The sequence below is a fragment of the Dermacentor variabilis genome, chromosome 3 (assembly GCF_050947875.1).
Source record: "Dermacentor variabilis isolate Ectoservices chromosome 3, ASM5094787v1, whole genome shotgun sequence".
In the NCBI taxonomy this organism is placed as follows: Eukaryota; Metazoa; Arthropoda; class Arachnida; order Ixodida; family Ixodidae; genus Dermacentor; species Dermacentor variabilis.
Window position 1 is genome coordinate 62,229,878 of NC_134570.1, and position 144,179 is coordinate 62,374,056.

A 144,179-nucleotide genomic window follows, 5' to 3' on the forward strand; every position below is an offset into this window, starting at 1 on the left:
TGAAATCCAGGACGTCGCAGTGATGCACCGGTGCTGGGATTACAGTGCAAATTTCCAAAAAATTAAAGTTTGGTCCTCATTTTCTTTTTCAGTACAATCAACCCCTTTCCGTGAAATTAACAAACATAAAGTTTTAGAAGTATATTTTATTAGTTTTGCTTTGGGTGTCTCTCTTTAGTGTCTCTAAGTGGAGTGACTACATTCTACCCACCTTCAAAGGCGCTAGCAGCAACAGCAATTAGCGTGTAGTGGATTTTTCTGTTTCTATGTTTCTGCAAGAGCAATGACTCAATGTCAAAATACTTCTAACGAGTAGTGGTTTCATAAAGTCTCTCAAGATGGTGCTACTAGTGCTGCTACCACTGCTGCAATCCATGTGTCCAGTGTTCCGGTATTCGATAAACTGTACTATGTTTACATCTACTTCTACTTACATACATCTACTTAGGGCAGGTAGTGATGGCGGATCCGGATCATGAGACGGAAATAATCAGAAGAATAAGAATGGGCTGGGGTGCGTTTGGCAGGCATTCTCAGATCATGAACAGCAGGTTGCCATTATCCCTCAAGAGAAAAGTGTATAATAGCTGTGTCTTACCAGTACTCACCTACGGGACAGAAACCTGGAGGCTTACAAGAAGGGTTCTACTTAAATTGAGGACGACGCAACGAGCTGTGGAAAGAAGAATGATGGGTGTAACATTAAGGGATAAGAAAAGAGCAGATTGGGTGAGGGAACGAACCCGAGTTAATGACATCTTAGTTGAAATCAAGAAAAAGAAATGGGCATGGGCAGGACATGTAATGAGGAGGGAAGATAACCGATGGTCATTAAGGGTTACGGACTGGATCCCAAGGGAAGGGAAGCGTAGCAGGGGGCGGCAGAAAGTTAGGTGGGCGGATGAGATTAATAAGTTTCCAGAGACGACATGGCCACAATTAATACATGACCGGGGTTGTTGGAGAAGTTTGGGAGAGGCCTTTGCCCTGCAGTGGGCGTAACCAGGCTGATGATGATGATGTTTGCAACAAGCTGCAACTTCCTAGTGGTACCGAAATTACGGGAAAACAAAACGACACAACCAGCAAAGGGCCATGAGAGTGCAAGGTGATGTCCCTGGTTGATGGCACTGTTTAATTTTTCATGCAAATGTGTACTGAATTACTAATATGCCCAGCCTGCTGCCGTACCCAGGGAGTCTGAGAGCAACAAAAAAGGCAAGCAGACAAATGGGCATAGCTCGGCAAAATTAATTGGTACAACATCCTGATTTGCTTGCCAAAACTTTTTCCAGCTGTGTGTTTAGTCACACTAATGTCCACTCACACCTGAGGAATCAGTAAACTTGCAAAAGCGCACTACAAACGTCACATAGGCAAATAAACAGGCACAACAAACACGGCAGTGCACTTTGTCTCAGAAGCTCCGTTCAGCACTGTGGAAGCTACAAGCGCCTTAACTAAAGAGGAAGGCAAAAACATCAGAACGCATACATCTGTGCTTTGTTGTTGACTGCCGACACTGTGTTACCAATGCCTGTAGAGTCCACAGGGTCTGCAACGTCTGTTGTTGCATAACACTGTGCAAATATGATGCAAGAGCAGACATTTGAACTATATATTCCTTGCACGAGCATCTGCGTTCACGTGCCTCGCAGCCTTCTGAGCGCAGCTTATCAGACAGAGTATATTTCCAACTACCATTTATGAAAAGGTTAACGATATATACCAAAGAAGTTGCTATACAGCCACAACAGATAATTTTGTCATTGATGCGGTTAAAGTGTGTGGGGATGCGTGACTCTCACGCCTCCCCTTAGATCTAGTTTTCCCGCATGGCTCGTCTCCTGCAGGGCGGCTTCGCCCGCCGCGTGGCCTGGCGCCCGCGGCGGTCGGGTGGTACAAGCGCGGTGCGAGAGATGGCGCGAGCGTCGCGCCGCTGCGGGGTTACTCGGGCGTCGGGAGACAAGGCGCTCGGGCTGTTGGGTTCGAGACACCAAGCGGGACGGTCGTGCCGCACGTGCAGCGACCCTCTTGCCCGGCGGGTCGGCGCGCGGCGGGGACGTCTCCCGCGTGCGCGCCGACCCATGCTTCTGCGAGACCGCCTCGCGTGGCCACACTCGAACGCGCCACGATTCGCGTGACCATACACGCGAACGACCAGGCCTTGGGATCCAGCATGGGGCGAACATATTCGCTCGCTTCCGGTCGCGGTGAGTCAGACTTCTAGATTTGTCGCGCGCCCACCGGCATGTTTTGTGGATAGCAACTCGGCTAGCAGGCACTGATCTATGAAAGGTGCAATAAATGCCCTTGTGATTGTTTGCACTACTGTGTTGTCGTTCCTTTGTCCCAAGAGTACGGGAGGAGAGACCCCACAAGTGCAAGTGCCAGGGTACCAGAGTTCTTTGTTCAGTAAGGACAAGGACAAAGTGCCGACACAATCTTCTCCTTCAGAATGAATTTCCACTGCTTGTATAATCCCTCGTGTGCAACTGTTCTCATTATGGCAAATAACAATGCAGTTATCAAAAGCGTTGTTTCTTCAAACTTTGTTGTACCTGTTTCTGTGCATATTTTCCGTTTGCGACATGCTTTTGCAAATTTACTATCAATTACCTATTGGTCCAAGTTAATACCTTGCTCAGAAATCAGCTTGTGCACTCGCAAGCGAATGTGCCGACCTATGCAGACGAGACTGTTTAATATTGACGCATGCTGAACTATTTCTTCAGCATGTTAGAGGAAATGAGAGCCTGGGTTAGTTTCTAAATTTGTTCCGTCTTCTAGCCACATCTAAGCAGTGCGGTGATCACACCACATTGAAAGAAGCAGTTTGGTGAAATTTTTTTCAATTATAAAAGTTTATTCGCATAGGCGAGCTGGCATCATTTGATACATTTCGTGATCGTGAAAGCCTTGCACGTGATAATAGCACTTTTCACTGCTTCAAGTGGCCGAAGCTGGCCAGACTTGCCATGGTCTAAGCATAACTCTTGCTTACCTCAATGCATTCAATCACAGGGTATCATAACATACCACCATTCGGTGGTATGGTATAGCTTAAGTCCTTTTGGTCCAACTTTTAGAAACGTAGCAAAAATTTTATATTGCCTTTTTATATTTTATTTGTTTATATTTTTATTATCTGAACGACCAAAGTCGGGGGCAAATTTTAAAAAATAAATGTTCTAGCTGGAAATGAAGTTTTTTTTTTTTCATGAACAGCCAGAAGCTCAATATGGTTAAGTGGCAAGTGGTTCTTCAAACCTCTAATTCGCAATCGTAATGGTGTGAAATGTGGCCACAGATTATTTTATTCATTTACTTTCGGGGCTGTTCAGGCCCTTAGGCAACTTACATGCATTAGGCACAGCAGGTTCCAAAACAAGAGCGCACAGGCCTAGCCTCGGTGTGATGCGATGCTTGGACATTTGTGAAATTTCAGGGAGAGCCGTATTTATCTGTGGCACAAAGTCTACAAATTACGTTATTAGCATCGCCGACAATTTTTCGATAATAATTTTGTTGTTTGTTTTTCTTCATGTAGGATATTTCCTGCAAAACATTAAGGTTCCTACAGAAACTACTAGAACCAGAAAGTGTTACTTTCGGCGGTGGCCGCAGAGGCAAATTAACCTCCTGGTCACCATGATGTGATGATCACTTGCCGTTTTTGTGTTAACCAAATGCAGTTGTTTGCAGTAAGTACAGCACACTGCCGATAAGCAGAACAAAAAAAGCCATATGTGGCTATGCTCGGCAAGCAACCGGATAGAATTCAGCATTTGCATGTTGCTCTAGAGCCAGCTTCCACATAATAAATGTAAGTAAATGCAAAATGTTCTGCAAATACATGTATTGCAAAAGACAAAAATACAAGTATACACGAAGAAATTCTGAAACAATGTGAAGACTGCAAGCATGAAGGTTTTGTAAGAAATTAAACAGGTGGCTGACCACCGTTAGAATACTTAGGGGTTGGTATGGATCCCTTACTCAAGCATAAAAGTGTGGCTTTGCCAGTGTATTGGAATTATCGGACAAGTCCAGGTCAACGAGCAGCTTTCCCAAAAAACAAACTGAAGTAAGCGGCACAACATTTTCAAAATTGGCACAGCACAGATGGAATACGTCACCAGAACAACCTCTGGCTCATTTGTATGAAAACATATGCTACTTTGCACATAATAACTTGGGTGATGGTCAACTGTACGTCGAGAAACGATCAGAAGTCAGTTACCATCAATGATCACAATGCTACCCCTGCACTGAGCAGCAACTGCAATATCTTTTGGTTTGCTCTTCTAGTTTCGGGCGACAGTTGCATATCTGCATGAATGTAACATACTAATGCTACAAGTTTGACCATGCTCGAGGACTTGGCGAAGGGTGAGCATATGCAAAAACAAGAGACATTCCTCGCAATATACAAAGAAGCTTAATGCCAACAAGTCCAAAGAACCATCGGAAGCAGTTGAAGAATTTGACAACAAACTCGGATAAAAAAAGCTGATTGAATCCCTTTCTAACAAGCAGAAATGATCACTGTGCAACATAACTGAATATCCATTGAACATGCAATCACTTACAGTAGACAACACAGATTTGTTTAAGAATGGTCGATTATAAATGCACTGTTACAGATATAGCCATGTGACACTTGACGTTGCGGCAATCATTTGCAGGCTGTCTGCAGTCTATAAAATTCCATATAGTACTAAATAAAGCAATGTTTTATTGTCTCCTGCCGATGCATTACCAAGAAAAAAAAGAAAGGAAAAACCAACAAAATATGTCAGTGCATATGAAATGTAATGGCGAGTTAAGTGTACTTGGTTATAGCAGATGTCATTTTGCATTTGTTCAAGCACTGTCAAGTGGATTTTAAATGCACAGAATTGTCCAGTAATGTGACCAATATTAATTATTGTGAAGGGGTCTACGTTAAAGGGTTTTATATGGGTGTGTGCGAATATTCGAAAATTTCGGATATTATCGACTATAATATTTTTAATAGCCGTATCAATTTGAAAACTAGGTATACAAAAATTTTCGAATATTCGATTGGATACGAATATTCGAAACAAATCGAATATACTGCTGGCCGTGAGGGATCAAACGTGGTTCTTGGCGTTTATTTCTATCTAATATAAGAAAATGTCTGATCTTGTGCTGAATTTTGCGATAGTTTCATGCTGCTGGCGAAATTTCCCCTGTAAAACAAGCTTAGCCACTGGACGCACAAGCTGTGCAGGAAAGCCAGCCTCTCAGTGGCAAGAGGCACGGGTTTGCGAACAGCGAAGGAGCACTCTTGTGCAGGTTCCACACTCGAGTCCTGAACTTATTGATTGACAGCAAATGCGATGAGTGACGGCTGGTATAGGGTCAAATGGTTCCGAGTTTACGGAAAATTGATGCGGCATAATAAGGCACAGGTTGGCGAGAACAGACAACTAGTGGAGATTACTCAATTTTCCAAACCTAACACGAGCCAAATATACATTCTAGTATAACGACTTACTATGTTAATTGTTTTAGCAATGACAATGTAATTGCAATGTTCCAACATGTTAAAATAAACCAACTTGCTAATAAATGCATTTGCATATCATTATTCGAAATTTGATCCAATATTTGATGCTAAGTATTCATATTCGATTCGTATTCGAAAATTTTGATATTCGCACACCCCTTGTTATATACTATAATTATATTGCTCATAATTAATATCAATCTCGCAGTCTGAAATCTTGTGCTTGGCTTGGCTTTAGCAGTCTGTGTCAGGTGCACAGTCATCAACAAACGAAATGTGATAATGCATTTGCACCATACTGCATGGAAACCATGCTCTGCACAATAGGCGTTGCATTAAGATGTTCACTTGTAGCCAAGAGATATGAACAATAGCGTCTGCTACTCACACCTTCATTACTACCTCCACAAATGTGCACCCTTCGCGCCGGCCCATACCTCTTGCATTACTTCATTTGTCACTGACTACGTGAACATTATGAAAAGGCTCACTGAATTAGTTTTCAAGCAACTGTGACTACTCATAAGTTCAAACTTCACATGCGAACACACCCAACTGGCTTTTGTACTGAATACTTAGCCTTGCGTTACACTTACATGTGTGTTGAGTCACTGTGGCTTCCCGAATGCAAATTTAGGTAATCTCTTCCTAAAAAGCATATTTCTTATGTTGCCTGTGATCACCAGGCTGTTTAACGGACTTCCTGCAGTACGCCGTAAATTACAACACCCTGAGGAATGAAAAGAACTCTCTTACTAACCACCCAGTGGCCTAAATTATCAGGAGTGCCATGGGAACCGCACCACGCAGAAGAAATGCATGTATGAAGTAGGCTGTAAACTTTTGACAAAGGCTGTATGTTTCCTGTCTTATTGCGCACCGCTGTACCTAAACAAGCAAATTTAGTCTGCCTGAGACCCTGTCATGGGGGAGAGCCACTTCGTATAACGGGATCCGAACGACGCAACGTAGCAAAATTATGCCACGGTTACAATTGTTACACGAAAGGGTCGGTTGAATCTCAGAAGCTTCGGTATGAGGACAGTGTCAATCGAATGGACTACACCGTTCCGCACGGCTGCATCGGCCAAGGTGACAGTAGCATCGTTGATGTGGACACCACCTGTAAAAAGATACAGACAAGGTGAGTCATAGTCACTGCAAAGAAGTTTCAAGGAGAAATGCTCAGACTCTTGCTTACAGCTACAATTGTAAAACTTAAACCCCTGCCTGGAGATGTGTCTTAGTGACTCTGACGGCATTTCGGAAATTTTCTCTCGTGCACTCAATACAACTAGTACTACTTTCTTGAGTTTTTCCAGTATGAGTGCCATTAAGAAAACCTTGCTAATTTCTAACAATGTTCTAAATACTCTGAACACTTCTAAAGCTAAGCTGATTCATGCAGGGTGTCCCAGATACCATGCACACAGGGGGAAAAAAAAAGTGTCTTGTGCAGATCAAAGCCCCTGCATAATAACAGAAACATGAAACATTCAGTATTTCTTGCGTTTTTCTTTATTGGCTCACAATGATTAATTGAATCAATTATTATAGTTGTGGCAGATATGTTAACAATAGGTTCTAGAACACACTGAAGAACATCAACTTCAACTGTTTGTGGCACGCAATCGTTTGCGTGGCTCTGTTTTCAGTGTCTGAAAGAAAGCCCACAAAATATTAAGAAAAGCTAACCAGACTTCCTGCTTGTGCAGCTCTTGCAGGGGAGGGCTGACAACCCAAAAGCATCGTAGTGTGAGACATTAACTTGGACATACATAGCAAGGCAATATGCCTGCAACCGAGCTCCTACATTCCAGTGCACAGTCAGTGCCGCACCTGCATGTCCGAGTAGTGCTGCAGCGCCCTGTACTGCTGTCATACTGCTGTTCAAGTTAGTATATCTGAATCTTCACATAAGGGGGGGGGGGGGAATGGGCATATTTGGAGCATGGTGCTTTCTCAGGTTCATAATTCTGGAGAAAAAAAAAGCCACTGCCATAATATTTGTGCAAATGTGGTAACTTTGACTCCTTTCGGGCTTGTCCCTTTGCCCTGGCACTCACCGTCGTCAATGGAAATAGTCAGGTTCTGTCCCTGCAGAGTCTTCAGCTTCCCATTCACCAGCCCAGGGCTGTACCACACGTCAGGTACCACGTGGTAAAGCAGAACCTCTGAAAAATTAATGGCAAACAGAAAGTGTATTTGGAATGTGCTTGGTGAAAAGAATTAATTACATTCAGGGTTTTTTTTTGCCTGCCAAAAACAGAAGGGTATAAGCTTGGGCCGGTTGGTAATACATAGTTACACTGGAAACGTAGTGCGGAAAGGACGATCGACAAAGACTAGACAGGACAAGGCTAAGACTGTCTAGTCTTTGTTGATCGTCCTTCCGTGCTATGCTTCCAGTGTGCCAAAAACAGTATACAATTATTGGGAATGCCGTAGTGGCGCACTCTGGATTAATTTTAACACCTGGGGTTCTTTAAGGTGTACCCAACGTATGGTACATGGGCGTTTTTGCATTTCACCCCCCACGGAAATGTGGCCACAGTGATCGGGATTTTACGCCGTGCCCTTGGGCTTAGCAGTGCAACACCAAAGCCACTACACCACTATGGCAGGTTGCACGATGCAAAATGATCTGTAAATCGTTGTGCATAACTGTACAGCTGCATATAACTTAAGTGAGATCTACGTGATACCGCTTAGAGATAATCCCTCGTGTTGATACGAACACAGAGACAACCAAAACTGATGAACACCCAGCTCTGTGCAGCACCACTGTGCCAGCTTACCTTTGCCATAAATGTTACTTGAAGGGATACTAAAGCAACACATATTAAATCAGCTTAGGTCGGTGTAAGTTAGTGTTTCAAAACCCTATGTGCACTTTTCTAGCGAAAAAAAAAAAAAAATGCACTTGATTGTTAGTGGAAGAAATCAATACTTTCCCTCCAAAAATTTGTGCTGCCTGAACTGACACAATGATGATGTCAGCATGACATCACAGATTTCACATTACTTCCACGTTTTGCTCATTTTGGGAAAGAAAAAGTCCTCGAAAGGACTTTTCAGTGCTTTTGCATATGTTTGAAAAAAATGTAATAGGCAATCAACTAGCACAGAGCATAGCATAGAGCAGACGCTGTGCCATGATCTTTGACTTCACACAGGGCTGTTGCAGAAATTCTTAGGTGGTTCTGCTGACAATGTTTTGTTCTCACTTTCTTTCTCAAATGCCAATTATCTGTTCATGGTAAGACCAACCTTTCTTGCAAATCTAGATATGTAACCTTGTCGCTGTGGTTTTACTTACTATTTCTCTCTATACAGTAAAGTAAGCCTTTGTTAACCTGAACTATGATATCCCGAGCCGTGCTGCCCATTTATCTTTCCCTCTTCTTTCTGCCTATCACCATTTTTGCGCACTTGCTCAGCTGCTCGCTGCCTCTTTGTTGTGGCTTAACGCAGCAGCTGTAAGCCGAGAGCTGAGGTCTTTTCTTTTTCCTCTCATTTAGGACTCTAAGGGATGCATCAATGAGGGCATTTACATGAACCCGACAGAAGCGGGTTGAGCCAGCTTGTCGGGCTGAAATTGGCCTGTCGAGTTCATGTAAACGCTAGCCGATCGGGCTGAACGAGTGTTTTGTCAAGCTGAGTCAGCCTGACTGCGTGAAGTAGATCGAACCAGCCCAATCCATCTGCAGCGTGCATGTAAAATGCCGACGGGTCGGACTAACTTATGCTGAAATGTGGAACCACTGTGACGTCGCAATTTATTTGCCGGGCCGCAAGAATGGTATTAGGACATGGCAAATATATACAAGCACTATGCAACACAACCTAATCGTAACGATAAGGCCCATGAAGTAGAGCTGTTACAGACGGCTGCGGGAACCTGAAGCATAGTTTGAATGCCTTGACATCTCCCAGATAGCCACAAACATCCAATAGATGTACCAGTTTGATCCAAACATCCATAAAAAAATGGGATGTCCTATGGACGTCCTTTACATGCACATAAATCTAAAGGACGTACAATGGCATAAATGTTTTGGATGTCCACTGAACATCCATTTAGTTCATTCGCCAGATGTACGGTGGACAAAATTTTGTATGAGCGTAGGACATCTCTAAAAACAGTACTTCAGACATACATTGCACAAAGTTTTAGATGTCCATGGGACCTCCATAAAGTTTGTACTTTAGACGTGCACTGCAGACCGCCCAAACATTTTGCATTGTATACGCCCTTCTATGATTTTGACGTGGACGATGCTACGCAGTTGGTGCCTGTAACTGGTTCAACTATATTGCGCTGTGAGTTGACATGTAATGAATGTCCATAAGACATCCCATTCTTTTGCTGGACATTGATCAATCTTTGATACCTCATAAAATGAATGTTTGCACATGAAATGTGCATTTTTTCTGTACAACTAAATGTACAAGCAGTGGACGAAGCAAAAGAAAAACGTATGTATGCCAAAAACTTTGGTGTTACAGATTCTAAGTTATGCAGACTTCTTCGGTTCCAACTTTGGGAAAGTAACCGAAAAACAAGGTACAGTATATTCAGCAGTTAACTGATATACAGCAGAAAAAAGAAGAGCATGGAAATTATATGAAGGGGCTTTACTTTTGTCAAGCACCACGAAATGTTCTAAAACGGCAACAAACCTCACGTGTGCAATTTATTTCGTGGCCTCTGATGCTTGACATGCAGTCTCAGAGGCCATGTGTGTCGAACGCAAGGAGCCAGAAGCACGCCACAAATGTCGCACTAAATGAAAAATTATGTTTAAAGATATTAGAAAAGTTAAATGATTTAAACGAATTTTACGTAGCATTAGTGTCCAATTATCAATTAGCCTCACAGTCGCGTGCCTGTCATACGTCGCCATAAGTGCAGCCATTGCAATGGTGTAGCAAGCAAGTGTATGCGGGCATGTACGAGCTTATGTTTCGGTGCTGGCGCTGAGCCATGCTACTCTATGCCATGCTCCCTCAAGGGCTGCAGAAGATAGCAAGATAGCGCCATCCTTTCCTTTCTCACAACAAGCCACTTTGATGTTGTGGTGCTGATGCCGTGACACTTCATTTCTTATGCTCGCCATGTCTGCAGTGGTGTCCGGTCATCAGCAGGCGCATGCTTTTCAAGGTATGTCGGCAGTTTGTTTTGTACTGTCGTCTCTTGTATGTTGGTAACGAGTGCTTAGCATGGGCCAGAAGGGCTGATGCACAACGCAAACACACAACGGTTTCGGCTGTACCCCTCAAGGCACGTCGGCCGTGTTCCTTGTTGGAATAGTATGAAACTGAGCCAATTGTTGCATGGCTAAGACGAGTTTGTACAGCTGAACTGCAACCCGAAGCAAATGGCGATAGGCAAGCGATGTTCTTGTTTGTCTCCCTTTGTCCCGTGTTTCAGTTCAGCTTCTCATACTCAGTCCTTCTTGCACTGTGCTTCTCGCGGTCCACAGATTTTGTGCACAACGGCACAATGGTTTAAGTGGTCCTGGCACACATGTTGTGAGGTAGTCACCATTCATGCATTGCTTTTGTTCTGTCTGCCGGTGGAGGCAATATGGTCTATCTGTAGAGCTAAGTGATCTTGTGCACACTTTGTCACTCCTCTGTACGTTTATATAGCTCCTGCATATAGCATGCAGTATTACGTGCTGGTATTATTCGTAGGCACAAGCCATGTACTTGCCTGCGTTCTTGAACAGTCAACCTTTTTGCACATAATATAAAGCTTCGCTGTGACTACTGCTTGCAAGAACAAATTTCATTGTCAGTGGTACTATTTAAGCAGCTGCCTTATTTCTGCTTCCGTGATAAAGGAGATGCTATAGCTGTGGATTTCAACTCTGGGATTTTAACCTAATCACTGAATTTAGAGAAGTCGAAAACCGGTTACTTTAGGCATCTTAAGCTACTGTCTATGTCTTACCCCTGCATTCAAAATGTGCCTTGAAGCCCATGCTTGATTTGGTCAAGATAAAGTCCGACGCAAATGCGCACAAGGAAAGGCAATGAGTGTCTTAGGCACGTTCACGCCTGTCATTATAAGTGACAAAATCAAGCGTGGGCTTCAAGTAAGGATGCAAATCTGAATGCAGGGCAAGTAATAAGTGATGGATTTGCATAGTTGTAAAGATTCTGTCCTTTTTTTCATGTTTAGGATACTCAAGCCAGCCAGCAAGAGAGTGATCTTCCAAGTACGATTCGCCCTCCAGTCCCACATAGCATTGTACCATGTGCCCTTAGGAATGCTAACAAATTTTCTTCCTCTTTTGAAACAGGTAGCAGTCTAACTTGAAATCACGGTAATGACTACAATATGCTATTGCAATTTTTCTGTTAGATAAAAAAATTAGGTAAGCTGGGCATTGTCGAGTCAACGTTTCACAATAATACAGATGTCCGTTCCATTAAACACAAGTGCGCAATCTTTTTTCAAATACAAATAGAGAGAGTTAAATTACCGTTTCTTAATGAAAAAAAGGAAAGATTTGGTAATGGGGCTGGTGCAGCATAAAAAAGGCAATACCTTTCAGGGCTGTAACGTTGCTCTTGAGGTGGTCAATGACATCTGGACTCAGTTTTGCAAATGCCTTATCCACTGGAGCAAACAGTGTGAATGGTCCGTCACCTGTGTAGCCAGACAGGTTTCACAAAACACTGTGTGAAGTTTTGAAATGGGATAAACTCATGACTGTTGTAGTGACTTCTGAAAGTGGCCCCATGAACAACATGTGTATGCAGTATGGTCCAGTGTAGAAGATAACACCAAATTAGTGTTTTGTGACAGATTACGATTCAGTTTTGACATGAATGCCTCCGAAATAATTTTTTGCCGATGTAGGTCTACCTGATGAGCCATACAACCACTTTTCGCCTAGGAAGTGAACGACACATTCAAGTTTATGTTGCAGAAGCATGCGACACTGGGCTTGTTGATTCTATGTGACTTTCGACGGTAGAACAGTGCAGGAAATGAAGACAGACAGAAGGAATGAACGCACACCACAAAGAGCTGATTGACAAGTGGAAAGTTTATTGCCACGAGAGCAATAAATGGGAACAAGATCCAAACACATTAAAGCACGAGTGAACTGTTTAGAGAGCATGCCGCACGATAAAAGTAAGCAGGAGGAACGCTTTATGCACGCAAGAAAATAACCGCAAGAAACTACAACAGGCATTCCTCCTGCTTAGCTTTATGATGCGGTGTGCTCTCAAAACAATCTGCTCTGGATTTCATGAGTTTAGACTTTATTCCTGCTTATCGCTCTCAGGGCAGTAAAAAACTTCCAGTTGTTGTCAGGACATTGTGGTGTGTTTTCATTCTCTCTGCTTTTGTTTTCTGCATAGTCAGAAACCAAGTTATGTTGGTTTGATTATTAATTATGTGCACCTTTTAACAGTGGACCACATTGTATATGCATAGGTGGGAAGTAAATGGTAATGTAATAGACATCCAATGTATGGTGAGAAACGCAGAACAGCATGAAAGCACTGCTTAGCAACTCGCATTAATAAGTATTCAACATTCAACACAATTAGGAGCAGATGGTAATAAGCGCCAGATGATGATATACATTCAATACATGGCAATAGGTAAGTTCATTATAAAACATACTGAGCAATTGACAAACAATGCAAAAGCCATTCAAAGCATTATGGCAAGAATAAAACAAAATAAATATGAGGGATACAGTTAAAGAAGACATAACACAAGTGTTACAAGTACTCTCACATATACACCTATTTTGTTCTTTCACTCCAAAGAAAAAAAGAAAACCGCCTGAAATCGGTGATGCAATGCTGCCTACTCGGGCAGTTTCATTGAAGATGTGGATATTACTTGTACAATCACTCACATCGTGCATGAAATAACAAGCCTAGACTCAGTGTCAACTTTAATTTTATTACTGAATAAAACTAAAACATGTCAGATGCAAGGATGCTCTTATCGAGCAACTGCTAAGGAGGTATAAAATTTCTTGCACTTAGAATAAAAATATGAAGTGCTGGGATTAGATTTGTTACTTACAACATAAAATGTTTTAAAAATAAGTGCCAAAAATTGCTTTTAAAAGAAATTTACAAGAAGCCTTAAGGTTACAATCCCACAACTATGTGCCGAAATCTGATATGACATTTTCGTAAACTACACCTATTAGAGTGCCTAAAGCAGACTAATATAGCATAATAGTTTTGAGTTCACACACCAATATGATTATAATGTTTACTTGAGTTTTTCAAAAGACCTGCCCCTGAGTTATTGGTAGAATACAGAATGATGTATATAGGATATCAATTTTGCTGCTTTCAGACATTGTCAGGTGCAGCCTGTAGTGTTGTTTTATGTCTTTATTGTGGAGTGACATATTTGTAGACTTCGAAGCATTGCTTCATAATATTGAAAATTATCAATTTCTGGCAATACTGGCAAAAAGAAAAGGCAGAAGGAAAAAGAAAAATACCTTTGCAGATGTATGCAACATTTACATCAGGGACAATGATGCTGTATACGAAGTCAGTTCTCGCAAGCTTTGGAAGCTCAGAAGTCTGGTTTGCCAATGCTCAAGGTCTGTCCAAGATTTTTCAAATGCTATCACTATGTTCACTGCCAACTCCTTCACTATACCAAATTCTTTTCAAACAGTTCAATATATTTGAGCTTGGTACTTTCTATAATACCCACTACATCTGATGCATGTTACAAATGCTGCATCGGACCCACTCTGTACAGTGCACCTCTACCCGATTGATATTGGTCATGCTGCTACAAGTTGCTGCTGCACAAAAACTGTCGTGGGACTCCCTCATACAACTTTGCTGTAAAACTGCCACTTGGTGAAAACATTCGGACACAACAGCTGCCAGAACTTAGCCCTCTAGCTATCAAGCCCTAGCTGTCCTTGAACTCCTAATTTGTACTGATATTGCCAAAGACCTGTCCCCTAACCTGTCCACACCACTTTTTTTTCTCTCTTTAGCTCATGGAGAACAAGTCAAGTGTCTCTGCTAATTTCACCGTGTATTGTAGAGCTTGGAAACGTGCACAGTTTATGTTCATTTTGCTGCCATGTGTTTAGACATTATTGTACGAAATATCTAATATATACTGAGAAAATGCTCGCTTCAAACAGGCTCTCTCATTAAATGTTTTCATTCCGTATAAGTAATAAACATTTCTAATGAAGCCATTTTTTGCCAAGCCTGGCAAAGTAAAAATAAAAGGTGTGGGAGGGGAGAAAATTTCACGCAGTGTTCGTGGAAATAATTAATGCATCAGAGGGGTAATGGCGTCTTTTAAATGCTTTAAATTTCATTAAGATTGGTTCTGTAGTTGCTAGATGACAGCATCTCTGCATTTCACATGTATATTTGAATACAGCAGATGTAAGGTACAGCGTCCCTCGAAATTTCTGGTGCTTTAACTAAGAGTCAACTTACAACCATAAGTGTGCACAGGGTGCCCACTAAGGGGGAGGAGGGAAACCAGGCTTATTGCCACTGCTCTCGCCTCGACACCTTCACTGAATTATGTTAGCTCTAAAATGGCTAACTGCAAACTTGTGAAATGTCTGAAATAGAGCCATTACCCTAGCCGGCTATTCTGCGCTGAAGTAATACAGTGTCTACATGCACATTGAGCTCACCATCCAATGCATTGTAGAGGTCAGCTGTCTTAATCAATTCGTTGAGGATCGAGTACGCCTTGCAGCGGCTCAATTCAAAAGCTGCACTTCCTTTGTACAGTGAGCAGATCACATCTGAAAGCACGTGCACAACTCCGTTGGAGGCAACGTTGTCGGTGCTGGTGATGTTTCTTCCAGCAGCCGTGATAGACTGTGAAAAAAGTAGTTGGTCACTCGGTCAGCTCAACGGGACCAAATTACACAAGCAGAGTTCCAAATCTTTATTTCTCCATGTTCTAGGCAAATGACTTCATTCTCACTTTTATGGGGATAAAAGCATGGTTAAGTTTGGCAACACTAAATTTAGGGCATTGTAGTAAAAGTAGCCCCCCATTGGTTCTTGTTCATTGATCACACTTGCAAGCATTCTTTTTTTTCCATGCTTTGCATTATGTGAGCTGCTTTGTTGTAAACGTTACCAGTAAAATTGTGCATGCAATATGGTGCAGACAAAAATGGCCCAGGTGACATTGTCTCAACAAGCAAGTATCGTTCTCAAATCCACCGCTAGTTCTTCAATCACCACAGTGCGAGATCGTAGAATAAAAATTGACTCATTGACCCCAGGCTAAGCAGTATTTTCTGCCTCTCTCATCTTGTAGTGCAATGAGGCTCACCACTGAAAAATGAAAGGACGCGCCAGACAATAACAATGTAGCACAGTGATTGCACTACGTTATTCTCGCCTGGTGCGTCCTTTCGTTTTTTGGCAATTGGTCAGTAGTACTCAACGCATTACAACATGAACAAGCACCAACTAGCCCAATTTCCCTCTATCCTTTTCTGCCCCAGCTTATGTTAGTTACTCTCTCTGTTGTAATACTGAGCACTTATTCCACAATACTATAATTGGAGATATTGTATTCCCACTCTTGCGTAGATAGGGTCTCATGACCAAGATGGCAGTGTGCTATAAATAGGTCAGTAAACATACTTCTTCTCCACATACATGCATTTGCTTCCGAGTAAGGCAGTTACACAAAAGTAGTGGATAAAAGTTTGGTAGCTCACATTGGTCTGCGGGTACACGTTAATTCGTAGTTGGCGTTGCTGTAGGAAACTGGTGAGCAGTAGGTTGTTCTTGAATTCGTTTTTCTTGTGTGAACCAAGTGCAATATGGTACTTGATGACCTCTTTCAGTGGAACATTTTTGCAGTAGCCAGGTACTTTTTCAAATGCTTCGTTGGTGGGGCCAAACAAAGTGAATGGACCTAAGGCAGCCACCCGCAAGAAATGTCAGTAACGTGTAAGGAACTACACACTCACAAATTTGTGACAACAAGAAATGTATGAAAGGATTACTCAATCAGTGCAATACAATGAAAAAAAATTTCTTGCTTTAACATACACTTCATGGAGATCTGCTTACCTTCGTGATTCAGCAGCCCTCCAAGCCCTACTTTAATTACTGCTTCAACTAATTTGGTCAAGTTGAGTTTCTTGGCTATCTCGAGCAGGTTAGAACGCCTGGAGGTCACGTTCTGCCATTCGAGAGGCAGCTTCCCTGTCAGTGACTCGATAGTATACTCGGTTCCATAGGTACCCAACACTCCAGGCACGGAATTGAAGAAACGCAACAAGTGCGTTCTATTGCCGATGTTCTCCAAGTTAGGGTAGCAGTAAGAGACATGCTGTAAACAGACCAGGAAAACGACAACTGCCACTAAAACCTTCATATTGTGCTTCCCGCCTTGCAGAGGACGTACACAACTATGTGTGTGACCGCACTAGCAGACAACCGACTAGCTCGACGCGAGTGCAACGATTTGAAAGCCGAGGGACGGTTGTAGGCGTGCGCAGAGGGCCAGCCGTTTCCAGCTACAAATACGCTAATCTCAGTAGCGCTATCAGAACCACACGAGGTTCAAAGACGGTGGCGCTACCCTGGGAACGACCTTGACTCGTCTGCAGGGTTCAAGCAGCACCGGTCTTTGACGCTGGCAGCCGAAAACCGAGCGAAGATCGCTACACGCGCTGGTGCAAGCGGCATACATTGCACGCGTGCAAAGGTGCGCGAGCAGTGTCGTATCAAACATAACACTTTATTTTTGCGCGCTCCTAAAACCACACATTGCTTGTTTTCACAAGGCGACTTCGGGTCATTTGATACGGTGCTATCACTCGACCACCCATGGGGCCACTCGATCCGTGTCAAGATAGGCAGTGAGTTGTGTGGGGCCAGCGTCTCGCTGGCGCGGCCACAGCGCTAGCTCTTCGGCGGTGGAGACGCCTTTTCTTTGTCAGAGCCGAGGACGTCCTGTTCTAGCTCCCACAGTTCGATGTTCTGCGTGCGGATAGCGTTCTTCACGCATTCTTGGTAGACTTTCAGCAGGGAAGCGCAATGATCTTCTTTGCGCCCTTTGAGAAAGTGGTCCGAGAACCAACTGTGAAAGCACGCGTCGTACTTTTTCTTCAGTTCGTTGCACTCTTCTCCGACACTGTTCATCTCGAATCATAGCACTGATACGTCCTCAACACAGAAAACTAAGTTCCGAGATTACAAGGGTTGACTCATACCGCTACTTGATTTTCAAACAACGTTGTTTGCAACGGTATGGAGCCCATACCACGCCGCTGCCACGGCTATCATCTGGCTACCACAGCAACGCATCAAAGCCGTAGCCTCAGCCACCGGCAGCCCACATAGAAGTCAAAAGGCAGATCACGCCGAAGCCACGAAAACCCCGCTAGCCATCATCATCAAGCAAGCTACTCAATAAAGCGCGTGTTCCTGCGCCGACGCGCAAATAACCAAGCAGACGTAAAAAATCAACGGCAGCATAATTTGCCTGTTTTACGCCCAGAAGAATGTTACAGAGGCGAAACCGACATCTTAGTAATTGCTTACGGCCACAGTTATACAATTAAGACTGCGTTTCCTTTGTAAAAATGAGCGAGTGAAGCGCAGCAGCATGACGTGCACTATTTTTTACAGAGCGCAATGACGGCGTGCGCGAAAGTCGTGGTTTCGTCTGATCCCATATGCGCTGTTCTGCACATACTGTTTCTAATGTTATCGGCTTATCATGGGTTCCCGACTTTGTCTTTACATCACCACAAGAAATGTGAATGTTTACACAAACTGATTATGTTACCAGAATGCCATCACGAGTAGTGTGCAAGGACGGAACCGCGACTTGACTTGTGACAACCGTCATGGCTGACGAAGTTGGTTTAGAGGCTGAAGAGGATGCCCAGTCTCCTCCTCAAGGTCTGGATCTTGTCCATGTAAAACTGTGAAAGAACTAGACAGCGGTCGTAGGACGAAAAAGCCTCTCCGTTACACATTTTGCAGTTGGCTGCTGTGTGTTAGAAATGGCTGATTGTTTTTGCGAGTGCGATTGCATTTGGAATCAGCTGATGCAGCGGGAATCAATGGTTTAGGAGCGAAAGCGCGGTTCGCGCGTCTTGCACCGAGAGTTTGCGTCGTGCGCAAAAGTGCAGTGATTACGACGCGACAAGCTGAACTGTACGCTATTAGAGGTGATGTAAGCGCGAGATCGTAGCATCTGGCTGTCGCAATATATGTCGCACCTGATGCACTTCTAGCTGTCGTAATGCGCTACTTATACTGTCTGCCTAAACATTTGAATTCGACATCCTTATTCATAAAGCTGTTAACACGCCCTCTCTACGTGTGTCTCATATTTATACATTCATTCTCTTTCAAGGAGTTCCGACACCACATCGCCTCGGGAGGCCGTTGCAGAAAATTTTGGGAGATGCCGGCTTGTATTCCTATTGTGCCATCTGCGCCCTTTCGCTTCACGACCTTTTCCCGGATGAATGGGACCGGTAAATAGCGACATAATTTCGCAGGACTTGTCTTTCTAGTGCCCCACTAGAGGCTCAATGCAAGGTGAAATGTAGGAGAATCTTCCTTGTACCCACGTACCATATATACCATGCATATAAAAGACACATAACATATGCATTTCAGGTGAAGCATAATTAGGCCCCCCTAACCCGTCAAAAAACTCTACTAAATGAAAGGGTATTGAAAATGAAAACCTCGTTACGTAGCTAGGACACAAAAATATAAGCTGCACTGACTATTCTTTTGTAATTGTATGACAGCCCTTAATGTTTTTCCACTTTTTGTAACTTGCCACCCTAGCTATGTTAGTTGTACAACTTAAATTTCATTTTTTTTTACCTCAGCCTTCACAGGCATCAAACGCTTACCCCAATCTGTGACATTGCATTCTTCGTGTACTAAAAACTTTGGAAGGTGATCATGACAATTATCCTTACAACTTTTAATTTATTCAGCATGCACATTCAGAGGTGAAGTTTATTAATTTATTCAACATGCACATTCAGAGGTGAAGATTATTAGGCACGTCATTATGAGAGGAGTGCCCATAGTTGAAGTGGCAGCTGCAATAAGGCCGAAAAGAACATACATGCTTGAAACACAATGACAAATGATAATTGAGTGTTGATGAGGCAGCGTAAAGTTACAAAAATGCATTCACACGATAGGTCGGCATACTCATTCATGAGTGTACTGACTCATCCTCTCTCCAGACTCACTTCATGAAGGTGAGATGGAGCGTTAATGAGTGATGAAAGTTGTTACTGGACACGAGTATGGAACAAAAGTCAGTGATGGTTAGCTTGAGTGGGCGCGAGTATGAAACAGATGTCAGTAACGGTTAGGTTGTGTGCGCACGAGTATGAACATAAGTGACTGTCGGTGAGTGTGAGTGGATGTCAGAATGTATATGAGCTAGTGCTGGTGGGTGGGAGCTGACACGGATATGAGCTTGAGTGGGCGCCAGTAAGTGTAAATGGAAGCAAACATGAGCACAAGTGAGTGTTGGTAAACATGAGTAGGAACGTGAGTGAGTGCCGACCAGTGTGAATTTGCATGTGTGGGAGCCAGTACATAGCCTGGACCCTACAAAAATATTGGTGGGTGAGCGTGAGCGAGCGTCCGCTTATTCTGCCAACTTATGGTTCACACACCAACAGCCAGTGATAGGAGGTGCAACTAAAAACTAACAAAAAGTTCAATATTTTCACATGACTTTTTGAATGAGTGCTGGCTCATATTATCGAAGCTGTAGTTCTGCCGCATGTTCCTCACATATGAAAAGGATGATACTTGGCAAGTATGAAGGTTGGGAAACACTAGTACTGTATTCTAACTAAGGTGACTGTTCGGGCATGTTGGTAGGACATGAACGCAGCTTTTTGTGCACAAGACGAGGATTAAAAAGAGGCTGAGACACACTAGCGCAGACACATTGCACTTGTGTGTCTCAGCCTCTTCTTCCTCCTCGTCTTGTGTGCAAAAAGCTGCATTCATGTATTCTAACCTGATGCCAAAGTTGGTCTCTAACCTGTGCCACCTGTTGTTACCTGCATGTGTAATTAAAATTGCTCAAATCTATTTTGCTTTTTATGCAGTATAGTTCACTTCAGAGGCACAGAAGAGATCGTTAGTACCTGCCAATGGTTGCACGATTCTTTCCACAATTTGTCTTTCAGAGAATTTTGCGAAAAATGCCTTCTGCAGTTGATACAGCACCTTGGCCTGCCCTCACAGGTATGATTCTTGTGCCCGGCTTTTTGACAATGCCACACTTTCCTGTTCTGTGATCAGTGGTTTTCGAAAATTGTTTTGCTGGGATGTCTGACTTGTTCCTTTAAAAAACATGCGAGAAAAGTTTTTCACTTGTGGCCATGGTGTGGCAGACGTGGAAAGTCCTGAATGAGAATGTCCCGCTTGAAAGGCTGTTCCACGTCTGCCACCAGGGCCGTGGGTGGCGCTGGCTAACACTCCCTCGGGAAAACTTGGGCACGTGCACAAATACCCGAGAAAGCTGATGGGAGGACAGTTCCTGCTGTAGCTCAATGGTAGAGCATTGCACGGACAATGCTGAAGACTTAAATACCCACTCACTCTTGATTTCTTTTTCGTGATGAGACTGTGCTTGTAATAAATGTAGAATATAATCGAGGTATTCGCATATCAGATGTAACCTTGTCGTAACGAAGTTGACTGTGTTTTATAAATAAACCAGTTCGTTTCTTGGCGATTGCAGCCATCGGAAATGGAATCAGCATATAGTAGCCTGGTGCCGCGTGATCCTTTGTGAATGGCAAATGCTTCATGCAGGTGCAGTCTGTGATGCAGGCCTTGATGATGGGTGAAGGTGGTGAGGTTGAGCCCTTCATACACGTTCTCAAGGACGAACCGGGTCTGAATGGAAACTGTTTGCGGGTTGTTGAAGACCTCATCCTGTTTGCAGTTCAGGGAGGTGAGAAAAATGCCGCCGCTGAAGGAGCATTAAAGAGAAAAAACTATTTGCACTGTATTTTTAAAATTAACTCACTGAAAAAATGAAAGACAGGTGGCAACACCTGTTTTAAGTGCCCGCACCAGCTTGTCGTGACATCACACATTTTGATGGCGTCTGCTCAGGTCTAGTTAATTTGTCATTGAGCCAACTTGTCCAAAACTTGTCCTAACTTGTCTAAAGGAGCCAAAGACTGAACATTTTAAGTTTCAGAAACCTTAACTGAGCCACAATGGCCCGACTGCGAAAAAAATTCTTTGAAATCTGTGACGTAACATTGACGTACCTATGCCGGGGCTTCAGTATGAAAGTTTAAAAAAATGGAACTTTGTTCTTTATTGTCTCCTCTAATAATCAACCTCTTACAGTGAAATTTACAAAAATAGAGTTTCGCAAACATACTTCATGGCGAAATGGATTTAGGGTTTCGATTTTCTGTTAATTCGATTGGGAAATTTCTCCACTTCTAGCTTTTGGTTTGACGATAGGTTCTAAGCTTGATAACATGCTTTCTGACATAGTTATTATAGTTATTAAGACCATTGGCAGTATGGAAGCCCATGTGACTCCTGTGATCATTCAAGTATTTGTAACTTTATTCTGACCATGTGAAATCTCTGTGGGGGTCAGAGCAACCCTGCACTAGCAGTCGGAGTACTACGAAAAAAGTATACTCTCGAAATTGTTACCAAGTTGAGTCTGTGATGTGTGACTCACACATCCCCTGATATGTTGTTTTCTCGCATAGCTCTAGTCTCCTGTAATCCGACTTCGCCGCATGGCTTGGTGCCAGCGGCAGTCGGTCTGGTTGAAGAGCAGTACGAGAGATGGCCGAGTGTTGCTCTGCTAACGCCACCTAACGGCGGGCTTACTTGGACGCAAAAGGGAGGATGCTTTTCCTCTTTGGCTCGGGGTTGGCAATCGGCGCGGACGTTCTACGCGTGCGCTGATCCATGCTTCTGCGAGACCATCTCGTAAGGCCTACCCCGGAATGGACGAACACGATTGTTCAAACGCGCCACCATTCGTGTGACCGTACGTGCGAACGACCAGGCGTTGGTGTCCAGCATGGGGCGAACATATTCACTCGTTATCCGGTCGCGGTGAGTCGGACTTCCGCGATTTGTCGCACGCCCATCAGCATGTTTTGTGGATAGCAACTCGGCTAGCAGGCATTAGTCTATGAAAAGTGCAATAAATGCCCTTGTGATTGTTTGCACTACTGTGTTGTCATTCCTTGTCCAAAGAGCGCGGGTGAGGAAACCCACAAGTCCTGAATGTGGTATTGTGTGGCCCGTTACCACAACATTTTATTTGCCTACGCTGTGCTTCCTAAACAGAACAGCCAGTGCATACGAATTTACCTTGTTGAATTTTGTGTATTAGAACATTGTGCATCTGGGACTGTGGCAACTTTTTTCTCACCCAGCATTCTGAAAGTAGAATTTACAGACAAATTAATAATACAGATGGATAAATATCCTCTATTCTCTAGTTATTCTAATCAGTACTGTTTCCAACTAATGGAAAGAAGTGTGAGGTGGAAATGTGAAGGCATATGTCATTTCTCACTGTTTACTGAGGAGTGCTTCTAATCTACCAGAAATCTTTGTACTTTAATGCGACTCTAAGCAGAAACTACTGAATCACTTTAAACTGATAAGGAACCCTGCGAAACTCTGTCTTTATTAATTTCACAGTAAGAGGTACAAAAAGAAACAGGAAATGGCAGCTGTGCTGTAATTTTCAAAATTCCATGCCGAAATCCAAATGCTAGTGTTGCATTGTCGTTAAGTTACAGATTTGGAAGCATCTTCTCATATTTGTGCCATTGTGGTATCATAAAGGTTCTCGAAATCTGCTCATTTCACCCTCTGGCTCCTTGTTAATATGATGTAGTCCTTATTTACTGATGAAAAACTAACTAGGCTTAAGCAGACTCCGTCAAAATTCATGACATCACGGTAAGCTGGTGCACAAACGTCAAAGCGTCGTTGCCACTCGCGTTATGTTATTTTAACTTTACTCACTTATCGAGCTTTATCTCGCAGTAAGAGCGGCTATTTTTTCATATTGTAGTAGCTTAATTTACTAATACTACAGCTCAACATATTTTTCTCTTTAGTGTCCATTTGAACGGTAATTGCCTTACGTGCCAGCTGACAGTGCAAGTTACTGATCAGAAAAGCTCAAGTGAATAAGGTACAATACGAGGAGCACCTTGCTAATACCCTCAATTTCAGCAAACTGACGTGGTTTTGAAGCGTTGATACGCTTGACTTTGTCGCTACTTGTTTGCTGCACTGATGTACAATCAGACCCGCAATTTCATTTCATTGTTAATTGTGTGCACTGCAGGAATGCATAGATTTTTTTTTAAAGAGCAGTGCTCACCATAATACCCGTACGTAAGACAGCGATTGCTTTTCCCAGAGAAAGGTGACTCTGTCAAGTTACATGACTAAATGTTTCCTTGTGGCATGCAGGTGTGAAACCTTTAGCTTCTTTAGTACTTGCTGAGTTGGTTCATCAGGTCATGTCGTAGCTAACTCTCTGCTGTCTCTCAATTTCAAGAAAAATTTTTAGCTGTCTTTGACATGTCTTTTTCTTCTTCTTTCCCCTTCTGCTTACCTGCCACAAAAACAGGACTGGCTACAGGTGTGACAGGTTGCAGTAGCATGTATTTTTTATCAATATTACTATACTTGTGACATTGCATGTTTGTGCATGGGCTGTAGTGTGGCCTGTTTGTAACAAAAGATATGTTTCTTTTTAAGAAGTTAAAGGTGGGGCAGCTGGGAGTTGAGTGAACATCGCCTTGAAACACCCTTTCTTCAAACTGGGCGACATGCTGAAATTGGTGCGACGCTTTTCAAAGAACATATATATATGTATAAACAGGGTGTCCCAGCTAACGTTAGCCAGGCTCTTAAACATAAATATAGAATATGTGAGAACGCAACGAATGGTATCCTGTCAGCATTAACACACTACACCAGAAGGAGTTCTTTTGTAATTGAACTATCGACAATTAGATGAGATTAGTTGACGAACGTTTAATTTAAACTGAACATTTAGACTGAATAGGGGGTACAAATTTTGATAGAAAAGTAATAATTTTGTTCTAAAACATCTGATTCAATTGTTTTCACTGCGCTATGTCTTGCGTAATAATTTTTTCTGCATTATGAGAAAAATGTGCAAATTATGAAAACAGCTGCATGATTATGCACCCACACGCTGCAACACCAGCAGTTCCAGGCGTTACTCGGAAGGATTAGTTCTGCTCAGTGGGTATCTCGGCGGCCTTGTGAAAATGACGAGGCATCGCTATTGGTGTTGGCCACCGCGAACTGAGAGTTGCTTTTTTCGCGTGTAGTGTGACATCAGTGCCGTGGCATTGAGGAAAAGGACAAAGGCATTGAGCAGAGTTAATTCTACTGAGTAACGCTCGACTCCACTGGTGTCACGGCGCATGGATGTGCAATGATGCATCTATTTTCATATTTCGTGCGTTTTTTTATAACTCAGAAAAAATAATTACGGGAGACAGGGCACACTGAAAACAACTAAATCTGGTGCTTCAATACATGTTCATTACTTTTCTGTCAGAATTCACGCTCTCAATTCAGTAATTAAGACATTCATTAAGTAATGTAATCTAATTATCAATAGTTAACTTATGGTAACTCTTGGTGCGGTATGTCACTGCTGGCAAAATACCATCGGCTGCATCCTCGCCTATTCTACATTTTATATTTAAGAGGTTGGTGATGACATTAGCTGGGACACCCTGTGTACACAAATAAATTTGAACCAAGATGTAATGAGTGAAATGTTTACTTTCCCCATTCTCCCCTCAACAAGTCTAGCTTCAGCTGAGGAGGCACTAACAGCAATGCCCTGCCTATCGCCTTTCTCTTTCTTTCTTTCTTTCTTTCTTTCTTTCTTTCTTTCGTTTTTTTCTTTCTTTCTTTCTTTCTTTCTTTCTTTTGTTCCACAGTAACCCGTCGAGGCTGGTAACCTTTCGAGCCTGGTTCCACGGTAACACTTCTGACCGATAAGGAGCTACGACAGGACGGGCAGGATGCTTTAGCAATTGCTGCTTCCCCCTCTTCCTTGAAAATCTGGAAGGATGTGCATCCCTATGCCCAATAACTAATCTCTCTAAGCTGTAGCCATTCATTTAGTGATTGCCGATGTTGGCCTAAAGTGGAAAGAAAGTGTGGGTTTAGAAAGCAGCAGGACAGAGCAGGAAATCTGCTATGCAAGATAGTAGGTTTCCGTCTGCACGCCGCAGAATATTTGGCTCGCATTTTCATGTAGCACGGTCTACTGATCAGGGATGTTCTTTTTTGCCATGTTCGAAATGTGCTTCAGTTACCCTTCAAAGAACACGAGCGACCCCACATACAGTCAAAGTTGGCCAGGAAAACATAACGAACTCTGGAAGCTATAGAGAGACATGAGAACTTAAAGGCACAAATAGGTGTTGCTCCTTTGTATCCAGACTGTGCAGGCACATGCACAGTCACGCCTGGAAAACGGGAAAGAAAACTTAATTAAGTTAACTTTAGGCACTTCGAAAAACTATGACACTGTCGGAAATTCATTGAGTGAAATAGGCAATTTACAAAGTTCCGTATGTCGGCTTTTCCTTAAAGCATTGTTTCAGCCAAATGACCGTCTCCTGAAATACTGCATTTCTGCCACGAACATAGCACAGCCAGTGAGAAATGTCAAGTGTAGGAGGACACTGGCTAGCGTTTTAAAGCTTTGTTTCATTTCTTGTCCACCTCAAGTTCTAGTTCAGAGGATTTGGTGCTGTCATCGGTCAGCAAAAAGTGCCCCTTAGCTTCCCCAACTATTTTGGCCATGTGAATTTTGCTGAAGTACTGTTTGGGGGACCCTAGCAAATTCATGAAACTTTACAAAAGAATATGATGCAGAGAAAAGTGGAAGCAGAGGAAGAGCCAATTTGCCCTATGGCAGACATTGAACCCACAGCCTCAGCATGATGTGTGGAGTGTGATGTGTGTGGTTTGCTTGCTGTAATGTATGCAAGAGCATTGAAGTCTTATGTAGTTACTGAGTGCCATTGAAGTAGTTTTTCTTTTTTTTTTGCACTGCATCATCCGTTTTGCCTGAAGTACTTCCGAGCATGCGTGTCATTTCTTTTGCATTGATATTTCTGTGACTTATATTAATGACTCTTTTTGTAGGTATCTATGATGCTCGAACACGCGTGTTCATCTTTTACGTGGCCTGGAGGCTCAGGGTCTCCCGGTCACTCGTCGAGATGTACGAAGAGTCTGTTGTCGAAATGCTGTCCCAGGAAGTCCACGAACAGTCAGAGTGAGGCCTGGTCTTGTTACACTCCGGGGTGCCCCCTTTTGTTACAGCCCTTCAATGTTTTGATTCACACATTATCGCATGGTACTGCTGAACATATTAATACAGTGTAACCTCAATGTTACCAACGTGCATATAACAAATTGTCAGATATAACAAAATAAATCTCAAGTATTTCTTGCCAATATCCCAGCGTGTAACGAGTATATGCTTATAATGGATGTCAGATATAACAACTATATTTTTGTGTTGGGTGTGAATTCATTATAAGGAGGTTTCGCTGTAATGTCAATTGTCAAAAACTGAATTTTGTTTCTCGTATTGTGTATCCGTTATGAAAATAGGCATTAAATGTGTTAACTATGGGTTTACACAAGATGCCAGACAGTGCAAAAAATGTTTTGTCATTAAACTTCATGGAATTTCATGGAAACTTCATGGAAGCATGGAAATTAAAGCCTGGTATAATCACGTCCTTTCCTTATGCGCCAAATTTCATCAGAAATGTGAAGCGTTAATGCGGCATTTAATAGTTGCAAGTGTGATCATAAGTTTGCCATTAACTTCTTCCCATAGGTGGTGTCCCATTGGTGCAAGAAAAAAAATTTAACTTTGAGATGTGCAAGATTAGAAATTTGCTTTGCTGCATGTGATAAAATGTTTAGTCTAGCAATTTTGGTTTGGTTATTTAAGTGGAAGCTCTATACAAAGCATGACATACAATGCTTTGGTTTACTTACTAACATTGATTTACTTTAGGTTTATTGTTATATTTACGCCTGGTAACTCACCATGCAAATTTTCATTATAAGGAAGTTCAGTTTAGTGGCGATTAACCTCAGTGTACCACTAAATTTTTATTGCCATTGTGAAGGTTTGTGCCATGTTGGCATTTTACTGCAAACAGCGATGTTTTGTACACCAGCCTTGCTTTCTTTACCACATGTAAAGAAGTTATTTTCCCTGTGCTCATCATATTGTATCACACACACACAAAAAAAGTTGGAATCATGACTACAAGTAATTTGTATAAATACTTCCTTCCTGTAAAGTTGTATACCAAGCGAAAGCATTACACTTGCTTCTTAAGAACACTTCCATTTTATTTCTCAATGAACACAATAGTTATGAAACACGTATGACACGCTGTGCTCAGAGTACCTAAATAGACATGTTCAAATGAATTATGGCGTACAGTTAAAAAATACAATACCAAAAATACTGAAAATTTACTGTAACAACTTAGTCAATGTTGCGTTCTTCAAGGAGAACCAGGTCAAGAAAACCTATGCGTATAACTTGGCCCCTTACTGTGTATAATTACACTGACACATGCACTACTTAACACAACTGGGTAACTCTATCTTTCTTGCTTTGTTGATCATGCACTTGTTCACATGTTATTTGTTCTTGCTTTTTTTTGTGTGTTTTTGTGATGTAATTTTATGTGAAACCACGTGTGCCGTCTGTACTGCCGATCTTGTAATTGGGGATGGAAACCACATCAAGCCCTCAAAATGATGTTTTTTTTTTTTCATTTTGTCATGTTTCTCAAGAACGTAAGCAAATTTATATTGTATTGCATTGTATTACGTTGCCCCTCACCGTACCATACCACTATGAACGAGGCACTTTTGAAGGAACACTGGAGGAAAACATTAATTTGAGCTACATTTAAAAATTAGGTTTCTGTAATAACAAATTTACCATTTGTAGCAAGAGCAGAGCTTTTCTAAATGAGGAAGTGATGAAAATAGAAAAATTGGAGTGGTGCCATTCATTTTCAGTTATGGTAAATGTCATGGGGCATCAGCAACGGCTGATTCACAGAGAGCGGCAGAGAGGGAGGTCACAGGGAGATTACGTCATCTCAGTGGTTTTACTGTGGACGATTCAAATTTAGGAGGCAGCAGTGGGACCTTTGGCGGCAATATTCCGCGCGACAAAGTCATCTGTTGGCATGCAGAAAATAGTGATAGACTTCTAGACGAATAGACTATTGATGTAACTCAGCTTAACGTTTTCCACTATTGTCCTTGTAAATGAGCAACACGGTGGAAGAGGTCAACCCAAACAGTCAGCTGTTTGCTCACTGTAACGTATAGTAGCTGAATGCTACATGGGTCTCTCCAAATATATATATATATTTTTTTTTGCTGGTTCCTTTGTATATCAGAGAGGAGCGGAAGGAAATTGCCAAACGTCAGCGCAACAAGAAGCTCAAGCGTTTCCTTATGATTGGTCTTGCCACTGTTGGAGGAGGTGCTGTCATTGGTCAGTATTGGTTACCTGCTGGTCTTCCTCTTGCAGCTTGTTCTTTCTTGGTATAGTACATGAGCGCATTTCTGCATGCTTAGCCACAGTTTTTCCTCATTCAGTTTACTTCATGATGTGAAGTTGTTGTACCATCAAAATTCAACAAGCAGGTTTTCTTCTTTCTGTATCGTGTGAAATTGACCCTGTGTTTGTGACTGTGTGTTTGAACATTGACGCTGTGCTTCTTTTATGGAGCAGTGTAACTGCATCCTCTGATAATTACACATTCCTTTTTGATATCTATATTGTTTTCATGTGTAACATAGGCGCACAACTTTGCACGTCCTGTTTGTAAGCAAGCAGCCCGTTGGAGTCTTGTGACGCGGCCTTTCTTTTAATGTTGAATTTGTTCAATAGGTGCATTTGGCTATCAGTGACGCATTTTGGCCTAATTTCGTTGCCGTGAGTCTGTCTTTCTTTTTTTAAATTTTTATTTAAAGTGGTGATTTTACCTTTTATGTCAACTCATTGCTGAAACTTTGTGAAAGACCTGGAGAGGACCACACTGGTGACTCCAGTCATTGTTGCTTATTGGCACAATCACACATACACATTGCATGAATGCAAGTTATGAGCAAATGGACTAGCATACTAAGAAAATAAATTAATGTAATGGGCGAGTGAAGAGCCATGTATCATGCTGCGGTATGTGGCAGTATGGTATGGGAACAGCATAGAAACTGGGCCAATGTAGTGTACTGTAATCTTACAGTGGTAACTTGTGTGGGCTTTTTTTTATTTTGGTTTCCGTCGGTGTCACCACTGGAATCCTAAATTCATTTGTGAGAAAATTACAAAGAAATGGCTGGGTCCAATGTGGGTGACTATTTGCGAGGCACACGAACTCTAGTGGCCGCACGAGGTGATCTGTGATGGCCGGCATGGAGATTATCAGGATAGCCAACCGCACGTCCACGTCTTAGCACGCCAAGTTTATTCTCATCTGCTGCAGGAAAAGGCAGCGATTGCGCTACCTTTTACAAAGCGGCTGTCATTAGCCGACTTGATGGATCACCTCCAAACCTCTGAAAAAAACAAAGGCTCCCATGCCTTACAGAAGGCAAAGAAGTTCTGAACACCGCCTATCTAATTTGTTACGGTATCAGTTGAGGCTTGCAACACTCAAGATGTTACTGTATTCAAGGACTGTCTGTACAGTGCTCACGGAATGAAACACGTCAATTTAGGGCTAACTAATGCGCCTACTTTGTTTCTCAGCGGCTGCAGTTCGTGTCATGTCGACATAATTTTGGTGCGTACACTTAGATCGGAGTCTGAGTAACCTTTGGTGACCAGATTCCTAGCGACATGGCATGGTAGCCTCGAGTTCTCTGCACATATACAGGTTTCTACCAAATGCTCGCTGTCGCATTTCATTCCGTGAGCACTGTACATACATCACAAGGGATAACTCATATGAATTTGGGTTTGTTTTTGACAAAGGCAGTCATGTCAATATGCCTGAGCTTTTTGTTGTATTCTTCAGCCATGCTGTCTGCATGCCTTGCACTCCTTGTAAATACAGAAATGACAGTCTTAAATATGATAATTCATGCCCTGCGTAAATATAAGTGACTACCATGCATACCCAGCAGGGCATGCGTGCTTGTTGCATGGCACAAGGGCATTTCGCCCCCATCGAAATGTGGTATGCATAGTTCTTCAAGCACAGTAGACTAGAACATTGAAAACCCGTCAATAAGCTACCGTGCCTTTCAAAATGCATGACTGAAAAAATACTTCAATACACAGCCCCACAGTCTTACACAACATTGCATATGGCCATTACATTAATAAAATTGATTGTTAGGCAATCGTGTTTGGTTTTTGAGTACCAGTGGAAAATTCACAGTGCATTTGTTTTGAGGAACGGTCAACTATATTAACATGCAGGCCATATGCGATGTGGCATACATTGTGTACCGAAACATTAGCATTAACCTTTTACAACGTTGTAACTGTATAGTTAATGTGAACCAGATTTTCGTCATCAATGTTGATGATTAGCCTTTTGCTTACTGATGCCACTCCAGAAGAAGTCTTCGGTGATGAAGTTCACCCTACAAACCATCATTGCTGGTGTCACAGGTTTGCAAATCCAAAGCTTCGTCACCCACTTCTTTTTAGATATGCGTCCGTCGTAAAGGAAAGAATGATAATTTCATCCTTTATTGCTCAATTGTTGCACTGATGCATGCAACATATCCTATTGCTTTAAATTTAATTTTTATGGCTTAGATGCAAGCTGTTGACACATCAGGAATACACCTGCGCACACGGAGCTGTACAAAGACACTATGTGGATAATCCTTGAAGCATATCTATCAGTGGCCACTTCATAGACTGTCTGTGTGCATTGCAAATAACTGTCACAGTAAATGAGTCCAGAGCCAGACAAATCGCTAAATTCTGCTGATTCTCTTTGCTTTTTCCTTTTTCTGTACAGTTGAACATCAATATGGTGAGCACAGACATAGGATTATTGGACGTAATGATATATGTAAAATGTTTCTCGCCGATATCAATGTGTAACGAATATAGTGTGCTTATATGGACATATGGGGGCAGAAACTTGGAGGCTGACAAAGAAGCTCGAAAACAAGTTAAGGACCGCGCGAAGAGTGATGGTACAAATAATGTTAGGCATAATGTTTAGAGACAGGAAGAAAGCGGTGTAAATCAGAGAGCAAACAGGGATAGCTGATATTCTGATTGACATTAAGGGAAAGAAATGGAGCTGGGCAGGGCATATAATGTATAGGTTAGATAACCGATAGACCAATAGGGTTACACAATGGGTGCCAAGAGAGGGGAAGCGCAGTTGAGGACAGCAGAAGACAAAGTGGGGCGATAAAATTAAGGAATTCGCAGGCGCTAGCTGGAATCGGTTTGCACAGGACAGGGGTAATTGGAGATTGCAGGGAGAGGCCTTTGTCCTGCAGTGGACGTAAGATAGGCTGCTGCTGCTGCTGATGATGATATGGATATTGGATATGAAGGTATTTTCATGTTGGATGGCAACTCTAATAGTAGTTTTAACAACACTCAACTGTATTAAATTTCATAGGTTGTACAGTCAACCCAAAATTTTATGAAACATGAAATCTGAGAGAAAGCTGAATATCTCCGTGATCACAACACAGCCTAGTATTCGCATTTAGCCTGTAGTACCAGTATATGCAAACAACATTGTGATGTTCAGTTTTACTGACTACTGTTACAGGCTGCCCAGAAATTGAACATTTTGTGAGATCCCATAGTTTGTAAACTTTTGTGGTTGACTGTACGTGCATTATTAGTGCTATTGTGTGATAATGTATATTTTTTTGTTATATTACTATTATTATTTGTTTTGGTGCAAGGGGGGGGCCCAAGAGAGCAGTGGCAAAGTTGCCACCAATTCATTGAACTTTCACGCATGCAGGCCTGACGGGAGGTCTAGCAGCACCACTGGTGGCTGCTGGTGCCGGGGCTATCATAGGGGGCGCTGGAGCAGCAGCCTTGGGTTCTGCCACTGGCATTGCAGTCATAGGTTCGCTCATCGGTATTGCTGGGGCCGGACTCACAGGTAAGGGAAAGCGAGATTCAGCCCCGCCGATCTCACATTGCAATGTTGTGCAATGCATAGGCTTGGGCTTGTACTGCTTGGTTTCAGCACTGATTGTACTGATCACCAACGATGCACAGTTATTGGATTGAGCAGCAGAAGTAGTACAGCTGGTTCCATCAATGACAGTAATGATCCTAAAAAAGGACAGCACTGTCGTATGTCTTGTGGCTTTTGAGATCATGTCATGCTCCATCATTAGGTGTGAGTAGTGTACAAGTGGGGAGTCCACTGTGGCGATGTGAAACTGCAGTAGTAGTGTAGATGATGTAGCTGTAAAATGAAGCTGTCAAACTGCCTGTGAATGCCTGCTTTTATGTGTGAGCAGTAGCAATTTGGAAGACTTGCTTGCTTAATGCATTTCGTCTAGTTGTAGCATGCTTTCTGTGTTAGATGCAGTAAGGAGGGGGTTTGAGCAAGCTCATCCCACTGCAACTATCTACTGCCAGTTGGTGAGAGAGAGAGAGCGCAGTTGGCGTGTCTGTGGCTTTGCTGATGCAGTCTTTGCTTTCACTGGAGCCACTTGATATGGTCATGTGTTGGGCACACCTCATAGAGATCTAAGTCAAAATGTCGACCTAGGCCCTGACAGTGCCGTGCAGAGAAATGGTTCTCCTTAACATGCATATCTCGTTGCCCATGTGCCCAGTGCAGTTTGTGTGAATTGCCCTGTATATCTGATGCATGAGGCTGGCAACTTCATATGTGCAGCAGCACAGTTCACTTATAACAATACCTTTATACCAAATTGACCATTCTTATCTTGCATACTTTTGTTCATCAACCACATTGTATATGTTTTACTACATCATAGGATGTGTGAGTATAGTAATGCAGTTATCTATGGAATCGATTTCCTAAGCCTTGGCAGACAAACAAGCTCAGAATGGAGTTCATCATGTGCCTTATCACACTGTACTATGAAGATAAACCATGTAAAATGATGCGAATATACATTTCAGGGTTTCCCAAGGCTTCTATTCCTCAGTGTTCTTGAAGGGCAGAAACTGCTTTACTGTGCAGGTTATCCTATTATAGCATCACAGTTAATGTGGTTTATTCCATTATCTATGGTAAAAGATGCACAAATAATACCCAAATTTAATTTAACTGCCCTCTGGTGTTCGCCAAGGGGCAATTTATGGGACCTGAGATCTTCAACATTTTCAAAGATCATTGAAGCATTTCCAGAACCGCGACACAGCAGCTTTGATTCAAATTAACAGCCTGCACTGTGTAGGCAAGCAACGTAGTGTTCTATACTTTCTTTTTTTTTCTTTATCTTTTTACTGGTTGAAAGTGCAAAGGGCGAGGGAATTCACTTTGTTCACCCAACTTTTCACACTGCTACCTTTTGACACTGATGGTACACTTTTGACAGTGTTTTGACCCTTACACTGTACAAACTTTAACACTGTTTCTTCTGGGACTGCTGACTTTATAGGCATTATTGGGTCTTGTGGTTGAGATATGCAATACCTTTATTGCCAGGATACAAGATGAAGAAGAGAGTCGGCGAAATCGAGGAGTTCGCCTTTGACTCACTGACTGAGGGCAAGGGACTACACATCACATTGGCCATATCGGGCTGGCTGTCTGACGAAGATCCAGGTAAGATTTGAACCTTGTTTTTCTTTTTCTTGTTTTCATTTCCAAATGAAATGAAAGGTCAAGAAGCTTTTTTCCATGCCTTTAAGTTTATGACTGCTAATACATTGATGCCTTGTGGCATGTGCACAACGCAATAACGACATGCAAATGAGCTGGTGAATGCAAGAATAAATACGAAGCACATGAAACAAAAACTCTCAACACAAAACTTGCAGCGTGAACTTATTAAACTATCGTGCTCAGTGTTGCCGTAGCTGCTGAGTCACTGTGCTAGGTAAATGGATGTTCACATGGGGCAGTGCTGGAAATTAGGGAGGGAATCATTTGGGTCGTTGTTTCCAGCTAATGTCCTCTCAATCCTGTCCATTAGATAATGTTGAGCAATTGGACTTGCAAAGGCTGAGCAGTTCAGCCTTTCTTGGCCATAGGGAACTTTTTTTTGTATGGCTTTTGAACAGTCTCTCTTCTCAAGGAGTTTCATGGGGCTGCCTTGACCACAAAAGCATGGTGTCATCGTCACGGGGCATGCTTCCTTTGCTGTGTCCCACAGGGAGGTGGCCCTCCCTCTTTTGTAACCATGGGATTTCTCCCTTGTAACAGCAGTGTCAGCAACACTGTCCGGAGTTATTTTCAACAATGGGTCCAAGGCAGTCACAACTGGCAACGCTAGTGCAGAGTTGTGCACGTGCTGGCCAGGCCACTGACCCTAGCGCAAGAAGAGAATAAAGATTGTGCAGAAGTCGTCGTCGATAAATGTCAACGTAAACGAATAGCCCAAACGAGCGAGTGACAGCCTCCTCCTCCTCCTCCTTGCCCTCTTCATAACTCAGCTGCCTGAGAGCATGTGCCCTTTCCTCTGGTGCCTTTCCACGACCTAGCAAGTGAGAGCCAGCCTCCCCTTTGCGCAAGAGCACGCTCCCTTTCCTGGCCTTCACGTTGCGAGCGAGCGATAGCTTCCTCTCCTTCCGCCATAACTTGGTTGCCCTTTCCTTTGGTGCCTTTCCTCGCCTTCCCGCAATAAACAAGCAAGCGACAGCCTCCCCTTCTCCTTCTCGCTCCTCGTCACAACTTGGTTGCCTGATAGCATGAGCCCTTTTCCTTGGTACCTTCTACTGCCTTCCCGTGACGAACGAGTGAGCAATAGCCTCCCCTCCTACTTGCTCCCGCCCCTACTCACAACTCGGTAGTCTGAGAGCATGCGACCTTTGCCCCGGCGCGTTTCCTCACCTTTCCTTGCCCAAGTCTGACCACTTATCAATAAGCACCAACCACCATTGACCAATCGAGAAAACTGTTCAAAGAGCCAAAGAAAGCTATTCGTTTGACAAGGCCAGTCACCTCTGGTTTCCCGCTGTTAACACACTGTTAACATACACATTGATGCTGTGTTGATGCTTACATCTACGTCTGGACATGGGGCAAACGGCCTCTTTTGCTAATGGCCTCCATGCTAGCCACGTTTCTATGTGGCCCAAATTCAGTGCATTGTGTTTTTGTGCACTTGATAAATGAACTCCAGGCAGTCCAATTTAATCGGAAGCCCCCTACTACAGTGTCTCTCATAGCTCGAGTACTGCTTCGGGATATCAAGCCTCGTAGTGATGCGGAGGCAGTAGTCCCAATAAAATGATGGCACATTTGATACTTTGCAGGTGCTCTGAAGAGGCCATGGCGCACACTGATGAACTCGCGAGAGCAGTATGTTCTGCGATACGAGTCCTCCTACTTGCTGGAGCTTGGTCATGCCATTGACTACCTGTTCAGTTTTGCCGTCTCCATGGCAGCGCAGGAAGCCCTCAAGTACACCATCCTCTCAGGTTGGTGCCTGCCTCGCTTGTGGCCAACTCCTCGTCGAAGTGTTTTACAGGGCATGTAAAAAGGGCCTGTAAGAAGAATGGTCCTTCAGGTCGCCCAAGACAAAAGTGCTCTACATTGCTTTCTGTATTTAGTTGCCACTAATGCTTGTTTGGGAGTCGCTTAAAAGTTAGCACGGTCATTAGGGTGCTGCTGTAGTGGAAACTGGAACCTACCTGTTGTGTGTTACAGCTTGCATGTGGCTCTTTACTAAAGGTTCTCAATCAGGTTTGTGTAATCATTTGCGACTGCATATCCCCATAAGCATCTTGTTTTCACTTTGTACCTTCCATCAATAACCTTCGCAGTGCTATCAGAATTAGTATGCTGCTGTAACTAAAACTAAAAATTACCTGTTGTGTGTTACAGCCTGCATGTGGCTTTTTACTAAAAGCTCTGAATCAGGTTTATGTAATCATTCATGACTGCATATCGCCACAAGCATTTTGTTTTTTGTACCTTCCATCATTAGCCTTCGCAATGCTATCAGAATTGTCAAGTCTCTTGTGGTATCAGATTCAGCTCACCTCACGAATGTTGTAGGCACATCCAGAAAGATGAGAGCTGTCTTACTGCAGTGTGTGTAAAAAGTCCTAATTGTTGTGATCACTGCTATTTCACCTGAAATGTTCAACATGACCTGTAACTAGGGGCTGTTAGCAAGCTCTTTTGTTCATTCTCAGGTGGTCATTATGCCTGTCATTCTTGCAGAATCTGAATTGCTTGCTTCACTTAGCAGGGCACAAGTTTTTCCAAATAAGTAGTCTTGGTCTCCAGGGGTCATTGTTGTCCTGTATATTCCTATCTGCATGCTGCCAACTCTGTGCGAAAGTATGCATGGCCTTACTGGCCAATGCATTCTAAAGCTCATTTCACATGCTTAACTAACTGCTGCAAGATTGAACTCCTACTGCTGATGTTTCACCTCGAAAGGTTAATCTCAAAGTGGTGCAGCAGATAATGTGTCTCTGTAAAGGATTCCTCAAATTTTGCACAGAACTTCACAAAAATGTGGATCTCCTTGAACACTTTGACTTGGCGTAGAATCAGTGTCTTTGCATGTTTAAATACAACAATTGATGGAGGGAGATTGAAGCAATTTCGTTCAGGTAGTACACAAGACTTGCTGCTGCTAGAAGTAATTTACAAGCTGCACCTTCATTCAGTTTTCAGTTGTTGTGCATTTGAAGAAGTTTGTGAATTTCCAAGTCATATATTGTACATAGAGGCTTCAACCTTGTGCTACATGTAGTTCTGATATTTCAGAATGTTGAAGCACAAAAGAACTCAGACGACACCATAGTGCGCCTTGTGTCTTCTCTGTTTTTTTCTCTGTGCAACAGTGAGCATAGATTTGAGATGTTTGATGCAGTGACTTTGAATTGTACGTAACAGGTCTGATCACAGCCATCACGTGGCCCGCCACCTTGGTCATGGTGGCTGGCGTCATTGACAACCCCTGGGGCGTTTGCAACAGGAGGTCTGCCGAAGTGGGCAGGCACCTGGCCGAGATCCTCTTGGCACGACAGCAGGTCGGTGCATCATCCTCTGTCTTGGGGTGTTCTTGTATCACTACTTGTTGCAAATGCCAGATTATCCACGAGTGAATAATTTAGAAATGTGTTGGGACCTAACATGGTGAGAAAAACCAATACAAGGCTGTTAGATGCAAGAAAATAATCTGACAAATGCAATGCCGTCCCCGCAAGTCTGTGTACACAGTTTGTTGTGTTTTCCTGTCTACTTTACACGCCTCATTGTACATTGCATCATTTCTTCAAGGATTGTGAGGTGCTAGCAGCCTGTTTCACTGGAGCCAACGTTGGTGATGCACGGACTTTTCTGCACATCATTCATAATTTTTTGCCTGTCACACATTAAATATTGCACATCAGGTAGTTCAGTCTAGCATTTGAGGAACCGGTGGGGTACACAAAGCAGAACTGGTTGGTGGAGGATAGCTACATGAACATACGTAGCTTAAGAAAATTGAAAAAAAAAAAAATTTTTCTGCTTCTATAAACGAAAAAACCCATTTATCTGTTTTAGCACTATTGGAGGAAATTTCGACAGGGTAGCAATGATCATGACATCGATTTACCTCTTCAGTAAGTGCCATGATTGTTACATGTATAATTCACCTGGTTCTGCCCTTTTTTTCTCTCTTCATAGGGCAAGCGTCCTGTTACTCTAATCGGCTTCAGCCTTGGTGCTCGTGTCATCTTCTACTGCCTCAAGGAAATGGCCAAGCGGAAAGGTGAAGAACATGGTTGAAATGTTGGTCGAAGTGTGTCGCTAACATATAATTAAGTTGTGGCTTGAGTCTCATGCGCAGTAACGTTTTGCTACACGGATCTCCACTCAAGCCAACCCAACCGCCTGTGCAACAGTCCTGTGCTGAGCTCTTCTAAATTAGCGCACTCTTTGCAAAAGGCAGCTACTACACCCATCACTGTGAAATTCTTGCTGACATTCGGGGTGATTGTTGGAAGTCTCTTCATAAAAAGTAAACTTGGAGTGCCATATGACAGAAAATCGTACTTCTTTTCTAGCAAGAGGTTGGCTTTGTCACAAAACTCAGTTGTGTGGTAGCTGAGTCATTTTGAAGGGCTAAATTGGGTTTAAAAAAAAAAAAAATAAAGAAGAGGCACAGAATTTTCATATCAGGTTTGGATTAGAATTCGTAATATAACATAGGTGATCAACTTGTAGTGGCTTATGACAAAATAAGGTTTGCTCTGACTTGTAAAGTCCACACTCTTCACTCTTGTGAGCAAAAGTTGACTTTACCTCAAGACTTAATTACACGGTTGCTGAGTTTGTCTACTCTGAAGCCAAATTTGGATATGAAAAAAAAGAATGTGTTAAATTTAGGTCATGGTTTTGAGTATAACTTGAGGTGCTTCCTGGTGCTGTCAGTTTCTTCAAAAATGATGTATTTAAAGCTTCTACACAAAGCAGTACAGGATGTTGACACCATAGCCATTGGCCATGGCGTGCTAAATATGCAAGGTCTTATTATATTGCCAAAGCTAAGCAGCATCATTCATTGTCGGTGCTTGAGAACGAGACTGGGAGTGAAGGAAGCACGAATGTACTGGAGGAGATTGCAACCTTTATTAACTCTTTCAGTAAAAAAAAATTATATGTATAAACTGTGCATAGTACCTATAGGAACCTTTAACCATTCATTTGTGGTTGTTATCTTTCCTGTGATGATTGCTCACTTGCCACAGTAAAGGGCCTTAGCTTGTTTGTGAGAAGAAGCTCACAATTCCCAAGATCCTGGAATACAAAAGAAAAACAAAAGGAAAGATCTCATCAGCAACGGTACACAATCAAAGCAACTAGTAATTGAACTTCTGTATCACTGTTACGCTGGGAAGCTTAAGTGGAGTCCCCTAAGCTGTTCAGCGCTGGTGTAATATATAAGGATTGCTTTTGCTTGATTTTATTCCTTCTGGCTCCCGGTGATAGCTTGGGTGATGTTCCACTCAGACCGCTGACAAAGTGTGAAAAGAAAAATAATTGGAATAGAATCATTACATTATTCCAGCCCAGCTTACTGGTGATTTTCGCCTAGATCATTGCCAGTGAGGTCCATTGCAGTCGTTAAATGCCACCGTCTTCCCTTTGAGTTCGGTAAAATGGCGTGCATGATTCTGCTTGTGTGTAAATTGATCTGAAGTTTGCTGTTCTGTTCTTTTGTGGTTTAGCTCGGTTCTCTTGAGGTTCTTCTGCACTTGTTTCCCAGGGTGCGAGGGAATCATTGAGGATGCAATTCTCCTCGGAGCCCCCGTTCCGGCGCATAAAGAAGAATGGAAACCAATGGCCCGAGTAGTTGGGGGAAGGATAGTTAACGGCTACTGCAGGTGAGCATGCATTTTAACATTGTTTCACATGCACTGCATGATTCGGGTAGCCTATATACCGCAATGAATTTTGCCGTACTACACATACTGAAATTGAACTGCCAGATGCTTGAACTTCCATGTGAACCACAACATGGGAAAGTGTGCATGGGATGTTAACACCTTAGCCATTGTTTGTGTCCTGCTAAGTATGCCAGCTCTCGGTAGATTGACGAAGCTAAGCAGCATCTGTCTTGGTCGGTCTCTGAGAGGGGGACCACTTTGAAACAGTGAGCACAGTGAAACAGTGAGCTGTCTCTGGTAGGTTCAGGTGTCTGCTTTGAGCAAGCGAGACAGTGTGTTTCAGTACCTTCAATGCCCGAAAGTGTTACAGGAGAGCATAACAGTTAAAGTGTCCTTCGCCAGTCCTCAAGCTGTGCCATGTCCACAGCAAGGTGAGGCTGAAGAACACCCCCAACCCTTATTGAGCATTTTCATTTTCTTTACGTATTTATTTCATGTTTATTGTATCTTCTTTTTTGCTAAAGCTCCTTTTACTTTTGCCAGAGATATTGCTATCTATTGCAGATCTGTTACCTTCTGAAAAAATAACCTATGAATCTAAATTTCCTCTGTGTTGTCATGTTTCCACTAGAGTTAGTAAATGTTCATTCTATTCTCGTGTTCATAGTTCCGTCGTCACGGACTTAAGCTCTCACGGGGACAGACGCGCGTAAAAATGAAAACGTGTACATGCTATGAATATTATAAAGTGCCTCCTTTTCCTCTTAGGGGAGACTGGCTGCTCAAGTTTCTTCACCGAACGTCGTCAGCAACCCTGAAGATAGCTGGTCTACAAGCAATCCGGTGGAATGATAGACGAATGTTCAACATTGACTTGAGTGACGTGGTCAGTATTTCTAGAGGAAGCCACCTATGTCACCATTAGCTCTTTAAAGGGGTCTCAAGACGCTTCTTTAAGTAATAATAGAATGGCCTCAATCATCCCATCCCAGGAATCTCACGCCGCAAAAATTTTTTGAATCCCTTTAGCGATGAGTGTAGTTACTGCTCCGATACCCTGCTTCCTCTCTCTTTTCATCTCTGCTGGAGCGCTGGAAGTTTCACAGTGGAGACGAAAAGCAATGCCCCTGGGCAAAGATTGAATGCCACAGCACCAAAAGAGCTTGTCGCAACACCCCGTGGCTGCCGCGGTAGACTACGCCAGGCACCAAGGCTACACCAGCTCTGAGGCTACACATAGTGGACGTAGCTGCTGGCAGTGCAAACATTAAATTATTTATTCTGTCTTTTCGAGATTGCAGACATATATATATTTTTCATTGATATAATTCAAAATTGGCAATTATGTATTACTGAGAATGTTCTCGTGATCACTAAATGAGCCAATAGCATTGGTCAACCAACTGCTTTTGATCAGCTTTCAATTACGATATTGCGCATGCGAGAACTAGAGTCTGTTTCACAGCTTTTGACACGAGATCGTAAGTTTCCTGCTGCACGCAGTGCAATGATATTTGGCTCACATGTTCCCAGGAGCCTCGTTAGCAAATCAGCAATATTTTCTTACTATGTTCAAAGAGTGTTTCAGGGTCCCTTTATGGATAGTAAAGGAATGAAAAAAGAAAAACTTGCAGAAAAAGACTGAACCTTTTTTTTTTCCATATGCAAATGGTTCTGTTGAGCATAGAGGAAGACTAAGCAAAAAGCTTGTGTCAAAAAAGCAAAGCTTCTCAGATTTATTTATTTATTTTTGCTTTATCAAGTATACACATGGGTATCACAGCAAGCTTTGGTTTTTCTTATTTACACGTTTTGACAAAAGCACGCTGTATCGCCAAGTTGTTCTCACTCAAAGAACTCGAGCTCTCCGAATCACCACGCTTTGTTTTCAACATGTCTCGAAGCATTTCTCATCTTACAAAGGACATCATTTTGAAATAAGCAGCTGGCAACACAACAACAAAATAAGGTCTATAATCACAACTTCACTCCTCATCAGGCTCCTTGCACCAACTGGTGTTGTTTAGAGCAAACACAGAGCTACGGATGAGCTCAAGTTGTCTTGAGGGCTGCAGAGTGCCGGACAGGTTTGATCCTCGTTTGTCTTTTATGAAGATATGCGCTTGATGAGCTCGGCTCGTCTTTTGTACGGAAAACATTAACTGCTTCTTTCACGGTTTAGACTCCCAGCACCTGCGCTGTCCTCTATGTGTGGTTTGCATCGCGCACTATGCTCATGCTACTTGTCTACTGAAAGGATTAGTGTCAGAACTTCACTACCTAAGGACTGGCATTTAGGAGCAAGCTATAGCTCAGGGCCGACTCCAATTTCCCTATTTTAATGCATGTGACATGCAGAAATACTTTTACGAGGTGACTTGTTTGAATTAAATTTGTTGCAGTTGAGAGGCAAAAGTTAAATACTGGTGACTCTAGGAAGCAGAATTTTGATTTAGAGCCTGGAATTTTGAAGAGAAACTCCAGAAAATCGGTATGGTTAAGAAATATTGAAGCACTAACTTTACAAATCTGCACCAAAGACAGATATCACAGTTCTGTAAACTGCACCTGTTATAGCGTCTGAAGCGGACAAATGTGACATCTGAATTTACAGCTTAAGTAAAATTGTTAAAGTGCTTATGAGGGCTTTGCAAAGTTTTTGTGTGAGCCCTCGTAGCGGTGTATGTTGCATCAAGTTTGTCCAGTTTAGACGTATTATTAGGTGCAGTTTATTGAATTATGATACCGTTTCTTATGGGGGAGTTAGAGTTATAACCTTGTTCTGGAGCTTTCTGAAATTTTACAAATTCAATGACTATTTCTCTAAAAGCTGGTGGTCTTAAATTAAAAATACATTTCCTAGAGTCACTAGATTTTCACTCCGTCTCTTAGATGCAACAAACCTCATCAAAATCGGTGCAGCACGTAGTTGCCAAGAAAAACAATTTCCTTATTCCCACGTATTTACCATACTTGCTTGATTCTAATGTGCCCCCAAATCTAACATGAACCCAATTTTCGTGGGTTTAAAGCAAAAAAAAAAAAAGTGCACCTGAATATAATGTGCTTCAGATTTATGAAACAATAATATGCCATGCCCCCCCAGTTTACGATCAGAAAAAACTAGACGTGCAGAATTTAACTTCACACAAAATAAATCTTTTAGTGAACTTTTATAGTGAGAGTGGCACGTCGTCATCACCATTTGCGCTTCATTGGCCGCAGATACCAAGCACATGGGGGCGGTATTCTCGAGCGATCACCTTCAGAGATACTACTATCACTTTCGCAAGGTTTTACGTGACTGCGCCAGACAAAGCAGCACGAAATCTCATAAAAGTGATGGTATCTAGAAAATTATTGACCGAGAATGCCGCTCCACGTCGTAGTCGAGCACGAAATAGACCCACAGCAACTAGTATGACAAAATTGGGCTCTGTCACCATCTTTCGATGGCAATCTGACAGCTCTGACGGTAGGCTGTTTCCAATGCTGCGAATGCAGTTTGGGTTTTGTATCCAATTGTAAGGCACAAGCAATTTTTGTACCCATTTTCTCCGTTACCCGTTTTACCCGTTTTCTCTGAAAAAATGGTGCGCGTTAGATTTGGATAAATACAACACATAGGAGCAACCAAGCTAAAGCTTCCTCTGAAATGTGAGATTCTAGAGCCTCTTTTTCTCTGAATATCACTGGCCCCTTATGTCGCATGCTATTACCTAAACGCGCTTTATTGCAAATTTCATAGTCTCATGATTTGTTAGATTTTGTTTGCGATGCAGTAGTTTATGACTGAAGGAGGTAGGAGGAGCAGCAACAGGCCAACTCGATTTTGTCGCAGGTTTCTGGGCACACTGATTATGTAAAGAAGATGGACATCATTCTCAAGGCCGTCGGCATCCAGACCGGCGATGACGTGCTGGAGGCCGACTACAGCATGCGCAAGTCAAAGTCTTACGCTCCGGACAGGGACGAGGATATGCGCGGCCAGCAGATACATCGCTCAAGATCCGACTCCGTGCTCTGCAACAAGAAGGCAATGAATGTGGTTAGTCTTTCTTCATTGCCTTTTCTTTTTCTTTTTTTTTCCTTTTTTGCAACTAGACTTGCCTCATTCCAGTGGACCTGTTGCAGGCCAAGATGTGCCATATATGAGTAGTAACTTAAATATATTGCATATATTTCATGCCATGCCATGATCTATCTTATTTACCGTGTCACATTGCTTTCAACAGTGTACAGTGTGAGATTGCTGGCAAGTCACTTCAGCCACTCAGTATTATTAACCGTATTTGTAGCCTTTACTTTTGCAACTGCCAGCGCATAGCTTTGCTTTGCAGCAAAGTTACGTGCATCCCGCATTGCTCTGAAGCCACGCTGTGCCCTCTGACACACAACAAAAGAAATCGTCATGGCTAAACATATGAGGCAAGGTAGATTCTCAAGCTTTGCGTTGTGCCAGAAATTGCTGTGCTGCATAGCTTTCATAAATATATGAATGATGTTATTGTGGGCATTGCTGCTGATAACACATATTGATTTTCTGTTTTTCGCCTTTTCAAAGGGTTGTAATTGGGGATGAAAATTGTGGGAGGCTTGGGTTACAAATGCAGAAATAGAATATATTAGCTTCTGGACAAGGTACGACTTGAGCTTTCATGTAGATTGCATTTAGTCAAGCAAAAATAAAAAAAAAATACATGGCTTCTTCAGTGCTCTTATAGACTTCCCCATTAACGTTAAACCACCGTTGTGTATGGCTTAGCGGCTATGGCATCCTGCTGCTGAGTGTGAGTGCACCATGGTGACCACATTTTGATGGGAAATCGAATGAAGATATGCTCATCTGTTTAGATTTACATGCAGATCCCCAGGTTGTTGAGATCAATCTGGAGCACACTCACTACAGCATCTTGCACAGACGGCGCGTTGCTTGGGAATGCTAAACTCCATAACCTGTTCTTTTATTAGCTTTGAGTTTCGAGAATTGTGTTCCACATTAGTTCTTGGCACTCTGTAAGCTCGCAAATTGATGTGTACCTGTTTGCCTTTTCACCACTTTCTTGCCAAAAATGCTACTAATTTCAATTTTTTATGTTCAACCATTTCACTGATTGAGCATAGATATACGTTGAAGCACCCTGCATCAGAGACTGTAAATGTTATACGCCACCATTGGTGATACTTTAATTTCTGCATGACCCATAACTTCATGACTACATGACACATTGCCTCACTGTATCAACGGATATTTGTTTATGTCGTGATATTTTTTGCTCCTGAGGAAGTGCTACGAGGCTAAAAAGTTTTTCATTTTTTGTCTGCTTCCACTACTTTAGCCAGTTGGAGCCAACTAAAGGTGATCAAATGAGCATAAAGTCCTTGTACTTTTCTTTACACACTTATCTAAGGGTTCCCTACACTTATTTACAGCCACTGGGGCTAAGATTCTTAGGAAATTTGTAATCAAATAAGTTATGATGTCCACGGTTCCAAAGCATTACATGAGCTACATATGATTCCATAGTCAGGGGACTTCTGGTTAATTTCAACCACCAAGGGTGTCTTTTTATTTGGCATCCACAGCGTGTCTTTTTATTTGGCATCCACAGCATGGTAACTGAGCACTTTTGCATTCCACCCACATGATAATTAGGCCAGTATGGCCAGCAATCGAATCTGGGACCCTTTTCTCAGCAGCAGAATGCCGCAGCCAAGATAGTTGGTAACGACAATATTGCTTCATGGCTACAGGAAGGGTGTGGCAACATATCTTGTGCAGCGAGGCTTACTTTGCTTCCATTGTCCACTGACCATGCACATTATCTTCCTCATTCAAACAGGCTTGCGCTCCAATAGAAAACCGTCACCTCTCGACCGCCGACCGACCAATGAGCTACTCTCTGGAGAGTGGCCTGAGCCGGAGCAGTTCGGCCTTCGGTGGCAGCAGCAGTGTGGCCGCTGACAGCCACCGACGTTGGTCACCCCGCGAGTTCCTACAGTCAACACGCAACCTGTGGAAACCTCGCGCACCGAGCGCCGCAGTAGTGAAGGATGACGACACAACTAGTGGCGTTGTGTCCACGGCCGACAGCTGGGAGTGGTCGGCGTGGGACGACGAGGCCCCTACCTCGGCTATGTCTCACAGCAAGCCTCAGGCCTGACGCCTTCTGAGCCGCACCTAATGTGTTGAGGGGCATGGAGTAACAACGTTTTTGTTTTCGAGGTCTTCGCCCTTCACATGTGTACACTCGTGCAGAGCAGTTGACTGTGAGCCTGTTTTTCATTTTTGTTGCTACGAAAATGGTTTGGGAAATCAACTTTCCAGGGTGAAAGGTAGTGGCATTTAGTCCGCGACTGAGACAACTGGGAGGTGTTCAGTCTGGGAAGGCGAGGCCCCCTACCCTCCGATTCTGGCTGCAGGCCATGAGATGAGTGACGTTGCCAAATCATTCTTGGACCCGATTCGGCAGCATTTGATGCCAAGAGAAGGCAGCGATACCGTTTCTTCAAAGTCTTTACGTCCTTTACATGTGCTTGTTCACATGAGTTAATCGGCTACTTCTGAAGCCGTTCGATCCTGGTCGATTCCTGGTCGGTGTTGCCCAGGAATGCAGCTCATGTTTGGAAGAATTCACGATCATGGAATAGCATGGGTCATGCGGTGGGCCGTTTCATGACTGTGGCCCACCCCTCCCATTTCTGTACCTATTCTCTCCAGCAGCTGCGTCCCACAAGTCTTGTCTTCGGTCTCGCGCTTCGGTGGAATTTAATTCCTACAAGCGGGAAGGACCCGGTTGTTCTCTCAAAGCCCCCATTCCTCGTGCGTACACATTATCTCATAGTCCCGAGCCCCCAAAACCAAATGTGCTGTTGGTTTCCCTAGAAGGCAGCTCATGTCCGAAAAAAAAATGAGGGCTGCAAAATGTCAATACTGTGTTGCGTTTGTCACACGGTGACTTGGTTAAGCAATCGATGCTGTATGCTCGTTTTGGACTTCATGTGCACGTGTGACCATTTGCTTTATGAATTACAATTTGGAAGGAAGATGTTGCATATGGAGGTTCAGAGTGTTCTCAGCAACTTCATCACTTTTTAAATACGGCTTCGTCGGAATACAAGGTCTGTCCTGTACAGTAGAAGTGTTGAGGTTTGTTTTTTAACACAAGAGAACGGTGTGAGATTTTCCCCCGGACTGCCCTTGTTTTGCAAAGGCCACGCATAGATCTTTTAGTGATGTTTGAATGATGATTTTGTGGCTCTGGTTTTTCTCATCGATAGCATTTGTCACATCATGTTGTTTCATTTAAGGTGTGCTGCGCCAGAGTACGATGTGACGCGATGAGTGACGGTGTATTCACCTTTGCATGATTGGACTTTGAAGTGACGTTGAGTTATGCGTGTTACGTTTGACTGCTATCCTTACAGTTACATTATGAACTTTATCGAAATGTTGTGCATATCAACTAACGTCCAGGATGATCTTTAGCGAAAGCTGTCAGTACATAAATGAGTAAGCTTTTGTTTTTTATTCCTCCCTCGAATATTTGTTAGCTTGTTTAAGAGCACAAGTACAGAGCGAGGACCCTGAGGTTGTTGTGTCATACTCAGGTTATAGCAGTGATACATGTTCAGACACCTTTGTCTGATAGACATTCAGCCATGAAAGAAACAGCTCGGAGAAAAAGTAGTTTTGTTTTAGCAGTGTGAAAATTTTTTTAATGAATTTGCATGCACCGACCTTTTTTATGCTGTTAACTTATTGTGTGAACAGATTACTGTGATCAAAGTGAAGAGAATTATGGCAGCCATTTGCCATGGTGTTGATGCTACTTGTCGTTTGTGGCTGGCTATGAAAAATGTTTGTTCTTTGTCTAAACTTGCCATGTTGGGGACATCTTTCTTTTTTTTTTTATATGTGTGGTTTCTTTATTTATACTGCAGAAGTGTTTAAACTGAAAACTCAATGTGGGTCATCATGATGAAGAATCTTTATTGATCGAACAAGGAAAAGAGAGCGATGTGTAATAGTGACATTAGAGGGACATCAAAGAGGCGGATCAGGTTAAACTGTATGGGTCTATTATACCCGTCACGATGGCATGGCAGCTATGCTGTTCCTCTGCTGAGAACGAAGCCGTGCATTCAATTCCTGGCTGCGACGACCACATTCCAACGGGGCGAATTTGCAAGAACACTCGCATATGCTTTTGTCGCTCACATTAAACATCAAACAATTTTACGTTAAAGAATGCCAGGTGGTCTAAACTAGTCTGAAGCCTGGAACACTACGTCCCTTATAGCCCTCTGCGCTGCTTCGAGAAGTGAAACCCAATTATAATTAATTGTTTCATAAAAAATAATTAGGACAGGTAGTGACTGCGGATCCGGATCATGAGACTGAAATAATCAGAAGAATAAGAATGGGCTGGGATGCGTTTGGCAGGCATTCTCATATCATGAACAGCAGGTTGCCATTATCCCTGAAGAGAAAAGTTTATAACAGCTGTGTCTTACCAGTACTCACGTACGGGGCGGAAACCTGGAGGCTTACGAAAAGGGTTCTAATTCAATTGAGGACGACGCAACGAGCTATGGAAAGAAGAATGATAGGTGTAACTTTAAGGGATAAGAAAAGAGCAGATTGGGGGTAAGGGAACAAACGCGAGTTAATGATATCTTAGTTGAAATAAAGAAAAAGAAATGGGGGCATGGGCAGGACACGTAATGAGGAGGGAAGATAACCGATGGTCATTGAGAGTTACAGAATGAATTCCAAGGGCAGGGAAGCGTAGCAGAGGGCTGCAAAAAGTTAGTTGGGCGGATGAGATTAAGAAGTTTGCAGGGACAACATGGCCACAATTAGTACATGAACGGGGTAGTTGGAGAAGTATTGGAGAAGCCTTTGCCCTGCAGTGGGCTTAACCAGGCTGATGATGATGATGATGATGATGATGATGATGATGATGATGAAAAAATAATTTGGTTGTGCAAGCCAGAAAAGTTGCAAAAACAAGGGGCAGGGGGCAATGCTGTCCCGCAGTTTGGTACCACTTGGCCTAAACATCATGGATTTCCGCGTTGTGCTGTCGTATTGGTGCAACGGTTCTGGCAGAAAATTTTAAAGGGAGTTGGCCTTCGTTTTCTCTTGTAGTCATGAACCATTTTGGTCGAATGAATGAACAATAGAATCCTGAAAAACTACTTTACCAGTTTAAACTTATTTATAGTGTCCCTTTAATGTTGAAATAGATGGGCATGCCTACAACCACGCAAACACCGAACGGCAACTTGCACTGAATGTCGGGAGGGATGATGATGTTTTGTGTTGCTATTTGTTGCAGCAGTGCGGTATGGTATGTCCATCCTGAAGTGATATTGTTGGTCATTCACTTTCCGGTGTATCGGTTCTTGCTGACGCTGATTGGCTAAGCCAGCAGGCTTCAGAACGTCTGTCACTACAGTGAGGCATTGGGCCACGCACTATGTCACGCATAAGTACCATATTTGCTCGATTCTAATGCACACTGTCTTTGTGAAAAAATTTACTAAACAAATGACATGTGCTCTAGAAATTAGTACGAAATCGTGCTGAATCAAGTACTGCAATAGTGACCCCCCCCCCCCAAGCTATCATCTATTACTATAATTGAAACCAACCTACATGTAGGCTGCTGCATGGCATTGTTTGTACCCATCTCATAATTTGCTTGGGCTGCTATAGTTTGCGTGGCATCTGAGAAATACAGTATCTCAAGTGCCATGGATGGTACCGAAGATGATATCTTATCGGCTGTTGATATAGTGATAAGGAGGCCTCCGACAGCGATGTCTGGTCTACTGGTGCTTAAATGTTGTACTATTTTTCTCTTCAAAGTTAGAATAAATTGTAATTACTCGATTTATTAAAATGAAAATTTGCAAGCGAGCAGTCAAGGCCATTGCTTTTTCCACTTTACAATCTAGGATGCATTAGAATTGAGTAAGTACAGTACTCTAAAAGTGGTAACCGAGAGTACGACCTCTGGTCACAACAATTTCACAGCAAAATTGTGTCACCTCTACAAATTTCTGAAATCGGGGAGTTTCCCGCAGATTTAAGCTCAATTTTTTTCACTTGCGTTCTTACATTTAGTGAGCACTGTTTCACGATTTACGAGCAGTTTCACAATTCAGTTTTGTTACTGCCAGTAAGGGTTTCCCCGACTGTTATAATTGACTCGGATATCTCTGATGCACCTTTCTATCTTTCTGAGTATGGTCGTGCGAGTTTATTGCTCACTCTTCTTCACTAGGAAGTATTTGACCATTGCTATCTAGATGTGTCACACAATGCTGGAATCACTCGGCTCATGTGTAAACACTACCGTGAACTTCATTCAATTCAGCTTGCGTTTGAGCACCAATATCGCGTAAGATTTTTAACGGCGTATTCAGTAGCCAGGCACGTCAATACATGGCTCTGGTCCAGAGAAAGCACAATTGGTTTTAAAAAAGAATACGCAAAGGAACCAACCATATGAAAAAAGATGCGGGATTCAAAATGTCTTTGAGTTCGATTTTTCAGTCGTTTATTTAGCCTTTTAAGTCATTGTCAGTGTCTACCTATTTGCCTTTAGCTATTTATACCATAATCATCCCAAGCGAGATGAGCTCCTTACAAACTCTCAGCTTGTCGGGAAAAGGACAAGCTCAACTTGCTAGCAGTTTCATCAGGTGAAGGAAAAAAAGTGAGAGAGAGAGAGAAAGTCATAAATGTAGTACAAAATGATTGATCTCTGATGTATTTTAATGACTAACACATTGGAGAGACAGCACTGTTCTTTGCACATTTATGTACAACTTTCAGGTGTTTCTTATACTAAAGGGCAGTTACATTAACTAGCACCATTCATATCAGCAGCACTTCTGCACATTTAACTATTTGGTCAGTCACAGTATTTTCACCGATGACCACAAGCTTTTTCTCAGCAGAAGTGAACGGGATACATTTTTGGTTAAGGTCTCTCTGAAAAAAACAAAAACAACAAAGGCACTGCAACTATTTTGTGGTTTTAACTTCTTTGGTCGGTCGTATCACAGCATTTTATGTCTTGCTAATGTTGAAATGACAATACCCTGCCCATCCTTGGGACCATGTCGCATGTTTTCAGAGTTTTTTTTTTACAGTGGTGACATTCCTGCATGCATTACCCACCCAGTGATTCTCCTATTATGCAAATACTTGCTTGTCTTCACTGAATAATTTTGTGGTTTCGTTTCATCTTTCCTTTATAATGAACAGCATGGGTTAAAGTTGCCATTCTAGTCACTAGGGTGTATCGCGACAAAAGCTAAGGGTGCGCATATTCATGTTTCTGAGGATGCTTTATTGAGTGCTTGAAGGTTTTCTGCATTTTGGAGGTATTACGGATTGGTGGAATTTCATGTTTGTTAAGTCAGTGTCTGCACTGTTTTTCTTTTGTTTGCTGCTGCTGTCTGTCTTTTAGACAGCGAAAAATTGTATTGTGCCTGATGTTATGGCTTCACAGCATCACCACTGTGTAGTGGACGCTTATGCAATCAAAATCATTTTGAGGGGCTTCTTTAAGTTACATTATGCAATGTTGTACTATGGTGTTTTACAGCCATATCACTTATTGAATGCAGCAAGTTCCACTCGGATTAGTTCAGCCGTGGCTGCATCGGAGTATTCACTCCTTACACATGTACTTGAAGCGGAAAGGGCAGTGCCTGTGAAACCTTCCCCTTTAGCGTCAGCGAAAAAGTTATGCCTGTAGCACAGGCACCGATTTTATGAACGGGAATTTTTTATGTCATTGTTATCACAAGTGAGCTGCTTTTAATGAATTTGCCTGTAGGTACTGGTTGCTGCACATTGGGTCTTCCACTGGCTTTCTGCGCTACTTGCAATCAGTTACTTTGGCTTGCCTACATGAGCTGCATGTTGTAGCCTATGGCTGGAATAGTCACCAGTGCTACATTTTTTTCGTTGCTTGTTTGCTTGGCATGGCCAGATATTTGTGCTGCAAATGCTGCTACATCGCATGGATGAGGCAAATGAAAAGAGGGGTGGTATTCTTGGTCCTTCACTTTTGTGAATGCAATCACTTTCAGGGTATTTTGCATCACTAGCACCGGCAGCACATGGGCGTCTACGGGCAGTATTGTGCTTGGGACTGTGCCAGGAATACTGTTGCCTGTAGTCGTAAATGTGTTCAGAGCTAGCTGTGTGAAATCTTCTGAAAATGAGTGCATCCCTGAAATTTGATCAATTAAGAGTACCGCCCCAGTGCATGCACAAGGTATACTACATGGGTATTGCAAGCGTAATACATAAGATGTGGATTTGGCTTCCACCGACGACAAGTTGCCTTTTTGCCCATATCTCCCTTTTTCTTTTTATTTCTACAACTCGATTAAAACCGCAGTTAATTTCCTCTACACTTGGCTTCATTGTCTGTTGGCTTCACACAAATGTAACTAACAAAATTGGAGCTCCTCGGTTATCATTCACTACAGAGGGTTATGCTACTTGTAGGAGCAATCCATCACGAAAGCTTGTAAGGTCAGCTGGCTGTTACCTGAAACAGCTGGTTGGTGCTTACCTTCTTTCAGTATGGTTTGCCTAGTCTTTGCATTTTAGCAGCAATTACAGTGCAAATACTTGTAGTTGTGTCATACCGGATAGGTTCTTGAGCTCATTCGCTGGAGTAAAAATAAATATTTTCGCAGTACTTTCACACTGTGTTCGAGGTATACTAACTGCCTTTCTTGCCGAATTCAATGTGCGGCAAAGTGCAGGAAAGTCTTTATATGTGACTTTTGCAATGTAACACTATTACGATAGAGATGAATTAAGTCAACTTGTATTCGCTCTCATCTTAGTATCCCTGCACATATATTCATTTAAAACATTGTTCAGTTGTGGTGTCAAGGAAAGCGTATCTTTAAAGAGGTTGTTTAGTACATTTTTTGTGTAAATTTTTACACAAAGTTATTGCCAAGGAACTGTTGCCGAGCATTGGTGTCAGTTTTGCTAGCATCAAGTGTGAAGTTGTGCTGTGTAAGGAAGGTGGCTCTTTGTTTTGCAACAGCCTGAGATAGAAAGCTGAGATTAGATAGCCTTATTGTAGCGTTTGCGGTCTGCTCCACTCAGACTAATGCATCCCAACAATTTGCACACAGCCGTTCAGCGGGAAAATTAATGCATGCACATGCAACTTGCGTAGGCAGTGGGAAGCATAACGCAGTCCTTGCTCTGTGGCCTAGTCAGCCGAGTGGAGTGTGTTAGCACGCTTCACTTTATTTGTAATTTGTAGCCACGCCGACCGCACGTTGCTTATATCTCCGAGATAAACACTTCTGTCCATTGCTGAATCCTTGTCTTGAGTTAGGGCTACATTATTTTCTTTTGCCATATTTATTCTTTGTTGCATTGTGCATACGGAAGCATGTGGCTTCTAAGCGTGAGCAGCTTATTGCAAGATTTTAACGCGACAGCATTAGGGAGCTCGTGTCGCAGAAAAGCCGGTGTCGGCGTCAGCGGCGTTGGCCGTGAGCGATAAATCCCAGAAGGCACTTCATAAATAAAAAACATCTTGCAAGATGTGCTAGTGGGAATCGAACCAGGGTCTCTGGAGTGTGAGACGGAGTCGCTACCACTCAGCCACGAGTTTAATCATTCAAAGCGGGACAAAATCGCCTCTAGTGAATGCAGTGTTGCCTTAGAAACGTGCCGTAGAAAGTTATACTGCGGTGTATATCGGTAATTATGACCATGTAAATTACAGAAGTCGCAGTTTCATGAGTAGTGAAGTACGTTTCTATTACATTTCTTCTGCGCTCTGCGCACACGCAAAGCAATCTTGCTGCAAACACAGAAGACCCCCTTCTTGCAATGTACGACGCTGCCCCGACATGTGGCGCGCCACTCGCCCCATGATCGCGTCCGCATTCATGGCGTATCCCGGCCCGGCTGTCAGTGCCGATCGCGACGTTTGGCTCGCGTAGGTCGTTTGAGTAGGCAGTGCGAACGGGGTGTGATAATGCTATCGCGTTCCACTCTTGAAGGCGAAGCTTAAGCGTCCTCTAGTTTTTATTCCTGTATTACGTCTTCCTATACCTTATTGTCGGTAGCTATGGAAATGTTGCTGATAGCTGTCTTGGGCATCATGGCTTCTAGAAGAAGCATTATTAATTGACTCAATCGGCAGTGCAAGCAGTGCACTGCCTGCAGCGACTGTGGGACTTGACGTTGATTTCTTGGTCTGAAAGATAAAGGAAGTGTACAGTCAGTGTCAAAAGCATACGGACTGCATAATCCAACAAAATGTTGAATTTACAGGCACTTTGCGGCCATAGCCAGGAAAACTGTACAGCACCATGTTTGCATATGCTACGGTGTCAGCATCAAAAGCATACGGACTGCATAATCTGACAAAATGTTGAATTTACAGGCACTTTGCGGCCATAGCCAGGAAAACAGTACAGTACCATGTTGTTTGCATGTACTATGGTACAGGCTGGAAATTCGAATACGAGTACATACCCAGGCTGCGGGAATATTCGACTTTCTCTCAGATGCTGCGGTCCATAAATGTTTGACGCCGACTGTACAGAGAGTCACATTCAAAAAAGGGCTCCAAAAATCAAAAGACTACATGTAGCAGGGTTCCTTCATAGTGATTTGCACGACAACAAACAAATGGCAAGCCGCTGAAACAGAAGCTAGCTACATCAGAACTTTTGACTGTACTTAGCTCAAATGCAGCTTGGATTATATATGTACATTTAATCATGAGAGTCATTGCATGCAAAACATTGTACAGAAATGCAGCATACACATTGTGTACAGTGTGATGTGCAACTTAATACAACCATGAAGAAATACAACTAAACTTGAAGTTACTTCAAGAGTCCCTGCAGAAGTGGCGGTAGTGTCTGGTAGATGCAAAGAGTGGGAGGGTTCAAGGGAAACAATCGCATGTCAGTCAGTGCGCTGCCCAGACAGTGTCTCCGAGAATGACCACTTTGATGTCAGCTGTTGTGGCACATATCGCAACCCTGCGCCCTCTCACTTCTAATGTCCTCATCTTGCATATCACTTAAAATTTCATCTGCCGATAGTAAAGTTATGTATCAGGTGTATTATTCTGTAATTTTGGTAGACTCTAATGCCATATCCCTGTAGCTAGTGCAAAACACAGGAATGAAAAATCAGTTCCCAGTAGGAAATCTTGTCACGTTAGTATTCAACTTTCTTTTTATATCTCCTGTTTTTTGTAAGTCTTGGGTAGTATAAAGTTAGTTTTTATCTTGCTGGAATTCACAAATACATCCCTGTGCTGTAAATTTTGCTGCTTACAAGAAGCTGCTACAGTATCAATGAAATAGGGTGTGTTGCGTTTGCTCACATAATGACATGGCATTGGAAGTTTACATACTTTCCAGATTGTCGTGAGCTGCTTGGTTTGGACTACTGCTTCTTATGTTTGTGAGCTGTTCAGCTCGGGTGACTTGGAGTTACGACACCCTGTATACAGTCCACATTTGCACAATCCTCTCAAAAGCTGTCATCTCCCGCATACTCTCGTGACGCAGTCTACATATTTGGCACTGTGTGCATGTTACTACTGCTGTGTGATGCAGTTGATTCTTCCCTGTTGGTGGATTCATTCAACAGCTTGCGTGGCTGTTCACGCTACTCTAGATACGTCCTTTTTGTAACGGGCAAGCCTATTGTGCGACAATCATTTTTCGTGTGTTGAGGTGTGTTCTTCGTGTTGCATTTATGCCGTAGCAACAAAGCTACTCCTTGTTGGTGGTGGTACCTATATAGCATGTTGGTTGCAATGAACGAAGCGTTGTTGTCACTACGGGTAGGAATGTGAAGTTGGTGTCTGTGCTTACTGTTTGTTGTCATTTGTGTCATAGTGAGTATGCTGTGTTGCCCGCTTGCCATGTCTTCTGGTCAACAAAGTTGAACTGTAGCTTTACTGCTAGCGAAAAATGAGAAAGCAGTCAGCTGCTAGAACTTTGCCATATTTCATCCATGTTTGCTGCTACATCAGCTATATTGATATGCATATTGGACAGTAAGAACTTTGCTAAAAGTTCGACTTTTTTAAAATTAAAGCACACAGAGCAGATAAGCCAAGATTGTATGGGACAAGAGTCATATTTACGAGTATAGAACTTGTTGAACATCGTGCATTTGAGGGAACACAAGTGAAGTCACTCCTTTGCTTGATTTGGTCATTCGTCAAGCTCCTGCATGGGAAGCGTGAGAGTTCAGACTAACTTAGCTTTAAAGCATTTTGTCAGGATGTTTGTAGCCAAGGTGCTCATGGCAACTTAGACCTGTCCAGCCAAGGTCATTGGCAATTAAGGTAAGGCTGTGGTAGTGTCGCAAGGTGTGAGTGCCATGATACTCACGAAGTCATGGATCATAATGACACTAATGAAACCTGTGTGCATCATATCATATCTTGTCATGCTTAAGTATCATGGGTGTGCCACTGCTTGGCATACCTTCAGCACTGAACTGTGTAATTTAATAAGGGAACAGAAAGTAAGTTAAGGGCTGCTGCTGTTTATAATTGAGTAGTCTTGTACAGAGTATGAAGCTTGATAGTTCAAACCTTCTTTGTATATTCAAGTCAAAAACAGTATGTAGAGTTCTTTAGTGACTTTTCGTAGCACATCACATCACATTAAGCAATGTTTGCTTCCATTTCCAGGGTCCATTACTTGAGTGCAAAGGAGGAAGATGCAACTACTACAAAGCAGTTGCTTTCACTCTTTTTTGGCAGTCACCACTTGACTGTAGTGTTCCCATCCACCTTCATGATTTTCAGTAGAGAAGGAGGAAGGAGGCAGAACTGTGGGCTTGACCTTTGAGGCCCCTTTGCATCTTGGGGCTGTATTCTCAATGGCTGTATAAGGTATCACACTTAAAGGGGCACTAAAGAAGAACATCAAGTTATGCTATATTAGTAGATTATGCTTTGTCATTATCAGAGAGTCTGCTCGTGCTTAAAGGCGCTACATTCACATGCTGCTGCCACTTTTACCAAGCAGCGCCGACCCTTTATGTGCGTCGCCATTCCAATTTGTCACTTGCACCAGTTCCGCTTTCACACTTTCCACTTCCAAGATGTCTGCTTTCTGAATTTCTACTTCCACTGGTGCTTGCTGTCGCACATTAGCAGCTCCACACAGTAGTAGCATATGGCAACACAGCCTATGGAACATCATCCGTCATCATTAGCGCATTTATTACTTGTACATTGAACTGACATGCTTTGCCTGTTGCCCATACCACCATGCAGAATCTTGACAATGGGTAATCTCGACAAAACTTAAACACTCGAGTTCAAAAGCTGAGAGGATGAGTGAGAGAGGAGTGCAGGGGGGAGGTTGGTGGTACTTAACACCATAGGTTGATGGTACTTAACACTTTGAGATCCCATGAATTCTGTAGTAATCAACATTTTGCAGAAAATATTTGACGAGAGAACAAACAAAGCTGTTTTCAGAAATGTTGGCATCAGCAGTGCTAACTACATAGTTTGTTGAATTTGTGTTGCAGATGAATATGACTCTCCAAATGGCCATGCATCACATCCTGCTGAGGTTAGGCCTCCGTGTGCTATTTTTTAGAGCCTGCTGCCTCCTGCATAAAAACCCACCTTGGGTGGCACCAAAGTTGTCGTCAAATAATATGTGGCCACATTTTACAGTATTATGATTGGGAATTAAGAAGTCTGAATAAGCACATGCTGCTTACAGTGCATTGTTTTTTGGCAGTGCATGAGAGAAATCTTTCATTCATTGCGAAAACCTCCAGTGGGAATTTTGTCTTTATTATTCTTTGACTTTTGTCATTTGGATACATATAATATGGAATTTTCACTTCACTTAAGAATTCAGATTATAAAAGGTTAACTTGGTCGGTAAAAACATGTATTAAGGGACAGCGAGAGAAAGCTTGGTAATCCAGAAACAATCTGAACGTGAAAGACAGGTAGAGTTGCCACTATGAAACTTTTGCACCAACTCGCTGTAATGTTGCCAATTATGATAACGTCTGCTCAGATGTAGTTAAGTGTTTATCAGTAAGGAAGGACCACTGTGTATTCTAAAAGAACGAAAAGCTGAACATAGCAAGTTTAGACGACTTTTCACTTTCCAAAAAGCTGAAATATGAAAAGAAATGACAGCATTCAAATCAGTGATGTCGCACTGATTTGCCGTTTGCCACTTTGCCTAGGTTTCGGTGCGATATTCTAGGGAAAAAAAAGTTTGGCTTTAATCTCTTTCGCAACAAATCCACCTACTGCCTCAAAATGAATGTAAATAACATTTAGAAAGAACACCTTACTAGTATAAGCTGATTTAGTGCCCCTTTAATGTGTGAACTGCTTAGCTAAAGCAGCAGAAAATGCTACGAAGGGTTTGTGGTTGAGTGCATTTTCGGTCAGAATTTCTTGATCATTTGGTGCATTTACAAGGGTAGAACACTAAACCATATACTTGTGCAAGTTTTTATTGTAGATAGAAGAAGAAAAAAAAAAGACTGGGCAGCACTGGTTTTGTGAACAGGAAAGGTGTTTCTTTGAGCAGCAGTGAAGGTTGTTTGATGCTGCCTGATGAATATCTTGGTACTAGTCTTGAGGGGAGCATTTAGAGCTTGGTGTGCTTGTTTGAATGCAACAAAAATGTTGTATTCAAATAAATGCAGCTGTATAAATTTGGCGATGTCGGCAAGTTCTTTTTACTTAATTTCTCTGACTGATAGGGTCAGATGTCACGTTGCGCGAAACCAAAAGGATTGTTGTAAAGTGGTTTTACTGCTTTAGAAGACAAATGTTATTGCAAGGAACAGGGATGATGAGCTTAGTAGTTAGTTGCACTATAGAGGAACCACCAAACCCTCGATTGCTTTGACTGCATTTGTTCTGGTGGCTATGGCATATATAGTAGTGGTGTACCTGCAGCCTTCGATCAGCCATGCTTTGTGTGATGGTGAAATAGAAGTGGCTTTGCACAACACTTTGGCACAAACAATTCAGAAAGCACCTTTGACTTTGCACTAACTAATAACGAAAACCGGGAAGGAAGAACAGCCATTTTAACCGTGCTGCACTTACTAGCCATGATGTTGTAATGTTGTCTGCCCAAAATAGAATGTATACTCCTACCATAGTCAGACGTATAGAGTACAGCTGGTTATAAGCTTCAATCAAAGTAGACATTAACTCAAGCATCGTTGTACGTAGTGTAATAATGTGTGTTGTGTTGGTAGAGAGACTCGTGACAGCCCAGAATTTTCCGAGCACCCTCGCTCGAGTGCATGCCCAATGTTTTACACTAGCAGCGTGGAACTAGACTGGATGTTATGCAGAACTAGGTGCTCCTGCTGTTTATGTTACAACGCCAATGGTAGTACAAAACAGATATGTGAGGGCCTGTGTTTTAGCACTTGTCGTTTTGCATGCACATGTGGAGAAGCGGTAGAAACTGCCTACAACCATGCTTCCACATATCTGCCACTTATTTACTCTGTTCACGTGGTTCATGGAAGTTGGAGTTCAGGATTTGAGTCACTTTTTTGTTATTTGTTCTAACATTACACCAAAACCTGTTGCGAGCTCTTTCAGCTCTCCATGTATCTATAGGCTGGGCGACAATACTGGCTACCTTATACACCCTTCATAGTTGCTTTGGGTATTTGCACGGAGGTTGTCTAAATGTTTTAAACACTTTTGACCAGCGCAATACACTAGCAGTGGCATTAAGGAATTCTGGCACAAGCACAGTACTTGTAACCTAATATTGCCATATTCCCTAATGCTGTGTTCCATGCTTGAAATTGTATGGGTACTGTTAAAGTGATACCAAAGCGGGAACCGATGGACAACCACAAGGTAGTGTGACTGAAAAGTGTTTCTAATGTAGTTAAGAATGCACGTCTGTGCTGTAAGCAATGTGACTATAGCATAGTAAACCAGAAGGGCACATTAGCAAGTTTTACCCAACATGCGTTGTTTGATAGAATATGTTGCTGGGTGAGTTCGTTCAAGTGTAGGGGGTACATACTAGCACGACATGGAAACTTAACTTAGTAGGAGGGAATAGGAAAGAACTGTGCGAGTGCTGTTGGCACTCTGTTTTTGGCACAGAGTTACAGATTTGTAAACTTCTTGCTTCAGTTATTTTTGTGAACTTGGCAATGTTTGTAAAAATTATGAGGCCCTAAATCAACATTCTGCTTCCTAACATTTGCTAGAAAGCACGTTTCTGTCTGAAATGGAACAAATTTCGTTCAAGTTGGCCCAGTGCTTGTCTAATGAAAGCATTTCTGCATTTTATATGTTTTTGAATGGGGAAGTTGGAGTTCTGACTAAAGCTTCTTCTTAAGGCTGTGCACACGAAAGAACCCCACAGGGTCAAAATTAATTCAGAGCCTTACAACATGGTGTCACTCGTAAGGCCATGTGCTGCTTCCGGACATTAAAAACCTTGTGACCAAATAATCGATTTTGTGGAAGCTTGGTGTGTAAGCATGTTTCTTCCACATGTGTCAATGTACATGCATGTTATACCAAGAAGGTTGTGCTGGGCATTCACACACACACAATGCTCGTCACCCAAACAAAAATTTGCTTAGTCTGCTTGCAACTTCATTGCTTTTGCTTGCAGGCACTTGTTTTGTACCAATGTAACTTCTTCCATTCAAACCTCATGTTGAGGCTTGATATTTTGCTTGTCATGTTTATAGTGATATGACTGAGGCAGAAATAGATGGCACAAACTGACATCAAATGAAACCTCATTGCAATTGAAACTGACTGTGTCATTCTTGTCCCAGAAATCTGTATCTTTAGGCAAGAATTGATGGTACGCATTGACAGAATCAAATGAATTGTCACTGTCAAAACCAGATGTATTATTCTTGCCGAAGAGGTCCTTATCCGAAGATAAGCAGCCAGTCAGAAAGAATAAGCACTCTGCATAAGTACACTTCTTTCAGTTGGGATTCCCGAGGCGTGTGCTCATGAAAACTCTTTGTATCATTTTTTCTTTTACTTGAATAATATACTAAAAGACGAAAATAAGAAGGCCGTTCAGAGTGAGCGGTTTAACATCAAATTGTTAGTGCACATATATAACTGCAGATCACAGAGTACGAAGTACTCTGTGATCTGCAGAGTGATCTGATATAACAAGTTATATATGTGCCTGATATGTGTCTATTATATCAGATGTGATCTGATATAACAAGTTATATATGTGCACTAAGAAGTACGAAGTAGAAATGCCAAATCTGCACCATATCTTCAGCTGTCAAGTTGGTCGAAAACGGTTTGCAAAAGTCTAGGTGCTCTACTTGATGCTGCAAACTCCTAAAAGAATGTGTGCAAGAACGTTGACTGGTCTGGCGTCGATCTCAGAGCTTGCTTTTATCCTTGCCCATGTCATGGCAGCCACTTTAGGATGCTTCGGAATGTTTGAACACTTAAAGTTGTTGAAATGCTGTTGACCGCAATGAATTCTATCAATGCGTTGGGAAGCTGATACTATGTCGCAAGGTATAGTTAAGCTTGATTGTTAATCAAATATTTGCTGTCACTGAGTCTATTCTGCATCCTCATTCGTTATACTGATTCCATGTACTCGGCGTTCATAAAAAAAAAATATCTTAATGGATTTGCTCTGTCGGTGGCATAACAAGTATGTATACTCCCATGTTTCAGAATTGTGTGAACAGAGCAGTATGTAAATTTTGTAGCAGAATTTCCATTGTGTCCAGACTTCTGCCAAACAGAAGAAAACACTGCTCTTTTCAATTTCATCACACATGTATATCCCCAATTGCGGTCTCCCTCTGAACATATCTGCATTTGGGACCTGGTTGAAAACATGTCAATCTTATTTCTTTGTAACATTTACAAATGAGATTAAATAAATTGCAGCAAAGTGCCTCCTCAGCGGACAACCGGTATGCCTGTCTCTGCCTTACAGAAAGGGTGCGATTATAGTCTCCATATTATTTTAGATGGTCCTCACAAAATATAGTTTTTTCTCTGAGAATTCGTATAGGCTTCACTTCCGTGGGGCGTCCCCACATCATGCCCCCTGCAAGGAGCCCTGCATGCAACATTCTTTTTCGGAGGCAGATCTGTTTCCACCCACCTCTGTGCTCAAATCGTGATTGCACTAATCAGGAAAAAGCGGGAGGCTTTACGACCGAGTGCTTCAAGCAGGGGTTTTATGGCCAAGGGCATTGGAGCCATTGTTCGTGAAACTCTGACATTGTTATATTGTAGCACTGGCGTAGCCAGGATTATGCAGGCATTATGCAGCCCTACGCATTCACATATGTGGCCGAGCCAGCGCCAGCAAGCTCAGCGACATAGGTACACCTTTTTATGGCTCAAGCTCTTCAGGCCGATGTGATCAGCTCCCAGCGATGTGCCAAGCACTGTCTCATTGTCGGCACTCAGCAAATTTTGCTTTGGTAATGACAAGAGCGTATTGGAATAAATATTGGCAACAGGATGAGGCATGCGTGGGCTGCCAGAAAGAAAGAAAAAGAAAAGGTAACGTCTCGGCACATCATAATATAATACCAAAATGTTGACATGTGTAGTTGTTTATCCCTTTTTCCTGTGTGTTGTACTTTCTGGAAGGTATGCGAGCACCAGTGATTACACTGGAGCGTTAGACAAGCCACGTTATGTATAAAAGCCGACTCGCTCGACCGCTTTGTCCGCAGATCAGATTTCAACGATGGACGAGTTCGCTCACTGCTATCATTGGGTTACTTGTTTTGCTGGGCACAGGTTCACCACTAAACAGTTTCGTGACTTGTGTTGTGCCGCTGCAGTTGTTCAGTTGTTCAGTGTCACTATGACGTGACATTTGGCGACCCAGGAAGCACAAGTTCGCTACCAGCTAGCTTGATACAGCTTGAGCAGTATAGAAGAGGCTCGAGCTATGTCAAGCTCTAGCACTTGATGTCTCTAAGGTGTACTCATGTTTAGTTAGAAAAAATATGTCGAAAAATTTCAACACCATATGGCTAGCACTTCATGTCTCCAAGCTACGCTTCTAGTCATTGTGAAGACAACTACTTGGAGAAGTTTCAAAATTTCGTAGGCATTGCCAGGGAGGTTCCAGGGCAACCTTAACCAATTAAGATGGGGGAGGGAAGCGACACGGTCAATTGAGGGTCATAGCTCAGCAGTTTTACGGGCCAGTGGGCGAGCGGAGATGGTAGCGGAGCGCCTCACGAATTGAAAATTTTAGCTCAGCGATCCCTAGCTCGGTCAAGTGGAGCCTTTACGTGAACTATATGCGGGCGAGGAGTTACGGAGTTGCCATCTGTCGGAAGCGCCTCCCTTGCGTAGTATGAGGGATCACGCGGCGCGCTCCCCATAGGTTTCGCTTACGGCGCTCAATAAAAACACCGCGCGGCAGCCCTCGTAGAAATTTATGTAGGTACTCTCAAAACGAGGGAAGTTTTTGACTGTCGATATAATAATCTTGAGCAAACTGAATACACAGAATCGTTTACAGACGCTATCTCTTTACCGAATACGTACAGTGAACGCCACTACGCGCGGTCGCCGCGATGGAGTCTCCCGAACCGGCTTCTTGTGTGAAAGGTAGGCAAACGCTGAAAGTAAACTATGTGAAATATGTTCTTATAGTGGGCTGTCTGTATAACCAAATGGGGCATAACAGAATAAAGCCTCAATGCAGCGACTGACTGCGCGCCTGCATGCATGGCCGCGCACAATGTTCTGCTTTCGCTGTGAGCGCGTTTTCGCACCGTGCCGTGAGCTTTAGGTCGCAGCATATGAGCATTTGACAGTACACTAGCAACCATTGTTGCGTGGACGCTATCAGAACTGTTGAAAAATAATTTTTTTATAGACGATGCAATCTTTTTTTTTTTGTCTTCTAAAATTCTTAGACATTTCAGTATTATTTCTCAATTTGCGTCGCACTGTATGTAAATTTATCGGTATTCTCAGCGTGCAATTTCCCTCTGCTTATTTTTTGTAATCCAGTGCATTAATTCATAACACGAACATGACCATATGCCATGCCTTTCTTTAATGTGTGTCTTACCGCTCCCTTTCCGTTCCAGTGAACTTGCGCCAGTATCTAGCATCAACAAGTTCATAGACCAAACTGTCCTTACATTAACCGGGCACAGGGAGCGGGCGAGCGTCTGAGCAGTGCGCGTTTTGTGCTACTCACCGAACATCGCAGTCCCGGCCGCAGTTCTTTAAAGGGACACTAAAGCGAAACAATAAATCAGTTTAGACTAATGAAGCATTGTTTGAGAACCCTGAAGGCAGTCATTTCAAGAAAATAGTTTGATTATTAGATGAGAAAATTAAGGTCCAAGTATCAGTATTTGAATTTCGCGCCGAAACCCCAGCGCCGGTGCGTCAGCGTGACGTCAGGGATTCCAAAGTATGTTTTCGCATTTGGGCCGCGTTGGCTGAATAAAAAAGTTCCCGAAACTTGCCATATTTAATATTTGGTTCCTTTAGAACACAATGTAGTCAATCTGTGCCGCTATATATAATTAGTAGGCCCTAGAAGATGCCATCAAACCCAAGACGTCACAGCCCCCAGGTGCGGGAACTTAAGTAGGCGTCGCCACCCGTATTTCGTTCTTGCGCTTTTTCTGGCTTACCAAACGTCTTGTTGTTGCAAGAGTGGTGTTTTTGGTGTTGTAGAACGGTAATTTACTGATGCAGAAGAAATAATTTCTCACTTTAGTGTCCCTTTAACCACGGCGCTAGCCTGTCTGCCCGAAACGACCTCCGGCAAAGCAAGGTGCACGATCGCGGCTTGCACGAAAGGCGGCGATTGTCCTCGCCTCCTTTCCCCTCGAAGCACGCAGTGCGACGAGGGCCGAAGATCAGGACGCCGTTATCGGAAGATGGCTGGAAATCAGTTGGTCTCTTACTAGTGGCGCGGCCGTTCTAACCTGTTGTTCCCGAGGCTTCTCCTTGTGCCCGAATGCACGCGCTTGGTTTGGTTTCATGATCATGATGGAGAAGATTGAATTAATGGCCACGAACCGGGTGGTAATACGATTAAGAAATGAAATAAATATGCTAACAAATAATTAACTATTAAAAAGGAAAATAACTGAACAATCAATGACGAGAAATTAACCCATAATAAATGACCTAAAGTAGCGTATAATAAGGTAGTCAGCCTCGCCTAGATAGAAATAGTAACAGAAACTTAATAAATAAAAAAAAACGTAAGGGCTTGTCAACAATTTGCTCAACCTTGGAGAACGCACTTACAACTACGTAAGAGACTTTCTATCCAATCGGAAGGCCTTCCTGTCGGTCGGAGATATTCGATCGGAGGAACTCTCCCTCGGCAGCAAGGGCACACCGCAAGGCTCTGTCATTTCCCCAATACTGTTTAATCTGGTTATGCTCGGATTAGCACAAGAACTACAAAAACTTGACGGCATTGAACACACCATATACGCCGGCGACATTACAATCTGGGCTGCAAAGGGCAGTGACGACCAAATCGAAACTGCCCTACAAGACGCCATTGACGTCATACAAAATTATCTTGAAGACGGAGTGAGATATTTAGGAGGTGAAACTCCCGTCAGCGCGAGCGAGCGCGTGTGACCAGATAAAGATGCGCCAACGGGGCCGTATACAGTGGCGGCGCCATGCGGCGCGTCGTAGAAGCCGCAGCGAAAAAAAAAAAGAAAATGCAGCGCTCGGGCAGGCGGCTCCAGCGCGCGGCGCGCTCTCAACCAACGTTACTAAATTACCAGTTATCTAGTAACGGTGCTCTCAACGGCGGTAATTTCTTTCCAGGCCGCCAGGCGCCGCCACCACGATAACGGCTCCGCGGGCTTGTGACTTTTTCTGGTCGCCGCAGAGAGCGGAGTTTCCACTCCTGAATGCTTCTTGCTCCGTGTCTTGAAGGCACGGGACTCCGCTGTTCCCCTGAAAAGTCGGAGCTTCTCACATACCGCCCCAAACTCCGTGGACGCCCCCCGCGGGGCTCCACGAATAAACGCCAAAACGAGGAAATAGAGCTCAACCTGAGGGATGGCAGACCTATACCCGTGGTCCCTAGCGTCCGCGTTCTTGGTATGACCATAGAAGCCAACGGAGCTAACTCTACGGCTATCTCCAAGATCCTTCGACAGACCGCTAATACATCCAGACTGCTGAAACGAGTGACCAACCGACGAGGGGGTATGAAGGAAGAAAGCCTCATCCGCCTTGTCCAATCTTTTATCGTCTGTCACATTACTTACGTTGCGCCCTTTCTCAACTGGTACAAAGCTGAAAAAACTAAACTGGACATCATCATCAGAGGAGCCTATAAGCAGGCCTTAGGACTACCCAACCACACCAGCACGGAACTTCTACTACAATTAGGTATCCACAACATGCTAGACGAGTTAATCGAAGCCCAACGTCGATCTCAACTAGAGCGGCTTACCCTCACGGAAATGGGCCGCAGCATTCTAAATAAGCTTAATATCACCTACCACCGTCAACATGGAGACAAACACCCAATACCACATGACATTCAGCAATGGATACACGCCGACCCTATTCCGAAAAACATGCACCCAGACCACAACAAAGAACGCAGGAAGGCACGAGCTACCTCCCTCATCAAAGCTTATGCCAACACCGCGGGCGTCACCTTCGTCGACGCAGCTGAGTACCAAGATGGACGGCGCTTTGCGGCGGTTACCACAGCAGGCGGCTTGCTCCGACATGCTGCCAGCATCGTTACTAAAAATGCCGAGACGGCCGAGGAAGTGGCCATCGCCCTGGCCACTCTTGACCTAGCCTGTCACACCATACTGAGCGATTCTCGCGCAGCAATCAACAACTACATCAAAGGTCGTATTTCTGAGCAATCACTCCGTATCTTACGACAAGCCCCGCATTCGTCTGAAAATCAAATCACCCTCGTCTGGATCCCAGCACCCACCGGCGTTGTCCACCCGCACCTCACCAACCTCAACGAGGTTACACATTCCGTAGCACGAGGAATAGTCAGCCGTGCCGGAGACGGTGCAGGTGCACCCCCAGGACGCGACCGCCTTACAAGATACAACGACCTTGTGAAGTCATTTTACCTCGCAAGAAGAACCTTCCCCACCCCTCACCGCAAGTTAAACAGAGCACAGGCAACCACCCTTCGCCTATTACAGACGAATACATAGCCCTCCCTCACACGCTATCACAGTAATATGCCCCGACATCTACCAGAGCCAGACGTGCAAGGTCTGTAAAACTGAATCAGCAACACTCCCCCACATACTATGGGAGTGCAAACATCAATACCCAGACCTTAATCCCGTGACCCTCTCGTCGAGATGGCCCGCCGCCCTGCGCAGCTCCCATCTCGACGACCAACTCTGGGCGACCCAGCAGGCCTACGAAGCGGCGAAGAGGCAAGACCTCGACGTCCCATCGTGGGAGGCCTATAGCCCAGCCGACTGAACTGTTGGTGCTCATTAAAGTTCACTCTCTCTCTAAGGGCTTGTCAGCTGTGCTTCCCACTTGTCTTAACTCTTGGTGCTTGAATATACTTTGTCCGCGGGTGCTTTTTGCATTCGCAGACTATTTGGAGAAATGCCGGTCTCTCGTAAACGGCTATCACAAATTCGAAGTGATCATGGAACCGGAGGCTTGTGAAGACTGCTAACACACGATATCCTGAAAAGCCCTCGAACTTGCGCTGGTTGGACTGCAAATTTCATCTTCGTATGTTACTTGCACTAGAAAAAAATTTACAGAAACAAAATTTTATAATTGTTTCGTATCCGTTAAAATAAATTTCCATAACCGATGCAGATATGCCTGCAGCGAATGTTTTGACAAAAAACGTCTATTAGCGGGGTCACCACAAGGCGTCGCTTGCTAAAACCGCATGTAACGAAAACGCAATGCTTAGGGAGCCTACGCTTGCATGTCTTGGCTCTATAGTGTTAGTACTGACACGCATACTTCGTTATTTTATGGGATTTCCAAGAAATGTCCATGTCATAAATTGTAACGTCCTTCAAGCTTTTCATATAAACAACTGCCCTCAAGGTAACAATAACAAAGTTAATGATGTTTGTTATTATCAATCTAATCAATTAATTAACTCATTCATTGATTCATTACACTTTTCAGAGTAACTTAAGCAGCGGGGAAGTACTTCCGCTTCGCCCTAAAGCTCGTATTCGAAGACGACAGGCGCCTCACGGTCATAGACGGTCACAAGAGTGCATAACGAACATAAACAATAGGTCATGACACGAATACCATGATGTGCGTATCATGTAAGTCATCAAAACAACTGCCTACGTCTTGACGCTCCCATGGTCATTTCGTTCACTCGGTAGGTACTAAAATTGGCATATTATGACAAAAGTGCGTGACCAACATAAATGATAGGTCAATAAATTAATGTAATTTCAAGACATGCGTCTCATGAAGGTCATGAAATATCTGGCTATGTCTTCGTATGTACCAAGATTGGCATAGTATGACAAGCGTGCATGACTAACATATATGATAGTCATGAAATAAATGCCGCGACGTGCATCTCATCAAGGTCATGAAATAGCTGCTTATGCTGCTGTGTTCTCATGGTTGTTCCGTTATTTTCGTAGGTACCAAAATTGGCATGGTATGACAAGAGTGTATGAGGAACATAAATTATATGTCATGACATCAATATCATGACATGAATATCATGGACGTGTGTTTCATGTCGGTCATGAAACATCCTCCTACCTTGGTGCTCCCATGGACGTTTCGTTAACTTGGCATGTGCCAACATTACCATAGTATCACAATTGTCTATGACGAACATAAATAACCTGTCATGACATTAATATTAGGACATAAATATCATGGGGTGGGGACGTGTGTTTCATGTAAGTCATGAAACAGCCTCCTACGTCTTGGTGCTCTCATGGTGGTTTCGTTAACTCTGTATGTACCAAAATTGTCGTAGTATGACAAGAGTGTATGACGAACATAAATGATCAGTCATGCCTTGAATATCATGAAGTGTGTTTCATGTAGGTCATGAAACAGCTTCCTACGTCTTCGTGCTCTCATGGTCGTTTCGTTAACTTGGTATGTACCAAACTGAAGTGGACATTGAACTGCAGTGCAACTGAAGTGCAAGAGTGGAGACGAGACACTAAAGAGCGCAAACTTCCAACTGGTGTTTATCACAAAAAGATAACTCTCGTACACTTGATCATAATCAGTTGCAATCGCCCAAGACAACACGGTCATCATAAATAAACAAGAGCTCACCATGGGCCGGACCAAGGCTTAGCGCGGCCTCCCCCATATAGACCCCAGGAAAGCGAATTCTGACAAGAGTGTATGACGAGCATAAATGATAGATCATGACATGAATATCATGAAACAGCCGCCTACACCTTGGTGCTCTCATGGTATTTTCGTTAACTTGGTAGACTTCCTGTACACTGCTTCGCATAACATATATTCTCACAGCGCGTGGGACCTTCGGGCTTTGATTGATTGATTGATTGATTGTGTTTGTTTGTTTGAACCCATTTAATAAATCGAACAGTATAAGCAGTGTGCTTATGGCGTGCATATCTCGCGAGCCACGTCTTTTTCAGTTCCCCGTGCACACTACACTACCGAGTTCGCCGACAACTTCAGCACCACCAATGTTTTCCAAAAATTCTATCATAGCTGCATTTACATGAATGCGAATGTACCGCATCGCATTTCCAAGCACTAGAGCAACTTCCAAACCAACAGTCACTAGAGTTTAGGTTTTTATTTCAAATGCAAGAAACCTCGTCGAATTTGGTGCAGTGGTTACCGAGAAAAACGAATTCTCTTTTTACATGTACTTAAGAGCACTCGAGCTAAAGTTTCCTCTTGACAGATCCTTAGTACTTGTGAAAAGTGAGAAGTTGCTTACACAGCTTCGCTTTGATGTATTGTTCTCACTGGCATACATCTTCGGAAGGTATCTGTATACGCACGTGCATGTTCGAGGCCTCCGAACTAACCTGTTTCCTCAAGTACGGTAGCACAAGCACGGGCGAATGGGAGCGTAATTCATTCCTTCCGTATATGAACAAGGCGGTTAAGAATTCACATACCACATAGGTAAACAGAATGTTGCATCTAATCAAGGCTACGGCAGTGCAATTGCTAATGGAGCCAACCCTATGTACACTACTAACATACGACAACTTGAAAAGCCCCGAGCATTGCTCTGGCTAATGTGCAATTTGCTTCTTGATATGTAATTTGCATTGTAAAGGACATGAACGTAAGAACTCAGGGCAAATTATTTTCAACATTCCTACATATCCCTTAAAGAAACAACTTGGCAAGCTAGGCACATATGCCGGCAGCGATATGTTTTGGAGCAAAATGTATATTCGTACGGTCAGCTTATAAAGGGTCGCTCGCTAAAACCCCATGTAATGAAAACGTGTAACCTATACGTATTTTCACAAGCTGTTTGCATCGCAGTGGAATGTAGGGGCCGCTTAGCCAATCAGGATGGAGCGCATCAGAAAATAGTGTTTTTACGCGCCTGTTTCCCCGTGATAGTAATGACAGGTGGCACCATCTATGTTAAAGAAGTGTACTAATATTTAGCTTGTTTGTTTTTGTAGCAGGTAGCGCTGGTCTGTTCTTGATATTTTTTCTCTTTTTGGACGGGCGACGCCCGTTCCAAAGGGACTGGCCCCATTTCTTTTTCTGCAAACAAGCAGCCATAATTAATCCGGAGCCCCCACCTTACGGCGCCTGCCATGTCTCATTGGAGACGTTCTCGTTTCCATTTTCGCTGCCCTCACTGCGACAGTAGTGAATGACCTCGACTTGTGTGCACGTAAGAAATGAATCCCGTTATCCCGTTAGAGGGGTTCACAATTCATCGTCCTCGTCACAAGTGAGATCAGCACCGCTGGTTGTTTCGTCTTCCAGAGGCGCTATAACGTAAAGCTGTTCCAAACTTTGCTATTCCAATTGTGCAATCAGCCCTCAGCGATCAGTCAAAAACGTGGGGGGGGGAGGAGGGACTCCCCCTCCTCCCCCCCCCCCACGCTTCGCCTGTTTGTCACGCGACGTCACAAAAACCACGATAGCTCCCCATCTGATATGACGTGTACACAATGATTATGCATGACTGGACCCAACAAAAGAAAAATAGTTATTTCCCATTCCTCGCCTTTTCGCCATTAGCCCTAGGCTATTGGTGAGTGACTGAGTGAAACAACTTTATTAGGTCCACAATAGACGCGAGTAAACTCAACGTCGCCTGGCTAGGCCCACTCGGGGAGCTTCAGGTGAAACCTGACGTCTCTCTCGCGGGCCCTCTGGACTGCCAGGATCAAAATTTTTCGGGAAGCACCCACTTCACCTGCCTGTCAGGCGACGTCACAGAACCACGAAAACTCACCGCATCAAAGTGACATGTACGCGTAAAAGATGCATTAATATGCCGAAAAAAAAACTGAATTCACCGCCGCTTGGCGCGGCTCTCAAACGTTCAGAGATGGCAGCCAAGCTCTGGGCCGTCCGGCAAGCCGTAGGTGCCGCCCGAGTTCAAGCACTTCGAGCCGCCACAAGAGGCCACCACATCAAAAACGGCCGGACTAGTCTTTAATAAAGTGTCTTCTTCTTCTGAATAGCCCCCGGCTGCCCCGTTCCGAAAGGAATAAAAGATGGCTGCCGCCGATCGCTCAGGGAATGGCTACGCGCACCTGCCTGAGAGCTTAGGTTTATTTGCGTACAATAAAACTTTTTGCGTGGCAGTGCAACATTTTCGAGCACTTTCATCACGTTTACGACGTCGCTCTGGCAACTCTCCTTTGCTGAAGATCCGTTTTAGCGACTTTCTTAAAGTTCCGTTGCATGGCACCGCAATTTTTGATCAGCCACCGCAAGTTGAGTAAGGGAACGCGGACCAATCCCAGACGCCGGCACCACCGTCTTCATCCGGTTATCGATTTTCTCTGCACTGGCTCGGCCCCATCCAATCCCTCTCCACTTGAGCGTGCTCCTGGCCTCTGGTCAGCCATTTGGATAAGACAAGCCGCTAAGAGTAGGTGATGTTATTCGTTTTTAAAGCAAACAAAAGCGACCTCCTATAATTGAGGAGTGTGTTTGATTGGCCTGTTCAGACGACCCTGCTGGTCACCACCCTACACTTGCTTCGGCGGTTACGCAAATATGACGTCAGGAGATTGCAATAAAAACATATTGCAACAGTTTTACGTTACAGAGCCCCAGATTGGTTGCAACCGCAGGACCTTGGTCAAACGCATTGTCAATTATGTGGTGCAGTTTTCTCATCTCATCTTCCTGACAGGGAACATGCTCCACATAGTTCTTCCACTTGTCTGCAGTCACTTGCGCGATGCCTTGGGAAACCAGAGGCCGCACGACTTGAAGCTTAAACATCTTACTTCCACTAACCACGTAGCCCTTGACGGCACTCCAAACAAGCTCTATAGGGTTCAGTTGGAAGTAGTAGGAGGACAGGCGCACATCGAGGTGATCAGAAGCTTCAGCGATGTCGTCCACACGGTATCGGTCCCCACCTGTATTTACGCTGCCGACAGGCTTCATGAGCTCCGCTTTCCCCACGTCGCTACTCCACGCAACACCTTTTACCAGCGCTTATTCCTGTATCTCATTTTGAGGCTGCTCATGCGCGGCACTTTATCCTGCTTCACAGAATGTTATGGCACGCTATCCATGACGATAACTTTACCTGGTGGTAGTGGTGGAAGAAGTTTCTGTGAGAACCACTTTTCGTGAGAACCCCTCCGTTTATTTCGTCGTGGTAGTCAGCCGAGCTCTTCTTAGCTCGGAAGACTTCCGCAGCGCCTTCGACAAAACCACGTTCATTACCGCAATCCGTCACAATCCGTCTGCCGCCTTTGCCACAGGCTTTCCGAAGACCAGTCGTGAGTCCGCATCGACGTGCTTCGTGTGCAGACTGGATGGCACCGTCAGTACACACCCGACTGCGCGAGTGGCCGGGGTCTATACCCACGTTTCATCGGTGGAAAAAATTGCCCTACCCTGGCGTCGCAGCTCCGCTATCTGCCGCAGGTACCGGGTGCGACATTGCACGATGTGCGTCGCTTCCATCAGCAGTGCATTCGGAGACTGTTACTCGTATCGGAAGCCGAGCTGCTTCAGCATCCCTTGCATCGTTCCTGTGGACACAGTCGCGAGCGTGTAGTCCTCCTTAAAACGCTGCACCATTTCGGTGAGAGTCGGAATCCCCCCTCTCTGGAAGCAGTCGTGCACCACGCTTCGCAACACGCTCAGGTCAAAATCGTTCAGCTTCCTTGTCCGTTCACCGCCTTCTCTACCACAACGCTTCTTCGGTGACAACACTGTACCCACCTTCTCCGTCTCAGTTGTCCACTGCTAGAGCGTTCGCTCACTCACCTAGCTGAGTTTTGCAGTCGTCTTGATAGGAGAATTCAAGCTTAAACTGCATCCGCACTCGACGAGAAGCCCCTTCAAGAACGTTTAAAGCTATCTGCTTCGCCAGCTTGGGACAACAGCGCACATTTCACGAACGGCACACACGGGACACAACCGAATCGGGCGACGCCATGTTGTCGAAAGACGGCGCACCGCCACCTTGTAACAGGTCTCCGAGGGGCTGTGTCACGCGCGGGTCATTGCTACGAGTTTCGCGACTGATTGACAGCGCTCTCTATACTTTAAAAGTGTCACTCCAAACTGTTTAAAGTTTTTTGTGCTTAATGTTTTCAATCTAGCCCTAAAGTGCTCGAATATTTCACGGACTATCTGCTGTGCTCCTGCAGCCCTGATTGGCTAAAAGGCCCCTACCTTCAACAGCGCTGCAAACCGCTCGTGAAACAAAGTACAGGGACCCTATACATGCATTTTTTGGCTCCCTAGTAATAAGACTGACACGCATACTTCTTTATTTTTACGATTTTCAAGGAATGGATGTTCAATCAATTTTACCGCCCTTCGAGGTTTTCATACAACCAGCTGCCCTCAAGGTAAAAATAACAAAGTAAGTAACGGGCTGTAACCACGTTAATCGAATTTTTTATTGATTTATTTATTCATCATACATTGTTATATATATATATATATATATATATATATATATATATATATATATATATATATATATATATATATATATATATAGACGATGCGACCGAATGCACGTTTCTGACTATTGTGTATAATAAGGCACAGTATTTATTGTATTCTGCTTAATTTCATAATTAGTCAAGACTCCTTCGCCAACTTCTGAAGCAACGAAGTTAGGCAGAAAGTTCCAATTACAAGGCTGTCTTGCGGTTTGAAAACGTGCGATCAAGTATTACTATTTTCTCGCTTGCTATAGACGCCCAGCGAAATGAAAAAAAAAATACCACGTGGCAAGCCCGTTTGCGCGCTGTGATTGCAGTGCTCCGAAGCATTCCACATACACCCGGCCTCAAAATATTACGGACCATGAAATGTGAGCAAAAGCTGAATATCTCCGCAACTTCGCAACGCAGCCTGGTATTTGCTTTTCAGGCCTCGACTATAATATGCTAACAACATTGTCTTATACAGTTTTACTGGCTATTCTCACAGGCTGCGTTGTAATTAAACGTTTCCTGAGATCCCGTGGTCCGTAAACTTCTGTGGGCGCGTGTACAAACGAGCATAGCGTTTAGTGGGTGTGCTGTGGCTTAAACGGCGAAAGGGTAACCGTTATCGCAGCGCATGTGCCAACAGTTGCTGGTATCAATCGCACAGCCAACGCCTGCGTTCCTGCCCTGTAGATTTAAATACCTAATTTATGGAAAGTTAGAAACAGTTTATTCGGTCATAAAGCATTCGGCAAAGCATTCCATAATTGGAATGTTTTGCCTAACTACGTTGCTCCACAAGGTGGTTAATAATTTGGCTATGATTATGCAATTAGGCAAAATACAAGAAATGGTGCTACTCACTCCATACAATAGTAAGCAACATCCTCTTGGTTGCGTGGTCTTAGAGTCTATATTTAAACTCTGGCTAAATTTAATTACGTGCCCTGTATATATGAAGACAGTAAAGAGAAATTATTAATGTTGCCTTCCAAACGTTTTCTTTCTTCTTTATTATGTTTTTTTTTTGCTGTTTTAACTCTCATGAGAAGCGGTCCCCCAACCAAAACTGTAGGACAAGAAAGCCGTAGATAAACGCGAAGTTGCGATTCTCAACTTTCTAAACACGCTTGGGGCCCATCGAAAAATGACGTCGCTGTATGCAATGGTTGGCCGATGCAAATTGAGCGAAGCTTTAGAATTATGCAAATGCCACGCATCTAGACAGAACCAAGGTAATGTTGTTGTCCGTCGCTTGCAGACACTGATACGATTATTGCATTCCATCTAATTTCACAATTATCCGTATTTAATCCAATTCTCAAATATTACAAGGAGAAGAAAAGTGTCAATCAGGAAATTTCAGAGTAACATGAAAATCCACCGATCGAGATTTTCATCGCTCAACACCTGTTTCATAAACGTATTTTTCCAAGCATGACAGAAGCCCGCGAATACATGCAAAGTGCCTCGAGGCGCTGTAATGGGGCGGCAATATTGTGTAATCAGGCGGAATGCGAAAAATACAGAAAAAAGAAACAAATATCTAGTGTGCGTATCTCCAAGCGATGGCAAACAACATTACTTAGGTTCGGTCCAGCGACGTGGCACTCAAATATCTTTAAAGTTTGGCTCTTGTTACGTGGGACAACCGCCGTATATTTCTTTCACTTCCGGACGACCATCAGTTGAACTTCGCATCTCAAAGAGGCAAGGACGAGCGTCGATTGAGCTCCTGATCAGCACTTTGCTCCGTGGTGTACGCGGTCTAAATCATGGATCCCTTTGGGTATGCCAACGCCATGCGGAAGAAGGACAAGAACGAAGGGGGAAGACAACAGCAGGACCCTCTGAAGCGGGGCGCCTCAGTGAGAGATGGCAAGCCGCCCTCCTGAGCGAGGCACCCGAAGACCAGGAGTGAGCCGCTGCCGAGGATCTCGAAAGATTTTCCTCGGGCGATGGACCCCTGGCAGCCTAGCCCCGGGCACCAACGTCAATAACCGTTGCGGACGAATAAAGTTTATTCCTATCCTATCCTGACATCAGAGAGGTGCGACGAAACGCGGACGCATTTCTGTCGCATTTACCGCTAAATCACCACTGAATGCTTTTTTGCTTGTTTTTTAAACCATTTATTATGTGAAAGATTGTAAGCAGAGTGTTTATGGCGTGCATATCTCACAAGCCGCGTTGTTTGCAGTTCCCCGTTCACACACCACAAGCGATTTCGAGTTCGCTACAGCCCAAAGTCCTGCAAATTTTCATCATAGTTTCTACGCATTACCAGAGTCTTCCTAAGCATTGAAAGACTCTCGTATCACGCGTAGAACACCCTCGTCCAGGTCGGCGCGAAGCTCTTCTCCGGTGTGACGCGGCTTTCAAATTATTTTTCAAATTTGGTTTTCATCCTAATCTCTAAGAAATATGCAAGGCTTTCTAGATCACCCCGCATACTACAGCGTCGGAAAGCCGCGATTTGCAGACGAAGCAGTCGAAGAATTCGTTTTTTTTAAATTATTGATATAAGATAAAAGAAAGAGACATAGTCACCTCATAATGGTGACGGCTGCTCCTTTTCTTAAAGTGGAAACAGCAATATTAAAAAAAAATATGCAAGAAAATGAGAAGAAATCACGTCATAGGTTCAGAATTCCACAGTACACTCTCCTATACGCCTGTGAACATAACAATATGAAAGTCAAATGCAAGTTGCACCGCAAATGAGTTTGTAAACAGTCAAAAACACGCACAAATGCCCGTGGTGTAGACTGCGATGAGCATATAAGCAGATGAGGAATTACATAGAGTTAAAGTAATGCACGCACACAATACAAAAAAACGTATAACACGTAACATACAAGCATTAATATTTACAAGTAATACGAGCAAGTTACAGTAACATTGTGTGATTACTCAGTGCAGTGCCTAGTACTTGTTAAGGATTGTTAATGATGCCTATTTCTTCGTAAAAATGCTCAAGTGCGTTCAATGCTTTTCGCTGTGCTGTTTTCGATGGCCATGAACCCAGCAATTTCGCGAGCGAAAAAGGCCGGAGAGGATCAATGGAGTGTAGCTCTTGTTCCAGCTGCCGTCTTTGCATCGCGTACATGGGGCATTTGAGGAGCAGATGGCGAACATCCTCATCATCGTGGCCACGGGAGCAAGCCGGGGAAGAAACCCGTTTTATGCGATATAGGAAATGTTTGGTGTATGCTGTCCGAAGGCGCAGTCGATGAATTAGTGTCTCGGTACTTTTCGAGAGTTCTACATGCAGCATGGTATTTGAGTTGAGGGTCCACTTCGTAAAGAATTGATTCCTTAGTATTTTCATTAAACTAAGTTGAGAATTTGGATTAATCTTTCACCGAATAGTTTTAATATGAAGCTTTAGGTCGGGAGCGCTCATCTGCAAAGATGGGAACGCAGAAATCGTTTTTCTATTTCAAGGCTAATTATGAGGTTAGTTGCATTTAAAAGCAAAAAAATAAAATCTAGTAAGAAAAAGTTGTACAAGTCAACAATTCTGAATAAGTAATAAGAGTATTACAATTCTATAAACTGCACATGGATAACACACACACACAAAAAACCATCTATTGTGCGCCACTGAAATATACAGTCCTAATTTGCGAAACTTTTGCGACACCCTCATTATTATTGCAACATTTGACGTAACCTGCAAACTAATATATCTGTCCGCTTGAGGTGCTCTAACAGGTCGAGCTAACCGAACTGTGGCATGTATTTTTGGTGCAGAGTTGCGGGTTCTTAAACTTGAGGCAAATTTATCTTCGTTTTTTTTTATCAAATTTTTTTCTCGAACGTGGAAACGTAGCCGGCAAAGGTGAGTGCAGGAGAGCGTTTGTACTTCAACCTATACGGATACAGCTGCTGTGGCCGGGAATAGAATAAGCGACCTCTTCCCCACAACTTTTCTACACGGGTCAGCGGGCCACAGTGGCGCTTAGTAAGCTGTATATACTCGTACAAAGTAGGGATCGCGGGGGCACAATTTTAAGCAGTGACGAAAATAAAAATATTCCACAGAAAAACAACTTGAAGCAACACGAATCGCAATTTCCAGCACGAACCGTCCTAAACGCTTCGAAAAGAGCCGCAGGGGCCAGCGGAGAACCTGAGGTGCTGGTAACCACGCGAGCGCGTGATGTTGGTGGCACCCCGCTTGGCGTAGAACTCCAGCGACGGCGCGTTCCAGTCGAGCACCTCGAAGTTGAGCACCTCGCACGAGCGCCGGAGACCGTGCTCGGCGACCGAGCGCCACAGCGCCAGCCCGACGCCCCGGCCTCGGTGCGCGGGCTGCACGTACAGGTCCTCCATGTACGCGACGCGCTCGAGGGTCAGCGGGTCGAAGACGAAGAAGTAGAGAACGAAGCCGATGACACGCTCGCCGTCACACTCTCCGTCGCTCTCGCCGGCCGCCGTCGTCGCCACGTTCGCACAGGCCCAGCGCAGGTCGTCGTCCGAGAAGAGGTGCTCGTCGAGGTCGGTGACGGTCGACCTGACTTGGTCCAGCATCCGCTCGTAGTTGGCCAACTCGCGGATCAGGCCCAGTATGGCGGCGCAATCCTTGCGCTCGGCCTGTCTGACCTCGAACGACATTTCAACGACGTTCCCTTCTCGCGTTTCCGGCTGCGCAAAACACGCGACCGCGCGACGCTGCCAGCCACAAGCGAGCCTTCCGTGATAGGTGCCCGTCTGCTGCAACGCCGGTAGCAAGTCTCCGTTTGCCGTTGGCGTTGTCGCATCCCGTGGCTAAACGTGTGCCAGACAGCCAGAGCCCTCTGTGGAGCTTCGCGGGGAGCTTTGATGAAAATCGCGACGCCCAAAAACCGTGCTCGAGGAACTGCAGTTTCTGTTCGGCGTTTCGCGGAAACGAGGAGGCGAATCTCTAGAGAAAAGGGAAAGCAAGCGCCGCTGTCGAGACGAAACTATCATGCGATTGGGATATGGATGATGGTAGAGTCAATATGCGCCGCACGGAGAGCTGGAGATGTGCCAGAGCCAGTCGCCTTATCGTGCAGCGTTCAAATGCATAAAGCGCCGTCGACAAAAGCTACGTGGATGGCTGTGAAGGAGATCGGTAGGCTTTCGGCCAAAGCTATTGCATGAAAAGAATGAGGTTGTAGTGTGTTCAATATGAATTCGAATAACTGAATATTGTCGGATCTTAAGAATAAAATTATGAGGCAGGGTGTCAAACCAGTGCTGAACAAATATATATAGAACAAAATCGAAAAGGGCGCGTTCTATCTTCCAATCAATTAACTAAACCGGCACGTTGATGGGTATTTTCTTCACTCCGGTGCGAAATCGAAATTAAGGTAACTAAAAAAGACACCGGCAGAAGTCATAATGACTGCCGACGTTAATGCAATTAGTAATTGAGCAACATAGCCTTCTAACCACTATGTAATCATCAAGAGACGTCTTGGTGACGCCACTTCAGCGACTTCGTCCTCCATCGCTTCGTTACCGTCCCATAAGGCGCATATAGCATAAATGCATAGGGATGGTGAATCTTGAATTAGGACATATATTTGAAAGCTCTCAAGTCACTCAGCCCAGTGACCGGAATGGTCAAGCAATTAAGCCTCCCTTCTTCCTCGCGGGTAGTGTAAGGTCGCTCTGATTGTTCGTGTTCTTAAGTGTCACGAATCGGCGACGTGCTTTGTGTATAGAGAGGGGGTTCACTTCCCCCCATGTCGGCCGGGCGACAGTTGCTGTGTTATGTGGGGTCACAGGCACCTCGCGGTGTTGGGTGACGCGTCGCGGCAGGTGCCAGGAGGGCGAGTACCGATTCCGGGAAGTCGGCATTGTGCGCACGGTGTTGGCAGTCCGCCGACGGTCACACGAGTCCACACAGACCAGCCTTGAAAGGGACCGCTGTACAAGGTATTGTGGGTCTGGCCCCCGAGTGCCTGACTAATTGGAGGCGCCGCCGAGGTTAAGAAGGGCTTAGCAACTCTGACCCCGTGCCGCATGCAGTGAGCATGGACTTAATCTTCTACGCGTCCGGAACGCAATCGCCAGCCTTGTTGTTGGGTGCGACTGCCTGTGTGGTGTCGAAGGCCAGCTTACAGTGCACGCTGTAGGAATGCGGGGCACACGTAAAGAGTGCATTCGGACGACGGCGTCTTGGAAACACGCACTCGGAGAACTTTGTCTTGTAGAAAATAAGTTCGAAGGACAAGGAGGGCCATCAGTCTCCCACGCGGACAAACTTTGAGTACAACCGCACTACGTGGTATCGATGCCCCTTCTTCCGAAACAGTTGCGGCCCAGAGACGCCCTTGGGATTTGAGGTGGCCTAGCGATAACTTGTTCGGGCCTGGCGTGTTTTGCTGAGCCCGTCACTAACTACGAAGAAATGAGAGGGCATCGGAGTTTTAGGGAAGAAGGAAAAGAGCTTTGTTTTCCAATATGTTTATTTTGAAGAGTAAGCCCATCCCTGTGGGTTGTGGCTTAACAAACGGTTGACTCTGATTGGCAACTGAACCTGTGGGACGGGCCAACGGCCCTACCGCCTTTTTTTTTTCTTTGTGTAATTGGGCTATAAAAATCGGGACGAGATGCTGTCCCTCAGACTTGGCTGAAATCAGGATTCCTGATAGATCAGTGAGGCTCCGTACCATGTACGTTAGACTTGGCTGAAATCAGGATTGCTGATAGATCAGTGAGCCTCCGTACTATGTACGTCAAAACGAGTCTGGGCTCTAACAGTCATTGAGACAGTCGAAGAGTGAGACTTTGTTTTTCAATTGTTCATGTTTGTAATGTATTTGTTTTACCTGCCATGTATATAGAAAAGTTTACCTATTAAATACCTCATGCAGAAGTGACCTGCGGTGCCACAGTTCTAAGTGCGCCAACTGTAGCGGCCCTCACGCAGCCTCGTCGAAAGACTGCCCCCGCATCAAGAGGGAGCGCGCGGTTCTTAAGCAAATGGCCAGAGACAATTCGGCCCACAGGGAGGCAGCCGAAGTAGTCCGGCGTCGGCGTCTACGTCGGCACCGTCGTACGTCTTCAAAGAAGGCGCATGAGCGAAGCGATAGTACCCGCTCCACTACGGAACCATCTAGTCGCGACGCGAAAGGGCCCACCACTTCCACGAGGGCATCAGATAAGACTCTTTCTTTAGAGGAATGGCCTACGCTACCGAGCCGCTCCCTTGCTAAGGAACCTCAGAAGGTCACGGCGCCACCGGAGCCTTCTCCGGCCATTGATGATTCACCTAAAACAGATCAAGTCATCTCGGTGCTACGTTCCCTCATGGAGGCCATCCGAACGATTTTAGTTGAGATGGGGACACCGTCTGCTCGAAGCGCACTTAAAGTGCTGGACGCCTTAAGCCCAGTGCTTGAATCCCTCAACTAGAAAGATGGCTACCCATACCCCATCCTTCCGTAAAGAAGTCAAGGCAGCGTCTGTCATGCAGTGGAACGCCAGAGGGCTAAAATCACGAATTTCAGATTTCCGTCAGTATGTGTACACCAATGTGTTTCCACTCATCGTCATTTGTGAGCCCAACTTGCCGAAACCAATCAGACTGTCAGGGTACGAATGTTTCATGTCATCAACAAATAGTGCATGCAGCAAGATCATCGTTTTTGTTCGACGTGAACTCACCTATGTTTTGCAACCAATTGCGCCCCACGACGACAATCAGTATATTTGCATCACAGTTAAAAAGAACAAACTCTTGTTTACTCTCATCGGCGTGTATATATCGCCTTCCAGCAATTTCGACACTAAAAGATTAGCGGATATTTTGAGTGTTTGCCCCGCCCCATGGGTCATCATAGGAGATTTCAATGCACACCATCCAGCATGGGGAAGTACAAAGACAAATGCAAGAGGACGAAGATTATCAAGCATCGCCTACAACTATGGCCTTACTCTCTTGAACGATGGTAGCCCCACCTTTCTTCGAGGCGTGACGTACGGCAGCTGCCTCGACCTTGCTTTTGTCTCCAACTCTCTCGCCAGATATGTGAAGTGGTTACCAGATATTGAGACACATGGGAGTGATCACATTCCCACCTATCTGACCATCAAAGGCTTGTCGTCTAGATCTGGCCCACGAAATACCATTCGGACGATTCAATGGGCCAACTTCAAATCTGATATGGAAGATGCCTGCAGCGAGGGCCTACCCTCTGGGTTAGAACAAACAATTAAAAATACGATGCGGAACGCCACTCGCATACTGACGATATCTCACACGCGAAACCACTTCGACATAGAATTAGAGCGACTTCGCGCACTTCGTCGCCGGGCGGAACGTCGATATCGGCGTACAAGATCAATCCATGACCTTCGGGCAGCCAGGAGGATACAAAAGAAGATTCAGCGTCGAATGAATAGATTAGCGTCGGAACGTTGGGCAACGTTTTGCCAAACACTCGACCCCCGCAAGCCGCTGTCTCACATTTGGAAAACGGTGCAAGGTCTGCGTTGCCTTCCGGAACAGCGTTTTCCATTCAAGGCACTCGCGCTTTTCCAAGGGCGGCAAGACATCGCTGTCGCGGAAGACTTTTGTGCGCGAATGGCAGACCAAGCGACACGTCCAGATCCTCCAGCCCGAGATGATGTCCCCCATTCCCGAGATTGCCGCATGGACCTTCCTTTTACAATGGAGGAGCTCGAGGCGGCACTAGCTCTCTGCAGGCGCTCATCATCTCCGGGTCCAGATGGTATATCATACCGAGCCTTGTGCTATCTCGGAGAATCCGCACGGATAGCACTATTGAGTCTCTACAACACCTCATGGCAGGAGGGAAATGTTCCTGACGAATGGAAAGTGAGCCGCCTGGTGCCAATCTTGACGCAGGGCAAATCCCCGCTAGAGCTCACCTCTTACCGCCCGATAGCGTTGGCCAGCTGTGTAGGAAAGATAATGGAACGGATGATCCTTGGCCGCCTGGAATGGTACCTTGAACACTACAAGATTTATCCGAGTTCCATGGCTGGCTTCCGACGTGACCGCTCTTCCATCGACAATGTCGTTGATCTCGTTTCATATGTCCAGCACGAAAGGTCCCGTAAACGTTTATCTGCAGCTTTATTCCTAGATGTGAAAGGGGCATACGATAAAGTATTACATGAGGCTATTCTCGACGCTCTTGTGACGGTTGGCTTAGGTGGCCGAGTATTTTTATGGATTGCAAGTTACCTATATCTGCAAGATCATTCTATGTATTAACTGACGATGGGCCAACTACGCGACGCTATACCAGCAAGGGCGTTCCTCAAGGCGGTGCTCTCAGCCCGACGCTCTTCAACGTCGCTCTTATTGGGCTTGCTGACCACTTGCCAACTACCACCAAAATTTCAGTATACGCAGACGACATCTGTCTCTGGACTTCGGCAGTCACACGTCCTCAGATACGTGCACGGCTTCAGAGAGCGGCTACTTTGACAGCGAGCTACTTGTGTGAACAAGGTCTCAGCATATCGCCAGAAAAATGCGCCCTAGTGGCGTTTACTCGCAAACCAATGACGCCTTATGTCATCTCAATCAATGGGCGGACCATTTCCTATGTCAGAACCTACAGATTTCTTGGCGTAATTATCGACCGAGACCTCTGTTGGAGCCCGCACGTAGCTTACATGAAACGACGCCTAACAGCAACCTCCCAGTTGTTTAAATACCTGACAGGAAAGACGTGGGGGATGTCAGTAGACGCAATGCTGAGACTCTACAGAGCTCTCTTTCTCGGTTTTTTTAAGATACAGTCTACCTGTACTGAACAACACCTGCAAGACAAATATTCGTGTTCTGCAAGCAGCGCAAGCTCAAGCACTCAGAGTTTGTCTTGGTTTGCCGAGATGCACGTCAACTGAGGCAACTATTGCGATTGCTCGGGACCATCCAATGCAGACTCACATCACGGTGGAAACCCTGAGAACGCATATCAGACATTTGGCACGGGCCCCCTATCACCACCTTGCAACACTACCTTCAGACAGGCACCAAGCATCATTCTCAAGAACTATTGTCAAGTACAACGACAAACTTCCCTCGGGCTTCACCGCTGCATCTAAACCATCGATGCCCCCTTGGTGCCTTGTCAGCCCCACAGTCCATCTCAACGTGCCAGGAATCGGGAAAAAGTCTGAGCTGTCGTCGCCTGTGCTGAAACAACTGTCTCTGCTTCTTCTGCACGAGCGGTACGCAGACCGTGCACATATTTATACTGACGGTTCCACAAACATCCAGTGTTCGTCCGGTGCTGTAGTCGTCCCAGAAAGCGGTATTACCATCAGCTTTAGGACTGACCACCCAACGACTTCTACATCTGCGGAACTAGCTGCTCTTCGAGCTGCACTTTGTTTTGTCAATCGGGAACCACCTCGACAATGGTCAATTTTCAGCGACTCAAAGGCAGCCCTACATTCTGTACTATCAGCTCTGCGTCGCGGGCCATTCGAACAGCTCGTATTCGATATTAGATGCCTACTTCATACATCACATGAGAAAGGACATCACGTGACGTTTCAGTGGCTGCCAAGTCACTGCGGCGTCATCGGAAATGAAGACGCCGATAAAGCCGCTCGGACAGCTCTTGAAGACACACAGGAAGAGGCCATACCACTTTCACGGTCCGACGCAGCCAGCAGACTTCAAGTGCTTGCACGGGAGATCACGCTCTCTCTATGGTGCACACCCAGCAGCCAGACCAACCGCAGCAATCATCAACACGACCTGCCCTCCTTGATGCATCTATGTATGCCAACCGGACTCCGCCGAAGTGAGGCCACCCTGCTTTATCGCTTATGGCTAGGGGTGGCCTTCACGAAATCTTACTCGTTTCGCATTGGAATGGCCGACAACGCTCTCTGCAATGCCTGTCTTTGCGAGGAGACGCTGGAACACATTCTGTGCGACTGTCCTGAATATAACGTTCAGAGACAGTCCATGGCGTCCGTTCTAGCGCACCTTGACAATAGACCATTGTCAGTTGCAACCATTTTCACATATCGCCGACTGAAGTCATCGCAGCTGAAGGCGACGAAGGGACTACTTCGGTTTATGAAGGATACGGGCTTGGACAAGCGGCTGTGACAGTGATGTCACGTACCGCACAAGAGTGACAGACTGTAACCAACGATGTGTGTGCCGTGCTATGTGCCCTCTATCTCTTCTCCCCTTCTTTCATCCCCCCCATCCCGCTCCCATGTGTAGGGTAGCAAACCGGTTAGGCAAAACTGGTTAACCTCCCTGCCTTCCTTCTCCACTTTTTCCTTCCTTCCTTCCTTACCTATAAATATTTCTTGTACATCTGATCTCATCGCTTCCTGCCTGCGTTTGATCAACAACTGCCGATCATCGTCCGAGAAGCTTCAAGTTCCAACGGTGAAGCGAGGACGGAGAACGAACGAAACTTTACTGGTAGGTAATCAATGAGGTAGCCACCGGGGTAGCCACCGGGTAGCCACAATGAGGTAACCGTTCAGGTAACCTGAACGGTTACTGCCCCTCATAAGAGTAATCAGTTTTATAATACATGTCACCTACAACTTGCAAGCACGCACACATGAGCAGTTTGTTCCTTTTTAAAATTCCAATAAAATGGCTTTTATTATTCAATGGAATTGCAGAGGCCTAATTCACAATCTAGGTGACATCAAAGACATTATAAATAAGTTATCATCAGTGGCATTCTGCCTTCAAGAAACAAACCTAAGGCCCAAGAACAGTCAAATCCTTAAAGGTTTTACCGCTATCCGAAAGGACTGCGAACACTCTAGCCGTTTGCCAGGAGGAGTCGCCATAGTCGTTCAGGGCGGCACCCCTACACGAAAGGTTCAGTTGAATACTTCTTTCGAGGCTGTCGCCGTCATCGTTCTATTGCAAAAAACCATCACCGTCTGTTCACTTTACATCCCACCCCATACTCAGTTTACTACTAGACAACTGGAAAATCTAATACACTAGTTGCCGGAGCCTTTTATTTTAGTAGGAGGTTTTAATGCCCATTGTACCCTGTGGGGCAGCCATAGAACAGACCAAAGAGGACAAGTAATCGAAGATTTTATTTTCTCTAACAGCATATGCCTTTTAAACTTGGGTTACCAACGTATTTTTCAGCAAGCTCACGCAAATTTAGTTGTCTCGATTTAGCCTTCTGCTCACTGTCTGTCTTTAGAGATATTAATAGGCAAGTCCTCGACACATCATATGGAAGTGATCATATGCCTCCATTTATCAAGCTATCATCCACATTACCTACCATAAACTCTAAGCCACGTCGCTGGAACATACATCTTGCCGACTGGCCGCTTTTTTAGAAACATGCAAAACGCGAAGAAGTCTTTTCAAATGAACTCAGCGTAAACGAAATGAATGAAAAGTACACTACGGTTTTAATTTCAGCGGCAGAAAAGGCAATACCTCAAACATCTAGCCTTGTGCGCAAAACTTTTTCCCTTGGTGGACTCCTGAGTGCACAGAAGCAAAACAGCTTCAAATAGGGCCTGGGGCATATTACGAAGACAACCCACTTATACCAACCTGATACGCTTTAAACAGGCCAGAACAAAAGTACGATTTATCAGAAGGCAGGCAGAAAAAATCCTCGTAGAATAAATACATATCTTCAATAAAGAGTTCAGTCACATCTATACGAATGTGGGAACAGGTTGGAAAGTTTCGGGGAGATTACTCATGTTACGCAACACCGCTACTTACAATACCAGGCACGCAAACAACAATACAAGAACAGGCAAATATACTTGGCGAACATTTTTGTGACGTATCCAGTTCAGTGAATTAAAGAAAGGAATTTTTACAGTACAAACAGTCTGCTGAAAAACAGAAGCTGCTCATTACTGGCGCGTCAAATGAACCGTACAATTCCCCGCTCACTCAACAAGAAATAAACTGAATCCTTTCTGCAGGGAAAAACACAGCGCCAGGTCACGACCGTATTCATTACGCCACGCTGGCCCATCTATCTCAAGCATCTGTAGACGCTCTCCTGAAATTTTTCAACATAATCTGGGAATCTGGTATAGTGCCGTAAGAGTGGAAAAGGCAATAGTAGTTCCATTTCTGAACGCCGGTAAATCCCCAGATCTCCGCAAGCAGCTACAGACCCATTGCCCTCACAAGGTGTTTGGTAAAATCATATCAATGCATTATCAATTTAAGTCTCTCATTTATTTCAGAATCAAGAAAGCTTATAGACCTTCACCAATGTGGATATAAAAAGGGTTGTTCAACTACTGAGCATCTTGTCCGTCTAGAACATGACATTCGATATGCATTTTTACACAAATAACACTGTCTTGCAGTTTTCTTCGATTTAGAAAAAGCCTATGATACAACATGGAGATATGGAATTTTAAGAGACCTGGCTGACCTCGGAATCCGTGGTAAAATGCTGAACTGCCTAGCTGATTTTATGTCTAATAGAGGGAGGAGGAGGAGGAGGAAAGAGAAAAGAAGAAGGCAGGGAGGTTAACCAGAATAACGTCCGGTTGGCTACCCTACACCGGGGGAATGGGAAAGGGGAAAGCAAAGATCACAGGGAGAGAGAGGAGGGAAGGAAAGAATGAAATTGTGGAAAGTTCGCTGACGCGTGCGGTTTTACAGAAATTGTCTTAATAGTCACAGGTGGTCGCACAAACCCGTCGTCCTTAAGAAACACAAAAGTGCCTTCACCGCTTTATGGGCCGACGGGCGATGGGGGCGGTGTTCCAGCAGCACCTGCACAGAAAGCGGCCGATTGTCCAGTTTTTGGAAAGCTTTGGCAAGTTCTTGTCTCTCTAGGGCATATCTTGGACAGTGGCACAGCAGGTGGTCGATGTTTTCTTCGGTGCCACAGACCTAGCATGCTGCACTGTCAGTCACCCCAATTAATGTAGAGTATGCCTTTGTGAAGGCCACTCCTAACCAAAGGCGACAGAGAAGCGTAGCTTCACGTCGAGGAAGTCCGGGTGGAGGTCGGAGCTGCAGGGAGGGGTTTAGTCGATGTAGTCGTGTAAGTCGTAAGTTTTGCGAGTTCCACTCGGTCACTGTGAGGCTACGTGCCAGGTGTCGAAGCTGCCTTGCAGCGTCAGTCCTCGAAAGCGGAATCGGAATGCTGTGCTCTTCTTGATGAGCTGTGCGAGCAGCGTTATCGGCGGACTCATTGCCACTGATTCCACAGTGGCCAGGTACCCACTGAAAAACGACTTCGTGGCCTTTTTGTTGGACATCATGGTGAAGTTTCACGACTTCGTATGTCAATTGGTCATGACATCCGTGTCGGAGAACTGACTGCGTGCACTGTAATGCCGGTTTTGAATCACAGAACACAGCCCATTTTCTGGGTCTTTCCGAATCAATGAATTCCAGTGCTCGACGCAGGGCCGTTAGTTCTGCCGCCGTTGAGGTCGTGACATGCGATGTCCTGAACCGCAGTGTCATTCTTCGCGTTGGTATAACCACGGCACCACCAGAACTGCACGACGCAGTCGATCCGTCGGTATAGATGTGCACGTGGTTGCTGTACTTTTCATGCAGAAGAAGTAAGCTCAGCTGTTTTAGAGCAGGGGCCGGTAGATCTGTCTTCTTCTGTAGTCCTGGAATCGTTATCTCAACTTGTGGATGGCTCAAACACCACGGAGGAAACGCTGGCTTGGCCGCAGGTGCGTACCCTGAGGTAAACGACGCACGATGTGCACTGACAATACCGCTAAATGTCGAGCAGGGCCTTGCAGCAGTGAGGCTCGCCAAGTGGTGGGAAGGGGTCCTAGCATAATGCCTGAGATGCATACGCATTGTCTCAACGGCAATGTGCGTCGTGATCGGGTAATCCTGCGCTAGGGCAATGGTTTCAGCCGTTGATGCACTGCGTGGTAAGCCAAGACATATCTTAAGGGCTTGGGCTTGAATACTCTGAATCGTACGCAGGTTAGTCTTGCAGGTGTTGGATATTGCAGGCAGGCTGTGTCGCAGGAATCCAACGAACAACGCCATGTACAACTGTAACATAGCGTGTATAGATGCTCCCCAACTTTTTCCTGCAAGGAACCTGAACAGGTGACAGATAGCAGTCAGCCACTTTTTCACGTAATTGACGTGCGGAGTCCAAGACAGGTCTCTGTCAATTACGACTCCCAAGAACCTGTGGCTTCTGCTGTATGGTATAAGTTGTCCGTTAATAGATACGCCGTAACCAGACATTGGCTTCCTCGTGAATGCCACCATTGCGCACTTTCCGCATGAAATTTCAAGTCCTTGTTGACGAAGGTAGCAAGATGTCATTGTGGCTCCCTTCTGAAGCCGAGCACGAAGCTGAAGTCGTGTCACACCTGACGCCCAAATGCAGATGTCGTCCGCATAGATGTAAAGTCGTACGGTGCTTGGCAGGTTGTAAACTAATCCACTGAGGGTGAGATTGAAAAGAGTCGGGCTAAGCACTCCTCCTTGAGGGACTCCTCGGCTACCGTAATGCTCGGACGTCGGGCCATTTTCTGTGTGCATGTAGAATGGTCTCCTCTGTAAGTAGTTGCACACCCACATATACATCTTACCACCAAGTCCGACGGCTTCTAACGTGCTAAGGATGGCTTCATGGGTGACATTATCATAAGCTCCTTTAACGTCTAGAAACAGAGCAGCAGATAGTCGCTTACAGGCCTTTTGGTGTTGCACAAATGTTATCAAGTCAACAACGCTGTCTGTTGACGAACGGCGCCGTCTGAATCCGGCCATAGCTTGTGGATAGATTTCATAGTACTCTAAGTACCATTCCAGACGTGTTAAAACGATTCTTTCCATTGTTTTTCCGACACAGCTGGCAAGTGCGATCGGACGGTATGAGGAAATGTCCAAAGCCGACTTGCCAGCTTTGAGAAGTGGAATGAGGCGAGTTGACTTCCACTCTTGCGGAACCGTACCCGTCTGCCAGGAGTCGTTGTATAGGAGCAAGAGTGCCTTCCGAGCTTGATCTCCTAGGTTACACAGGGCACGGTATGTAATGCCGTCAGGTCCTGGCGCTGAAGAACGCCTGCACAAAGCCAGCGCAGCTTCTAGTTCTTCCATAGTAAAAGGGCATTCCATGCGGGGATCGCGTGAGAACAGTGGGTCGTCGAGCGTTCCCGTACCCGTTCCATCGGAATTTGCCTCGCCAGCAATCTTTCTGCAGAAAGATTCAGCGACGTCAATATCTCTACATTGTAGATAAAGTGCCAAAGATTTAAACGGGTGGCGCTGACCAGAGGTTGTGCGAAGGCCACGAACAGTCCTCCATATAAGCGACAAAGGTTTTCGCGGATCCAGGGACTCGCAAAAGGATGCCCATTGTCGCGAAGCCAGCTTGTTCATGTGACGCTGTATTTTCTTTTGTGTTCGTCTAGCCAATCTCAAATCATGATTTGACTTCGTGCGTCTATATCTTCGCTCCGCACGACGGCGAATGGCTCGAAGTTTTGCTAGTTCAATGTCGAAATCGGTGCGGGAAGAACTCCTTGGAAGCAGATGAGTGGTTGTTTGTATGGCATCCTTTATCGCGCCCTGTAGGTTATAAGAGGTGCCGTCACGACAACAGTCTTCCATTATTATTTTGTATTTAGGCCAATCGGTGCACTGGACGGTTCTGGAAGACTTGGAACTAGTCAAACCTTCGATCTTCAAATAGGTTGGGATGTGGTCGCTACCCCGTGTTTCTAAATCGGCAAACCAGTGCACTCTTCTCGAAAGCGACCGTGACACGAAGGTTAAGTCCAAGCAGCTGCTATACGCTGATCCACGCAGATAAGTGGGGCTACCATCATTTGACAAGCAAAATTCCCGTTCAGAAGCAAAGGACACCAACGTTCTGCCTCTAGAGTTAACTTTGGAGCTTCCCCATAGGTAATGGTGGGCGTTAAAGTCACCAGTGAGCACCCACGGCTCCGGAGTCGATGTCAAAATTCCCCGTAGGCGCTCACAATCTAGACGGCTTGCTGGAGATTGTGAGCGGCATCTTGCGGAGGCCCCGGAACCTACATTCTATCGTGGAATTTACGGAGCGCGTGGATGTCAATTCCGAAACTTTATGGGTATAAACTTTTGATGTGAAAGGTGCATTGACATTTCCAAGCGTGTGCTTTAGATTTTCAATTGCGGAACTTTGTAAGTTTAATGCTCCCATAAATATTTGACGCCAAAGGTGCATTGACTTTTGCAAAGTCGTACATCGGGCCATACAACGAGACAAGCCAAATCAACATACTATCAGACAAGCTGACAAAGCACGCAGCGAGGTCCGATGAGACAAAGCGTTGTGGTGGTTCATTTGTGCCATCAGGTCACAGAAAAGAATATGAACTTTTTTTTTTCACCTGCGCCAAAGCATCCATGTCAAGATAGTAAAGCCACCATTGTAACTAAGTTCTTATTTATTTTTCTACCTAGACTTTTATTGGGGAGGATACATTGAGCCTCTTTCTCTTCTTTTTTTTTTGTTCTCGCAACCCACGGGCTGCCGATCCAACCAGAGCGCATGCGTTTTTCTCGTGCTGCATCGACAACCGCGCGGCGCACTTGGATGCGCGTTCGTTTTTCTCTGGCCGACTGCATTTTCACTTGGCAGAGTTTTGAACGCTTTCTGGCTAGCAGACGAGAAAAAGAAACAATGCATAGTCGCTCGCCGCCAGCAGTGCGGGGACTCGATGGATTGCAACGCATTCGCTTGAGCGCAACCTCTCCGGAAAATTATGTCTCGCCGGTGTAGGATACCGAGCAGTATGCGTATGGTTTTCTGTGGACCAAGCGTCACACGTTTTCTTCGATATTCCTTCGGTAGCCACACTAGGTGCCCAAAGTAGGCATTCGATTGTAGCCAACATGCTTTCCTTTGCGTTATTCTATTTCGCCGCCCCCCGCCCCACAAAAGAAAAAAAAGAAGACATTGTTGCGGCGCAGTGAATTGTCGCATGGTGAAAGTTGGATTTTGTTACTTCTTTTGCGGAAGGTAATGGGCCACGGGACGCTTCAGTTGCCGGATATTATATTATTGCGATAGCAGCTATATGAAGACTCCAGGCGCATTCCTGCCGTTGCCCTCTTGTTCCGTATAAATGAAGGCCAAGGGCGATAACATCGTGACCGCGCGCCGCATGCTCTATGTGCGAGTGGAAGCGTGGGGGGGGAGGGGTTGAGCCGACGATGGTGGCTCAGTCTTGTGTGCGCAAGGGAGAAAAGTGGGGAGGAAGCGCGCCGCCTTCCGTCGCATGCGATACATTTTGGGAGTGGATGGAGGGGGGCGGGTGCTGTTATCTGTGAATATGTCGTTGCGCAACCTGTTTATTTGCCTTGTTTGATGCAATATATATAGTGGCTTTTTCTTAGGTACGTAGATTTATTGGAGACTTATACGTATATTTAAACATCTTGTTGCGAGGTCTTGTGTATATGCGCAGTGAACTTTGTTTCCAGTGACAATTTTTTGCCCTGTAATCAAGCTGTATCTTCACATTTGTACATTCCATTGTATCTTCGCATTTCTAATGTACGAAGGCGAGTCGAATGAAAGTGAGACAACCCGCGCCGCGCAATAACGGTTCCGTTCATTATTTTCGAGGCATGCGCGTAGCACATACGCATCTTTTACAAGTGACATGCAGATGTGAGGTTAAATGTTCTTTAATGCTCTCATACACTGGGTTGAACATGATTACGTGACACAATGGACACTCCAATAGTTGGACAGCTTGGTGTCGTGAGGTTTTTGACAAATGAAGATGCTTCCCAAAAAGAAATTATTCGCTGTATGGCTGCCGTATGCGTTGAACATTGTGGTTCATTGGCCACTGTGAAGCGTTGTAGCAAACTGTTCAAAGAAGGACATGAAAGTTACAAAGACGATCCATGGCCGGGCCAAAGCCACCGTACAATCACCCCCAACACAATTGAAAAGGCCGTGGTTGCTCAGTGGCTATGGTGTTGGGCTGCTGAGCACGAGGTCGCGGGATCGAATCCCGGTCGCCGCGGCTGCATTTCGATGGAGGCGAAAACACCCGTGTACTTAGATTTAAGTGCACGTCAAAGAACCCCAGATGAGGGTGACGACTTTTTGTCTGCAGTTGTGACTAGGGATGACTCATGGTGCCGCCACTACTAGCTTGAAACACTACGGCAAAGCTTACAGTGGAAACATTTGAATTCACCACTCCCAAGGAAAACAAAGGCCGTCATTTCTGCCGAAAAAGTGTTGACTTCTTTTTATAGATCGTTAGGGGCCATTATTGATCGAATTTTCTAAACCTGGAAAGACTCTAAATCGTTTCAGATATTGTGAAAGGTCGGATCGGCTGCGTGTCGCAATCAAGAACAAACGACGTGGAAAATTGAGCATTGGGAACATCTTGCTTCACGACGTTGCCCGTTCCCACGTCGCTGATGTGGTTAACACAAAACTGGCAAAGTTCAAGTGGGAAATGCTGCAACATCCCTCATGCAGCCCAGACCTGTTGCCTTTCGTCTTCCACATTTCGTAAAATTTGAAAAAAAACTGCTCAAGGGAACCAGATTCGTGTCGGAAGATGACGTGTAGTCATTTACAGATTTTTGAGGCAGCAACCCAAGGAGTCTTATGAGACGGGAATTACGCGACTCGTTAGTAGGACATGTGTCTAAATACTCATGGTGACTACTTTTAAATAAAGCACCCCGTTTGTCATATATTCGCATTGGCTCACTTTCATTTGACTCGCCCTCGTATATTTTGCAGAACTCCTGCTTTTTATATGTGCATTCTGTTGCGACTATAATTTCGGAGCAATTACTCGCAATACACAACCGGTGACAGCTGCTCCTGCGCAATACATTCTAACAAAGGATTGAGATTTTCCCCTGCTCGTTGCATATGTACGAAAATGTAAACAAGTATGTTGAATGACAGATATATATATATATATATATATATATATATATATATATATATATATATATATATATATATATATATATATATTGATCCCTCGACTAATTCTATAAGGAGGGGGCCGAGCTGCAAAGTGAGCCCCCCACGAACGAAATTTCTGGCTACGCCACTAATATATATATATATATATATATATATATATATATATATATATATATATATATATATATATATATATATATATATAGATATATATATATATATATATATATATATATATATATGTGTGTGTGTGTGTGTGTGTGTGTGTGTGACCGTGAGACACACGTCTGTGTATGCGAGTTCTGTGGCTAGCGGGAAGTACCTTGGCACGGCTTAAGTTACCTTGAAAACTAGAATGACTGAATCAATTCATTAAGAAAAATTTATTTAACGTCGCAACACCCCGTTATTTACTTTGTTATTTTTATCTTGAGGGCAGCTTTCTATATGAAAATCTTGATAGGTGACACAATATATGGCACCTCCAGCCCGAACGGCGAGACTAGAAATGAAATAGACCTCATACTCTGCGCTAACCCTGGCATCATACAAGATGTGGACGTGCTCGGCAAGGTGCGCTGCAGTGACCACAGGATGGTAAGAACTCGAATTAGGTTAAACCTGAGGAGGGAACGGAAGAAACTGGTACATAAGAAGCCGATCAATGAGTTAGCGGTAAGAGGGAAAATAGAGGAATTCCAGATCAAGCTACAGAACAGGTATTCAGCTTTAACTCAGGAAGAGGACCTTAGTGTTGAAGCAATGAACGACAATCTTGTGGGCATCATTAAGGAGTGTGCAATGGAAGTCGGTGGTAACTCCGTTAGGCAGGATACCAGCAAACTATCCCAGGAGACGAAAGATCTGATCAAGAAACGCCAATGTATGAAAGCATCTAACCCTACAGCTAGAATAGAACTGGCAGAACTTTCGAAGTTAATCAACAAGCGTAAGACAGCTGACATAAGGAAGTATAATATGGATAGAATTGAACACGCTCTCAGGAACGGAGGAAGCCTAAAAACAGTGAAGAAGAAACTAGGAATTGGCAAGAATCAGATGTATGCGTTAAGAGACAAAGCCGGCAATATCACTACTAATATGGATGAGATAGTTGAAGTGGCTGAGGAGTTTTATAGAGATTTATACAGTACCAGTGGCACCCACGACGATAATGGAAGAGAAAATAGTCTAGAGGAATTCGAAATCCCGAAGGTAACGCCGGAAGAAGTAAAGAAAGCCTTAGGAGATATGCAAAGGGGGAAGGCAGCTGGGGAGGATCAGGTAACAGCAGATTTGTTGAAGGATGGTGGACAGATTGTTCTAGAGAAACTGGCCACCCTGTATACGCAATGCCTCATGACCTCGAGCGTACCGGAATCTTGGAAGAATGCTAACATAATCCTAATCCATAAGAAAGGGGACGCCAAAGACTTGCAAAATTATAGACCGATCAGCTTACTGTCCGTTGCCTACAAAGTATTTACTAAGGTAATTGCAAATAGAATTAGGAACACCTTAGACTTCTGTCAACCAAAGGACCAGGCAGGATTCCGTAAAGGCTACTCAACAATAGACCATATTCACACTATCAATCAAGTGATAGAGAAATGTGCAGAATATAAGCAACCGTTATATATAGCTTTCATTGATTACGAGAAAGCGTTTGATTCAGTCGAAACCTCAGCAGTCATGGAGGCATTACGGAATCAGGGTGTAGATGAGCCATATGTAAAAATACTGGAAGATATCTATAGCGGCTCCACAGCCACCGTAGTCCTCCATAAAGCAAGCAACAAGGGGGGGGGGATGCAAATGAGAGAAAGGCAGGGAGGTTAACCAGACTTAAAACCTCCGGTTTGCTACCCTGCACTAGGGGAAGGGAAAGGGGAAGTAAAGACGGAAAGAAGAGCGTGACAAAAATAAAAGCGTGAGAAAAAAAAATATGAAAAGGGATGAAATGGGGTCCTTATAGTCTTTCTAATAGGCCACTGTCACGTAGAAAAGTCAACAAAGCCTTGACCGACTTTTGCTGCGACGACAGTTCACGTCGGCATTCCAAAACTGACTGTTCTGAAAGTGGCCTGTCGTCAAGGCGTGCCAACGTGGTCGCTAGTGACAGCCGGTGCGCGCTGTATTGAGGACAGTGGCAGAGCACGTGTTCGATGGTCTCCTCGCCGCCGCAGTGTCTGCAAGCCGCGCTGTCGTCCATACCGACTCGGAAGGCGAAGGATCTTGTGTAGGCGACACCAAGCCACAGTCGGCAAAGTACTGCTGTTTCTAGTCGAGAGAGTCCAGATGGGGGTCGAAGTCGAAGGGATGGGTCCAGTCGGTGTAGACGTGTATGCTGTAAGCTTGGTGTGTTCCATAAAGTTTTGATGGATTCATTTGCAAGCACACGAATTTTCGTTGCAGCGTCTGTTCTTGAGAATGGAATGGAGTCTTGGAAGCCCTCCTCATGTGCAGATCGTGCTTCTGCGTCGGCAAGTTCATTGCCCATTATGCCACAGTGGCTTGGAATCCACTGCAACGTGATGTCGTGTCCTTGCTCGACGAGGTGGTGAAGCAGCAGTCTGATTTCTAGAACTAGTTGTTCGTGGGGTCCTCGGCGTAAGGCAGAAACCAAACAATGAAGTGCAGCCTTGGAGTCAGTGAACACGCTCCATTTCTTGGGTAGTTCTTCAGAAATTACACGAAGTGCGCAACGAATAGCAGCAAGCTCCGCGGCAGTCGATGTAGTCTGGTGAGAGAGTCGAATCTTTATGGTGGAAGGTTTTGCAGGAAAGATCACCGATCCTGCAGACCCATTCACCGTGGTTGAAGCGTCAGTATACAGATGATGATGATCGTTGTACGTCTCGTACAGCAAGAGCAGTGAAAGCTGCTTGAGTGCTGGAGACGAGAGTTGGGCTTTTGTTCGTATGCCTGGTACGACAAGTCGAACCTTTGCTTGAGCCAAGCACCATGGTGGAAACGGAACTCTCGCTGGAGCTGTATAACCTGATGGAAGGTACGCACGATAGGGCAGGACAGTTTCACAAAAGGAAGCACGTGGTCGATCCTCTGGCAGTGAGCCTAGATGATGGGCAGGGGCTCGAGCAAGGTGTCTTACGTGTGCTCTGAGTGCTTCCATGACTATATGGGTCTTGGCTGGGAAATCGTGTGCAATCGCAATGGTTTCAGCCGTTGACGAACACCGCGGCAAGCCAAGACACACTCTTAGCGCCTGGGCCTGTACGCTTTCGAGTGTACGGATATTACTTCTGCAGGTGTTGGTCAGCACAGGCAAGCTGTATCGCAAATACCCAAGAAAGAGCGTCCTGTACAGTTGCATCATTGCATGTACTGAAGTACCCCAGACATTTCCTCCAAGAAACTTAAACACATTAGAGATATCCGTCAGGCGCTTCTTTAGGTAGGCCACATGAGGACTCCAGCAGAGGTCGCGATCAATGATTACTCCTAAGAATCGGTGCGTCCTGACATAAGGAATGTTTTGACCGTCGATAGAGACATCGTATGATCTCATTGGCTTCCGGCTAAACGCGACCAATGCGCATTTTTCTGGCGAGATCTTGAGGCCTTGTTCATTTAAGTAGGCCGATGTTGACGTGGCAGCTTTTTGAAGCCTGGCGCGTACTTGCGGCCGTGTCACACCAGATGCCCACACGCAGATGTCATCGGCATACATTGAAATTTTAACTGTGTTCGGAAGTCGTTCCACGAGACCAATGAGTACAAGGTTGAAAAGCGTTGGACTCAAGACACCACCTTGTGGAACTCCATGGTGCGTATAATATTCCGAGGTTGGGCCAGCTTCAGTGTTAAGAAATAGAGACCGCCTATGTAAATAACTGCGAGTCCAACGATATAATGGACCGCCTAGGCCCACCGATTCCAATGCTTCAAGTATGGCGTCATGAAGAACGTTGTCGTAGGCTCCCTTTATATCTAAGAACATTGCGACAGATAATCTCTTACACGTCTTTTGGTGTTGAACATAGGTTACCAGATCGATAACGTTGTCGATAGAACATCGGTCACGTCGAAAACCAGCCATGGCGTCCGGGTAGATTTCGTAATGTTCAAGATACCACTCAAGTCTGGCGAGGATCATTCGCTCCATTACCTTCCCAACGCAACTTGCCAGCGCAATCGGTCGGTATGAAGTAATCTCTAAGGGAGACTTGCCAGGCTTAAGAAGCGGTACCAGGCGGCTGAGCTTCCAATCTTGAGGAACTTTGCCCTCTTGCCAGGACTCGTTATAGATATGAAGGAGTGCACTTCGTGCCCGTTCACCAAGGTGACATAGCATGCGGTAAGATATGTCATCCGGACCAGGCGACGACGACCGATTACAGAGGGCGAGCGCCGCGTCAAGCTCTTGCGTCGTGAAAGGCAGATCCATGCGTGAATCGCGTGAATCTGGAATACGGTTCAATGTAAGCGAACCTGTGCGAGTTGGCTGGCCCGCAATCATAGCACAGAAGTCTTCCGCCACATCAATGTCTTGTCGGCGCTGGAATAGTGCTAGGGCCTTAAACGGGAAACGCTGTTCCGGAACAGAACGTAGACCTCGCACAGTTCTCCATATTTGAGATAGAGGTTTGCGGGGATCTAGCGACGCACAAAATTTCGACCAACGCTGAGCCTCTAGTTTATCCATGCGCCGTTGTATCTTCTTTTGCATTCGCCTGGCTGTTCTGAGATCCTGAATTGACTTAGTGCGTCGATATCTCCTTTCGGCACGACGGCGAATCGCACGAAGCCGCTCCAATTCCAGGTCGAATTCAGAATACCTTGGAGAACACGTAAGTGTGCGCGTGGCCGTCTGTGCCGTTTTCTTAATAGCTTGTTGAAGTCCACAAGAGAGGCCTTTGTGACAAGCGTCCTCAATCTGGGATTTAAAGACAGACCAATCTATTCTTCGTATCGTGGTGAACGTATACGTGTTAGACATTCCCTTGATCTTGAGGTAGGTGGGGATGTGGTCACTTCCGTGCGTTTCAATGTCCAAAAACCACTTAACATGTGTGGCGAGGCGGTGGGAGACGAAAGTCAAATCGAGGCAGCTGCTGTATGTTACTCCCCGCAGAAATGTTGGACTCGCGTCATTCAGCAGGTAGAGACCACTGTTGGAAGCTAAGGAAGCTAGTCGTCTTCCCGTCGCGTTAACCTTTGAGCTTCCCCAAATGGTATGGTGAGCGTTGAAATCCCCAGTGATAATCCATGGACCAGGTTGTGTTTTCAAGATGTCTTCTAGTCTTTTGGTGTCAAATCGACTTGATGGAGACAGATACACCCCCAAGAGTGCAAAGGTGACTTTCCTATTTTTAACAGTCATGCACACATACTGATTGTCGTCATGATGTTGCACCGGTTGGACGACGTAAGTGAGTTCACGGCGAATGAACACGACCACCTTGCTACTTTTGATGTCGCTCGATGAGAATATTGTCTCGTAGCCGGATAGTCTCATTGGATGGGATAATCTTGGTTCACAGATGACAATGATTGGAAAGCGGTTAGTGAGAACAAATTGACGAAAATCGGCGATGCGAGATCTTAGACCTCTCGCGTTCCACTGAAGGATCGACGCTTCTCTGACCTCCTTACGAAATGACTTGTGATTGTCAGTCATGGCTTCACTCAAGGCTTGCTAGGACGGGGCTCAGCGCGTCGAGCACTTGTAGTCCACTACGAGCAGATGGAGTGTCAATGCTTGTCAACATGGCCCTGATGACATTCACAATGGATCGCAGCACCGGGATCATTTGGCAGTCGACTGTTGAAGCCTCACCGACAGAAGCGGGCTTCGGTGGGATGATCAAGCGTGTAGGCTCCTTAGAAGACTGAGAGATTGCAAGCGCCGGCCACTCCTCCACGGGGGCAGCAGTTCCCCTCTGAGGCCTCCTTGTGCTCTCGGGCGTTCCATATGAAGATGATGACGTTGGCGCAAGCGGCGCACGAGCGCCACCCTGTCTTGAGCGTTTCCGTCGATGACGACGTCGACGCCGGATCTTTTCTGAGGCTTCTCTATGGGTTGAGTTATCCCTCACCATTTGCTTCAGAACTTCGAACTCTTTTTTGATTCTTGGGCATTCTTTAGACGTCGCTTCATGGGTGCCTTCACAGGTGCCACACCTTAAGTTTGTGGCACGGCAGACATCTACCGTGTGTGACTCCGCGCACCGGGGGCATATTGGGGAGTTTGTGCAGGCGCCCTTAACATGTCCGATCTTAAAGCACTTGTGGCATTGAAGCGGCTTTGGGATAAACCGTCGTACGACATGTCGGAAGTGACCGACCTTTACGTGCGAAGGGATGGAATCCCCCTTGAACACAATCTTCACACAACGGCTGTTGCCAAGTCGGCATACGTGCGTGATGACCATTCCTTCGTATGCCGGTTTGATCAGAATTGGCAGGTCCGAGTTCGAAATAGCCAAGTCAACATCGTAGATCACACCTGCAGTGCAGGCCCCATCCATAGGTATGACCGATCGTACTTTTATGTTGCCCAAATCTGTTATCTGTCGTAGCGTCTCCAGCGTGGTTCCACGGGTTGTGTCGACAGCTAGAACATTCTTTCGTGTGTTCAGCCGGACTTCCTTGATTTCGTTTGGCGCCTTTCCCTCAAGAAAAACAGAGAGAGCTTGCCTGTTCAATACTCGAAGGTTGACAGAAGAATCCACTGGCATGAAGAGGATGGTGTGCGGCCAGCGTTCACTACCTGCCTGCATGGTTGACGTGCTCGCTGGTGACGACGCCTTGATAAGCCTCCTTTTAGCCCTTCGGCTCCTCACCGACACGAAGCTGTCATCAGATGAGTCGTCACCTGTGATTGAGTAGACCTCTGTGTCTTCGCTGGTGCTGGACCAGGTGCCTCGTTTCCTTGAGGAACTTGTTAATGTAGTGATCTTGCCAGACGGGCCGGCAATAGGCTCTGCATCCATGGCCACAGGAGTAGGAGTCTCTCTTGAGTGGTCACTGGTGGTTGACCAGGTGCCTTGACTCATAGAAGAGATTGCCGTTGCAGACTTCTGGCAGCACGGGCCTGCGGAACGTTCCGCGTCCATCGCCTCAAGCCAGGACGCGGAAAATGCCCCAGAGACTGATGAAAATTTGACGAAAACTGGCTAGCTGGGACAGATGTTGTTGTTGTTGTTGTTGTGGCCTGTGATGCGTGTGGCTCCTACCCACGATGGGGGATTGGCCAAGAGATGGGTGGATTATTCGAAATTATTATGGAGCATAAATTTCCTAATAGTTATTGAAATAGCATTGAATAGCGCAGAATTGCCTGTTAAATAACATCAGGAAGGTAATATTGAATTGGTAATAATTAACTTAAAAGTAAAAACAAAAATAAAGGAATTTAGCAGGGCATTCGTTTAGATTCCATAAGGAATGTTCGGACAGCGAAGCATGCATCCGTGTGGCTGAATCCCAAAGTGGACGCTCCGAACGAAAGAATTGCAGGTTCTGTCAAGTCCAGGCCAATTCTTCGAAAAGGGATTTCCAACCATCTTTTTCTAAGCGCAGTAAAGCGGCGACAAGATAGAAGAAAGTGGTGTATCGTCTCTTCCTCATTACAAAAAGAACAGAGGGGGGAGGGAACCAAACCCGACCTGTGTAAGTAGAATGCGTTCTAGCACTGAGTAACTTCGTCTTTGTCCAACAAAATCCCAATAAAGAAAGGCGTCAGGCAGGGAGATACGATATCTCCAATGCTATTCACAGCGTGTTTACAGGAAGTATTCAGAGACCTGGATTGGGAAGAATTGGGGATAAAAGTTAATGGAGAATACCTTAGTAACTTGCGATTCGCTGATGATATTGCCTTGCTTAGTAACTCAGGGGACCAATTGCAATGCATGCTCACTGACCTGGAGAGGCAAAGCAGAAGAGTGGGTCTAAAAATTAATATGCAGTAAACTAAAGTAATGCTTAACAGTCTCGGGAGAGAACAGCAATTTACAATAGGCAGCGAGGCACTGGAAGTCGTAAGGGAATACATCTACTTAGGGCAGGTAGTGACGGCGGATCCGGATCATGAGACGGAAATAATCAGAAGAATAAGAATGGGCTGGAGTGCGTTTGGCAGGCATTCCCAAATCTTGAACAGCAGGTTGCCGTTATCCCTCAAGAGAAAAGTATATAATAGCTGTGTCTTACCAGTACTCACCTACGGGGCAGAAACCTGGAGGCTTACGAAAAGGGTTCTACTCAAATTGAGGACGACACAACGAGCTATGGAAAGAAGAATGATAGGAGTAACGTTAAGGGATAAGAAAAGAGCAGATTGGGTGAGGGAACAAACGCGAGTTAATGACATCTTAGTTGAAATCAAGAAAAAGAAATGGGCATGGGCAGGACATGTAATGAGGAGGGAAGATAACCGATGGTCATTAAGGGTTACGGACTGGATCCCAAGGGAAGGGAAGCGTAGCAGGGGGCGGCAGAAAGTTAGGTGGGCGGATGAGATTAAGAAGTTTGCAGGGACGGCATGGCCACAATTAGTACATGACCGGGGTTGTTGGAGAAGTATGGGAGAGGCCTTTGCCCTGCAGTGGGCGTAACCAGGCTGCTGCTGCTGATGATGATGAAACATAAAGAAATATGCGTGTCAATAGTATTACTACGGAGCCAAGACATACATGCAAATATGTACTCCATTTCAGACATCATGTGCAACACTGTGGAGGCAAGAGAGACTTCTCGGAGTGGATGCGTACGCACTTAGAAACAGTTCGATTTTCTTCAAGGCAGTTGTGCGAAACTTTATAAAAAGGCAGCACTGCATGAAAAAAAGAAGCCTAAATCCTTAGAAACAAAGTGTACTATACGGCCACTAATCAATTGTTTGAGATCAATTTGTTTACTTTACGTTTTTTCTTTTTATTGGAAGCTCACCACGGCGGCCTCATGTGCACGATCGCGCAAGCAAACACCTTTGGCGCGCAGCGAAGCATGGCCGGATCGCGCGGAGTGACAACCCTTCCTCGTCGAACTTCTTGCGTAGCTTCCGCAGCGTTGCAACTGATGTGTGAAACGGATTAGAGGCGCCCCAGGTTTTACGTTTCCGTTAGATGCGGATTTAGCAAGCGACCCCCTATGCTGGCCATACTGATAATCGTTTTGCGTCGAAACATATCGCTGCAGGCATACTTTCCGAGTTTATGGAGCTGTTATATTAAAGGGCATGTTGGAATCTTGAAAATTTATAGTGCTGACGTTTTTTGTTGATGTCTTTTGTAAGGCAAATTAGATATGCAGAGGAAACTTGCAAATTACCCAGAAGAATGTCGGTGTCCTGGCTCGATAAAGACCCTCACATCTTGGTCTTGCGACAGCGACGCGTAAGCATTCATGAGGCGACTGAAGAATGCGTTTCTAAGAGCGTACGCTGCGGATAAGCAATTACAGCTTTGACGACACCAGCCCCTAATATATAGGCTGAGCCTTACAAACTGTGTCCGAGGATGCGCTTAGAAAGCAGACTAGTAGCATAGTAAAACTCTGAATAACTTAGGCAAGGTACGTGGAGATTCGGATTTGAGAACTTCCAGCGTGATCTCGCCGCTATAAATGTCTTCGTTATGGCTTCACCAAGCAAATTGTACGTTGATGGCATTGTACAGCAGAGGCTCGTCTAACAGCACGTCCCTGTTTGTTCAGCAATGTATCCAGACAGCTTCTTTAATTTCGCCACTTTTTGTTGGGCTTTCAAGGGCACGGAAATATTCGTGCAGAATTGTGCAAGTTGCTCGCGCGTTTTCATTCTGCTACTGCAGTTTGTCTTAGAAGTGTTTAATTGCATGATAATATAATTGTGAGCACAAAATATAGTGATAATTAAATTATAAGTGAAAGTGAGTACATTTTCTCGATGATACATTTTGGAGTGGCCGTCATGCCAGTAACATCAGAATCCTAGAAAAAGATCGACAGTCACTTAGGAATGCGAAAACTGAATGACTTCATGGATAAACACTTGCAATTATCACGTGACCGTGATACGTCATACATTGTCACGTGTCCTTCACAATTCTACCTTCATCTGCCGTAATCCACCTTGCTACAGTTTGTACGAACCTTAACCGAATTTATTCCACCCTAATTCACATTATTTACTCATAATTGCTCATAATTAACGATGTTCTATTTACTACCTTCTGTATCACTACTGACGTCATATAAGACGCTGATGACGTCACATTTTATTGCTTTATTATACATACTTTCAAGGCCTAGTAGACACAACTGAAAGAAGGGCTGAAAGTATACAATATTTCCAGTGCAGGGCAAGCATATAAAATTAAACCGTAAGACACTTTGAACAGCGATGTTGAATTAGTGGTGTCACAAATTGAGACTGTGGAGGCGGGAAGGCGGTTCCATTCAGTGGCTGTTCTTGGCAAAAACGAAGAATGGCACATCTATTTTGTGTTGATGGTCGATGCGAGACGAGATATAACTTGGTGAGGTGGAAATATTTTCTTTAAGAGAAGGGTTAAAGTACCATATTCTATGACAAATACAGAGACGATGGTACCTAGGACGTAACCAAAAGTCAGGTTGACCTAGTGTTCTTTTCATGGGCGTGACGCTAGAATGACGTGAATAATTTGAGGGAATAAAAGGGCGGCGCGGTTCTGAACGCTTTCAAGGGAAATGACAAGATTGGCATGAGCAGGGTCCCGTATGGATTGTTGTTGCGGAGAACGCCATCTTTCCTACCTGAAAGGCCATAAAATGCTTTCGCATAAAAAATGCAATACATACACACATTGCTCAATGCGTGGACGTGTACACGTTACTTAGATTTATGCATCAATGCGTTCAACACCCTTCAGCCGTCGATTTAACACCCTTCTTCTAGCGAAGTCGCACCTTATGTGCGGTGTACACCCATGTTGTAGGGTGTTTTAACCGCAAAGGCTGCTAAAAGGGTGTGTACGTGGGTGTAAATGCAGAAAGCACCCCTCCTAACACCCATAAGTGTATAAAAATGTTTAGTGTGTAGGCTTTAGCAGTGCACCTCAATTAGTCAATTTCACTTATATAGCATTATTTTGAGCAGGAAGTAGTGACATTTTGGCGAGATAGTTTTGGTCCGGGTCCAGAGTAACACGAAATGACAAGAAAATGAACAGGACGGACGACGCTAGAACGCTCTGGGTTTCGGGTGTAACTTAGGACGTTTCTCCAAGTGGCTCTCTATAGAGTGCGTGCGTGCGTGCGTGCGTGCGTACGAGTGTGCGGCTGTGTGTATCGATACTGTTGCTGCACGCTAAATCGCCTGAATTTTTTGGAGAACGACCTCGGAAGTGCAAAAATGCAAAGCAGGGAAACCCTTTCCAAGGGGGCTGAATCTGTCACGCGTGGAAGTCTGCCGCAATATCAACGTCGCGCCCTGTCAGTGGCAGGAGGAATGCGACAGCTGCAGGACGCAGCAATGTGTATCGAATGGAACGACACAGCCGAGCTTCATCCCGTGGCGTCACTATAGGGTGCGAATACATTTTGCGACGGTCTTCTTCGAAGCCAGAGCGGCGACGTGAGGCGCACGTTCATTGCCGGCCTGTGCATTCCAGCCGTGCGCCCGGTGTGCGGATATGAATTTGAGTTTTGAGCCCGCTCGCGTATTTGTAGATTCCTGCGGAAAACGCAGCCTTTCGTCCTTTGAAATGCCCATCGTGAAGAGGCATTGCACTGCCTTGCTTCTGTGAGCAGTAGCCTCTGTTCAGGAAATAAACAGATTGACAGTCTAAGTTTCATTCTATTGATTGAGTGGATTGGCATGTGGCTGGGATGTATGCCGAACGATGTGAAGCGGTGTTGAGGAGACGCTATTTACTAGTGTGCACTCGTAAAGAGCGTCTGTAGCGTTCCTTCTCGCGACTCTGTCTTACTTTAATTTACTTCTTTTTCTTCGTTGGCGAAACCATAGAAACACTATACGCACTATTTCTGTATTGTGCACGCAGTGTTTCTTTACGTGTGTTGCGTTCCACGCGCAATGCCTACTGCTTATACGTTTGCCTGGTTCCTTGCTCCTTCTTTTTTAGTTTACAAACATTCCTGTTATAGAAGATACTTTTGACGGAATGTGGACAGTTCTCCGTAGGTGCACTTTACGAGAGATTCTACACCTTGATGCCGCATGTTATCATTCTACGAGTTTTCTCTCGCCCGGAACCTTGATGTAGAAATCCAATAGGATTAATGACAAAGAAGGGCACCCTGACAACGAAGGTACGCGAATATGTGCGTAGGGCTTGACAAAATTCGGCAGAGACACCTAAGACTGCTTACGTGTTACCGGGTTACAAAAACAAACAAATGAAGAAGAAAAATCTCAGTGTCCTTCCACTCTGCGAAGAAGGACGACCAGTTGGTAGACCTCGGAACGCCCTGAAAACGCTCATGTTATACACACATGACGTGGCGCCGCCTCCTCCCCATTGGCTGCGCTGTCACGTGCCCAATGACATCACGCACTAGGCCACACCTTTAGTCAGCCAGAAACGTGGACTCGCAATGACGTCGAGGAAGCGAGCTCGTATCGGACCCCCGGAGCCCCGGCTTCGATTGCCACACAGACCGAAATATACAAGATTTGCTTTTTAAAGCCGTTAGTTTACCTTGCTTACAGGAACCTCCCTGAGAAATTTCACGTCAGTGCGGTCACTTTTTGACGTGTTCTTGCTCTTTGTGCCATAGCATGTTTTTGGTATCATCTTTCGGTCTTGCCGACTATACGCCGACCGATATTCGCTTAATGGGGTATATAATGCTTTCGCGTTAATTAATAAAATGTTTTTTTTTCTGTTTAATTCACACCTCACGTCTGAAATATTGTTTAAGGCTCGAGAGAGAGAGAGAGAGAGAGAGAGGACTACAGGAAGGCAGGGATGTTAACCAGTCAATAGCCTGGTTGGCTACCCTACGCTGGGGGATGGAAGAAGGGGAAGGATGGTGAAACAAAGCGCAGGGTAACTGCGAATGAGGGGGCGGGGGGAGACAACATGGCAGAAACGGCTAATAGGGCACTGCAGCGCTGTACCTTCAGTGTTGTGTGTCGTGGCGAAATGTAACGCGAATTGACTACTTACGTGGGGGCAATAATGAGCTGTCTGCACTTCCTGCTCTTGTTCTCCCGTCTTTTTCCGGAATGTAACGCATCTTAGCTCTTCGATAAAGCTGTTTAAATAGCTAGCACGCTTGCAACTAATGTTGGGCATTTAAATGTATTGCCAAGTTGTTGCTGTGTGGACACTCTATAAACCCGATAGTCGTTGACTATGGCTTCGCCTGAATCTGGTTCTTAGGCAATGCAATTTCAAAGCAGAGACCAAAGCAGAGACGTAACCGTATAAATCCGATCTCAGCGTGTCATTCAAAGCATTTTTTTTCTTTGCTCGTAACGCTGAAAAATAGAGAGACAGGTAGGAAAAGATGTTATAATGTCGGCATTCATTGTACTGCGTTACAAAAGCAGACAAACAAATGAACAAAAAAAGACAGAGCTCCTTCGCGAGTATATGGAAATCCGAGCAACTCATACATACATGAAGCTGTACAAGGCACTTCTCGCACCCTTAAGAAGCCCTATGGGCCTGGAGACAAATCCGCAAAGCTTTTTTATTTTTTTTTTCGCGGCTCTCCGTCCATCCACAGTGTCACGGAAAGGCACATGACGTAAAATGCACGCTAACGATTGTGTCTGCTAAGTTTCGTGTCACATACGTACGCGTGTGGAAAGAGTTTAGATTTCAAACGAAACACTCTTTGCCCTTCTCCTCGGGGACACCGCGATCTCAGCCGGAGAGTCGACATACATGGCGCACTTCCGCCTACGTACATGGCCGTGCTCTGACGTCACTCACAGGCACATGTGACTTCGAGAATTATTCGAGGCAACAGGAGTTATTTGTTAAACTTGTTGCTTCAATGGACGAATTTAGGTTTAGAGAAATAATGAAACAGGAAACCGAATGTCTTCTTGTTTTTGCTCTACTTCGTACCGCAGCAAGAGATGTGTAGTTCCGTTTCGTCTGCTTGTTCCCACCTCGTGCACTGCGCGCGCAGCGAACAGAACTACATGTCATTTTCTACCGCGTTCCAGCGCCACGATCCTGCTCTTTCATCCTCTCGCGTCTGCCTCAGTGCTTGTGATTGTGCCACTGACTTATACACTGCAAACAAAAATAACGCGAAATGAGAGTCAACCGCTAGTCCCGCATCGCATTCCCGTTTCTGGGGTTTTTTGTATACTACGTACCAGTCGTAATAAAAATTTACTCTCCAGCTGACCGTCTTTTTGCATGTAAAAACGACAGTATTTTTTTTTTTCGTCCGTGTGAAGGTTGTTAGGGAGGATGGTCGGACAATTTTTTTTTTACTCCCTTCACGAACCTTGTGCGCCTATTCCAGAGAGTTATTCCTGAGAGGTCACCGGTTATGGCGCCAAGTGCCGTGTTTTCGAGAATATGTCGCCTCATCTTGAATCGGTTGCACCTTATTTCCTCGTAGTGTAGGGAAACAAAGGTGACAAAACGTCGCGATGGTTGTCTTGCTACGGCAGCTGGAGCTTCGGCGGAAGTGGAACAGGCGTACTGCTGGCATTCACGCGTAAAGAAACAAATACGGTCATGTTTCGTACACAGCTTCACGTACTTAGCCAAGTGACAATTATAAGTTGTTCATTTGTGCTCCCAATCAAGCACTTACAGGATCCGCGCTGCGTGCGTATACTTCTTTGCCGCCACGGCATGTTTTCCGATAGCGTGCCCGTGCCTGGCTGTCGCCGAATATAGGCTTAACTGGAAGCTAAAGTGCTTGTGAGGGCTTGCGTTGCATAACGGCAGTATTTAATCACGTGATCTTGTGCAAAGTTCTAGATCACGCGGTTTTAAACTCCCTATGAGGTTTCTATTCACGTGACCTAAAGCTCCATACGTCGTAAAGTCGGCTAATGACATCCTTTTACTACGTTTCCTAGAGGTGGTAGTATAACGATGTAATGTAGCGCATTTTTGCTCCAGCATGCACGAGTAGTCTCTAAGTACAAGGACGTTTTCAAAGCGCATGAGCGGCGAAAACCCCAATCTCGGCTAATTTTTACTAGCAGTGTACCGCTAAAGAGGTGTTCTCGAGCGCGTAAAAATCGTCCGCTGCGCGAAACGGGACAAACGCAACAGCTCGCGCGCGAGACCGTCACCGGAAGTGCACCACTCAGCAAAATGCGACAGAGAGAGACAAAGAGAGAGAGAGAGAAAGAAGGAGGGACCTATGACGTATTCGTCATACGATCCTCCGGCTCCGGTATGGAAGGACGCAGGGAAGGAATTTCGCTTGCGGAAACCAATCGCGACAAGTGGAAAAAAAGTGTCTTTGTTGTCGTTGACACCCGCCTCCTGAAATAATTGATTCGCGACACTTCAGATATTTATATATCTGTTCTTAATGAGCTAATTCGAAATATGTTCTGCGGTAGAGCGCTGCTTAGAGCGCACGTAACAACTTCCAGTGCAGTAACAAAATTTACCATGCGGCCCGGTGAGAGGCCTTTTAACGCGATTCGCCACGTCCGCAACTGCCGATTGGATTCATAGTCACTTCAGCAGTGTACACTCTAAGGAAAGTTTGCACCCTTTGGGGTGTATTTTTGCCACACAACAATAATCGTCATCTGTCTTGCCCGAATTTCCTTTCTCGAAAACACTGCGGTCGTTGCTTTCCTGTTGAGAAGGCTGTCGTGCTGATAACGGGCATGCCGTTCGTTACTGGGAAGTACCGGGCTCGCAGCGTTAAAGAAAGGAAATGCGGGCAACACAGATGGCGATTATTGTTGTGTGGCAAATATACACCCCAAAGGGTGCAACTGTGTTTAGAGTGTAGGGACCAAGCGCGCCTGTTCCACGCTTTCTTTTACGCCACCACTTTACGTCACAGGGGGCCCCATTGCGAGCATCCCTGGGCAGTAATGCGTGCGCAATCCGGTAAATTGAACGAGTAATTTGATGCCAGTAATTTCGTTTAACATGGCCGTTTTGAAATGTATAAAGACGGAACGAGACTTTTACGGCGATTCCACTCAATTTTCCAATTTGGACATGTACCGTGATGTTTATAGCATAAGCTAATTAACGTAGTTAGCTTGCTTAGTGGGGGAATTGATTTGATTTTTCTTGCGGATGATGTCCACCTGCCCCGACAAATAACTTATAGCGACGTGATTCCAGTAGCTTTTGCAGGTTTTCTTTTGAAAAAAAAAAAAGGAGCCGAATGTAAAAACAAAAATAGAGAAAAGATGAAGACCGCCTTTTTTTTAAAACTAAACCAAAATCTTATCATTAGAGCGTTTTAAATCACGGTGACGCTGTTGCTTTCATTCGAGTGTCCAGAGTGGTAACCTGTGCATAAGGAGTAATTTGCGCTTTATGCTCGTATTTACCGATGTTACGCTAGTTTGCCTTTTGATGGTTGATCTTAGGTGGTTACCTTTTGATTGTTGATGTTAGGTGGCTAAAGCAAATGAGAGGTTTGGAGCCCGTCGTCAAGAATGTTTAGCTGAGTGAAGTTTTCATTAAACAATTGTGTGCGTGCGTGCATGCGTGCCTCCTTCATTGTTCTTGCTCGAGTTTCTCATTTGCAATATCGCGCAAGGGGGGTTAATGCGCAATAGAAAACAAGAATGAAACTAATGGCAAAAAATAATATGCTTTAAAGAAATAATTAAATTCTGGCGTTTTACGGGCGCAAACCACGATCTGACCAGGAGGTTGGCCGTAATGGGTGACACCGGATTATTGTTGACCACGTTGGGTTCTTTTACGCGCGCCTTAGTCTAAGTATGCGAGCGGTTTCGCACTTCGTCACCTCCCCCCTCCCCCCCCCCCCCATAAATATGCGGCCGAGACCGAAGAAGTGACCTCGTGCTGAGCAGTACAACGCCATAGTTTTTGTGCTAGCGTAGCGCTTATCTTTATTTGGGAACTAGTCGCGAACACATTATCGCATCCTTCCGTCATGACAGCAAGTACTGTGAGACGCTGTCGTTGAGACGCTGCGCCTCTGATCGCCGACGCTGTGCGGGATTTGGTCGTTGAGGAAGTTGCGCTCGAGTACCGGTTGGCTCCTGCGTGCGGTTAAGGCACAGTGCGTCAAGGGAGTGACACTCGTAGCACGTAGTGCAACATAGTGCAGTAAGTAACTACTTTATAAAGCGTGCTAAACCAATTCTAGAATAGCAAGTGAGGAACCAGGGTCGGCTCTTCGCAAATTCTTTTCAACACGGGCCGTATTCCGAAACGATCACTTTCAGCGATACTATCGCTTTGGCCACGCCTTCGCCAACGACGCGCGCTGATTGGCTGTTTTAGCGAAGCGGATGACCTGGCGCTCGACAAGCCAATCAGCACTTCCCTGACGGCGATACCATCGCCGAGGCGATAGCATGGCCGAAGCGGATCGTTTCAGAATACGTCCCCTGGATATCAATCACACCTGTATGGTTTGACTCTAATGCAAGAATGACGACGTCCAAAATGACTATACCAGCATAACCACCGTTGTATTCCCAATAACTCATGGAGGCGGTGCTGAATATTTATTCTGTCTTTGCAATAATCGTTAAGCACCTAAAAAATGAGAAAACATTCTGCTGGAAGGTCGTTTCTGTTAATATAGTATCGCCTCGGCCTCGAAGGTTGATTCTCTGTTTGATATGATAAGCAGTATATTCGTAGTAAATGTTATGTTGTGATCAGGTTCCAGGTTCGTGAATTGGTCTAATTTGGAGGATCGCTTTCTTACGCCGCCGGAGCGTCTGAGACATGATAGCTGGCCTGCGCTATACGAGTGGTTAAACTCGTATATTAAGTTGGCTTAAGCGGAACCACGACGTCGTCCGTTTCTATCGCCGAAAGTTGTTTGTTCATGAGGAGGTGAGGTTGCGAGCCTCAAGGAGACGAGAAACAGGTTTTTGTACGTATGCACACAACTAGCTTCAGATACGGGAGCTAAATGTCTGAGCTCACTTCATGCCTGAGCACACATGTCAGCACACGCACTGGACCAAAGGTGTTCGCTTTTAAAACAGTCCTTTTCCCTAAGTAACTCTACGAGAGAATCTGACGACTGCGTCTTGACCAACGGCCGAACTGTTCGCAAAATCCCACCCATGACGTCGCACCATTCCGCTGGACTCCGCCTCCGATGTTTTGCGACCGCCTTCGCATACGTCGCAATCACGCGGCAATTCGGAATCTGAATTCGGCACCTGTTCTCACGAAAGTCCTTGACGTTGACGCCTTGCATCAATTAGAGGGCACGCCTGGTCTTCACAGTTATTAATTACCGTTTACACAGAATGCGGTGGCTACTGTCATCTCAAAGGGAGCTTCGTTGTTGATCCGTCAACATCCGGCGCCGGGACTCCGTCGCCGTCTAGGCGGACACTGGTCAAGTGGCCGCTTCGTGGGAAGCATCCAGGGAATGCCCATTGCCGTTCTGAGACATAACACTAATCCCAACGGCGTACGAGAGGGCGACTCCAAAGTAAAGGCTCCCAAAACGCAATTTTCACCATAACCAACGAAGGAGCGCATGCGTATTGTAAACCAATGCGACTGACTGCAGCGAACAACTATTTGTGTCCAGGTGTCCAGTGCCTGTTGATTTAATGTGAAAGCATTACATGTCCCATGAAGCGGAAAATCCGGCGAGCGTTCGGCGTTAACGTGCGATAGTACCAAAACCCACGTGACCAAGTGATGACGTCACGTTCCCGGCGCTGGACCTGGTGTGCCTCGTGCTGTGAAATCCCACGGTGAAAAGCCAAGGCGGCGGACGGACTCCCCGGGCCGCACTAAAAAAAAGATAACTTATTCGAAAATTGAGTTGACTCACGTTCAAAACCAACCTGGCCCACTCCTAAAATACACTTGGTCCATCCCCAAAATTTTTGTGTCCCACCCTCAAAATTGACCATGCTCAATTCGAGCACATGACCAAGTGAAAAGTATCGCGCGGAGGAATCATACTGCTTTCGCGTTCAGTGCACGTAAGGAGACTTAAGTGCCTCTGTAACTTTTTTGCTGCAGCAACTACACGTACATTTGAAGCGTCTCCGCGCCGTTCTCATCGCGTAGCGTTGTGAGACGCTTCGTATAGCAGCTCTATCTGCTCCTTCAGGGCAACGTGTCCCCACCACGTACTGTTAGAACACCGTGCGAGTAGCTCGAGCGTAACAGTAAACGTACCTGTCGATTTCAATATTCAGCGCTTCGGGTGAAACGACACTGTTTAATGCGTTCGCATTAGGAGTGCCCTAGTGTGATGTGTGAAGTCGGTAGCGTATATATATATATATATATATATATATATATATATATATATATAATGTTACGGGGAGATCTGCAGGAAATGGGGTTTATTTACATTATGTACAAGGAGACTAAAAATGGAGCAACCAGAACAAATATGGTGAACGATAGATCTCACTTCGTCCTTCTCCTGTCCGCTGTACAATTCATCCTCTTGTTCTACATCCACAGGACAATTGGCTCATAACAATACCCTCCGGCGGCGAGAACACCGACTCGGTGCAGGCGAGCAAAGCTACATGAAAGAACTAGCACACAAGGTATTAAGGGGTGCCTCGCGCATGATGGGACTTGAGACGGACAACGGGGACAATGTCCGTGCGGGGAGGAGCAGATGATGACGAAGGCAGCAGTGGAGCAATTTCATAGGCGACATCAGTCACCAGGTGGCACACGCGATGTCGACTGGTGTACTGGAAAAGCAGTTTTTCCGATAGTCCGACACGTCGTGTTGGGGACCACTGGAGCACAAGCGATTCAGGGACAGAGTGGGCGGTCCTGTGGTGGCTGTTGTAGAAAGACTGCTGGTGGATTTGAGGCTCAGAAAATCGACTGCGAGCAGCTTGACGTGCATGGTCGGCACCGGCATATTCAGTGGGTGGACGAATAGTCTCATGCCTGAAAGTATTGTGCGCGAATATCACAAAGAGTAATGCAGCGTTCCAATCGTGGTGGTTTTCAGACGCGTACATGGTCAACATGCCGGTAGGTGTTTCAGGCGTTCTGTCATGCCATTCGTCCGCGGATCGCAGGCCGTGGTTAATTTATGTTGCATCGCACATTATTTGAGAATTACATCCATCACCTTCGACAGGAACTGTCTGCCCCGGTCAATTAGCAGTTGCCGAGGAGCTCCGTGCTTGAGTATGACGTTATGCAGCAAGAAGTCCTTGCAACTTTGGTGGCACAGCTAATGGGAAGTGCACGAGTAATGGCAAACAGCATCGCATAAGGTGTCGCAAAGGCGACCCACTTGTTTCCAGAGGCGGATAAAGGGAACGGACTAAGTAAATCGAGACCGACACTGTGAAATTGCTCGTACGGAATCTCCAGAGGGTGAAGATGGCCTGCAGGTAGCAGTGTCGACCTTTTCCGGCGCTGCCAAAGGACGCACGAGCCCAGTTAACGGCGCACTGAGCAGGACATCACCAGGCGAACAGAAACGGCGGCATGTGCGGTCGTATGTGCGTGACACGCAAAGATGGCCCGCTGTTGTTGGGTCATGCAACTGCGCCAGGACAGTGGAACGGAGCTGAGTCGGGGTGACAAGCAAGTGGTCGGGACCGTTAGGGAATACGATGATATAACGTGTCTTCTGGGAGCACAAAAAGGCGCAGAGAAGGATCGAGAGCGTGGGAGTAAAAATTTTCAATGATCTTGCGTAACGACACGTCTAGGCGTTGTTGGGCAGCAATGTTGAAGAGTTGAGAGATAGAAGAACACAAGGGCCTGAGTCGCTCACGGCAGTGTCCGGTGGATCTGCTGGGTATCTTGAGAGGCAGTTGGCATCCTGGTGCAAGCGGCCACATTTGTAAACGCCGGTATATGAACATTCTTGAAGTCGCAGTGCCCAACGACTAAGGCGACCAGTGGGATAATTCAGACAGGACAGCCAGCAGAGAGAATGGTGATCAGTAATGACGATGACGGGTCGGCCGTAGAGGTAAGGGCGAAATTTGGCGATGGCCCAAAGAAGACCGAGACACACCCTCTCTTTGATGGAATAGTTTCGCTCATGAGATGAAAGAAGGCGACGGGCATAAGCAATAATAAAGCCCTGACCATGCTGGCATTGGGCAAGAACTGCGCCGATGCCATGGCCACTGGCGTCAGTGCGGATTTCCGTAGCCGCAGATTCGTCGAAGTGAGACAACACTGGTGGTGATATTAGTAGTCCACTCAGCTGTGAGAAGGCGGAAAAAATCACGTCTGTCTTAAGAAAGCAGGTAGGGTGCCGTGATGTTTATGCAAGAACTTTCACAAACCGCCAAAAATAAGAACAAAGGCCAAAAAACGAACGGACGTCCTGAGTATAACGAGTTGTCGGAAAGTTGTTAACGGCGCTAACTTTGGCTGGGTGAGGCCGTATGCCTGCAGCAGCGACAAGATGGCCAAGTACAGTAATCTCTCGGTGGCCAAAGCGGCATTTGGCAGAGTTAAGTTGAAGACGTGCATTGCGAAGGACGCGCAGAATAGCCGAGAGTCTACGTAGATGGCTGAAGAACGTAGGTGAGAAAACGACATCATCGAGGTAGCACAGGCAAGTAGACCACCTGTAACCGCGAAGGTAGTCAATCTTTCTTTAGAATGTTGCTGGGGCATTGCACAATCCAAATCGCATAACTTTGAACTGGTAGAGCATATCTGGTGTTATAAAGGCGGTCTTCTCTTCGTCTTTTTCATCAACGGTGATTTGCCAGTAGCCGGACAGATGGTCTGTAGAAGAAAAGTGCCGTGGGCCGTGCAGAGTCGAGGGCGTTGTCAATTCGCGGCAAAGGGTACACGTCCTTTTTATTAATCTTGTTTAGATGCCGTTAGTCGACGCACAACCACCGAGTTTGTTCGCCTTCGACCAACTACCACGACGTATGCCACACTGACCTCAGATGCCACGGTTTGTGACGCCGACTACATGGTCTCTCCTTCTCTCGAAGCTCTTTTGCAAGGGCGTGTGGCCCTCCCTCGCTATCTTGCGACTGTTTCTGCGACCCTGGCATCTATCCCTATTCTTACCTTTGAACGCACACCACAATTGCCTCCCGAAGGTATCAGACTGGGCAGCATAGCGCCTCTAGATGCTCACGACCCTTTGGCCCTCACTATTTATGCGCCGCAGTCTTCTGGAGGCCCTTACGCCCGCACTTTATTTGACGCCAGGTGTTGTCTTTTTTTCTAACAAGCACCACAGGGGACGCCCAAGGACTCGTGCATGGTTCGATGATATCCTTTGTCAGCATTTTCTCACCTCCATTTACGCAGCGTTCAATCGCATATACTCCGTAAGGGCACCTATGGAAGGGAGTAGCATTCGCAGTGTCAATGCGATGAGTCACAACTTTTGTCCGGCTCAGGTGAGGCGAAGAAAAATCGAAAACGTAGCTGTAAGCGGCTAGCAAGCGACGTGAATCGTTATACTGAGCACCCAACAGGTATGAGGAAATCATTGCGTCAAAATGGGTGTCAAATAAAGTGCGGGCGTAAGGGCCTCCAGAAGACTGCGGCGCATAAATAGTAAGGGCCAGAGGGTCGTGAGAATCTAGAGGCGCTATGCTGCCCAATCTGATACCTTCGGGAAGCAATTGTGGTGTGCGTTCAATGGTGAGAATAGGGATACATGCCAGGGTCGCAGAAACAGACACAAGATAGCGAGGGAGGGCCACACGCCCTGTCAAAAGAGCCTCGAGAGAAGGAGAGATCACGTAGTCGGCGTCACAAACCGCGGCATCTGAGGTCAGTGTGGCATAGGTAGTGGTAGTTGGTCGAAGGCGAACAAACTCGGTGACATATAAACGCGATGGTGACTTGGTGGTAAGATCGGGCACAGAAGAGAGTTCCAACTGTACAAAGCCGGAAGAGCAATCGATGAAGGTAGAATGGGCGCTCAGGAAGTCGTGGCCGAGGATGACTTCTTGTGGACTCCGAACGGCGAATAGAGCTGAGGTCTGGTGGCTAGCGAAGCTCACACGCGTAGTGCAACATGCCAATCACCCAGAATGTACCGCCGCCGGCAACACGGACGACAGGTGACGCTGCGGTCGTAAAAACCTTGTGGAGACGACAAGAAAGCCGAGCGCTCATAACGAATAATTGCGTCCCCGTGTCTAGAAGCGCCGAAACAGGCACGCCGTCCACTTGTACGTCCAAAAAATTTGGTTGGGGTGCCAGGGTCAACAGAGGATTTCCGGGTCGGTTGGCCAATACAGCATCAACTCCGGGAGCTGTTGGAGCTGCACTGGCAAGTTTTCCGAAGAGGGACGGCGAGGGTATGGCGACGGTGAGCGACGGGCAATCGGTGTGGATGCCGGTGGCCCGTCGCCGCTCCAGCCGCAGTGTGCAGCGTTCCTAGTTCGCGGAATCACAATGGATGTTGACGAGGACGGTTTGTTGGATGGTGAGTAACCTCTCAACCTGTTATTCTTTCATTTTTGTAACGGGAATTCGTAAAGTAAATCGCTGTACGTTTTTAGTGCACTGATGCGAAAAGCATTTGCTTAACGCGACCACACCATGTGCGCTCGTCTCCTTTCAACGTGTTGTGAGGTTAACATGCGGTCTTCTTCCGTTTTACAGTACCCTTGCCTCTAAGCACAATTTTCAACCATGTTGGGGATGGTGTCAGGTGTCTCGTCGAAGGCGACGAAGTTGTTGCGGCGGGCCACATCATTGAGTGTAGTGCCGTCGCTTCCACCTGCTGCTCTGACGGTCCTGTGCACGTTATCGCATTCGTGCTGCAGTCGTCCGCGCTTAGTAAGGACCCACACCGAGTCGACCTGAAGTTGACCGACGAGACGAAAATAGCAGAATTGAACTGCACATGCCCTGCAGGGTAAAGTATTGCCTCAAGTTGTTCGGATGTAGAAGGTCGCGGCGCGTATCGCGATTTGTTTACATTACATCATACTAAGCTGACTCGCGGATTTGCGATGTGTTTACGTTATGCGATAAATTTAGAGTACTTACGTTGCTTTATCAATTTTTGTTTTTAGCCAGACCTACGAAATCACGAGTTAGTTTCAGTGTTACTACCACTGTGAAATGCTTTCGAGTCGCTTTATAACCAGTTGCAACCGGTACACGAAGCTCAAATAAAGCATGCAACGTTTAATTTATATTGTGTCATAATCATTAGATCCCTTTAATTACTTTCGCATGCAGGCACTTGAATTTGCAGTGGTGCTTATGGTAAATCCCCACAATATAGTCATTAAGATGACATTTTATTAGTAAGATGGCTATTTTTTGACTAGCCTAATATAGTGGCTCTTGTTTCCAGAGCTTTTATAAGATCAGTTACGGACTGATCACATGTGGTAGCATCATTTATTTACTATATCTGACAATCAAGTGTTTCAGCAGTATGTAAAATCAATGCACTTGGTGAGTATAAACGATGCAACTTGGAATAATTTGCACATTTTGTTTTTCTTTCAGCACCTCTCAGAAGTGCAAGCATTGTATTGCTGTGCTTTTACATATTAACAAAGTACGGCAATTAACCCTTCTGTCATCAACTGACTTACCCCAGTCATGGGGACAAAACGCCAAGTATACTGTCAAACAGAAATATGGACCTACCCCCATAACTGAACTACCATGCTGCCCCAAGGTATGCATATTGGTTTGGCTGCCTAAATATTGTGTTATCTCTAAAGTGATTGGCAGATTTTTTTAAGCTACAGCTCATTAATAATGGTGATTCAGGAAAGACGGGCACGAAACCGGACTACATGCTTACATTTAATTCCCTTGAAACGCTATGCCATGTGGCAACGCAAGTGTTAAAGAAAAGAACATTAATTTGCTTTCACAGTGCTCTGGCATACAAGTATACTCTTGATTTTTAAATTGCCTGAGACAAAACACAATTGCACATTGACCTAAGGAGTATTGTAACATGACTTTATGGTGCAGGTCGGTGTAAGCAGAGGGCGCATGATACCATGAAAGACGTGTGTTGGTTTATTCTATTGCTTATTCTAAGCCTTGCTTCCATTGAGTTTGCTATAAGAAACTTTGTAATTATGCGATGCAGCTTTTCATACATTATTACAATGGAATGTAGATCAATATTGGATAACTACAAGCTTGCAAGAGAGGTTTTAGCTTGTCTTGCTCATGTACATGTACACAGCAACATCCAGAATGACTACTAGATTTTTTTTCAATTTATTCAAAAATAATTCTCTATTTTTAGAGAATATTTAGCTTTCTTACAAAAATGTTCAAGAAAATGGCATACGTTTGCTCGCAACCAAGTAACCTTGCTAATGAATTGTCTAGTTGCCATTTGATTTAAGCTCTTGAGTACTTCCGTCAATCAAATTTATTTATATTTGATGCTTTGCCCTGGCATGCCCAACACGTTTGCTGTATTTATTTTGTACACTGTTACAGTTAGGTTGTAAAGGATGTTGCCAAACGGCATGGACGCTGAGAGGTAATTTCGCCCCAGAATAGCGGGAGGTCGCCGTTTTCGGGCTTCGCCGAGAGTAAAACCAGCCGGGCGCTTCGGTAATGAGGCGGGAGGCGCTCTTTGGCGGCACATAGCCCGCGCCGACACCTCGGGACATCTTAACCTGTCGCGCGTGCGGTCTTGAAACGTAGGAAAAGGTGCGACGTTGGGGGCCTTTTGCCCCGGAAACGCGGACGGAGGTGCCCTGTCTGTGACGGACCACGGGCAAAGCGTCGTTAGGGCGTCAATGGCCATGCCCGGGTACAAAGGGGCAACTTAAAGCCAGAGGGATCGGTGACCCGATGCGCGGTCTCTTGAAAGGCAGGCTGGCACCCGATACAAATCCATCTGTGCACTTAGCTTTACGGGCCCGCCGGAGGAGACGAACCATGCACAAGACGGCATGGTGAATCGGTGGGTGCACTTCGGCAGGGTTGCCCTTTGTGGCACGCCGTGCGCGATGGTTGTAATTAAGGTGCGAGGACGGGGCGACGCAGATGGTCGTAAATATGATGACCCACTGTAAATAGCTGTCAATGTAAATAGCGTGTACATAAAGTCTATTCTCCAAGTGCGACGTCTATGGCGTCCCATCTGATGGAAGAGGAGAAACGACAGCTGAAGCAAAATTTTCTACCATGTAAGCTGGTTACGCCAGCTTGTGGAGGCACTCTGTGCTCATGTGTGTAGGAAGGAGTGGAAAATCTACTTAGGTCATCGAAATTTTAAGCGAATACGTTAACCATTGTAATTATGTGAATTTAATGGAAGTTTGTATCTAGTTTCAGGAGCCTGCAGTTTCTCGGCCACAGGAAGGGGTACTGAAAAGGCTCATGCGTGGCTTGCCATATGCTTGCTCAGCCGAAATGCACGTCACAAAAAAGCCAAGACGAGGTGCGAACTTCATTCATTCATTTTTGAATACCTGGCTTTCATACACCTACGAGGCTAAACTATTGTTCTATAGTGACAGAACGCTTGTTTTCAGGGGCATGTGTATTGACAGAAATTCATACGTATGGTGTTTGATTCTTCAACTTGTCATGATAAAACAAATGTCTTTCTACATCCGCAGGACTCTCCACTCTCGACAAGCTTGCCAACAACACTGCAACTAACAAAGCAGCCAAGCCTTGCACAATGCTCGAGCTCATAAGAAAGTCGCAGAAGCCAGATTTCAGTTCCTTCGTGGAAGAGGTGCAACAAGCATTTAATGAAAACACAATTAGTGAAATAGAGAGGCTCACGGTGTCCCAATCATCCCAATAGTGATGATTGGCACAGCTATCGCAAGGGTGTTGTCACCAGTACAATCTGTCACATGTTCAAAACAAAAGCAAATAAGCTCAAGTCAGAGCCACGGCCCCACAACCTGTCAGGTCTATTCAAGACACTTTTGAAAAGCTCAACATTTTAAACAAAGGCCATGAAGGCTGGTAGCGAAAGAGAAAGCGAAGCAAGGGAAAGATATACAGCAATAATGAATGCCGATGGGCACACCGTCACTGTGAAGCAGACTGGATTTATAGTGTATAAAGATTTTCCTGTGATCGGTTGTTCCCCTGATGGGATTGTGAATTTTGCATGCGAATGCTGCTCAGGAAAAACAAGTATGCTTGAGATAAAGTGCCCTCAAAAAATTTCTAATGCTTTCAGTAAGGAAAACCCCAAGCCAGCATACTTAACTCAAATTCAGGTGCAAATGGGTGTGCTGGGAATCCACTCATGCGACTTCTTTGTATATGAGAGTGCAGATGTCTGGAAGTTACTACACGTAGCATTCGACAAGGAATACTTTGAACAATGCTGTACTTCTGTGAGGCTAATTTATAGCGAATACCTTTTTACTGCGCTTAGGGCATCTTAGTATATGTTGAACTTTAGAACAATGAATACCTGCTCATTTTCTGCTGTTCAGAACAAAGTACATTAAACAAGATGTCAAACTGGCTGCAAACTCATGTTTTCTCGTTTCTTTGTTTATGTTATAGCCAACTCATCCATCGTTAGAAATTCACCACTGCGGTGAGATAATTATTTAAAATGTTACAACTGCTGGGGTTGCGCTGAAAGACACACTTTCCAGTTTAAAAAATGTCGCTCGAGGTTGGGGGAAGGGGACAGTCCCTGCTGCAGACACCGTCACTGTTTCGCCCAAGGCTGACACCTGAACTGGAAGAGGTCTTCGTCCGAAGTGCTGGTCGAGCTCTGTGCCACTTAGCTTCAGCGATCGTGACAGTCTACACTCTTGCAGCAGGGCATGGCCGATGGCCCACTCTAATCAGAATGTTGGCTTTGCGTTTTCCTTTGTTTCAAATTATTCAGTGTTGCAAAGGATCTGGCATGAATATTGTTAAACGAACGATAGATTAAGCACTAGCCTATTTACAAGGTATATTTACAAAAACAACTGCAGTGCTGGCCAGTTCAGCCGACAGCTCGAGACTCAGGAGCAGTTAGTCTTCGTCGGGGCACCTGTGCACATTGTACAAAAGAAACACGCAATACGCATGTAGCAACATTTCGAACATTTATTCCTGAAAGGATTGTGCAATAAATAAGCGAACAGGGCGAAAGGCAATTCTCAAAATTATTTGTTGATGTTGTCACTTTGTTTATCTCTTTGTGCTTTCTGCACTATAGTGACCACTGTACGTATTGATATGGCAACAATATAACATCTGGTATTATTTCGCGTTTATTTCAACTTTGTGCACTGTTTAGATATTTGGTAGAAACTTGTCTTCCCCCAAAATTGGCTTTGATAAGTTCACTATGCCAGAAAGCAACAAGATGACTTTGTCAAAAACAGGAAGGAGCTGAATGGGGTACCTCTGTTGAACAATTTTGAAGGCTTTGACACGTTGAATGGCTCTTTCAACATGTACTCTTGCTCTTGCAATCGCTTGATTTTTGTTTGCTTCATGTTCTTCAAGCTGTTCCCTTTTCTTTAAGAAAGGGGGCCTGTCCATACTAACCCTGGCCTCGTCGCAAAGGTTCTCTATCAGGAAACCTTTGTCAACCATAACACGGTCGACATATGCCGCGCATTTGTTGAGTACATTTGAGTGGGCTGTGAGTTGCGTGTCTGAAGCGCGACCTCCAAACGCTTTCCCAACTAATGTTATCATGCCGCTTGGAGCAACGCCAATCAATACTTTGATTGTATACTGGCGTTTGTATTGGCTGTAGGTAAGCAGCCGCGATGTCAAGTCACCTGGCCTTTCAAGGGCCACCTCTGTGCAGTCTAATACAATGCGAGTTTCCTTGTATTCCTTGAAATAAATTCTCAAGTTTTCCAGGACTGACTCTTTGCAAGGGAAAAACACCGCCTCTCCAAGTACATTTGCAAGAATGCATATGGCATCCTTCAAAATGTTCGATGCAGTTGTTCTGTGTATAGAAAAAAGAACAGATAAAAAGCTGAAGCTTATGTTGTGGTAGAGTTTCACAAAAACCATCAGCACGGTATCTTCGTCACTTAATGCAAAACCTCTCGGAATGGATACTCTGCGCAAGGCAGCGAACTCATCAATTATATTCCTCAACAGCTGCAGAAATGGCAATCCTGTGAGCACTTTGATGGTGTCGTCTGTCTGCCCAACCGCACATGAAAGGAGAGGCTTGGGGCGGCCAATGACTGGGAGAGGACTCGCTTGTACACAGGCATCCCGTAGTGTGCCAGTTTGTGCACACACAATCTCGGCGAACTGTTCCAGGATATCATCTTGTGGCACTGTAACGAATGCACAATAGATCTGACGTTACTAGTACAGTAAACTCGCATGTGTGGAACTATACTCAATGTGTCTTCGTTGTGCCAAGTATACTTTATTGTCATGCCAAGTCAGAACGCTAGCTAGCAAAAATAGTAGCCAATTTGGTAATCTCGCAGAAGCATACCTTCGTACGCAGTCTCCTCAGCAGGATTTTCTTCATGAACAGAGGCATGACCTGCGCCATACACCAGGCAGTGAATTACGTTGAAAACGCAAAACCATTGTGCTCGCAGAAGTTATCCAAAGGCTACTATGAGGCACATAATGCCGGAAAAACTGTGGCTCAACATTTAAATTAGTTTTGTAATCCTCTTGGGCACATAATGAGGGATAAATGAAATTTCTAACTCACCTGCAACATCGTCGGCTATGCTTCCTGGCATCCTTGATTGCCTTGAAACAGGGGCTCTCTTTGCTATTACAAAAAAAAGAAGAAAAACGGTATTGGGGGGTTGCGCATTATTGAATACGATTGTTCCACGTGCATTTGGGTACTTTCACCGAAAAACAACCGCGAGTGTGCATATCAGCTGTCGGGCAACTGCATAGGATTACGAAAAATTCGTTCGCTGCAGAAATGAAGCAACAGCTTTTGTGGATAAAAAGCATCGAAAGAACGCCTGTCAGCAGCATCACTTACCCGGTGGCTTGCGAGGCAGCTTTTGCTTGTCAAATCTGCGCTGCGGCAAGTTCAATGTTAGCAGTGCATCGGGCTTCAATTTTTTTCGCCCCCCTATAAAAGAGAGAGAAAAAATATATGAACATGAGCAGTAGCAATAAATTCGCTCGCGCATGTTCGTTCATCGCTTAATGGACCATCAGCTGTTGGCTCGCGAAACGACACTGTTTAATCTGTACGAGATCATGCGTACACACTTGCCGTGTTTCGGTGCTCGTATTTACACTTCGGAGCACTGAGAACAGTTCCCGTGGCTGAGGAAAGACAACGGAAAACGTGACAACTAGTCACACTCGGTGACGGTCGTTTATACGGACTCGCAGCTGAGCGCGAACCTTGCATTCACTGCGTAGGCGGCGCATGAAGGATATAAAATAAATTGCATGCGTGGAGACATGGTTAATTTACTTGCGGAAGTATATGAAAGCACAGGCAACTCATTACTGGCATCCCAGGCCACGCCGACACGAACTTTCGCGGACTGCAACGATCTTCACACGCACAGCAACTACGCAGCAACTACGCATGCAGCAAGCATTAATGCCCAGATTGCCGATTAGGATTCCCAAATGTGATATAAGATTTGACTACTCACCATCCTTATTCGTCAGCGAACGCTTGAACGCACCATCGTCGAAATGCTTACTGCACACCATCGCATACTTGGAAGGCGCCTTTCCGTTCCGAAGCCTGGCGAGCCATTCTCGGCGACGTGCCGCGCCAGCGGGATAGTAGTGAAAGCTTATCCCTGGCTCTGTGCAATATGTGCTGCATTGCGGAACCGAACAAAATCTCACCATGGCAAATGAAGCGTTTTCTGCGGGCACGGAGCACAGAATCGCGAAATGAAAACAGTCGGCCCGTACACTTCCACACACCGCATGGGCGACGCATCCACACTAACGGGGCGGCGGTGCTGCCACCTATAGGTCGATCTCGCGGCCAATAGTGCAGCGGTTTTTGTGGGCGTAAAAGGGCGAGGACCGACTCTCTTCCGGGCGGGAAGTGTACGCGCGACACGGAGACGGAAGCCGACCGTAGCGATAATGGCTACCATGGGAAATCTGACCTATCCCATTGTAGTTAAAGCATAGTGGCTTGTCGCCATGTATGCGCCACTGGTTTGGGTCGCGTTATCCGTGATAAGTCGATTGTGGGCGGGGAGCTCGAAAGTAGTTGCTGACGGTAGGGCTACTTACAGCACAGATGAGACAGATAGGTGCGTTCGCCACTCTTCGTGTACGACAGCTTGAGTCAAAGATACTGCCGGGCGATACTCGTCGTAAGAATGCGCTTGAGGAACCTACGGAGACGCAGCCTCAATCTCGCACCGGACAAGACGCAGCATGTTTTCGACGTGCGGCGTCAGGCAGCAGGACAGGCGGCTGGACGTCTTCACACGGCGGGGTAGTGCCGGTATTAGAGATCCGAATGAATATTTGTGAGACACGACGGTTCTTTGCTTCTTCAAAGCGTCGGTACTTTCTGATAATGTCGTCGAAGGTCGAGCAGTCCTTATACACTAGTAAATTAAAGGCGTCGTCGGCGATGCCTTTAAGAATGTGGCTGACATTGTCAGCTTCGGGGACCTCGTCGTAGACCAGCTGACAGAGTTCTAATACATCTTGAATGCACACAAAGTTAGGTTCGGTCGACGTTTCGGACCAGCACGAAAGTTCCTTCTTGGTGGCTCTCTGGCGCCCAATGGCTTCGCAAAGAGTTCCTCGAGCTTTTGCTTGTAGGTGTTCCTAACTGGTCAATTCCTTCTCGTGTGTTTGGAACCAAACGCAGGTCGTTCTCTTGAGGTAATAGATGATGTTAGGTAGCATTATAGTCGGGTCCCATCGGGTATTGTTGCTGGCTCGTTCATATTTGATTAGCCAGTCTTCGACACCCTTGGTGTCAATGTCGGAGAAGGAGCCAGGATCGCAGAGTCGGGTCAAGACAATTGGTGTTGTGGTAGCCTTAGCCGAAGCAGCGGGCCTTTCAGTCCACATGATCGAATAGCCCTCAAGATGTCCGCTGCGAAGTTCCGTGATGGGATCGTGATCGACCCCGCACCTCCAACAAGATGTTACGGGCAGATCTGCAGGAAAGGGGTTTATTTATACTATGTACAAGGAGAAAATAAATCGTACCGCAACAATAAATATGGCAAATGATAGCGCTCACTTCGTCCTCCTCTTGTCCGCTGTACACTTCAGCATCTTGTTCTACATCCACATGACAATTGGCTCAGGACAATGCCCTCCGGCGGCGAAAGCACTGACACGCATAGCTAGACGAAAGAACTAGCACACGAGGTATTAAGGGGAGCCCGGCGCACGATAGGAGCTGAGACGGACGACGTGTACAATGTCCGTGCGGGGATGAGCAGATGGTGACGAAGGCAACAGTTGAGCAATTTCATCAGTGACATCAGTCACCTGGCGGCATACGCGATAGCAATCGGTGTACTAGAAAAGCAGTTTTTTCTGATCGTCCGACACGTCGCGCTGGGAACCGCAGCAGGACGAGCGATCCAGGGACAAAGTGGGTGGTCCTGTCATCGAAAGTTCCGAGTAATCGATGGTACCCGCGTGTCTTCCAGAAAGTTCTACAAACTTTGCGTCGAACATGCCATAAAATTACAAGAGATTTTGTGACAACAGAACCATCGATAACATTCGAGAAACTTCCGACACATGCTGACGCGTTCCGCGCTGAGCGATAACATTTGTTAGACGGTGAAAGCGCTCATCCGTAAGAGATAAACAAGTGCATGTGTCAATATATATATAATAGATCTGAGGGTGGTCTGGTCCATACCACCGTCAGTCGCACTTCGCTTTTGGAAGAGGCAGGACTTGTGTCGAGTGAGCTTCTGAACAACGCTTTGGAATGTGGTGTACGCGGACTAAATCAGGGATCCGGGACCTCAGAAAGGTGCGACGTAAAGCTAACGCATTTCTCATAAAAAATAAACAGGAAAAACGCTAAATTGCCATTTACCTATATTGCTTTGCTTTCTTGATTGTTATTGCGTGAGTTGTGTGTTTAAGATTTTGATATGTATATGTATATATACATATGTATATATTGACCTTGCCACAAGAATGTACTACGAATATCTTGCCATGTTGCTGCCTGTTGTTCATGGGGAGGTGGGACTAGTCAAGCTGCCGTTATGCAGCTTTTATCCTGCCATCCCTACCGCTTTGTATATATCAGTGTACTTATGTGGTAAATAAACTTCTTCTTCTTCTTCTTCTTCTTCTTAAAAAAAAATATAACCTGCAGCAAAAAAGCCTGCCTTCTCATTTGCCATGTATTTAATTAAAAAAAATTATTGCCCTTCTACTCTGTCAAGAAGGATGACCAGCGAAGAAGTATGTGGGCTGCTTAATGGGAACTGCACCTCCGCCGCGGGAAGACCGGGCATTGCACTATCTTCGGGATCGATCGCCCCCCCATAAGGGGTGTGCTTAACGCCTGCTTCATCTCCGCCGCGGGTGGCCCGGCATTGCACTAACTTCGGGATCGGCCTACGCATGGGGAATCTTTTGTCTACACGGACACGATACTGGGGGAACTAGCCCTTAACAGCTTCGCTGTAAAGAATTGGGCGGTTCGCCCGACGGCCAAAGCACTGACTTCGATTTCAACGTTTAGCATTGCGCTTGAACTCGTAGGGTGTTCTAACTTGTGGGGATTGAGGTATTTTCCGGCGCTTTTGCGCGGGCATTCAACTGTTCTGTCGTCCCTACGTATCTACCCTTTCCACTCGCGAAGGTTGTCGGCGGTGGCGCTCGACTCCCGATGGTGAACTTGCAGTCCGGCGCTCGCGTCACGAGGGGTAGCCGCTGTCGGCTGCTCGCGACGGGAGCGAGGCTCACCTCTCCTGGACCAGCACTCGGTACGCACGCGTTTTCCTCTCGTCCGCTGGCCGCTTTGCGTCTCGGACTTGAGCTCGCCTACGATGTGCTTGGACGTAGAGCGGGCGCGTACCTTGTGTTGATCTTTTCCGGACGCTAAGCCGAAGAGCGGTGTGTAGTGCTCGCGCATGCATGGTCGTATTGCGCCGAGCCGCACTTCTCGGAGGCCCAAGCCGACAGAGAGAGCTCTCGCGAGTGGGCCCATCGGTTATCGCGAGAGTAAGCAGCATTGCCGCGGCGACTTTTTCTTAGCGGCGTATCGCGGGGAGCCATCCTTTCGCAGCGACATGCTATAGCAGCCCTTTGATTCCTGCGCCGGCCAGGGCCGGGCGTTCTTCCAGTGTTGGGTGCACCGGAGACAACAAACGGTTTCCGCTAATTAAGGGCAATACTGCGTTCTCTTGCGTGCGTAGTGCTCGAGAGGTTCCTATTGCGGCCTAAGCTCACGCGCGGCGGCGGCTTGAGTATACGAGAGGCGACAACTGACGGAGCCTTGCGGCTGGCTTAGCGCGAAGCGGCAAATTTCACCGCGAACAGCGCGAATTTCATCGCCTCCTCCTTGCAGGTCACACAAGAGAATGTTGTTACGATTGACGTGTAACACTCCGGGCAAAAGAAGGATACTCGAAAGACCCTGCTCAACCGAAGCCGAGGATGGATTCCTAATTTGCTATGGTTGTCTCGAGTGACTGACGGTCTAGCAGGCGCCCGCAGTGCTGAGAGGCCCCTTTGTGTGTGCGACCAAGGCGAAAACCCTTTACCAGGAACTCTCTAACTCTAGGGGGAACGCTTTCCGCGAACCAAACAGGACGCACGGGTTGCCGCCAGAGGAGGCAAGCCCGTGCCAACTCACTTGGGAGACGGGATCCGCCGCCTATCCCTGACCAGACCCCGTGGGTTGCCGCCAGAGAAGGCAAGCCCCTGCAAACTCACCTGGGAGCAGGGATCAGCCGCCCGTCCACAACCAGACTCATGCCTGCCACGTGACGTTGGCGTGAACAAGATCCCGCCTACGATTTTAGTGGGCCTATTTAAGGGGCCCCGCAATGTATTTTTTCACTTCATTCATTCTCTTCTTATACCTCACAAACCATTGAATAGACAGTGCAAGATTCGCGCTAGAAATCGTCTCGTCCTTGCCTGGTGGCCATGGTCTACCGGATGCCAGCAGCCTGCCGACAACGCCACGCTACCCAATAGTAACGCCGGTCGAGCTTCAAGTAAACGGCGTCGCAACAACTGGTTGGCAGCGGAGCGATACGCTACCCTGGAGACCCCAACTTTGGACGACGTCTAAGAGATCGTCTCCTCTTGGTCCTGGTGACAACGTTGGGAAGGAAGGTGTCAGGATTTATGACTGCATATGGTGAGTGCACGGCTTTTCTTCACTAAGATATCGCTTGGCTTTACGTATTTTTTGGGGAAGTACAGAGGAGGGATTTTCTTTTAACAGTGGACGGAAGTTTTGAGTACGTCGAGGTTGTTACGGAGTGAAGAGTTAGCAGCACTAAGGGCAGCCATGAACTTGAAGGCACTAAAGAAGCCGGAGTTGTTTAGCTTGGCCGGAGAGTTGGGCCTCCAAATTGCCGAATCAAAGAGAAAGCCGGAGATGATTGAGGTGACCGAAGCGAGCGGGGCACGCGACGACGAACTGAAGGAATGCTTAGAGAACATTGCGGATAAGGAGAAAGAGTTTAAGCACCTAGAACAAAAGGGAAAGAGCAAGCGCCTAAATGAAAAAGAAAGAGCGCGAGAGGGCAGCACGTGAGGGCAAAGAAGAGCGCGACCTCGAAATGAGGCGCCTAGATATTGAGTTCCTGAAGCCTAAAATATTGAAAGACTGCTGGAGGCACGAGAAAGCGAGCGCGGAATGACAGACTTGATGGCACCCTACGTAGTAGGAGGGGACCAGGGGCGTAGCCAGGCGGAGGGGCTTATGGGGCTTCAGCCCCCTCCCCCCTCCCCCCCGAAATTTTTTCGTGCTGCCCATGCACCGCCGACCAAAGCAACCTCCGGCGCCGGAAATCATTCTGGATTTTGTCTAGAACATCTTTTTCACGCTCGAAAAGCCATTTCACCGCGAAAATTGCGAACTCGGGCTGGATTTCGCGACAACGCCCATGCACCGGGAGTCGCATAACGCAAGCAGCCCCATCCGAGCACAAAGTTTCAAGGACGTTTTGATGGCGAACGGGCTCGCCGCCGCATCTCGCGGAGGCCGCGGAATCTACACTCTATCATAGAATTTACGGAGCGCGTGGATGTCAATTACGAAACTTTATGGGTATAAAGTTCTTATAAACTTTTGATGTGAAAGGTGCATTGACATTTCCAAACGTGTGCTTCAGATTTTCAATTCTGGAACTTTAAGTTCCGCTCCCATAATGCTCCCATAAATATTTGACGCCAAAGGTGCATTGACTTTTCGAAAGTCGTACATCGGGCCATACAACGAGACAATCCAAATCAACACAACATCAGAGAAGTTGACAAAGCCCGCAGCGAGGTCCGATGAGACGAAGCGTTGTGGTGGTTCATTCGTGCCGTCATGTCGAATAAAAAATATCAAATTTTTTTTTTCACCTGCGCCAAAGCGTCCAATGATGACACTAAAGTCAGCCAAGGTAACTACGTTTTTATTTATTTTTTCTACTTTGACTTTTAATCGCGAGGACACATTGAGCCTCTTCAATTTCTTTGTTCTCGCTCCCCTACCCGCGGGCTGCCAGAGCCAGCCAGAGCGCATGCGTTTTTCTCGTGTTGCCCCGACCACCGCGCGGCGCACTTCGGTGCGCGTTCGATTTTCTCTGGCCGAGTGAATTTTCGCCTGGCAGAGCTTTGGACGCTTTCTAGTTAGCAGACGAGAAAAAGAAACAATGGTCGCTAGCCGCCATCACGGTGGGGTCTCGACGGATTGCATCGCGTTCGCTTGAGCGCAACCTCTCCAGAAAGTCTTGTCTCGCCGGTGTAGGATAGCGAGCAGTGTGCGCATGGTTCTTGGTGGACCAAGCGTCCTGTGTTTTCTTCGATATTCCTTTAATAGCCACATTAGTTACTCAAAGTAGGCATGCGATTGTAACCAACATACTTTGCGTTTCTTTTTTATTACGGTGCCCCCGTCCCACAAAAGGAAAAAAGAAAGCGTTGTTGCGGTGCAGCGAATTGTCGCATGGTGAAATTCCTATTTTGTTACTTCTTTTGCGGAAAGTAATGGGCCATCGGGCGCTTCAGTTGCCGGATACTCTTATTATTGCGATAGCAATTATATGGACACTCTAGGCGCATTCCTGCCGTCGCCGTCGCCCTTATCTTCCGCACAAAGTTCAAGGGCGATAACATCGTGACCCCGCGTTGCATGCTGTATGTGCGAGTGAAAGCGTGTGGGGGGTGGAGGGGAATCGGTGAGCCGACGATGGTGGCTCAGTCTTGTGTGCGCAAGGGAGAAAAGTGAGGAGCAAGAGCGCCGCCTTCGGTCGCGCGCGATACATCGAGGGGAGAGAATGGAATGGGGGAGGGATCTAGGATTCTGTGATTGTGCAACGTGTTTATTTGCCTTGTTTGACCCATTATATACCGTGACTTTTTCTTGTATACGTAGATTTATTTGAGACTTATACGTATGTTTAGATATCTTGTTACGAGGTTTTGTGCATACGTGCAGTGAACTTTGTTTCCAGTGGCACTTTTTTGCCCTTTATCAAGCAGTATCTTCGCATTTGTATATTCCATTGTATCTTCGCATTTCTAATGTACGAGGGCGAGTCAAATGAAAGTGAGCCTACCCACCCCGCGCAATTATGGTTCTGTTCATTATCTACAAGGCCTGCGCGTAGCACACTCTCATCTCTCATTTACAAAAGTGACGCGCAGGTGGGAGGATAAATGTTCTTTAATGCTCTCATACACTGTGTTGAACATGGTTTCGTGCCGTAATGGACGCTCCAGAAGTTGAGCAGCGTGGTGCCATGAATTTTTTGACAGCTGAAGGTGTTTCCCAGAAAGAAATTAGTCGCCGTATGGCTGCCGTGCACACTGAACATTGCATTTCATTGGCCACTGTGAAGCGTTGGAACAAATGGTCCAAAGAAGGACGTGAAAGTTGCAAAGACGATCCCAGACCGGGCCAAAGCCATCGTGCAATCACCCCTCACAAACTTGCAAAGGTTGATGAGCTGGTGAGACAAGAACGGAGGATAAGCATCGATGAACTGGCAGAGCGTGTGAACATCAGTCACAGTTTGGTTCACGCCATAATTCATGAACATCTCAGTCATCGGCTCTTGTGTGCCCAATGGATGCGCAAGATTTTGAACCACCGCCAGAATACGGAGAAGATCGGCGCTGCCTTTACTCATCTGATCCGGCATCGCAATAAGGGTGACGCTTTCTTGTCTGCAATTGTGATCGGAGACGAACCATCATGCCCCTACTACGAGCCTGAAACACGACGGCTTAGCTTACAATGGAAACATTCGAATTCACCACCCCCAAAGAAAGCAAAGGCCGTCATTTTCGCCGGAAAGGTGTCGTTGACTTTTACTTTTCGATCGTCAGGCGCCATTACTGATAGAATTTGCTAAATCTTGAGAGACTATCAATTGTTTCCGATATTGTGAAATGCCGGATCGGCTGCGTGTCGCAATCAAGAACAAAATACGTGGAAAATTGACGAATGGGGTCATCTTGTGCCACGACAATGCCCGTCCCCATGTCGCTGATGTGGTTAATACAAAACTGGCAAAGTTCAAGCGGGAAACGCAGCAACATCCGCCATACAGCTCAAACATGTCGCCTTGCGACTTCCACATTTTGGGGCAACCGAAAAAACAGCTCAAGGGAACCAGATTCGTCTTGGACGATGACGTGAAAGTCAGTTGCAGACGTTTTGAAGCAACAACCCAAGTAGCTTTATGACACGGGAATTACACGACTCGTTAGTCAATGGTACAAATGTCTAAATGCTCATGGAGGCTACATTTAATTAAAGTGCCCCGTTTGTCACATATTCGCATTGGCTCACTTTTATTTGACTCGCCCTCGTATATTCTGCAGAACTCCTGCTTGTTATACGTGCTCTCTGTTGTGACTATAATTTCGGTGCAATCACTCACGATACACGACCGGTGACAGCTGCTGCTACATTGGAACAAATGACAGCGTCATTGAGATTTTCCACTGGCCGTTGCATATGTACAAGAATGTAAACAATGATCTTGAATGACAAAGTTTCATTAAGATATTTGTCCTCAACTTGTTGATTTCATGGCCTTTGCATTTTTCATATCAGCGGCATGCACTGCTTTGATGGCTTGGAACTGATGTAGTTCTAAAGTTCGTGTGATATTTTCTTTACGTATTAAATAGACAAAAAACATAGAAGCATTGACATCAGTTATGTAGGGCACAATTTTTGGCACATACGAGTATATTCTTATATGAAAAAAATACACATTTTACTTGTATTGACAGTGCGTAGCCTTCAAGAATTCTTTGCAGCATCTTTGGCAATCGCAATGTAGTTATTATTCGTGTATTTGGTCCCTAGGCAAATTGTTTAAGAGGAAGCTTTAGCTCGGGCCCAACTCCGACGCGGCCTATTCAGATACATGTCAAACGCAGAAACACTTTCCTGAGATAACTCCTGAATGGCTTTTAATGGAATTTGTTGCATTTCAGAGAGTAAGTTAAATTCGAGTGTCTGTTGGAAGCGGAATTCCAATTTAGGGCCTGAACTTTGTTGAAAAATTTTTTGAAAAATTCGAAAGTTCGAAAAATATAGAAACACGAAGTTTACAAATAATAGCTCTGGATCCAGAACAGATATTGCGGTTGATTTTTGAAAATTTTCGTTTTCTGAAAATGTTCGATTTTTGCCACTTTTCAATAAAATATTGACGACCTAAATCAAAAATCCGTAACAAAGAGTCACTAGAATCTAAGTTTTTCTTTTAAATGCAACAAACCTCGTCAGATGTGGTGCAGTGGTTGCCGAGAAAAACGAATACTCCTTCTACGTGTATTTAGATAGGAGCATCCGACCTCATGTTTCCTCTTAAGCAAGAGGCCGAGCTCCAACGTGAGCCCCTCCCCCTCACCCCCCCCCCCCCCCCGGAAGGAAATTCCTGGCTACGCCACTGGAAGGGACATAGGTCTTTTTCTGGTGCAATTTGTGCGCACGTGTGAGAAGGAGAAATTCGCGAGAAACACGTGGCCGCAACGCTTGCTTACGTTACTGCCACGTGAGGTAGCTGATATCATTGCCCGCATGGGGACAGAAGAAACAGAGAACTTCGATAAAGTCGAAGGGAATCTGCTTAAAAAGTATAGATTATCAGCAGAAGCATTCAGGTGAAAATTCAGGGAGGTCGAGAAGACCAAAAGTAAGTCATACTCCGATTTCGCATACACCTTCGGGGTAAACCTGAAAGAATGGCTCAGAGAAGAGGGTGCACTCTGCGATGCCGAAAAGACAATGCAGTGCGTTGCTTTAGAACAGTTCTACCGCCGGCTGCCAGAAAACATGAAGTATTGGGTTCAGGATAGACCAGGCGTGGACACTATTACGAGAGCAGCCCATCTCGCTGAGGAGTACGTAACTCGCCGTGCATTCGAAGGCAACGAAGAAGGAGATGAATAAATGCCGACCCGGCACACGGAGCTGCGCGAGGGATCATCAACCGCGTAGCTACCGGGCAGCGTGACGCCGGGGGTACTGGCAATCGGGACTCTCCTTCCTCATACACCGAAATTACCAAGCACTTTTACTTGGCTCGGAGGATCTACCCCCTCCCACATTGCAAACTCAATAGACCTCAGGCATTGACACTAAGGCTTCTACAGACGGGGGCATACCCAAACCCTCTACTTCTTCACAAGATGTACCCTGAAATTCAGACGACAAATGCATGTGCACTATGCAATGACTTAGCGAACTTACCTCACATGCTCTGGCGATGCCCCGCGTTACGCGGCGATGAAAGTAACACTTTTTCACGCTGGGATGCTGTCCTACACAGCCCCAACCTCGATGAACAGTTATGGGCTGTCCAACGGGCCCGCGACGCAGCGGAGAGGCTCGGCCTCTCTGTCCCGACGTGGGAGCGGCCCGCTGCGCGCTAGGGCGCGCCCTAAAGGACCCTAATAAAGTTTTTCATCCATCCATCCATCCGGCAAGCCAGAGCGATGGTCAAAGTCGACTCAGTATAAATCCAAGGAAAGGCCAGATTCGACGAAAATTAGTGACGAGAACAGCAAGGGAAAGGAGAAGTCACCCGAACAGAGGGCAGAAAGGCAAAAGAAAAAAGTTTTCGAGGCAATGAAACCAGTAGTTTGCTATTACTGCCAGCAAACGGGGCATATCTCCGTGGGGTGCAAAAATCCCAAACTAGTGTTGATGTCACTAGGTAGTAACGAGGAAAAGCTGAAATTGCTAGGACTGTACATTCGAGACCTCGTGGTAAACAGGAAACCATGTCGGGTGCTTCGCGACTCGGCAACCACAATGGACGTGGTGGAACCGTCGTATGTAGATGAAGGCCAGTTCACGGGAGAATGTGCTTGGATAAGACAAGCCGCAGAGGCCTCCAGTATTTGTCTACCTGTGGCAAAGATTCGTATCGAAGGCCCTTTTGGAGTACTGGACACTGAAGCCGCTGTCTCGGCACATCTCCCGACAAAGTTTCCATATTTGTTTTCTAACAAATATGAGAATTTGCTGCCACGCAGGGCAATCGGATTTAGTGAAGGAATAGTGCAAGCCCTAATACGTTCCAAGGCAAGGGAGCTCGCGGGCAAGGCAGTGTACCAATGTCCAGTGGTGGAGGAAGCAGGTTTGACGGAGGATTCGTCAACCAGCACCAAACAGCACAATATAGGGGATATTGCGGAAAGTACACTAGCTAATGAACAGGTCAGGAAAGCACCGGAGCCTGAAATGTGTCGAGAGGCAGAATGCACAAAAATGTGATTGAATGTGAGCCCTGCGACATTGATTGCTCAACAGGAAAAAAGATTCAGCCCTACGTAACCTAAGGCCAGACTCGAAAGAAGGTGTGGCCAAACAGAACGTAAAGTTCCTCAAGAGGGCAGGCGTCCTCTATAGAAGGTGCGCCAGTCGAGAGGGAGTGCAATTCGACCTACTCGTGGTGCCGCATCCCTATCGTGAGCAGCTCCTGCACTTGGTCCACGGGGGTTTTTGGACAGGGCATCTGGGCATTCAGAAAACAAAGGACCGCTTATTTTACTGTCCTGGCTACTTTCGGGAAATAAAAGCATTCGTACGAAGCATCGACATGTGTCAACACATAGGTAAACCGGAGATAAGGCTAAAGCGCCCATGAAACTTGTTCCCATTATCACGGAGCCGTTTCGCCGGCTCATAATAGACACAGTGGGATCACCTCCTGCAACGCAGTCTGGCAATCGGCATATTCTCATTGTACTATGCCCCACAACGAAATTCCCAGAGGCGGTGCCCCTCAAAGAGCTAAGCTCGGTGGAGATCGCCAACGTGCTTTTGTCTATCTTCGCGCGAGTGGGGTTTCCCGCAGAAATCCAGTCAGCTCAAGGATCCGTCTTTACGAGCGCACTTACCTCGACGTTTCTGGAAACGTGCGGTATTAAAATCATTCATATCAGTGCACCACCCGCAGTCAAACGCGGTAGAGAAAGCCCACTCAGTCATGAAACGGCTTTTGCGAGCCCTTTGTTATGAGCACAAAGCCGATTGGTAGGTTTGCTTGCTTGCAGCAATGTTGGCGCTTCGAACTGCACCACACGAGTCAACAGGTTTTTCACCTTCAGAGCTTGCTTACGGTCGCTGCCTTCAGTCCCCTCTTCACATTGTTCGAGAAGCCTGGGAAGTCCGGGTGGGCGACCCTTCGGTTTTGGCATACGTGCTAGAGGTGTTAGACCGACTGCACACATGTCAAGAATTAGCAGGACAGGGAATGCGTAAGGCACAAAGCAATGCGAAGCATTACTATGACAGGACCGCTCGAACACGACGCTTTAATGTTGGGGAAAAGGTAACGGTCCTGAAACCCTCATTGAAAAACAAACTACAGGTTCAATGGGAAGTACCGGTTGACATAATTCACCGGTACTTCCCATTGGACCTGTAGTTTGTTTTTCAATGAGGGTTTCAGGATCGGGATTGGATGAAGGTTTCAGAATTATCTGAAAGAAACTACCGGGAAAACGAAGGACACCACAAGTGTACCACAGCAATCTACTTATACCCTACCGGCAGAGGAAGGCAATTGTGACCATGTCCCTTAACCAAACTGAGGAGATGCCTGTCGAGTTTCCGGAGTTAACATCAATAACGGGGGCAAAAAACATTCACGAGACCATTGACAAGCTAGTAGAGCAGGCAGAGTTGAATCCCAATCAAGGGACCGAACTGAGGGAACTCGTGTTTGAATTTAAAGACATATTTTCAGACACACCTGGCAGGACCACTGCGATCGTTCACGATATCGAGTTAACCTCATCGGACCGAGTTCGTTCGAAAGCTTATCGCGTTTCACCCCTTCAACGTCAAGTCATGGCCGCCGAAGTAAACAAGATGTTAGAGCTAGGTGTAATCCAGCCAGGAGAGAGTGATCATACCTCGCCTCTTACCTTGGTTGAGGTCCCAGGAAAGGAGCCGCGACCGTGTATCGACTACCGCCGGCTCAGCGTAATCAAGAAGGACCAGACCTACCCAATGCCGCATATCGAGTAAAGGCTTGAGAGAGTGAGCAGTGCTAATTTCATCTCTACGCTTGATTTAGTCAGGGGGTACTGGCTGGTTCCATTGACCGAGAGGGCAAGCAGGCTTGCGGCGTTTATTTCCCCGATGGGAACCTTTCGGGCGAAAGTCCTGAGCTTTGGATTGATGAATGCTCCATATTGTTTCTCTAGCTTTATGGACCACGTGCTATGGGGAATGGAGGACTTTGCACTTGCGTATCTGGATGACATAGCAATCTTTTCTTCATCATGGGCGGAACATATACAACACCTGCGAGCAGTGCTGTGTCGTCTACGAGAGGCCAACATAATTGTCAAGGCTCCCAAAAGCCAATTAGGTCACGCGGAGGTAGCTTATCTAGGTCACGTAATAGGGCGAGGCCATCGTCGGCCCTCAGAGGTTAAACAGACCGCAATAGACAACTTCCCGCAGCCACGCACCAAGCGGGACATCAGGTCATTCCTTGGCTTGGCAGAATTATTACCAAATATATATCCCGTGTCATTCCGAGATTTCAAATTCTTTAACAGACGTTGTCAGAAAAACAGAACCAGAAACGGCAAAGTGGGATGACGAAAAAGAAAAGGCTTTTAGTATGCTAAAAAAAGTACTAACGAGTCAGCCAGTGTTGAACGCGCCTGACTACTCTAAGCCATTCATCCTTCAGTGTGATGCCAGCGACAAGGGTATGGGTGTGGTGCTTCGTCAAAAGAGGGATGACGCAAAATGAACACCCCTGTTTGAATCGCACCGCTGGCACGAGTTGTTGGGAACTCGGCGCTGACGCCCGTTGTTGCACCTGGGTCGCAAGCCGCAAGGGTAGCGTTGGCCTGGCGGCCTGGGGCACAACTGGAAGCATCCGAAGGTCCCGGCAAAGCACGAGTCGACTGGTAACAACAAAACAACTTGTTTATTCTAACATCGCAAAGAGTTGGCGGTCAGGTCGACCGAAGTAGAGAGACGGGAAAGCACGTTACTCAACAGAAGAAATCGGAGCCTCTTTTTGGCGTCCGGGGGCAGCTGCTTTTATACTCTCGCAGTTGAGGGCAAGAAGGAACCCCTCTATAGACGAGCACGTGACTGTGCCGCTCGGGCACAATGGGATAAGGTGGCGCAGCCGTCGTGCCGGCGCCGTTCGGGCACAATGGGAAGAGAAGGTGGCTTTATACGTCGTGTCGGCGCCGATCAGACCCCCTCGCTTCACAGTTGGGGGGAGCTCCTCTCCCCGGCTGCCGCGCTTCGACAAGCGTGGGCACCAACATGCACATACACACACACACGCACATGAAGACACGTGGCATTGGAACATGCCTGGACGCGCTTGGCAGGGAGGCGTAGCGGCGGCGCCGAACGGGCCAAAATGTCTGCCGCTTTGAACGAAGCCCCGGCGTCCGTTGCATCCGCGCCGGCTTTACCGCGCGTCGTAGGCGAAACGTAACAGACCGCCCCGCCGGGGGAAGGAGATCCCGATGGTCAGGGGACTGCATCCGCTGTCCGGAGGGATGTCGCTCGATGATGCTCATAACCGAAGTCGGGCGTCCCTCGACGTTTCTTGAGCGCAGCGCACAGAGAAGGCCTCGTTCTCTCGTTCAGGTTCGCACAGGACACTGCAAAGTGACTTCGGGAGAGTTCACATTTTTGTTCTCGTTCCCGGCCAGCGTTAGAACTACGCTGAAACTCAACCGCTCAGTCAGCAAGCACGGCACAACCCTCACTAAGCCCTGCCAGGCTCTTTCCCCTTTTTTACCACTGCCTAGTTCCTTACAGTAGTCTAGCAGCACTCAGAACGCGTCCACAAATTGGAAAATTGCACTAGAAAGCATGTCATCACTTTGAAACACTAAACAAAAGCAATATGTTAAAAATCCTGCCTCAGGAAGAAAAACATCAGTAACAAACAATTTTGAGGCTGATTCCTACGTTAGGGGCTTCGACTCAAGCCATCGGCGTTACCGTTGAGACTCCCCTTTTTTAACGCACCTCAAAGGAATATTGTTGCAAAGCGAGGCTCCAGCGCAGGAGGCGGCCATTTTTGGGAGAGATGGTCTGCAGCCATTGGAGAGGGCAGTGATCCGTCTCAATGGTAAACCTCGAGCCGGCTAGATAGCATGACAATTTCTGAACGGCCCACACGAGACATGCACACTCTTTCTCGGTGGCGCTATACGCCTGCTCACGACTGGTCAGTTTACGACTAGCATACAGGACGGGGTGTTCTACTTCTCCATTTTCCCGTTGGCACAGTACAACGCCCATGCCTCGCTCACTAGCATCGCACTGAACAACGAACCCTTTTGTATAGTCTGGCGATCGTAGCACAGGCTGGCTTGTTAGGGCACTCTTTAGGGCGCTAAAAGCTCTTTCCTTTGTCTCGGCCCATACGACTGTTTGGGGCTCTGTTTTTCTTAGAGCATCCGTCAGGGGAGCCGCGATATCAGAGTACCTGGGGATGTACCTCTGATAGTAGCCGGCGACACCTAAGAACGACCGAATATCGGTCTTCGTGCGCGGTTGCGGGAAGTCTCGCACAGCGGCCACCTTTATTTCAGAGGGGCGGCGACGACCCTGACCAATCACGTGACCGAGGTAGACAACCTCGGCCTGTGCTAACTGGCACTTGGGAGCCTTGATTGTCAAGCCCGCTTCGCGCAGGCGGGTTAGCACTGCCCGCAAGTGTGCCATATGCTCAGACCAGGATGCGGAGAATATCGCTACGTCGTCTAAATACGGTAAAGCGAATTCTTGCTGTCCCCGCAACACTTTATCCATGAGGCTTGAAAAACAGTATGGCGCGTTCTTCAAACCAAAACTCAACACTTTAGGACGGAATGTTCCCATTGGTGAAATGAACGCCGCATACCTACTAGCCTCTTCTGTAAGTGGAACCTGCCAATAACCCCTGACAAGATCTAGGGTGGAAATAAACTGAGCGCTACTAACTTTCTCAAGGCGCTCCTCGATGTTAGGGATCGGATAAATTTGATCCTTAGTGATGGAATTAAGCCTGCGGTAGTCGACGCAAGGACGAGGTTCCTTGCCCGGTACCTCAACTAAAATCAAAGGGGAGGTATAATCACTCTCACCTGCCTCAATAACACCGAGCTGTAGCATTTTCTTTACCTCAGCCTCCATAATATCGCTCTGGCGGGGTGACACCCGATACGCCATGGATCGTACTGGCTCTGTGGAGGTAAGTTCTATGTCATGAGTAAGGACAGAAGTCCTACCAGGCCTCTCAGAGAACAGACCTTGAAACTCTTGTAGGAGCTGGTGTAGTTCGGTTTTCTGCTCAGGCGACAGCGATGCTTTACTGATTAAGTCACTAATGACTTGATCGGTGTCTTCCCTGTTCGTCACTGAGCCTAGTCCCGGAAGCTCGACCGGAAGCTCTTCAGGAACGTTTACCATCATGCACACCACTGCTTCCCTTTGTCTATAAGGTTTGAGCAGATTACAGTGGTAAACTTGCTGTGCTTTCCGCTTTCCTGGCAGACTCACCACGTAGTTAACGTCCGACAGTTTCTGAACAATTCGTGCTGGGCCCTCCCACTGCACGTCTAGTTTGTTGTTTAGCGATGTGCGCAATATCATGACCTCATCGCCCACCTCAAAACGACGGGCCCTGGCTGTCCGATCATAATAAACCTTGGCCCTCTGCTGGGCCTTTGACATTGCTTCACCTGACAACTCCTGTGCCCTTCTTAAGCGTTCGAGGAGCTTAAGCACGTACTCCACCACGACTGGGTCGTCGCCCCTGCCTTCCCACGATTCTCGAAGCATGCGAAGCGGAGATCGCAGCGAGCGACCGTACACCAGCTCAGCTGGCGAAAACCCCGTAGCCGCATGCGGCGCGGTCCGTAATGCAAACATCACCCCAGGCAGACACAGCTCCCAGTCAGTTTGATGTTCAAAACACAATGCTCTCAACACGCGCTTCATGACGGAGTGGAGCTTCTCAACGGAATTCGACTGTGGGTGGTACACTGAGCTGTGTAACAGCTTTACCCCACACCTTTCGAGAAAAGTTGTCGTCAAAGCGCTAGTAAACACTGTGCCCTGATCTGATTGGATTTCCGCAGGAAAACCAACTCGCGCAAATATGGACAGTAGTGCATTGACTATCTCAACTGAGCTGAGTTCATTAAGCGGCACTGCTTCAGGGAACTTTGTCGCTGGGCAGATCACAGTCAAAATGTGTCTGTACCCCGTGGCTGTTACCGGCAGAGGTCCCACTGTATCAATAACGAGCTGTCTAAAAGGCTCCGTAATGATAGGTACCAATCTCAACGGCGCCCTTGATTTGTCCCCTGGTTTGCCCACCCGCTCACAGGTGTCACATGTCCTCACGAAATGGTCTGCGTCCCGAAAACACCCTGGCCAATAGTACTCTTGCAAGAGACGGTCCTTAGTTTTCTTAACTCCTAGGTGTCCGGACCACGAACCCCCGTGCGACAAGCGCAACAGATCCTGACGATAGCATTGAGGAACGATCAGCTGATCGAACTCCACTCCCCTGCGGTCTAGATACTTCCGGTACAGGACCCCACCTCTTTCCACAAAGCGAGCATTTTTCTTGGCGATACCTTCCTTGAAAATGCAGAGTACGTTTTCTAGGCTGCCATCCTTTTTTTGCTCGGCTATCAAAGCCGACGGGCTGACTTTTAGCAACCTATTAAGTCCGTCTGACGTAGGCGCGATGAGCAAATCTGCAGATAGCTCTTCTAACTTTCCCGCATCGGGAATTTCCTCTCCAGTATCTGGTGCCTTTAACGTTACACACTCAATTTTATTCAGTTCGGGCGTGCTCTGAATATCAGCTTGCTGCGCCTCTGACCCTTTTTCATTGTTGGACAACGTCGGCCCCGCAACTACCGCCTTTGCAGCGAGCTCCCGAACCTTCGATCTGGTTAAGGCCTGAACGCTAGCCTCACCAAACAAAAGCCCCTTCTCGCGCAGGAGGTGATCGGACCAGTTCGAAAATAGGTACGGGTACTGGGGGGGCAGCATAGATGACACTGCGGCCTCCGTCTCAAGTGCTCCGAAAGTTCCTTCAATAAGCACTTTGGCTACGGGCAGACACACGCTATGAGCTTCCACGGCTTGCTTGATCCATGCGCACTCGCCCGTGAACATATCGGGTTCTACGTAAGACGGGTGAACTACATCCATCGTAGCTGCGGAATCGCGAAGCACTCGGCACTTTTTCCCGTTCACGAGGAGGTCTCGCATGTAAGGCTCGAGAAGCTTCATGTTCTCGTCAGTGCTGCATAATGACAAAAACACGACTTTTGTTTTTGTTTCTGGACACTGCGCCGAAAAGTGACCCGGCTTCTGGCACGTATAACAAACGCGCGCTTGCCTCGTCTCGAACCGCTTTCTGCGTTCGGCTTCGGCTGCCGCCGTCTCCTTACGTTCGGTCGCACTGCTTTCACTCGCATCCGCACTACGTGTGTTCCCCTTTGCTCTCATGGGTGTGAACTTCGGCCTCTCAAACTTCGATCCAAATTCACCCTTTTGACCGTCCTTAGCTCCGCGAGCCCGACGCGTCACAAGCTCTTCGGCTAGCTCGGCGGCTCTAGCCACCGTACTAACGTCTTGCCTATCCAAGACCCAGTACCGCACGTTCTCAGGTAACCGACTATAAAACTGTTCTAGCCCGAAACACTGCAGAACTTTCTCGTGGTCACCAAACGCTTTCTCTTCTTTGAGCCACTCCTGCATGTTTGACATAAGCCTGTACGCAAACTCCGTATATGACTCACTTCTGCCTTTCTCATCTTCCCGAAACTTCCAACGGAACGCCTCCGCTGACAGCCTGTACTTTTTTAGCAGACTCGATTTCACTTTGTCGAAATCCTCTGCCTCCTCTCTATTCAAGCGAGCGACTACGTCGGCCGCCTCGCCGGGTAACAAAGTGAGCAAGCGCTGTGGCCACGTTTCCCGAGAGAACCCCTGCTTCTCGCACGTTCGCTCAAAGTTAACCAGGAACAAACCAATGTCCTCTCCAAGCTTAAACGGCCGCATCAGGTCAGTCATTTTGAACAATACGCGTTCTCCTGCACCGTGTGCCTGACTTCCATTACGAGCGCGTTCGATCTCTATCTCGAGACGCTTCATTTCCAAAGCGTGTTGACGGTCGCGCTCTTGTTGCTCTCGCTCTTTCTTTTCTTTAAGTTCGCGCTCCTGTCTTTTTGCCGTCTCCCTCTCCTCAATGGT

General features: G+C 45.7%; 4 protein-coding genes across 6 annotated transcripts; 1 reads left to right on the plus strand and 3 right to left on the minus strand.

Annotated features, from left to right (window-relative positions):
• Positions 1 to 3,170: 3,170 nt before the first annotated feature.
• Positions 3,171 to 17,466, minus strand: LOC142575744 (transforming growth factor-beta-induced protein ig-h3-like). Its single transcript, XM_075685354.1, has 6 exons — positions 16,625 to 17,466; positions 16,267 to 16,466; positions 15,217 to 15,406; positions 12,096 to 12,197; positions 7,603 to 7,710; positions 3,171 to 6,659 (listed from the first exon to the last, which is right to left on the minus strand). The coding sequence occupies exons 1-6, from the start codon at positions 16,929 to 16,931 to the stop codon at positions 6,514 to 6,516; spliced, it is 1,053 nt and encodes a 350-aa protein (XP_075541469.1). The 5' UTR covers positions 16,932 to 17,466; the 3' UTR covers positions 3,171 to 6,513.
• A 528-nt stretch (positions 17,467 to 17,994) lies between these two features.
• LOC142575745 (transmembrane and coiled-coil domain-containing protein 4-like) lies at positions 17,995 to 52,921 on the plus strand. Of its 2 annotated transcripts, XM_075685355.1 has the most exons (16): positions 17,995 to 18,466; positions 18,927 to 19,050; positions 20,752 to 20,809; positions 21,383 to 21,524; positions 24,210 to 24,230; positions 26,786 to 26,918; positions 29,092 to 29,189; positions 32,656 to 32,799; positions 34,330 to 34,449; positions 36,102 to 36,266; positions 37,699 to 37,835; positions 38,476 to 38,560; positions 40,058 to 40,175; positions 40,947 to 41,064; positions 44,020 to 44,226; positions 46,022 to 52,921. In XM_075685355.1, the coding sequence occupies exons 1-16, from the start codon at positions 18,412 to 18,414 to the stop codon at positions 46,340 to 46,342; spliced, it is 2,046 nt and encodes a 681-aa protein (XP_075541470.1). In that variant the 5' UTR covers positions 17,995 to 18,411; the 3' UTR covers positions 46,343 to 52,921. The 2 variants fall into 2 exon arrangements, with proteins under 2 accessions (XP_075541470.1, XP_075541471.1); XM_075685356.1 differs by lacking the exon at positions 24,210 to 24,230 and having other exon boundaries at positions 17,996 to 18,466.
• LOC142575746 (thialysine N-epsilon-acetyltransferase-like) lies at positions 39,456 to 79,326 on the minus strand. Of its 2 annotated transcripts, none has more exons than XM_075685357.1 (2): positions 78,459 to 79,326; positions 39,456 to 39,588 (listed from the first exon to the last, which is right to left on the minus strand). In XM_075685357.1, exon 1 carries the CDS (start codon positions 78,985 to 78,987, stop codon positions 78,463 to 78,465), a length of 525 nt encoding a protein of 174 aa, XP_075541472.1. In that variant the 5' UTR covers positions 78,988 to 79,326; the 3' UTR covers positions 39,456 to 39,588; positions 78,459 to 78,462. The 2 variants fall into 2 exon arrangements, with proteins under 2 accessions (XP_075541472.1, XP_075541473.1); XM_075685358.1 differs by lacking the exon at positions 39,456 to 39,588 and adding an exon at positions 54,221 to 54,448.
• Positions 79,327 to 122,125: 42,799 nt separating this feature from the next.
• On the minus strand, positions 122,126 to 124,359 carry LOC142573973 (uncharacterized). The gene is made up of 4 exons (XM_075683170.1): positions 124,275 to 124,359; positions 123,987 to 124,049; positions 123,759 to 123,809; positions 122,126 to 123,591 (listed from the first exon to the last, which is right to left on the minus strand). Exons 2-4 carry the CDS (start codon positions 124,015 to 124,017, stop codon positions 122,576 to 122,578), a joined length of 1,098 nt encoding a protein of 365 aa, XP_075539285.1. The 5' UTR covers positions 124,018 to 124,049; positions 124,275 to 124,359; the 3' UTR covers positions 122,126 to 122,575.
• Positions 124,360 to 144,179: the final 19,820 nt, after the last annotated feature.

What these genes read in the sequence shown, in the direction of transcription:
- LOC142575744 (XM_075685354.1), bottom strand. Translation starts at nt 16,931, where the DNA reads ATGAAGGTTTTAGTGGCAGTTGTCGTTTTCCTGGTCTGTTTACAGCAT. An exon ending in AGGGCTGCTGAATCACGAAG is followed by an intron (nt 16,467 to 16,624) that starts GTAAGCAGATCT and finishes TGGCTGCCTTAG; the next exon opens with GTCCATTCACTTTGTTTGGC. An exon ending in CCTCTACAATGCATTGGATG is followed by an intron (nt 12,198 to 15,216) that starts GTGAGCTCAATG and finishes CTGGCTACACAG; the next exon opens with GTGACGGACCATTCACACTG.
- LOC142575746 (XM_075685357.1), bottom strand. Translation starts at nt 78,987, where the DNA reads ATGTCGTTCGAGGTCAGACAGGCCGAGCGCAAGGATTGCGCCGCCATA.
- LOC142573973 (XM_075683170.1), bottom strand. Translation starts at nt 124,017, where the DNA reads ATGCCAGGAAGCATAGCCGACGATGTTGCAG. An exon ending in CATAGCCGACGATGTTGCAG is followed by an intron (nt 123,810 to 123,986) that starts GTGAGTTAGAAA and finishes TGTATGGCGCAG; the next exon opens with GTCATGCCTCTGTTCATGAA. An exon ending in TGAGGAGACTGCGTACGAAG is followed by an intron (nt 123,592 to 123,758) that starts GTATGCTTCTGC and finishes CATTCGTTACAG; the next exon opens with TGCCACAAGATGATATCCTG.
- LOC142575745 (XM_075685355.1), top strand. Translation starts at nt 18,412, where the DNA reads ATGGCTGACGAAGTTGGTTTAGAGGCTGAAGAGGATGCCCAGTCTCCT. An exon ending in TGCCCAGTCTCCTCCTCAAG is followed by an intron (nt 18,467 to 18,926) that starts GTCTGGATCTTG and finishes TTCTCTTTCAAG; the next exon opens with GAGTTCCGACACCACATCGC. An exon ending in TCCTCTTGGCACGACAGCAG is followed by an intron (nt 37,836 to 38,475) that starts GTCGGTGCATCA and finishes CTCTCTTCATAG; the next exon opens with GGCAAGCGTCCTGTTACTCT.